Source organism: Oryx dammah, unplaced genomic scaffold (genome assembly GCF_014754425.2).
Source record: "Oryx dammah isolate SB20612 unplaced genomic scaffold, SCBI_Odam_1.1 HiC_scaffold_28, whole genome shotgun sequence".
Classification (NCBI taxonomy): domain Eukaryota; kingdom Metazoa; phylum Chordata; class Mammalia; order Artiodactyla; family Bovidae; genus Oryx; species Oryx dammah.
Window position 1 is genome coordinate 3,403,113 of NW_024070212.1, and position 144,179 is coordinate 3,547,291.

At 45.4% G+C, this 144,179-nt stretch overlaps 2 protein-coding genes across 4 annotated transcripts; both read left to right on the plus strand.

Moving 5' to 3' along the window:
• The first annotated feature begins 37,614 nt into the window (after window positions 1-37,614).
• On the plus strand, window positions 37,615-87,480 carry RXRG (retinoid X receptor gamma). Of its 3 annotated transcripts, none has more exons than XM_040229970.1 (10): window positions 37,615-37,941; window positions 54,485-54,732; window positions 68,118-68,262; window positions 70,528-70,707; window positions 76,900-77,060; window positions 77,177-77,306; window positions 78,553-78,685; window positions 80,006-80,097; window positions 81,593-81,698; window positions 86,991-87,480. In XM_040229970.1, the coding sequence occupies exons 1-10, from the start codon at window positions 37,893-37,895 to the stop codon at window positions 87,136-87,138; spliced, it is 1,392 nt and encodes a 463-aa protein (XP_040085904.1). In that variant the 5' UTR covers window positions 37,615-37,892; the 3' UTR covers window positions 87,139-87,480. The 3 variants fall into 3 exon arrangements, with proteins under 3 accessions (XP_040085904.1, XP_040085905.1, XP_040085906.1); XM_040229971.1 differs by having other exon boundaries at window positions 37,665-37,941; window positions 81,593-81,694; window positions 86,991-87,136; XM_040229972.1 differs by lacking the exons at window positions 37,615-37,941; window positions 54,485-54,732 and adding an exon at window positions 61,844-61,989.
• Window positions 87,481-136,803: 49,323 nt separating this feature from the next.
• On the plus strand, window positions 136,804-140,094 carry LOC120855412 (LIM homeobox transcription factor 1-alpha-like). The gene is made up of 3 exons (XM_040229888.1): window positions 136,804-136,885; window positions 139,119-139,305; window positions 140,034-140,094. Exons 1-3 carry the CDS (start codon window positions 136,810-136,812, stop codon window positions 140,092-140,094), a joined length of 324 nt encoding a protein of 107 aa, XP_040085822.1. The 5' UTR covers window positions 136,804-136,809.
• Window positions 140,095-144,179: the final 4,085 nt, after the last annotated feature.

The following is a 144,179-nucleotide window of genomic DNA, read 5'->3' on the forward strand; positions in this document are numbered from 1 at the left end:
CATAAGGGTGGTGTCATCTGCATTTCTGAGGTTACTGATATTTCTCCCTGCCATCTTGATTCCAGCTTGTGATTCATCCAGCCCAAATTTCGCATGATGTACTCTGCATAGAAGTTAAATAAACAGGGTGACAATATACAGCCTTGATGCATTCCATTCCCAGTTTTGAGCCAGTCTGTTTTCCATGTCTAACTGTTGCTTCTTGACCTGTATACAGGTTTCTCAGAAGACAGGTAAGGTGGTCTGGTATTCCTATCTCTTTAAGAATTTCCCACAGTTTGTTGTGATCCACACAGTCAAAGGCTTTGTGTAGTCAGTGAAGAAGAACTAGATGTTTCTCTGGAATTTTCTTGCTTTTTCTGTGCTTCAGCAGATGTTGGCAATTTGATTTCTGGTTCTTCTGCCTTTTCTAAATCCAGTTTGTACATCTGGAAGTTCTTGGCTCATGTATTGTTGAATTCTAGCTTGGAGGATTTTGTGCATGACCTTGCTAGCATGTGGAATGAGTGCAATTGTGTAATAGTTTGAACATTGTTTGGCATTACCATTCTTTGTGATTGGAAGGAAAACTGACCTTTTCTGGTCCTGTGGCCACTGCTGAGTTTTCCGAATTTGCTGGTGTATTGAGTGCAGCACTTTAACAACATCATCTTGGAGGATTTGAAATGGCTCAGCTGGAATTCCATTAACCCCACTAGCTTTGTTTGTAGTGATGCTTCCCAAGGCCCACTTGACTTTGCATTCCAGGATGTCTGGCTCTAGGTGTGTGATCACACCATGGTGGTTATCCAGGTCATTAATATCTTTTTTGTATAGATCCTCTGTGTATTCTGGAGAAGGAAATGGCAATACACTCCACTCTTCTTGCCTGAAGAATCCCATGGACAGAGGAGCCTGGAAGGCTACAGTCCATGGTGTCACAAAGAGTCAGACACAACTGAGTGACTCACAACAACAACAACAACAAAATCTGTGTATTCTTGCCACTTCTTCTTAATATCTTCTGCTTCCGTTAGGTCCATACCATTTCTATCCTTTATTGTGCCCATCTTTGTATGAAATAGTCCCTTGGTATCTTTAATTTTCTTGAAGAGATCTCTAGTTTTTCCCATTCTATTGTTTTCATCCATTTCTTTGCACTGATCGCTGAGGAAGGCTTTCTTATCTCTCCTTGCTGTTCTTTGGAACTCTGCATTCAGATGGGTATATCTTTCCTTTTCTCCTTTGCCTTTTCCTTCTCTTCTTTTCTGATTTATTTGTAAGACCTCCTCAGACAACCATTTTGCCTTTCTTTTTCTTGGGGATGGTTTTGATCGTTGCCTCCTGTACACTGTTATGAACCTCTGTCCATAGTTCTTCAGGCACTCTGTCTATCAGATCTAATTCCTTGAATCTATTTCTCACTTCTACTGTATAATTGTAAGGGATTTGATTTAGGTCATACTTGAGTTGCCTAGTGGTTTTGCCTACTTTCCTCAGTATAAGTCTGAATTTTGCAATAAGAAGTTCATGATCTGAACCACAGTCAACTCTCAGTCTTGTTTTTGCTGATTATATAGAGCTTCTCCATCTTTGACTGCAAAGAACATAATCAATTTGATTTCAGTATTGGCCATTTGGTAATGTCCATGTGTAGAGTCATCTCTTGTGTTGTTGGAAGACGGTGTTTGCTATGACCCTCTTGGCAAAACTCTGTTAGCGTCTGCCCTGCTTCATTCTGTACTTCAAGCCCAAAGTGAAAGTGAAGTCGCTCAGTTGTGTCTGACTCTTTGCGACCCCATGGACTGTAGCCTACCAGGCTCCTCTGTCCATGGGATTTTTCCAGGCAATAGTACTGGCATGGATTGCCATTTCCTTCTCCAGGGGATCTTCCCGACCCAGAGATCAAACCCGGGTCTCCCTCATTGTAGACAGACGCTTTACCATCCGAGCCACCAGGGAAATCCTCTTATTTCGGGTATCTCTTGATTTCCTACTTTTGCATTCCAGTCCCCTATGATGAAAAGGACATCTTTTATGGTGTTAGTTCTAGAAGATCTTGTAGGTCTTCATAGAACCATTCAACTTCAGCTTCTTCAGCATGACTGGTTTGCTTTGGAAACAAACCAAGATCATTCTGTCATTTTTGAGATTGCTCCCAAGTACTGTATTTTGGACTCTTTTGTTGACTATGAGGGCTACTCCATTTCTTCTAAGGGATTCTTGCCCACCGTAGTAGATATAATGGTCATCTGAATTACAGAGACGAGAAAGTCACAATCCCATTCTGCAGGAAGCTCACAGTCTATTAGGGACTAGAAATACAACCACATTGTTCCTGTATACTGAGATATTAGAAATAAGTATGAAGGACTATGAGAGAACTGAGGAGAGGTCTATTTCTTATCATGAAGAGGAGGAAGGTGAGAGGCATGGGAACTAGTCCTTTAAGGGTTAAGGGAGGAGTGGTGAACATCATCTCGAACCATGGGATCCAAAATGGTAGCCACTAGCCTCCTGTGGCTATTTATATTAATTAAAATAAAACGAAAAACTTAGTTTATTAGTCGTGCCACATTTCAAGTCCTCAGAAGCCAGCTATGGCTAGTGGCTACCACCCTGAACAGTGCAGATACAGGATATTTCCATCACTGCAGAAAGAGGGGGGAAAGTGCATGTCAAAATGACACAGAAGCCAACATGAAAGAGCTCCAGTGGCTAGATCTAGAAAAACTTAAGCAAAAAAAAAAAAAAAAAAGATAAAATAATAGTAACTTTGTGGAGAAATCTTGCAGACACCAAGTGATGAGAGTTAACATCATTAGTGATGGGTATCGCATGCCTTTGGTATGATAATGAGAAGGCACCACACCTCTGTAGTCTTTTTTCCAATTCCCCAAATCCCAGTCTAGGCATGAAAACCCATCAGACAGACCCACAATAGAGGATATTCTACGAAATATCTGACCAGTACTCCTCGAAAGTGTCAAGGTCACAAAGAATAATGAAAGACTGAGAAACTGTCAGAGACGGGTGAGACTAAGGGGGCATGATGACTAAATACAGTGTGATATCCTGGGCTGGATCCTGGGCTAGAAAGCGATCATAAATGGAAAAGCTGGTAAAATCCCAATAAAATTGAAGTGTGATAATAGTGTTGTATCATACTAATTTCTTGGTTTTGATAAATGCTCTAGGTTATATAAGACATTAACATTGGGAGAGGCCAAGTGAAGGGTATACAGGAACTCTCTGTTCTGCTATTGTAATAATAGTCTAAATAATAATAAGAAGAAAGTCCAAAATTATTGAGATTAAAAATGTATGGAAAAATAAAGATAGCGTGGTGAAAATGTGTGGTGTAAGTCCCCCAAATTAAGGCCCAATATTATCTGTTACCTTGACATCAGGTGAAACTGGTAGAGTCTTAAATGGCCTGACTGCAAGTTCCCCTCCCCACTCTGCTCCCACAGATAAGGTCTCATAACCAAACCACCCTCCTTATCCAATCCAGGTAAGCCTCCCTCCTTATCCTTATCCTTATCCAGGTAAGCCCCCTGAGTTCCCAAGTGTGACTCCCGTGTGGTCCTCTGTGGTACGTGGTGTCCTTCCTTCCAGGACCGTGAGTGTATGTGACTAATAAGCTATCTTGTCTGCCCGGTATCAGTTGTCATATGTTCAGTCACCCCTGTAACCCAGGGTGGACTCCCTCCCTTACCAACGGGCAGATAAGAGGAGACTATAGCAAGGTGTCTCACCTCTCACCCTGTATCCCAGGTGTGCTGAAGGGTTTTGTCTCCTCAGAGCTGCTCTCTGGATTGGGATCTATCTCCTCCTCTTGCTGAAGATTTGGAGACCTGGGCAGGGAATGGACAATGGGATGATAATCAGAGATGAGGAGGAAGGATACAGTGATGAGAGAAAAGAGAAGCCAGGGAAAGAGTAAAAGAAAGAAATGACATACTCCTAAGATGCCACCCAAGGCTGGGGTATGCCCCAGGAACTTTAGGACAGAAGTGACCACCTGGACATGCAGTGGGCATTGAGTTGCGTGTCACAAGCTTGGAACCTGGTTCCCATCCCACCGTCCAGCTGTATGGCCTTGGACAAGTCCTCCAACTTCTCTGACCCTAGATATTCTTAACCATAAATGAGACTAATAGGACTTGTGTGTCTAATACTTCCCTGGTGGCTTAGTGATAAGGAATCCCCCTGCCAATGCAGGAGACTTGGGTTTGATCCCTATGTTAAGAAGATCCCCTGGAAAAGGAAATGGCAACCCACTCCAGTACTCTTGCCTGGGAAATCCCATGGACAGAGGAGCCTGGCAGACTACAGTCCATGGGGTCGAAAGAGTTGGACACAACTTAGTGACTAAACAACAACAAACTGTATGAGAGTCAAATGTAATATTCTATGTGAGAGTGTATACAAAGTGTGAAATCATATACATTTTATAGGAATAAGGATGGAAAGATATGGTTTCTGCTCTCAAGAAAGTTGTAACCCAGTAGGAAGTTGCCTTACATGCAGTGGTACCAGCGGTTTCCATGCTCATAGTTTCCATGAGGGAGATGTAAACAAAATGCTAGAGCAGGGACAATTCGACTGGAGAGTTGGAGAGATTCCATGGAAGAGGTATGATTTGCACTTGGCCTTGAAACGCAAGTCATCAGAAAATATTACATGGAGTGATGGAAACGGGTTTGGAACACTAGTATTTGGTGTCTACACTTAGTTCTATGACTGTGGGCACGTTTAAAGCTTTCTCAGCCTTAGTTGCCTTGTCCTCAAAACGGGGCTAATACCTACAGTTGTGATAAGAATCAAATGGAGAATATAAGGGAAAGTGCTCCACAGAGTGCCCGTCATGTAGTGGCTACTCAATCGGTGTTGGCGGAGTCAGAAGTATTTATTGTCTTACGGCTGGGACCTGGTTTTGCTGGGCAGGAGTTGGATCCAAGGAGTGGATAGGAACTTCACCAGCTCTTGGTGATTTACAAGGCGCCAATAGCCTCAGTTTGAAAATGCCTCCCTGAGGCTGCTTTTTGTGCATGAGCCTTGCAGCCTTCAGTCCTATTGTAGAGAGAGTGGTACATGGGGCAGGCCCTAGGCAGCTGGGTACCCAGTGATTATAGCAGGAGACTGCTGGGTAGCCCCTCCTCCTGGGTCTCTACTCTGGGGGCTGGGTAATGAGAGTGGCACTGTTTCTGTGGCCTGGCAGGCATTGACCAGGATACCCCAGCTGGTTTGGGTGGCTTGCTACCTCAACATCTCCACTTGGATGTGTAACAAACCTCTAAACTCGGTACATCCAAACGTGAGCTCTTGAACTCCACACCCACTGGCTCCACTTTCAGGCTATGGCATCTCCATTCTTCCAGTTGCTCAAGCCCAAATCTTGCAAGTTGCCTTGACGCCTCTCTTCTTCTCTCAGCTCCTATTCTGCCATCCAACTTCTCAGAAGATCCTATTGCCTCTACCTTTAGAATGCAGCCGGTATCTACCACTTATTACCACCTCCACTGCTGATCCTGGTTGGGGAATTCTACTTTTCACCTGGATTACTGCCGCAGCTTCTCTGATCTCTCAGCTTCTGCTCTCGCCACTCCCTCCCACACCCATACAGTCTGTCCCCAGTAGGGCATCATGCTAAAAGTTAGGTCATTTCAGTCTTCACTTAAACATTTTCAAATGCCCCCATTTCTCTCAGAGTAAAGTTCAGGGTCCCTAAAATGTCCTACAAGACTGTTTGTGAGCCCAGGACCGGGCTTGTGTTTCCTCTCTGACTTCGTCTCCTATCACCCCTCTTGCCCTCTGCTCCAGCCACTTGGGCCTCCCCCTTTCCCTAGAGCCTTTGCTCTGGCTGGAAAGCATTTCCTCCAGATAGCACTATGTTAACTCCCTCATTCCTTCAATCTTTGCTCAAATGTCAACTTCTCAACAAAGCTTGTGACAATCCTATATTTAAAATAGGAACCGCACACCTCCCTGTCTTCGCCCACCGTGCCCTGTCCCCGATACCCTGCAATACTCTTTTCACACTCATCACCCACCCTATCTCTTCATTTATTTCTTATTAAAAAATATTCTCTTTATTTATTCTTTTGGCTGTGCCATATAGCCTGCGAAAACTTAGTTCCCAGACCAGGGATTGGACCTGTGTCCCGTGCGGTGAAAGCACAGTGTCTTAACCACTGGACCACCAGGGACGTCCCTACTTCTTGATTACACCCACTTTTTGCTTTCCGGTCTCCCTTGACTAGTAATATAAGCCGAAAGAAAGCAAGGGACTCTCTCTCAGTTGTGTTCACGAGGAGTCCAGGTGCCCAGAACACTTCCTGGTTGCTGATGAGTATTTGTTTGCTGTTCTCACCCTCAGCCCCTCTCTGTTGCTGGATGGCACAGCAGAGAAGATTTGCTGACAGGGCAGCCCATCGGTGGTCTGGGTTGCAGCCCCCTGCTTCCCTTGAGGTAGGTTCCAGGAGTGAACTGACTTCCCCAAATTCTCAAGCTGGGGTTGAAGGCTCAGCCCAGTATGGACCTCAGGTGAGCTGATGCCAAATGAACCCTTTGCTTTTCTGAGGCCCCCAGGTGGAAAGAGGGTTGGTGGGAAAGGTGGTTGGATCAGCAAGGAAGGGCTCCTGGGTGGGTTGGTGGTTTAGGGACCCCCGCTTGCCCTGAGTTCATCACATCTGTAGGATGTGCCCAGGGTAGCTCTCTCTTTTCAAAGCCCAGCCCCCATCCATGCCCACTAGTTGTATGAGCCTCTGGGGGGCATCCCTGACGATTCAGTGGTTGAGCAGGGTGGGGGAGGATTTAAAACATCAGAGCTGAGCTTGTCCAAGGGTGGGTCTGGGCTCTGAGGGGAGCAAAGAACAAAGGGGGGAGAGCTCTGGGGCCCCTCACCCCCACTTCTAAACCATGGATTTTCCATCTGTTCAAAGGGAACAGGAAAGCCTGCCTGTCTCCCTTTCAGCATCTGAGGATCAAGTGAAATAATGTATATGAAAATGTTCCAAAAAGAATAAAGAGATTTGCCAGGATAAAAAATGGTTTTTATTCCAAGTGATAAGTCAAGGGTGAGATTTCTAATAAGTCATTTGTGTGGGCTGTTCCTTTAAGTCCTGTTTATTTATTTTTTAAAAATAAAAAACACTCCACGTGTGTCCTGTCAATGAAGGGTGGAAGTGTGTTGCACAGCTTCAGGTCATCACTAGTCTCTCTGCAACTCAGCCCTTCTCTTCTGAAGCAGCTTGCTCCCAGGTGGGACATGCTGTTTGGCAGAGCACCCTCCAGCTGGCACGACCCCTCGCGTGGCTGTGATGGGGCTGTGGCCTTGTTAAACCCAGGATCCACACCCCTTAGTCATGAGGTTGAAACCACTTGCCTCCAGAGCTTCACTGACACCACTGGGAGATGGAGGGACGTTGGGTCAATAACTTGGTTTGTTCAGGATCTGAGTGGGCAGCAGTTGAAAAGAGGAAGGAAACTCATATTGGTAAGACTTTTCTTTAGTCCATCATGACTTTGGACCATCATTACTTTAGGCCTCATGACTTACTTGTGTCTCTCTAAGGTATGTTATTCTTATTTTAGAAAGGGGAAAACTGAGGTTAAAAGAGGTTAATAACCTGTCCCAGGCCACACAGCTTACTAGTAACTGGCAGAACCAGCATCGGAACTCAGATCTGCCTGGTTTAAAAAGCCATGCCCTTCCCATGACATGACAGACCAGTGAATGGGGCTCTAGCTTTAGCTCCTTGCTTTAGATGTATGCTCTTAGGCAACTCATGTCAACCTCTCCCATCTGTTTTCTCAGCCACAGAAGGCAATGATAACTCTATCCCTCATTGGAAGCTGTGAGATTCAAGTGAAATAATATATGTGGAGTGATCTGAGTATTGCAGGTTGTTCCATGCAAGCGAGGAATTACTGTGACAGTGTAGAAGGTGTCGCTTTCATCCCGTGACTCCCTTGCTCAAGAACTTGCAATGAGTTACTCATCCCTGACCCACATGAAGACTCTGGCATCCCAAGATCCACCTTTTGTGTTATCTGCTATTACTGTCCTCTCCAGCTAGCCTTGGTTTTGATCTTGTAAATGGCACATTCATTATCTGAAATGTCCTCCCTGCCACCTCTCTGCCCATCTGGCTCTTTCCCCACCTTTAAAATGTGTTTGCCTCCTCCAGGAAGCCCTCCTTTGCAGCCTCACCTGGCCTTGCCATGTGGATTCCAACATGCTGCTGGGCTGCTGGTGTAAGGGCTCGTCAGTCACTTTATAAGCCCAAGAACTTCTCTTCAAGGAGGATTTAGAGTCCTGCAGGCAGAGATCATGGTTTTGTGTCCTTTGTCCTCACAGTACCTTGTGCAGAATTTAAGACCCACGAGTGCTACACTCAGAAAACGTTGACTGATGGGCTGATCCAGGACACTGGACCCATGCCTCTATCTTCTCTTGTTGTGACAGGTCATGGGAAGGTCTGGCAGCTCTTCCAGTCATCCTCCTGCAACTCCCAGCTGTTTTCCGGGAGCGCTCTCACCATGCTTGCCTGGAGCTGTCACCCCCTCCCTTCTGTCTGGCCAGACCACTCTGTTCTTACAGGGCCAACCCCCAGCAGAGCTCCTTACCCAAGGACTCTGTCCAAGTCATCTGCCCTACTCTGCACTCCTTTCCAGGCCATATCCGAGTGCTGGGTTATGTTTTGGCTTATCTTCCAAAAACCTTGAGAAGATAGAGCAGCCTTGATCATCCATGGGCATGTAGTAGCTGCTTATTATACTTTACCAGGACTGCATATTGATCTCAAAGAAGAAGAGTCAGTTGAAATCTTCACACTTAGATTCCAGTGTGTCCCAGGTGCCTTTTATTCTTCAGAATGAAGGCACAAGTACCCCAAAAGAGGGCCGGCAACAGAGAAAGTATGGCTCTGGTGTCAAACACACCACCGGGTATGTTACCTTATCTCTTAGAGCCTTGATTTCTTAATCAAGAAATATTGTGTATATTGTGGATGACAATAACCCAGACATTGCTAGATTGTAGTAAGCATGGCTTTAAATTCAATCTTGAGTTCTCTCTTCAACACCATTGTTCGGCGCTCTGCTTCAGTGACCCCTTCTTAGAGAGAGTTTCCCCATATCTGGTCTGGTCTTGTCGTAAGCCACCACACCCTGTTAGTTACCTTCCTAGACCTTCTTACCATCTACAATGATTGTATTTGTGTACATGCACACCGCCTGCCTCCCTGGTAGGATGTAAGCCCCATGAGGGCAGAGTCAGTCTCATTCACCATTGTGCCCTTAACTCACAGGTAAATGCCTGGCACTCAGTAGATATTTAGTCAATTTTGATTTCTTTTCGTTCCCTTTCTCAGTAAATAGCGTGTTGTCGGTCTCTGAGTCAGGAAGATAAAGGCTCTTTTTAGCCTCTGAGAAAGCTCCTGCGATGACATGAAGGTCCAAACAGGCACATATCAAGAAGAGGCTCCTATGCTTTAAAACCTTTCCTCCAGGAAGAGGAGGATCAGCGGATGCTGGGGAGGGGCAGGTGCTGGTGACCTGTTCATCTGAAGCAGCAGAACAAATGCCCCACTTCCATCTAATGAATCGGTCTGGGGTTATCCTCTGCCTCAGCAGCGGGTCACTTGGGATCTCCAGGTCATAGGCCCAGTCTGGACTGTACCCGCCTGGCAACAGGAGAGTGGCATTTCTGGGGACAGGGGCCTGGTCTTGCCCCCGCCCCCGTGCCCACCTCTGTCTTCCCAGTGCCTAGTGAGCACCAGACTTCACCCTTCCTGGGTCTGTCTTGGTCACGGTCCTTACAGTGGCCCCAGAGGAAACGATGACAGCTGTGCCCGTTCTTGCCCAGTGTAGGCACAAGAAGTGTGGACATGGGTGTGAGTGTGAGGGTGCGAGAGCGTGTTCGTTAAAAATTTTTTTTGAGAGAAGGAAAGTGGGAGAAGACAGAACAGAAAGGAGAGGGAAAGGCAAAGCCACAGGGAGGACAAAAGGGGAAGGTGAGGAAGGAAGAGAGAAATGTGGGGACAGAGGACTTGTTATTTTTATTAGATCTGAGGATGGTTTGAACTGGTAGAGAGGGGGAGTTTGAAAAGACAGAAACACAGGCAAAAAAAAAGGGCTACTAACTAGAGCAGAGTCCAGGCTGATCCCAACCCCAATTTGTCCAGGATGAAGGGGTGTCCTGGGCTGTGGGAAGAAGCACACTAGGGACTTCTTCCAGGGTGTCCAGCGGAGCTGGCCAGGCAGTGGCCAAGAGTGGCTTTGCTGCAGACTAAGAACAGGTTACTAAGAGCCCAACAGGATGTGAAGCCAGACCGCACCCCACGTCTGCTCCACCCCAACAAAAGCGCATTCTCCACACTGGAGATGTGAGGTTGGAAGTGACCTGACGGTGCTCATTTTCCTCATATCAGAAGCAGGGATGGTGGGTTGGATGATGTGCGAGGGGCTCTTTAGCCCACTGAGCACTGTGAGACAATGGTATAGTTGCTTCTGCTGGGTTGAGTAGCCTGGCTGAGGTCTGCTGGCAGGAGAAAGCATCAGGGACTCCAGGGGAAAATCTTCAGGCAGAGCTGCTTCTGGCTGTCAGTGGAAGCCTCTTCCTATCCTGCTGTGGAGGACAGGGCTTTGGGACAGCAATCCACACGTGAGTGTAAATGGACCAGCTAGTGGGCGCGTACAGGCTTGTCTTCCCTCAGGAAACCCTGCCGCCTCCGTGCGGTCTGGGCTAGCCCAGTGCTGGCACAGCAGCGTCCATCTGTGCTGCGTGATTTCATCACAGCACCATGTGGCAGGGGCTTGAAGTGACAGCAGCAGGAAATGAGAGGGGGAGGGGGCTGGGGAACTGATCAGGTTTCTCAATTACTCCTTTACACTAACCAGTTCAGGCTTAGTGAGCACCTGGGCTCTTTAGTTTGGGGTTGGGGAGGAGGTCCCAAGAGAGACGCTATTGGCCTTCCTTCAATTTGGGCAGGTGGGAACCTCAGCGATGTATGTGCAGATAGGAACCAGATGTAACTTTATTTTCCAAGCTGGTGGTACAGGTCATGCCAATTGCATGAGGTTTTAAAAGGAAGCAAAGAGAAAATAAATAAGATGCATGGGTCTGTGGTAGTGTTCATGTGTGTTGTATGTTGGAGGAGGTGACTGAAATCCCCAATCAATAAGGTAACTGAGTTATTTCCGTCAAGTGTTTAAGGCTATTGCTTTGAGTGGACACACGGCCGTTGGTTGTGTTTGCTGTAATCAGCTTTGGACTCATTGGGCATATTGATCATTCGGCACTATGTGGTGTTCCTAAAACATCGGCGAATCTCTCCCTCCACCTCTCCTCCACCCTTCTCTCCCTCCCAAGGCTTCTTAAAAGCAAAAGCACACTTCTCTGTGCTGGCTGGGCTGCAAGTTTTCCACTCCAGATCACCATTTGTTCTAAAAGCAAAATGCAATTTTCTGAGAGTCTTTACACTTCTGTGCACACACACATACGCACGCACACACAGCCTCTGTACTCAACAATGTGCTTTTTAGTCTAGAAAAGGAGCAGAGACAACAGGTCCACTATAGTCCTGCAATATCCCAGGGCAGGGGACCCATTCCCAGCGCAGCCACAGACATTGTCCCCATTGAGGCGCCTCTCCAGCTCTGGGCAGCTCACAATCCCAACCTTTGTGACCACCAGAGAATCGTGGCCTGTACCCGTCCCCTCGGACTCCACCCTGCTAGCCTCCAAAGGTCACTGACAGTGATGTCACGGAAAAGCATGTGGCCAAGAGTCTGTCTTCGGAAGGAGTGCTGGAAACTGTTGGGCGATCCCTATCTGCCCAACCCCCAGCCTCGGGCCCTGGAGAACTGCTGCTGCTTGGAGGCAGTGCCCCGGGGACACACTCCCCGAGTGGCTGGAGTGGGGTAGTCCGCTAAGGGGCCTGCTGCTCTGCCGTCTTCTCCACTCGCCACGTACCTCCGCCCAGGTCAGCGGAATGGAGCACCGAGCAAGCTGGACCCCAGGGCCCTCTTCTCGGGCCTCCAGCCTCATAGCCACATTAGCTCTCTTCTTGCACAGCTGGGTGTGGCCCCACTGCTTTGCTTTCGTTTTTGATTCTTGCATCACCAGCAGGACTGACATACACAGATTCACCTGCACGCACACACATACACACACTCTGATCACCCTGTAAGCCCACTCTGTGTCAGCCTCATCTAACCCAGTCCAGAGGGTGCGCTCGACACAGCTTCAGGTTAAGTGGAGCTATGCACATCTCCCTGAAAGCCTGGGGACACAGGACTCCTGAGTGCTCTGCGGGAATTTTAGAGAGGACCCCCGAAGAAAACAGCAAAAAGTATATTAAAATTGCATTTACTGGGCTCTGTGTGTCCTAGGTATTTCACATACATCATTTTCTATGACTTTCTTAGCCATGCCAGGAAGGAGGTGCTTCTGTTATACTTTAGTGCGGAAGAGGCTGGGACACTGTGGTGACCTCCTATGATCGCCTATGTCCCAATCTGTGACATTTTCCCTAACCTCCTAGAGCACTTTGCACCTCTAACTTTTGCATTCTAAGCATGATGAGAGCTGCATTTTAGAACAGTCCCTGAATTGGTGGCATGGATGGTTGGATGAGAGACGAAAGCCTCAGAGAACATTAGGAGTCCACTTTAACAGTTCCAGAGAGAAACTCAAGTGGTGATGCAAAGAAGGGTTCTGGCTGGTCTTGGGGACAGGGTCTAGGGGCCAAGACCACCAGATGGGCAGCTGAGTTTGACTCCAGGTCTGATTAGGGGAGGTCAGTGGCAAGGTATGATTAAGGAAAGTTTTGCCTCCCGGGAGGGGACTTTCCTAAAAAACCTTTAGAAGACCCTTTCAACCCTTTAACCGATTTGGTTATGCTGCAGGCATTCTTCGGGTTGCTCAGGAGGCAGAAGCTCTAAAATTAGAAAGCCTTATTATTACCGATTAAATTTCTTTCCACCTACAGAATTTTCTGAAAGTAATAAGAGGAAGCCTGAGTCTGTGCTGAAGGGTTCAGGGAGCAGAGATGTATTGAGAGGTGATGAGAGAAGAGGGATGGCGGGGAGAAGGTGAGGCCAGGCAGGGAAGGAGGGGGTGAAGTTAAAAGACATCCCTGAGTGAACACACTGATGGCTGAAGGGAGATTCCATTGCGTATCGGTGTTCAGGGGAGGTGCAGCTGGGGAAATAAAACATTAGGCTTTCTACTGAGGCCACCGCCTCGCTGCAGAGGACAGAGGCCGAGGGAGTCAGGGCTCTGAGCTCGCCTCTGCTTCAGGGCGAGGCACGAGTGTCCCCCTGCCCTGATAGGCGTGCAGTTCCTACCCCCTTTATTCTTCTGCCTCGTGACGCTTGTCATGCTCATAAAAGTTCTGAGGAGGGCACTCATGGTGATCAGGCATCCATAAAGTCATATGCAGAGATGAGTGCAAAGGAAGGAAATGGAAAATACCATATTTGTACATTTAATTATTTATTTTTGTAATTTTTCCCCAGCTGGAGCAGATGAGATCAACATGCCGGTTCATGGCCCATGAGGGGTGTGCATCACTCAAGCCCAGTTCTGTTCCTGCTGAGGGAGATTCTAAGTACAGAACAGTAAGCATTTTGATGGGAGTTGGAAAACAGAAAAAGTATAGTGTGGTTTCTATAATCTCCTTGAATATCTGAATCACTTAATAAATTGATCCTTTTGTTTACATTAAAAAATAAAAAGATGGTTCCCTCAACTGAATCAGCATCAGGTCCTACAAACCTGGATCTCTGCCTTAGAATAATTTAGAATGCTGTTAATGCCTCTTTCTAATGACGTGAACAGTCCAAGTCCCTGTATTTCCTGTATTTTCTCCTGTATAACTTGCTTCACTGCCCTGAGTGCTCTCCTCCATCATCCTTCTAGAAGTATTCTTATCAGCCTGGAAGGCATCAGGACTTCAAAGTCAGCCTAGAAAGCTGGCTCTTCTCATAGCTAGCTTGGGCTACTGACCTCTTAAATGGAATTATCCTAAATTGCCATTGACTCACAGGTAAACAGTGATGGGATACCAGCATTTTCACACGATTTGACATAACAAGTCCTCTGAGTTTCTTCTCCAAAATAGAGACGATGAAGGAGTTGTTGTTTAATGAGTGTAGGGTTTCAATTTTACAAAATGAGAAGGGTTCCAGAAATTAGTTGCCTGACAATGTGAATGTACTGTTAAACAAACTTCAATAGAGTAAGTTTTAAAGACCTTATTGGCTTTATTCAGTGATTCCATGAATCAGGCAGCATCCAGTTTAGCAGACAGAAAGGAGCTCTGAGCTGCTGTACAAGATGAAAGTCTTTATAGGTGGAAGGGGACAGGAATGAGAAAGTTATACTAGGCAGAAAGCAGACTGATTATAGTGAGGTTACTTTCCCCACAGGGGGTGGCAGGATTTCATAAGGCAGATTACCTACTTAATGCTAATCAGGTTGGATGGTTTAAGATTCCATTTCTGGGAGAGTGGAAACTGTAACCAAATAAAGTCTGGGTTTGGTGACATGAGGCTTAGCATTAGCAACTTCATTTGGGGGCCTGTTGTCTTGTTTTTAACAGTGTACAACACTGCCGCACACTTGAAGTGGTATATTTTGTTACTGTGTATTTTACTGCAAAAAAAAGAAAAAAAATCCAGAAACTTCCCACTAGCTATCTATTTTACATACGATGGCCTGTGCTCTGTAACAACCTAGAGGGATGGGTGGGGTTGGGGTGGGGAGTGGGAGGGAGGTTCAAGAGGGAGGGGACATATGTATACTTATGGCTGATTTATGTTGTTGCATGGCAGAAACCATCTCAACATTGTAAAGCGATTATCCTCCAATTAAAAATAAATTAAAAAAAAACAGAGAATAAAGTCTGTCTCACCTGATGGTGGTGAAGATGGGTTAAGATGATGTTTATAAAGTGCTTTCCTGGCACAGAGTGAACACTAAGCTCAGTAAACGTTAGCTTTTATTGGTACTAATAGTTTGTCATTCCCAAGATTGGCATTCTCTTTCCCTAGGCTGAAATCAAGTTGTCCCTGTAGTAGTTTGGGAAGTAAAAAGCTATAGGGAATCATTACCTAAGAGAATCACCAAAATATTCATTATCAACATTAGGGTTTCCCTTAAGCTGGAATCTGCATCTCTTTATAACAGTAACAGCTAACACTCATCTGAACCTAAATGAGCCCATTTTAGCCACACAAAGCTCTAGGGAATGGATATAATTATTTTCATCACGTGTGTGAAGTCACATAGCTAGTAAGAGACAGTCCAGATAAGGCTGTCTCTAATTTTTTTCTTACTTTTAAATTTTTATTGGAGTATAGTTGATTTGGCAGGCTTCCCAGGTAGCTCAGATGGTAAAGAATTTGCCTGCAGTGCGAGAGACCCAGTTTCGATCCGTGGGTCGGGAAGATCCCCTGAAGAAGGAAATGGCAACCCATTCCAGTATTCTTGCCTAGAGAATTCCATGGACAGAGGAGCCTGGTGGCTTATAGTTCATGTCGAAAAAAGTCAGACATAACTGAGCAACTAGCACATACACACACATCGTTGATTTATAATGTTGTTAATTCCTGTTATACAGTAAAGTGATTCAGTTATATATATATTTAATATTTTTTGCCCATTATGGTTTATCATAGGATATGTTTTTAATTGGAGGATAATCGCTTCCCAACATTGTGACCACTAAATCATATGGCCTACACCCAGCCTGCCATTGCTTTAGAGTCTTCAGCTTGGAGCCACTTTTCATGATTGGTTCCTCTTTATCTGTGGCTGGCTAAGATCATTAGGCGTTATTCTCCTGCAATGCCAAGTTTGCAAGACATTTGTATTTCAGATGTAAGAAGGGTGCAGCTGGAGGGGTGCTCACACTGGGAGGAGCCTAAAGGTGCTCCCTCCGTGGCTCATTACTCGTAAGACTGCTCTATTCAATATGCCTTCCCCCAGAAGGCCTATTTGTTTAGCTCTGCATGTTCTTCACCCACTGGTATGCACGCAGAGAAATGAACACTCGAGCAATATAGCACAACTGAGAATGAGGACTGAAAGTGTTCCTTCCCCCTCCCTCACGTATGCCTACACTTAATTACTTGTGTCTCGTTCTTCTCGTGATGATTTCCAAGCTTTAAATGCTTTTTATTCCTTTTTCTTGCTTTCTTTTTCAGCTTGAAATAATATTTACTGATTTTTCACTATGATAGAGGAAAACACACAAGTCATTTGTAGTAACCGTACCTCTCTTCCAAATTTTGCTTTTTTGTTGTTCTTTACTTATGTCATTTGAAATAATAAATTGTTTATGTTTTTAAAAGATTATGATTCAGTATATCCCAATTTCAGACAGTATTTCCTGATTCGAAACTGTAACATAAGGACTTCAGTGCCCACCACATTCTAACTTCTGTGTTTTATCACTTTTACATTGCTGACATGAAATATTTACATTGTTCTGTAACTATCGTTAGGGCCTCTGTGTTTTGTTTGTATGTTGATTTCATAAATTAAAATCAACTAATAGTTCCATGATAATCTGCATGAGCGCTCAGTTGTGTCTGACTCTTTGCGACTCCATGGACTGTGTGGCCCACCAGGCTCCGCAGTCCACGGAGTTTTTCAGGCCAGAATACTGGATTGAGTTGCCATTTCCTTCTCCAGGGGATCTTCCCAACCCACCGATAGACCCGCATCTCTTACTTCTCTTGCATTGGCAGGCAGATTCTTTACCACTAAGCCACCTGGGAAGCTCATTCCATGATGATCGTGTAATTATTATTTTCTTCAGAGTCAGGTATTTGTGATTGGATCCATGGAAAAGACGCAGTTCTATCTATTGTTGAAGTAATTGAACAAAGAGGCATTAGACTGAGGTGACCCTAATGCTTTGGCAGCCTACTAAACAAACCAAAATTAAGCCAGAGTCAACCCCTTTAAGTGTGCTTGTATCTGAGAAAGTGAAAGTCAAGGACAACAATCACAGTTAACTAGTCTTTCCCAAATAAGTCAATCGTTCAAGCCTGAGCCAGTTAAATCATTTCCTTGCTTCTGTGTCTGCCCTATAAAAGCCTTTCCCATAGTTCCTGTCAGCCCTGCACCCTGGACCATTCTCAGTTTATCTCTGCCTGATTCAAATTTATACTTGCTCGAATAAACTCTTCAAAAATTTAATGTGCCTCAGTTCATCTTTTTAACACTATGTTGTAGAAACTCCTCCATTCAAAAGTGACTGATCCCAGAATCAGTCAGATGCGTTCTGTTTTCATACATCCTTTTTTCAAAAGTTAATTTATTTAAGGATCCACCTTCGATGCATGAGAGCGGGGTTCGATCCCTGGGTCGGGAAGATCCCTAGAGGAGGGAATGGCTACCCACTCCAGTATTCTTTCCTGGAGAACCTCGTAGACAGAGGAGCCTGGTGTGCTACAATCCACGGAGTCACAGAGAGTCGGACACTAACTGAGGAACTAAGCGCACACACACGTTTGAGTGTGCCAGGTCTGAGTTGCAGCATGTGGGATCTTTTTTAGTTGTGATATGCAAACACTTAGTTGCAGCTTGTGAGGTCTAGTTCCCTGATCAGGGATCAAACCCAGCCTCCCTGCCTTGGGAGCCCAGAGTCCCAGTCAGTGGACCACCAGAGAAGTTCCTGTTTTCATACATTCTATCCATGCTCAGAATCATAACATTTTCATTTTTGTATATTTGGATTGTGACTTTCTTAGACAGCTCTTTGCTAATTTTATTTTTTCTGGCATTTCTAATTACTTTTCTTGCTGTTCAGTGATATTCTTTTACCTTCTCAATAAGATCATCCATCTTCTAATGCCAATGACTTGTTACAGGACATTTCCTTGATTCTTTAAGGTATTTCCAAAGCTCTGTCCTTCATTTCTAATGTCCTTCATTATTTTCTAGATCCTCTGAAGAACTGTCATTCTGAGATTTCATTTCATTTCACATTTTATGTCCACTCTTTCTGGGTCCCCTGTTTGCCGCTCTTAGATCTCTGTTTTGCTTGGCTGAAGTATGCTTTCAAATGATTGTTACAGAAAGCTGCACTGGATGCCACTTTCTGAGTCTATTTGTCCCACCACCCCCACCCCTAGTCCCTAATTTGTTTGGCTAGAGTTCTAGGTTTAAGATGATTTTTCTCTCTGCTTTAACCTCTAGTACACAATTTTAGTGATGACAAGCTGTTATGTGTTGTTCTATAGATAATCAATTTTATTTTTTCCTAACCTATTAGGATCTTTTTTGTCCTTGGAATTTCTAAATTTTAACTGGGACATATCTGGGTGGTGGATTTAGTTTGTGGTTTTTGTAAGTTCCAGGCATTTGTCCTCTTTGCTTTCTTTTACTCTTTTTTCCCTTCTATTTTCTCTGTATTCATTTTCTGGAGTGCTCACCAAATGGATGGTTTTCTTACTGGATTGAGTGACAAAGTCCCTTGATTTTTCTCTGATATCTTCCATCTCTTTGTCTTTTTTAATCTATGGTCTATAGGATTTCTTTGAATTTGTCTTCCACCTACTCTATTGATCTTTTCTCTTTAGCAGTTGTTTTTAATTTCCAATAACTATTTTCTTGCTCTGTGAAGGTTTTATTTTTATAGGAACTGTTTTTGCTTTATGAATAATATCTTCCTGAGTCTCTCTAAACATACTGGTTAGAATTGTTTTAAAAGTTTCTATTTTGTTTCCTCTGAGCTTTTTTAATTTATCAAGATTCTTTTGTGATGCTGATTTTTTTCAAATACCTAATGATCCTTGGAAGTCTACTCATATTTTTTGAATGAAAGAGTAAATTTAATTTCTGAAGCCAGTATGAATTTCCTTGGTGAATGTAGGATCCTTTTTCTTATCAGGCCTCTCTCTTAAACCGAGAACAATTAAGGCCAGAGACAAGACGCTGCCCTCATGTTAGCTGTCATCTTAGGGATTAGTGAAGTCGCTCAGTCGTGTCCGACTCTTTGCGACCCCATGGACTGTAGCCTATCAGGCTCCTCTGTCCATGCGATTTTCCAGGCAAGAGTGCTGGAGTGGATTGCCGTTTCCTTCTCCAGGGGATCTTCCTGACCCAGGAATCGAACCCAGATTTCCTGCATTGCTGGCAGATGCTTTACCATCTGAGCCACCAGGGAAGGGATTATATATCATCATATACATAATGAGATAAGTCAATATAAATTTCTTATAGTATTTGATGAGAATAACAGGGTTTTATAAAGGAGCATAGGTGGCAGATCTAATTTAGGTTGAAAAAGTTTTAGGGAAGGCTTTTTTGAGGAGGTAACATCCATATTGGGCTCTGAAACGTGGATTGGAGTTTTAGCCAGGCAGAGTGAATATAAGAGCCTTCCAAGCAGAGGAAACAGCATGTTTAAAGGCTCTGGGAGTAGGAACAGATATGGCATATTTTAAGCATTGAAAGGAGAGCTGTATATCTACAACACACACAGTGATCAAGGGCAGGAATCCATTATTTTAGGGTAAAGAAGTAGCCAGAGGCTTGGTCATGGGACCTTGAAGATCAAGTTATAGTAGGAGGCTATTTTTCAGTGCAATGATAAATCACTGACTGAGTTTAGGCTTGGTAGTAATGTGATCAGACTCGTGTTAAAAACATCCTGGCTGTTGTGTGGCTAACGGAATAGAGGGGCTAACAGTGGAAACAGGGGAAGAATAAGGACATTTTTGTAGTGGTTCAGGCAGAAGGAGATGGTAGACCACCATGGGTACGTTAGAGATGAGGAGAAAAACTAACAGGGTTAGATGGTGAGAGGGCAATAAGGAGCAAGGAGGGAAGCAGTTGTGGATGACCGCTGGACTTCTGGCATGAGCATGCATAGAGATGCTGTGTGGGGAGGAAGACCCTGGAAGAGAGCAGATTTGGAGAGAAGATCATGAGTTTAGTTGGGTTATGTCAGGTGTGAGATGGTCATGAGATATCCAAGTGTAGATGTCCAGTAGGCTTCTGAACACTTGAATCTGGAGAAAATGGCGCCATGGAACCCAAAGGGCATGCTTCAAGAAGGGAAGAGAAAGGTCCGCACGTAGAGTGCTTCTGTGCTCGCCAAGAAACAGCTGAGACATGTTAATCCAAGCTTGAAACAGAGATTGATGACCTTAGAGAGAGTGATCTTGTTAGAGGGGTGGCCAGACTCATGTGGATTGAGAAGCAAGTGAAGGAGAGCAGATAGACAAGGGTGGAAATGGAGGAGGGATGCTTAGACAACCCCTTGGAAGAGACTGGCTCTGATGGGTAAAAGGGGACAACAGCTAAAGGAATGCAGTGTAAGAGGTGTTGCCACATCAGTAAGACTGTGAACTCGAGAAGGGCAGGGACAGTTTCTTCTTATACTTCTTTCTCTCCTCTGTCCCAATAGTGGACCATGGTAATGGTAGTTGATCAAACCAAGTTTATCAAATCTGTTAGAATATACAAAGACTTTCTAAGAAGAACCACTCTGAAACAACCTAAGTGTCCATCAACAGAGGAATGAGAAAGATGTGGTACATACATACAACGGAATACTACTCAGCCGTGAAAAAGAAACAACATTTTGCCATTTGCAGCAATGCAGATAGACTTGGAGGGCACTATGTTCATGAAATGGCAGATAGAGAAAGGTAGACACTTTATGATATTGCTTATATGGGTAACCTAAAAAATACAATGAACTGGTGAAGATGACATAAAAGAAGCACACTTACAGATACAGAGAACAAATGAGTGGTTACCAGTGGGCAGGGTAGGAGGAATACACAGGTAGGGGAGTGAGAGGCACAAGCTGTTGGGTATAAGATAGGCTCAGAGATGTACTGTACAACACGGGGAATATAGCCACTATTTATAATAACTGTAAATGGAAAGTAACCTTTTAAAATTGAATAAAAATAAAAAATGTAAAAAAGAGAGCCATTCTACTGTCTCATGGCAGGCAGAACTGGCTCAATGCTTAGCCTCCAGTACTGTTGCTAAGACTGATCACAGGACCACGTAACAGCAGACTGTTGATAGCTATGACTTGTGGAAATTGTCTTTGTCAGCCTTGTCTCTTGGGGATTAAGCTGCTGAAGCTTCTATTAATACTTGGAAAAGATGAAAAAAATCCGGCGGGCCTGCTGGGTAACCCCAGGCCCTGGATTTGGAGTTGAATGGTCCTTTCAGGGTAAGAACAGGGCCCCCTCATTTGTACTGAGTGCCTGCTACGCGACGGTTACCTTGCCCTGTGTTCTCATAAGTCCTCTCATCATTTCACGACTCTCTCATTCTCACAGCTATCCTTTACCTTTCATAGATAAGAACAGGAAGACTCAGACAGAGTAAGTGTATTTTCTAAGATCATATAGCAAATTTAGGATTTGAACCTAGGTCTTCCGATTTCATAAGACACATACCTTATAAAGGCATATGGAAAACCAGCAGGATAGAAAAGGAATGAGATGGGTTTTAATCGTCCATGAATCTTGCTGGTGTATCTTTTAGTTGACTTTCGAGGGACATGAAAAACAGATGGTAATTAAATAATCATGGATGGGGGAGAGTGGAAGACAGAAGGGGGAGGGGCAACTGAAGAGATTGATTCACTAATGGGATGAGATAGTCTAATGTAATTCAGGTGAGGGGACCCTGAGAGGCTATGCCCAGGGGATGCTCATAAAATGTAGTTTTTTGTCTCCAATCTTGTGGCTTTTTTAGGAAGGTAAGGCTTTCAGGCTCCTTTTGTTTATTTGTTCTGTTGTTCCTTAGCTATTTGACTTATGAAATCAAATGTAAGGAGGAAAGAGGCTGTGATTTTTTACATACCAATGGCAAAAGCAAGCAAGCAGTTCTGAAGACTGAAGACTGTTTTTGTTCAAAATGTTAAATATTTTAATTATTTTTCTCATTGTAAATATAATAGGTAATAGGCAAGGTTAATAGGTTTGCAAAAGGAAATAGAAGTCATCTCAAAATTCCATGATCCAAAGTTAATTGTTGTTCAAATTCTGCTCTATTTCAGGCTAAAGAATATTTTTGTAAAAATTCAAAGCTCTTTTAAATTCATAGAAAATCTTTAAAGAAACCAGTAGGCAGTTCCTTCTTTTTCCTGCAGGCACATTTGATCTTATACTACTGCAGGATGGGAAGTCTAGCTTTTCTTAAAAATTCATAGGAAAGAATATCCTTAGCCGGCCATGCTACTGGGACCCTGGTACCATTCCTGTGGACCCCACATTCTACATCCTAGTAGCCAGGGAGCTCTTTCAGTTTCCCAATCTAAATCTCTCCTCTTTCTCCTACCCATCTCCTTTAGTCCTGGCAACAATACAAACATCTATATAAACACAAAAATAGCAACACTCAGTTTACCATTGAGGCAGCTAATATTTCAGCCATAAGATGAAACAAAATCAAGAAGGGACTAAGCTCTCTTCACCATCATGACTGTCTCAGGATCTCAGTTATAAGTGAGGAACTAGCAAGAGGTAAGGAGAAAGCAAAGGTTAAATAGCAGACATTTAGGGACCACTGGAAGAGGAAGCTCATTTAATAACGAGATCATAAAAGTGTCCATGAACAGATGTTCTTCTCTTTGAGAAAACCCAATGATCTCACAGCTGGCTAGTGCCAAGCTGGGCCCAGAACCCGAGATATCGGACTCCCTAGCGGAAGCTAGTGTGGATAAAGTATCCTGTCCAGCGCCTGCAGCATAGACGACTCATTAGGCATGAATCTCCTTCCTTGCCCATCTAATATGCTCTCCATTGCACTGGCAGCCTTCCATGCTGTGCAGAGTCCTGAGTGGACAGGGTAATTAAGTTTGATGATTTGGACTTCAGCATTGCAATTGATCTATTAACAGTGTACAAGCTTTCTAGCCCCCCCAAGTTGCTAGGACTCATGGAGAACATCAACAACCAAGAGGTCATGCCAAACAGAGTTATAAGAAAACTTCTTAAAGCCATCTGTTGGTGAATTAAAAACAACCCCAAACAAAAAACTCATGTTTCTAATTTTTTGGTAAAAATCACCAAAAGTCTGATTTTATCTGCACTTATGCATGTATTTATATCTTTTTAAAAAATGTTGGGGCTACCAGCTCAAGTACATGGGGTGATCCTAAACTGCAACATCAGCAGAAAATCACTCTTCAGCTAGCAGGGCCCAGACAGGAGAAGCTGCCTGAGAGGCAGGAACCCCACCCAACACAGTCTGTTCCTTCCCTTTGGTGCCTATTCTGTGTCTATCTACATTCGCATTTACCTCCATCCCCCCTGCACCCTGGTTCGCAACTGCAGGCTCCCTATTCTTATCAAAAGCTATTCCACTTCTCCAGATCATGTAATGCCCGTTACCATAGCACCCAATACCTCACATTATTAAAACAATCTCTTTATTAGTAAGCCTGCTCCTCCCTGGAAGCCAGGCGCCTTGGAGCCCATTTGACAAGATGATGGACCTATGTCTCAGGAGGCTTAAGGGTTTGTCAGGGGGCAGGACAGAGGGTCCCAGAGAGCTCAGACCTCACGCCCTACTCCTGGCTTGTACTTTGCTGTCTAGAGATGCTCCCAGCCAAGTCTCATTTCATTGCCTTTTCCTTTTCATCATGCACTTATAATAATTATACATGTTATCACATGTCACATTTTACAAAAGGCTTTCAAACACATCCCTTCTTTCAATCTTCACAATATCTCTGTGAGCTAAGAACTTTGTGTTCATTTTTAAAGGCTGTGTGTGGATGCTCAGTTGCTAAATCATGTCTGACTATTTGCGAACCAATGGACTGTAGCCTGCCAGGCTCCTCTGTCCGTGGGATTTCCCAGGCAAGAATACAGGAGTGGTGGGTTGGTTGCCATTTCCTTCTCCAGGGGATCTTCCCAACCCAGGGACTGAACCCACATCACCTGCATTGGCAGGCAGATTCTTTAACACTGAGCCACCTGGGAAGACTTTCAAAAGCTGAGGGTACTGGAAACTGACATTTCAGGGCAGTCTGACTGATGCAGTTTGTACAGACTCTCAGGGGAAAGCGAGGACTCAAAACTTGATTCTTTGCTGTCTCTACAACAACTCTTCTAGGGGATCAGCAGATAGACAAATATTCTAAGCCTTTTTTGCAGAAAGGATGTTTAGCAATTATTTGTTGATTTTTTAAATTTAAATTTATTTATTTTAATTGGAGGCTAATTACTTTACAATATTGTATTGGTTCTGCCACACATCAACATGAATCCGCCACCGGCGTACATGTGTTCCCCATCCTGAACCCCCCTCCCACCTCCCTCCCTGTATTTTTGATTTTTTGACTAATGTGTTTGCTTTTGATTCAAATGTGATGTTACTGACCCACCATCACTCGCTTCCTCTTCTTTCCTTTCCTTTCCTCTCCTTCTCTCCCTTCCCTTCCATTCCTTCCTTTCCCCTCCCATCTTTATCCCTTTCCTTTCCTTTTTTTGGCACATACCATGAACAAGGCACTGATGGAAGTGTTGAGGAAGGACAAACAGTGTCCTTCATCTCCTTATTCTTAGACAGTGAAGAGGGCATGCGATCTGTTGTCATCCAGCATGCTGCTGCTGCTGCTGCTAAGTCGCTTCAGTCGTGTCCAACTCTGTGCGACCCCATAGATGGCAGCCCACCAGGCTCCCCCGTCCCTGGGATTCTCCAGGCATGAACACTGGAGTGGGTTGCCATTTCCTTCTACAATGCAGGAAAGTGAAAAGTGAAAGTGAAGTTGCTCAGTCGTGTCCAGACTCCTAGCGACCCCATGGACTGCAGCCCACCAGGCTCCTCCATCCATGGGACTTGCCAGGCAAGAGTGCTGGAGTGGGGTGCCGTTGCCTTCTCCGGTCATCCAGCATAGCTTGTAATAAATGCCATGCATCCATTCACCACCTATTTTTTGTCTACCAACTTTGTCCTAGAGTTCACTGGTGAAAAAACAAAAACAGATGTGGGCCTTGCCCTCTTGGAGACTCTGTCTGTGAAGAGAGCAGATGTTAAACAAACATTCATGCAATTATTTAATGATAATCATGATATGTGCTGGAGAGGAAGAATGGGTACACAATGAGAGCACAGAAATGAGGCTCTGACTTGGCTGGTGGAGGGACTGGGGGTTGCCACGTGGGAAACTTCCTCAGGAAAAGAATTCGATCCAAAAAGTTGGGATGATATGCCTTACCCCTGCCCCATCTCTGCCCCCAAAGGAAAGTGAGATCCAGATCTCATCAAAATTAGGCCAAGTCTGTGGTGGAGGCTCAGGAGACAGCGTGAATTAAACAGGTGAAAGCAAAGGGCAGGAGGGATGGGTTTTCAGCAGCAGGAAGTTCCATGATATTAGTTGGTAGGAATGCCTCACACTGAGAAGATTCAAAGGTCACATGACTGAGCTGGTTATGGATCAGAACCGAGAAATCCAAAAGGCTGGGAGGTGGGGGTGGGAGGTGGATGTTTCAAGGGCAGGGAGAGAGAGAAAGAGCTACAGAGAGCCACACAGAAGAAGGGGAGAGACCACGAGCTGGGGAGGATCACCAAGAGGCAGCATTTAGGATAAGCTAGTAGGATTCAGCTAAAGGGATTGATAGTAGAGACGATGTTATCCCAGAGAGTGAAGCAGCCTAAGCAAAAGTCTGGCGGCAAAGGAGCATGCAAGGTGTGTTTGAGTAAAGAGTTCGCTGTGTGTGTTTCCAGAGTCTGGCATGTGCTCAGGCAAGAGGAGGCTGGAGGTGCTGGGGAGGTGGGATCGGACTCAGTGCAGATACCTTTGTGGGCAAAGTGGAGCTGTTTAGAGTGTTCGGTCTGAGGAGTCACCTTGGCCCTGTGCATTAGGATAATTAATCTGCCAGGAGAGCACACTGGATGGATGGGGGTGGGGAGGGAGGGTGGCAGCTTCCTCTCCACCTCACTCACAGTGTCTTCCTGGTCTACCCTGGCAAACTGATCAATAAATGGAAGTTTTAAAGCAGGCCTCTGCCCACCCTCCAATGGGAAAAGGGTGATTCATTTTTAGCACTCATCATGATTGCTTTTCTTAATTGCCAGGCATGACGGATCCCTCCCTGAAGTACTGAGAGGGTATATCACTGGCTTTCAAACAGCTGGGGAAATAATGGATGTTCAAGAACTACTTGTTGGATTTATTGAGTTTCCTCCTTTTTTGATTTTGGTTTTTGTGGCCTGAAGTCCTTGGGAGTTATTTTTACCTGCCAGGATGTCAAGGGGAAGTCCTCTGTGCTGCAGCTGCCTTCCCCATCTCTGATTTCACAGTCTTTCCAGTCTTGGCTGGCAGAGGCCAGCAAAGGGCTAGATAGACCCAGTGCATTACCCCAGGCCAAAGGGGGAAGGGACGATAGCAGCTCACACATAGGTCTTGATTTGGCATCAGAAAGGCTCCAGTCCCTAAATATCTGTGCCCCAGGCTGCTGATGGTGCTGAAATTCCACCTTGGGAGTCACTGATGTTTGGGTGATTTCAGAAATAGCGTTGCATACTTAACAGCTGCTCATGGATGAACTCACAGGCAGCCAGCATAGCCGTCCACTTTGCATGCCATTGCATCAGCAAAGTGTTCTCTATCTATCCCCAGTTCCTGCCAATCCTTCAGTTCCTCTAAGTCAGTCTCTTTAACTAGAGATCTTTGGGGACTGCTCTCTGTATAATAAATGCTTCAAAACATTTCTTGTCTCTTGAGCTTATTTCTCCCAACCAAGTCTTTCCAAGACCTGTAGCTGCAGGCCAGCACCACCTCACTCCCACCTTACCCCCACGCGCAACCTATTTTTCAGAATCTTTCTCTGACCAGAGGCTGGACTTCCTGCTTGCCAGGGACAGAAGGTGGGACAGTTCAAGAGCTGCATCCCAAAGGTGAAGTGAAGCAAAGGGGGAAAATGGACAGAATTTAGAATCAAAAGAATTGGTTCTCGAGTTTGATTCCACTATTTAAAAACTGTGTCTTTAGGAAATCAGTTAGGTTGTGAAAAGGCAATCATGCTGGCCTACAAAGTAACCAGGAGGGGTGCATGAATAATCTCTAATGCTAAAAGGTGGCATACACACCCAGTCAAGATTTGCCCTTCTTCAACACCATTCTGTAAGGCAGTGATTCTCAAATTTCACTGCTCATAGGACTCACTTGCGAATCTTGTTAAAGAGACACGTGTCCAGGTCTTCCCTAGAAGTCCAACAGATAAGACTCTGTGCTTCCACTGCAGGAGGCATGGGTTTGATCCTTGGTCAGGAAACTAGGATCCTGCATGCTGCATGGCCAAAAAGAGAGTAAATAAATACACAGATAAATAAACAAATCAGTTCAGTTCAGTTGCTCAGTCGTGTCTGACTCTTTGTGACCCCATGAACTGCAGCACGCCAGGCTTCCCTGTCCATCACCAAGTCCCGGAGTCCACCCAAACCCATGTCCATTGAGTCGGTGATGCCATCCAACCATCTCATCCTCTGTCGTCCCCTTCTCCTCCTGCCCTCAATCTTTCCCAGTATCAGGGTCTTTTCAAGTGAGTCAGCTCTTCACAGCAAGTGGCCAAAATATTGGAGTTTCAGCTTCAACATCAGTCTTCCAATGAACGCCCAGGACTGATCTCCTTTAGGATGGACTGGTTGGACCTCCTTGCAGTCCAAGGGACTCTCAAGAGTCTTCTCCAACACAACAGTTCAAAAGCATCAATTCTTCGGCGCTCAGCTTTCTTTATAGTCCAACTCTCACATCCATACATGGCCACTAGAAAAACCATAGCCTTGACTAGATGGACCTTTGTTGGCAAGGTAATGTCTCTGCTTTCTAATATGCTGTCTAGGTTGGTCATAACTTTCCTTCCAAGGAGTAAGCATCTTTTAATTTCACGGCTGCAATCACCATCTGCAGTGATTTTGGAGCCCAGAAAAATAAAGTCAGCCACTGTTTCCACTGTTTCCCCATCTATTTCCCATGAAGTGATGGGCCCGGATGCCATGATCTTCGTTTTCTGAATGTTGAGCTTTAAGCCAACTTTTTCACTCTCTTCTTTCACTTTCATCAAGAGGCTCTTCAGTTCTTCTTCACTTTCTGCCATAAGGGTGGTGTCATCTGCATATCTGAGGTTACTGATATTTCTCCTGGCAATCTTGATTCCAGCTTGTGCTTCCTCCAGCCCAGCGTTTCTCATGATGTACTCTGCATATAAGTTAAATAAGCAAGGTGACAGTATACAGCCTTGATGTACTCCTTTTCCTATAAATAAATAAATACAAAAAGAGAATAAAAAATACATAGTATTTTTTTTAACAGAGAGATACATGTCCGGTCCCAAAGATTCTAATTCAGAGAGTCCAAGTAGGGCTCAGAAGTCTCTGTATTCAACAAACTGCCTCCCTGCCACCCCATATGAATCTGATGCAGATGTGCCTGGACCCTCTGAGCAACCCTGCCACAGCTTCTTCTCTCCTGGGAGTTCCATGGTTGATACAAGCGAAACTGGCACAACAGTCTCCTATAAGGCTAATGTGTGTGTGTACTGAGTTGCTCAGTCATGTCTGACTCTTTGCAACCCCATGAACTGTAGCTTGCCAGGCTTTTCTGTTTATGAGGATTCTCCAGGCAAGAACACTAGAGTGGGTTGCCATGCCCTCAACCTCCAGGGGAATCTTCCCAACTCAGGGATCGAACCTAGGTCTTCCAGGCAGGGAGATTCTTTACCATCTGAGCCACCAGGGAAGCCCATAAGGCTAACATGATACATTAAATACAGCAATTACTCAAATTCTGTCTGATATTGCTAAACACTCTGACTTTAAGACCTTCCTTGTGCCACAACCCCAATCAACCATCTTTCTGTCTTTAGCTGTTTCTATTCATTTTTGCTACTGAACAGAGTTATCTGAATGCTGGTGGTTAATGCAGTTCTTATACAATTCCTTCTGAAACTAAATTCTTTCTGGCTTTTTGGGAACAGCTGCCTGGAAATAAAGGTGGTTGCAGTGTGTTTGGCCTTTGGCAGGAAGAGGACTACTTCTCAGCTGACCACTAACTCAGAAGACCTTCCCCACTCTGGAGAAAATCATTACAGCAAGATGCATTCTCATGTTTTAATATCCAGCATTCTTTCTGACTGCAGTTCCCTTGGATTTTGCTTTTAATAATGTTTTGTGCTTGTTTTTAAATAAGCTATAAAAACACATTGTAGAGTAAGAGGTGTTATACCCATGGGAAATTTCATTACTACTGCTTATATACCTGTAAGACCCTCCTATGATATGAACGCCTGAACAGAACAGGGTCCCTCATTTGCTGCATCTTATACGTTTTGCTCAGTGGATCTTGGAGAGGGCAAAATAGAGATTTTTACTGCCATACCAAACCTATGCCTACTTCTACTGCTGCTAAGTCACTTCAGTCGTGTCTGAGTCTGTGCGACCCCATAGATGGCAGCCCACCAGGCTTCCCTGTCCCTGGGATTCTCTAGGCAAGAATACTGGAGTGGGTTGCCATTTCCTTCTCCAATGCATGAAAGCGAAAAGGGAAAGTGAAGTTGTGCAGTTGTGTCTGACTCTTAGCGACCCCATGGACTGCAGCCTTCCAGGCTCCTCTGCCCAAGGGATCTTCCAGGCAAGAGTACTGGAGTGGGGTGCCATTGCTTTCTCCGAACCTATGCCTAGGCGCTCCTAAATGAAAACCCAGTCAGATATAACAGACGCTTGCCCTTCTGTAAATATAGCTCTACAAGTGGTGGGGCCTTTGGGCTGTGCCAAGGTTAATGGTGAGCTTCCTAACGTCCCTGTCTGCCCCGCCCTGCTCAGCTGCTAGCAGTGATCGTCTGCCTCCAGCAGTCACTGGACGGTATATTTAGAGCCTCTTCCCCAAGAGTAAGTGTGATCTGAAAATAGATTGCTTGGCTTGTGTGTGATTGGGTTGCAGCCTCCAGCTCTACACCTGAATAAGTGTAGGTGGTAGCCAGCTCAACACACGTGGGTTCAATAGAATCCAAGTGACAGTGGCCTGGTCTTGGGGGTTGGGCTCTGGTCGAGTATTTTTCCTCCCCCAAAGGGACTTAAACAGGCCTTTCTGAGGTCTGAGGCTGACATCCACCTCTTTGGCTGGGACTCCTTGGATCTGGACCCAGTCTGGATTAGAGTGTCCCATATTTGCATGGCTGGCCTCTCTCTGCTAGGGACCAGATGTTTCCCTCTGGTCTCAGCCCTATTCTTCTCTCAGCAGGATCACAGTTGTTCTGTATTCTGAGAGCTCCCATGTGCTTTGCAGCTGTGGTTGAGTTGTTTATGACAGGGAGGGTTTTATGATCATCATTTGACTGGGAACCAAGAGATGGAGGCATATCCATAAATGTGCCTTCTACCTTGAAATTTTTATGACAATGTTATTTAGTTTGGAGTTAAGGGTCATTATAAGTTACCCTTAAACTCTCAGCTCATAGCTCCATGCAAACAGGGAGAGAGCCTTTTATGTTCATAGTTATAATCTCAGCATCCATTCAATAAGCATTTATCAAACCCTTACTGTGTACAAAGTAAAATACTAGATTCTTTGATAATATAAAGATGAATAAGAGGTTCTCCCTACACTCAGGAAGAAGCTTCCAGTTTAACGAGTTATGACACAAAAGGAAATTCAACTAGTGCTGTAATAAATATTTAAGCAAGTTTTTTTGGAAAGCAGTGGAAGTACTATTTGCAAAGGAAGATTGACAGAGAAAACGGCCTTTAGATAGTGCCTTTAACAAGTAAGATTTTGACAGCAGACAGGGTGGGGTGTGAGCATGTCATACTGAGAACACAGTGCCAGCAAACCTCAAGTCAGTGTATGAAAGTCTACACAGCAGATGGCCTCAGCCACCACGTCTCCTGCTAAGCAAGAGCTCCTTGGGTTCATAAGCCCCAATTGTATGTACTAGCAGATGGGCAAAGTGGATCTTATTGGTTCCTTGGAACTATCTTGGGAAGTGGTTTCTCATTTTCTGCTGATGGGTCCTTCTTAGCCTCCCATCGTGGAAAGGTTCTCTTTCCTTAAGTCAATAGTTCCCAAGCTCATCTGCATGTTAGACTCTCCTGGCATTCTTTTAACAGTTCCAAAGCACAGACCATAGCCCCAGACCAGCTAAATAATCTCTGGAGGTCTATCGTCTAAGTATCTAATTTTCAAATTTTTCAAGCTTCCTGGGTGATTCCAATGCACAGATAAGTTTGGGAATACCTCCCTTGAGGCACATTTAATTCAGTCAGCTGGTTTTATCAATGATTAGAGCAGTTAGCTACAGTACAAACGTGGCTGGTTGCAGAGCCATGGATGACACCTTGTAAATATAGTGTGTACTTTTGGACACATTTCAGGCCTTATGGCCTGGTTTTTTTTATGATAACAGATACAGTCCTAATTTAAAGCTAATCATCACTCTTTCTGAATTAGGTACCTCATTTCTCTCCTCAAAGGATCTCAGTCATCAAGACTGATGTCCTGTACTAATGCCATTATGGAGCCTGTCCACACAGGAGCCTGTGATTGCAGAAAAGGGAACTCATGAAAATGAAATTTGGGCTGAACACTGGCCCCCTTTTGTCCAATACCCTGGAGATCTCGGTGTAATCAGTGAACTTAATTGTTCACTAGTCTCACATGTACTAGATTTCTATTATGTGTTAGACTCTGTTGTAAAGACTTATGGGGCTACAAGAGTGACTCAGATCAAGTTGACAGTTATTTAAGCTTTGCTTCTAGTAGGACAGATTTTCAGTTGCATTCATGATTATAATAACATGAGAAGTTAATAACAATGTCTAGTGACACAAGAGTGGTCCCAACCCAATCACAGACTACAGGAGTCTAAGATAGAGAGCGGTTCAACCAAAGAGCACCCAAAAGGCGCCATGAAAATTGCCTGGGGGAATGAGTGGTATTTGGATGGAGAACAGAAAGAAGGGAAGGCTGTTCTGTGCAGAGGAGCAGAACGAAGATGGATTACTGGGGTGGTGCCTTCGGAAAATGGCAAGTCATCTGAATTTGACCAGCATGTGGAGGAGAGAAAAGACAAGAAGGGAGGCTGTCAGTAGTACACAGCTGACATGGCGTGTCGAACATCGGATTGTGGCTAGGACAACGGGATGATGGAAATCTTGACGGCTAGGTCATCTGAAGGTGAGACCTGAATATTCTCATTCCTTAGCTTCTCAAATGCACCAAGCTCACTCCCTTGTCAGGGCTCTTGGAGTCTCTCTTTCCTCTGTCTGGTACACCCTCCCCACCCACTGCTCTTTTTTTTCACCTTGGCTGAATCCTACTCATCCTTCAGGTCTGAGTATAACTGTCATTTTCTCAAAGAAGTCTGCCCTGACCTTTCAACTGAAATTAGATTCCTCTGCTATAGTCTCTCATCTCATCCAATTATTTTCCTTCCTTGTACTTATCACAGATTATAATGATATATTTATGTCTGTGACCATTTGTTTGACATCCACCTCTCCCATCAGCTGGCATAAACTCCATGAGGTCAGGGACTTTATCTATCTTGTCCCTTAGTGTATCCCCAGTGAGTGACAGGCAAAAAGGTCTCGATCAGTGTTGGCTAAATGATAAGCAAATGAATGAGGGACAGCAAAGAGAAAAAACAATATATATGGAAATCCCCTTACACACACAGAAAGACACATAAGATAGAAACATATCATTAATAAGAGAAAGATTATGGTCTGGTGCAAGATACATTGGCTAGGAGTCAGAGTTGGGGCCCAGTGTTTATACTCATTTCTGTCACTACCTAACTATGAGACCACATCCAAAATCCAATTTGTTAGAGTAGCTATTTTTCCTTCTCTGCTGTCACAGCCTTGGTCTCAAATTCCTCATTTATAAAACTGGGATAATACAACCTGCCCTATTTATCTTCAGTATTGAGGAAAATAACTGAAACAATATACAGTCATGTAGGTAAAGTACTATACTACATGATAAAAATATTAATCCATAACATCAGTGTGAAGATATTTGTGTCTAAATCTTATATTTAATGTTAGCAATTGGCAAATAAGTAACTTTGGCTTTTCATTTGTGTTCACTGCAAAATATTATTTCTATCACCATTTACTCAAAAGCAAAAAAAAGAAAAATAAAGACCAATGTTAAATCTATATTCTTTCATTACCAGAGTGAATATAAGATGTTACATTGAGTCTGTGTTGAACATACTAGTGAAAACACATGCCCTTTTCATTTATTCAAAGGCACAAATGGCTTTCCTAAAAGCAGAACATATCATTTAAGGAGAAAAAATAATTAGCTTTAACAAGAAGTAAGCTCAGAATTCTCATGAATGGATTTGGTGAGTCCCACTATGGACACTGAGTATTTGGTTTTTAATTTGACATCCTAGTGAAAATTCAGGACCAGCTGGAGACACTGGAGTGAGTGAGACACAGGGTTATCTGAGAAGGGCTTAGCTCAGGATAAAGTTGTTATATCAATAACAAACTTAAACAAGGCACAGTGGTGCCAAGCAAAAATGTGGATTAGAAAGAAAAACTACATTCATATTTTTTGTGCTTTAGGCTTAGTACTTTATGGCTTGTTATGGAATGTTAAACCAGATGGAAGGTAACCCATAAGGACAGCAGGCTGAGATATTTGGGGTCTAATCATATCAAGCATTTTTTTAACGCAAAAATAGTTATTGAGCACCTGTTGTGTGTTTTAGTGTTTATGTGGGAAAATTTTGTTGGGAGATGGTAACTGGGTATGAACAATGAACTAGAAGTTGGAAGGAGCATATTGGGCTCCCACAGCGAGCAAGCAAGTTAGCCAGGGCAGAAGGGACCATCAGAGAAAGGGAAGAAAGACAAGCAAGAAAATACGACTTCCTTGTTTGCATAGAACTTCTTAGTATAAAACAAACAGACGAAACCCCAAAGTAACCCAAAGTGCATGCACAGCTCTCATCACATTTGATCCATAAAACAAAACCAAACCCAGAAACCTCAGTGAGGTTGGCAGTGTGGGTGTTTTCCCAGAGAATAAATGAGCTTGCCTAAGACCACACAGCTGGACAGTGGGGGTCTCACATAACTGAACCAGCACACTTTCCCTCTGTAAGCTCAAAAGGTAGGATGAGATGGCATGGTGAGGTCTTTCCATGCCAGACTAAGGCGTCTGGTCTTTATTCTGGGAGGAAAGGAGATAGACAGTACACCTAATTTAGCACAAGGGGAAGAAGGCAGAGTCCACCACAAACTGCCAACAGATCATCTTGACACTGATATTGGACAAGGCTCTACAGAGAGCTTGCTAAAGGATGGCTTTAGAGGACTTGGAAGAACCCTTGCCAGCACCTGTTCACCAAAAAGCCAATTATGTTGGAGCAACTCATTTCCTTCTCTGACAGGAGTACCATAGAAAATTTAGTTGGCACTTCATTGAGATGCTTCCTTCAGATACCTCTCTGGGGAAAATGGACAATAATGGATGGGTGGTGAATTAATTTGCACTGGATTTTTCTACTTTATTTTTACAAATTTTATTTGATTTATTATTTTTTTATTGAAGTATAGTTGAATTACAATAGTGTTGCTGCTGCTGCTAAGTCGCTTCAATCGTGTCCGACTCTTGTGGGACCCCATAGACGGCAGCCCACCAGGCTACCCCATTCCTGTGATTCTCCAGGCAAGAATGCTGGAATGGGTTGCCACTTCCTTCTCCAATGCAGGAAAGTGAAAAGTGAAAGTGAAGTCACTCAGTCGTGTCCAACTCCTAGCGACCCCATGGACTGCAGCCCACCAGCCTCCTCCATCCATGGGATTTTCCAGGCAAGAGTATTGGAGTGGGTTGCCATTGCCTTCTCCATACAATTTGTATTAAATGTACAGTAAAGTAATTCAGTTATATATATATATATATATGCACACACATACACATATATATTCTTTTCAGATTATTTTCTACTATGGTTTATTAAAAGGTATTGAGTATGGTTCCCTGTGTTATACAATAGATCCTTGCTGGTTATCTTTTTTAAATATAGTGGTGTGTATATATTATAGTTTGCACTGAATTTTAAAGTTGAAGGGAATTTTAAAACATATCTAACTCTGCTCCATTATTTTACAGATGAGAAAAGGGAAACAAGGGGTTAATCGATTTGCTTTGAGCTATATCATCATCATAATCATTATTATTATCATCATCAAAATAGTTTACACGCATAGCTTACACATTTACTGTATATCTGGCATATTCTAAGTGTTTAATATGTATTGGCTCGACAGATGGCTCAGTGGTAAAGAATCCACCTGCCAAGCAGGAGATGTGGGTTCGGTTCCTGGGTCGGGAAGCTCCCCTGGAGAAGGAAATGGCAACTCACTCCAGTACTCTTGACTGGAGAATCCCATGGACAGAGGAGCCTGGCGGGCTACAGTCCATGGGGTCACAAAGAGTCAGACAGGACTGGGTGGCTGAGTACACGTGCATGGCTGGTTTAACCCTCACAACAATCCTATGTGGTAACGGAGGCTCAGGGAGATTTAGTAACTTGCCAATATCATGAGGTTATAAGCAATGGAATTGGGATTTGTACCCAGCAAGACTGGCTCCTGAATTGGTACTTTCTTTTTAGGTACAGCCTCTCCATGCCATAAAACTAGCAAGTGACAGAACAAAGCGTCAAAGATACTAATGAATGGACTTTCTAGTGGTAGGCTGTAAGATGTCCTTGTTATGTCCTTTTCAACGTTGTTATCCATGAGTTGGATAAAATATGGAAAGCAGTTCATCAGATCTTCGGAAGTCATTATATGGGGAGAGGATTAAACAATACACTGGACAAAGGAAGCAGGATCTCAAAAATTCTGGGATGATGAATTTAAACATTTTCCTTTCAGAGGAACATAGGAAGATACTGCTTGTTGATTCTCAAACCAATTGCCCAAGAATGGAATGGGGGGTGTGCATAAAATACAACTTGGGGGTACGGATTTATCAAATCCTACATGAATAAGCATGTGAGGCTGCCCAGAGCTAATGCAATTTAGCAAACAATATTCCATGTATGTTTTTCACTGGTCACGTCCATGCGGGTCTCAGCTGATGTTCTGAGACCAGAGGCCTGCTAGGGGAGCTCTGGGCAACAAGACTCTTCACAGTGCTGGCCTGATCTTTCTTCCTCCTTCCTGACCTGCTTTTGCTCTGACCCTCCATCTTGGCCTCCTCCCCTCTTGCCATCCCGACTCTATTCCTGCCTCTAACCTTTTATTCTTAGCTTTTGGTCCAGGCTCGCCTACCATGTGAACCTTGCTTTTTATTTCCCCACCATGGGACTCTGATTTGACTGCCTTTATGGCTGTCTATGTGCAGTGCTGCATCTGAAGAAAACCCTCAGAGCTCAGATTATGACCCTGACCTCTGGTGGGTGTGCTGACAGCACCTCCATTGCCCCCCAATACATACACCATGAAGAGAAGATTTGGACCGTATATGGAGTATTGTATCCAAGTCTGGCTGACCCCTTTCCCTACCATAAGGGTATCTATGTAAACTGAAGTACATTCATAGAAGAAGGATAGATTGTGACTAGACTTGAACAGTTGGTGATATGTGAAATGAATGAAAGAGACAAGAATGCCTAGTGAATGTAGATTATGGCCTTGGGAAATTTATCTCCGAATTTGCAGATGATCCTATTGTGAAAGACCCCACAGGCTTCTCCTGTGTGGCCCCAGGGAGTAGCCTAGAACCTGTGGGCAGAAGCAGTGGGGAGGAGATAGGATTTTAGCTCAGTGAAAACTTTCTCATGAGCTGTTCAGAAATGGAATGGAATGAAATGATAGTGAGCTTCCCATTACTGGAGGTGTTCAAGTATAGGTGGAGCAGTGGCTTGTCAGAAAAACTGTATAGCAGATCCAAACATCAAAGGGATGCATAGACTCTATGATCTGTGGGTCGGTTCCACCAAAGAAGCTCTGTGTCAGTGAGGCCTCAGTGGCACTTTTTGAACAGGCAGCCTGATGACAGAACGCTTCCCTTCAGTGACACATCAGAGGACCACCTGTCTGTCTTTCCTACCTGTACTGTGTTCTGTGTGAGTGAGCTCTGGCTCCTAACTGCCCTTCTCAAGCTTCGACCATTTGAGCACAGACCAGTGCTTCCGGCCACCAGAGCAGGAGGTGCTTACTGCAAGTCTAAGGGCCACTCTGGATTAGTTTTTCCAAAGTTGAGGAGGATCTCTCACTCTTGGCCAATCTTGGGTTTATGAAGGGGTCTGTTCTCTCTTCACCCCATCCCCACCTCCTTTCCCAGATCAAACACCAAGTGCATTGGATAGTTAGAAGCCATAGGGAAGAAACCCATTTTAATAAAACCCCATTGATTTATTTTGCGGGGTGCAAGTCAAAGAAAAGACATCTAAAGAGTCCCTCCCCACTTCCCCCTCCTCTATCCTGACCTACTCTGGGTCAGTCACACATCGATTGGCTTCCTAGATAACAGATCGCGCCACCGGTGGGGACCTCTGGGGACCAGCCGGGAGCTGTAAGAGTCGCACGCAGCAGCCCTGCCCCGACTTAATCAAACTAGCAACAGGATCTGCCTCCCGCGGCAGCGCGGCGGTGGCAGTGTGGCAGCGGCGGCGGCGGCATTATGCGTGATTACTGACAGGCACCAGCTGCTGCCGCCACCGCCGGCTCGACGCACGATGTGGACGCTCAGATCGAGAGGCAGATTCCTGACTAATCCCAGAGGGCTGGCCCAGCCCGAGCTGCCCGGGCTGCTAGGAAGCGATGACCACTCTTGTTAGCCCAAGTTGAAGGGAGCCCGGCTGCGCTTGGGAGCAGGGAGAGGCCGAGCCTCAGAGCAGACGCGTCCGGGAGGACTATGAACTGAAGAGTCAACATGTATGGAAATTATTCTCACTTCATGAAGTTTCCCACAGGCTTTGGAGGTGAGTATTTCACACGGCTTCAACGCCGGGACCGTCTGGAGAGACGGAGCGGAGATGGGGAGATCCGGATCACTGGATTAGGATTGAATTGGGAAGGAGGGCATATATGTTTATCGGCGTCGATGGTGTGTTTCCGTGTGAGTGTGTGTGTGAGCGCGCGGGCAGGAGTGAGGGGCACGGATGGGGAGAGGGAGGGAGGGAGAGCGGGAGAGAACGGTCCGTAGGTGAGGATCTGTTTGCACATTCGAATGAGTGAACAGATGGGAGGATACGTGGATATTCTAAGGAGAGCCTGAACCAACATGCTTGGGAGTATGTCTGAGACAAAGGTAGACTGAGAGCATTGTTCTAACTCAGTGGGTTTGTGGGGGTGTGAAGAATGGAAGAGGTAAGAGGAAATTACTGGGATGAACCTAGTACCCAGCTTGCCATGAGAAAAAAAAATGACGGAAAAGGTTTTGCCAATATTAAGGGTACCTGGGATACTTCATAACAACAGACTGATTGTTTTATTTAAAAGTAGATTTCCCTAGAATTGCATTTTTTTAAAAAAGAAAACATAGTGCTTTAATTTGCTGCCGTGTTTCCCTTCCTCTGTTTTCTCCCCTTTTGATTTGCTAATAGCCTCTTGTCCCCTCCCCTGCTGCTGCCCCCAGTTCCACTTCCAGGGTCACTGCCAACACCTCCACTCTGAGGGTCGAGATCTGGGCGCGGTGGTGTTGGGGGGGTGGGTGTCTGGGCTCTCATAGCAGAGAACAGGCAGCTGGAGCTCCAGGTTGCCAAGCCAGGCAGGGCAGCCAGGTGGCACTTCCCAGGGGCCACCCTCACACCCAGGCACTTTGGTCCCAAGGCTGCTTTGACTCAGTGACAGAAGCAGCACAGTAGCCCAGCTTCGGGTAAATGGGCCCAACAGCTGACCAACTGCCTCTGACTTGTCAGCTGGTGGCAGGAGGTTTGGAATCTTAGGAGCCAAAGGGGAGAGCAGGCGCTGGCAGGCACGACAAAGCAGAAATTCTTGTTAGGTCTTGAGGACTGAAAAGTCCTTGCCCTCCCCACCTCCTGTGAGGACAGATAGGCAATTCATCTGAAGGCTTGGGAGCAAAGCTTGTCTATTCCACTGGGCCCACCACTCCATAAGGTGTAGTGGGACACTGGAAGTGGATGGGGTTCCTGTCCTGGAGACATTAAGCCAGGGGGTTTGCTTATTTATTAGGGATGTGTTGGGCAGTTTTTATGGACCAAGCATGAAGTTAGGTGCTCATAACACAGATGTTCATGAGATAGAGTCTGTACTATTTGTACGGGGCAAGCTTGTCATTGCACAGACACATTGTAATACAGCATGGTGTGTGCACCGTTGGTTGCAGAAGGAGGTTGCTGCTTGGATCTGATGGGTGAGGGACCCTGGCCACACGTTCTGGGGAAGACAATGTTGAAATTACTGGGGCCAGTCTTGTGACGTGACCCAGTGAGTGTGGTGGCCAAGGCTGTGAAGTGGACATCTGATCTTCAGCATACAGTTGGGTGCTGTGAAAAGCCTTCCTGACTCCCATCTTGGTCCCCTTCTCAGCTGAGAAGCACTTTTTCCTTTTCCTCGTGAGTTCAGTTGTCTGAAGAACATGCCTATCCATGAGATTCTTGGGACCCTCGAGGTCTGTGAGGTTATGGCTTCTTAACTGCCAAGGAGACCCTCTGAGATGGTTGGGGTGAATAAAAGGGTTGAAGGTGGACAGGTGTAGGAAGAGACAGTCTGGGGAAAGAAGGTCTAGTCCAAAATTCACTGGGAGCTGCTGTCTGGAATCTTGGGATTGTAATATCCTGAGACCTCAAAGAGTGCCTTGCTGCTGCTAAGTCGCTTCAGTCATGTCTGACTCTGTGCGACCCCATAGATGGGAGCCCACCAGGCTCCCCCATCCCCGGGATTCTCCAGGCAAGAACACTGGAGTGGTTTGCCATTTCCTTCTCCAATGCATGAAAGTGAAAAATGAAAGGGAAGTAGCTCAGTCGTGTCCAACTCTTAGTGACCCCATATACTGCAGCCCACCAGGCTCCTCCATCCTGGGATTTTCCAGGCAAGAGTACTGGAGTGGGGTCCCACCGCCTTCTCCAAAAGAGTGCTTTAGTCCTCTCTTAATATAGATGTGTAAACTGAGGCCTCAAGGAAGGCAGTACCAGGCTAAGGTTATATGGTGTTGAGGAGGAGAACCCTTCTAGAAAAGCCCCTGAGTCGAACTTCTAATAACATTCCTTCTATCTGATGCAGTGAAAAAAGCATGAAAGATATCTATCTGTCTATCTCTCTATCTATCTATATATATAGAGAGAACTGAGTTTGGTTCCCAGGTTTTTACTTACTAGTTGTGTGACCTTAGGCAAGATATTGAACCTCTCTGAGCCTCATCTCTAAAATGTAGTTTAAAATCCCATCTCAGACCATGGGTGTGAGCATTAAACATGCAAATGCTTGAAAAAGCAGATATAGAGTGTTTATATATTTAGTGTTTAATAAAAGTTTTGTCCCCTCTATTCTGCCCAAGTACTAACATCAAATTAATTTAAAAATCAAAAAAGTACTATAGAATAATGAATTAGGAATCTTATTTAGTATAATAAAGTTTCAGATAAAAGGAAACACAATGGCTGGGCCATGCAAGAGGAGGCTGATATAACCATGGGGGGCAGGGGAAGGATTATCTAAGCTGTTGAAACGTCTGTCCCGATGCTCCTTTTCCTCCTGAGGGAGGAGAACAATTATTTGGTTTAGTTGTACTGAGGTTTTCCATTGTGTTTGTATTTGCCAGCTAAGAGGTAGAAACATTGAGCAAAGGTAAAGGCCCCATCTGTAGGAAGGTCTGCCTGATAACTTGCAGAGGTGAGAGAGGGGGGTGAGAGGGAGAAGGACCCCCCTGCAGGTGCTGGGGAGACCTGAACTCTGAAGCAGACATAGCCTACAGTCCCTCACTCCTTTTGCCCCAATGAGGCAAGCTGCACTGCACATATTAAATGATTTAGTGAGTAACCTCTGCTCTTTTATATATTAGCAAGTGGAACTGCAGAGGGCTCCCGTGATTTCTGAGAATCTCTAGGGAAGCAATGTCACCCTTGGGAAATAACACCTGGGATTTGTGTCTGGGCTGTGCTTACCAGATATCAGACCATCCTCCCATCAGTGAACAAGACACTGGGCAAACTGGCCGCAGGGTGGGGACTAGCTGGGTTGCAGTGGCCCCACCAAGGTGCCCACTTGCCGAGCTCTGGTCTCTCCCATGTGATGAGGCAAGAACCTTTCTCTTCTTATTTTCTGCCAGCTGCCCAGTAAGAGATTTGTTTGCCTGGATGAGACAGTTGCAGCCTCTAAGAAGATGGCAGAACAAATCCTGTAATCCCCCTTCCAATTGTGCAGTAATCCTCAGGGTGAAAAGGAGATCAGGGGAGAGGGGACTTGTCTCATTTCATTTAACAAGCACACAGTAGCACTTACTAAGTGCCCACTACCATTGTAAGCACTTCACCATTATCATCTCATTTAATCCTCATGACAACTCCTTGAGTGGGTATTATTACCATCATTATGACACTCCTTTTATAGACGAGGAAACAGGCATTGTAAGCTGCAATAACTCATTTTAAGGTCCCAGAGCTGGAAAATGGCACAGCCAAGGCTTTGAACCCAGGCAGTCTGGTCCTGAGTCCAAGCGATGCTGAGCTGCCTCTCACAACTTCTGTGGGCCACAGAGTTGCCACAGCAAGCTAAGGCAGCAGCACATGGCTTGAAGGGATGACGAACCCCAAGCCAGTCCCGCCACTGCCTCGCAGCTGTAGACACAGGGGCCTGGCCTTGAGGAGTAAAGCACACGGTAACTTAGCAGTCACTCAGGTGCAATGGTGGCCTCTGGAGAATTAGTTGCTGGCTTATTCTGGGGGCCTGGGTCTTCCCTGGTGGCTCAGATGGTAAAGAATCTGGCTGCAATGCAGGAGATCTTCCCTGGGTTAGGAAGACTCCCTGGAGAAAAGCATGGTTATCCACTACAGTATTTTTGCCTGGAGAATCCCATGGACAGAGGAGCCTGGTGGGCTACAGTCCAAGGGGTTGCAAAGAGTCGGACTCAACTGAGCAATTAACACTTTCACTTTTTCCCTGGGGGTCTAATGATTTGTAAGAGCCCTACTCTACTGAGTCTGACCACTTGTGTAGAATAGTCCCCTTCTTACGTAAGAGTAGCCGTAGAGGAGGGGTTGAGTTGGAGGTGTGTGTGTGTATGCATGTGTCTGTGTGTGGAGGGCAATATGAGCATGTGGGAGGAGGGTGTGTGTGTGTGTTTATGTGTATGCCAGAACATATTTTTCCCCTCCACAAATGTGTGGGTGGCTAATAGGGACTTACCATGGAGGTAAGTGCTTAGGGTTTATGTAGGAAGGAATAAATGTTTATGAGATTTAGGAAGGAGTATATTTAGTATAAACTATTTTCTGAAACATTTACAATCTTACCAAGAGATAGAGAGCTGAATAGCAACTGGGGGAAGAAATTATGCAAAGAGTAATCAAAATTCTCCACCTCTTCCTTCCCCTCATTATGTAGCTTCTGTATCTGCAGAGAACTTAGCCACCAGAGTTGGGTGGCTGGGGTGCCAGGGGCTCCCGGAGGAAGCTGCTATTTTTTTTTCTCTTATTGGAAAGTAGAAAACACAGAGGCCCAGGGAATCTAAGATGCGACTGTTCTAGAAGGCCTGGGTTTGGGTGGCTCTCTTGAGACTGACCCAGGTCTTGGTTCAGTGGCTGGTTATGGCCTCTGTCACAGCCGCTCAGCTCTTCTGTTGTGATGGGGAAGTGGCTGTGGTCAATTGTATAATCTAAAGCATGGGGACGTGCTGTGTTGAGTATGTTGGCCCACCCCTAGGGGATCATTCCAGAGAAGTTTTGGTACTATTTTGATTGTCTCCCAGTTAGCAGTGAATAACAACACTAGCTCTGAACAGCTCTTCACCCCTCCTCTACCCCCTACTCCCACCCCAGCTTCCCTGCAAGAGCTGAATCGTTAAAGCCAGAAAAAGACGTGTAGCTCATCTGCACTGACCCATCAGTTACAGCTGAGGACACTAGGGAAAGCAGGTGGGGCTTGCCTGGGACCTGTGGCTACTTATGCTCTACAAACTGAGTTCTCCTGAGCACCCTTGGGGGCCACCTGTGGTGGCAGAAAGAAATGTGGAGGGAGGCTAAGCCACAGAGAACCCTCCCCTCATGTCTTGGTAAAATAACAATGCTACCAACTACACAGGGTCAAGGGTTAACATTCCACAGTGTAGGGATTCAATAAAACAAAGGCTGGAAAATTGTAAACACACAATAAAAGTTTGTTTCTCTTTCCTCCTGCAGAAAACTTGGGGACTATGGTAGTATATTCAGCTTAAATTTTGTATGAGGTTTTTCTTTGGGGAGGCATGCCTGTTCTTAAAGTGTCAGACTGTGCACTATGAGAGGCTGACAAAGTGAAGTTAATAAGGCATCCATTCTGGGCCAGTTACAGAAAATTATATTTTAGCAAATCGTTCCAGGACAGACACTTGTGAGATCTGGCAGAAAGAGGGCAGTGACCTGGGACCTCCCATCCCTATAATCTTTAGGATAGCCTCACCCCAGGCCAGGGTCCTTAGTGAGTCATATTCCCCTGAGTTTCCCCAACTTCAAATTGCACAGCCTGGGCCTGTTTGCTCCTTTTATCAGATACTGTAACTGAGAAGGGAGCGAGGGAGAGGGCAAGAGTTCGCAGGTTCAAGACCAAGCTCAAATTTCTATGGGGATTTTAGAATTCAGCATGTGAGCTTAAAAAATGGAAAAGCTTGTGATCTTTTACTCAAAATACATTTACAAGAAGTCAGAGGAACAGTAAAGAAAGCACTTGATAAACACGTTGGGATGTTCCTTCTAGGCTGGCTGCCTAGGTTGCATTTCTGTGACTCAGCGTCTCTTTTGTCTCTCCTTTGGTTGGTCCCTAATGTCATGGGGAAGCAATCTTGGAAAGGCTGGGGCTCATGATATCTGTGTTTTCTCAGTCCCAGTGACATAGGGAACAGAGCAAAAGTTAGAGATCACCAGGAGGGAAAGAATATTCCAGACCGCTCCAGGAGGGCCTGTCAATCTTTCAGGTAGCACACTTTGGCTCAGCATCTGGTTTATGCAAGGGTTGTGTAGGACACCAAGAATTAAGACCCATCCTCTGTCCTGAAGGAGTATATAAACCAGTTACAAGCTCTGAAGTCTGTAGGACGGTTGGAGATGATTTATTTCTGGACATGTTTTTTGCGGCTGAGGTTAAGAGAATGGTCCAAAGAATTTAGGTATTTAGGACCTGAGAACAAATAATACCATGCCCATTACCCAATGGTAACATTGCACTAAGGATACGGTTCTCTGTATTTTTAAATTAATTTTTGTTGGAGTATAGTTGCTTTATAATGCTGTGTTAGTTTCTGCTGTACAACAAAGTGAAGCAGCTATCCATAAACATATATCACTTCTTTTTGGATTTCCTTCCCATTTAGGTCACCACAGTGCATTGAGTCGAGTTCCCTGTGCTAGGCAGTATGTTCTCATTGGTTTTCTGTTTTATACACAGTATCAATAGTTTATATAAGTCAATCCCAATCCCCCAATTCTTCCCACCCCACCTGTTTCCCCTTGATATCCATACATTTGTTTTCTATGTCTATGTCCCTATTTCTGCTCTATGGTTCACCATATTTTTAAATAACTACAATCTTTAGAAGACAGTCCATATTGAGAGGCTAGGGAGAGCATGGGCTTTACAATGGCCAGGTGGTTAAGGAATCTGCCTGCAATGCAGGAGACACAGGAGACACAGGTTAGATCCCTGGGTCAGGAAGATACCCTGGAGGAGGAAATCGCAACCTACTCTAATATTCCTGCCTGAAAAATTCCATGGACAGAGGAGCCTGGCAGGATACAGTCCAAAGGGTCAGAAGAAGTTGGACGTGACTGAGCGACTAAGCACGCGCTAATGACACACTGAACTGATGATTTGTTTGAGACTTCCCTCGTGGCTCAGACAGTAAAGAAGCTGCCTGCAGCGCAGGAGACCAGGGTTTGATCCCTGGGTAAGGAAGATCCCCTCAGAATGTGAACAAGAAGCCTACAGAGACAGAGAAAGAGATTGAAGTCATGGATTCAAGAGCTGGATGTGGGCAGAATTGGTGTTCAAGGGCTTCAGGAGCAAGGGGTTAGAGGGGGCCCCGTAAGTCAATGCCTGGGGCGCTTCCTGGCCTTTGTCTTCATGGGCTGGTACATGGCGCACCAGTGCACGGATTTGGTTTAAAGGGACAGACAGCTGGTCCTGTTTGGTGGAGCCCCTACTCTTCAGTAACCTCTTGTGTCTCCAATATGTTGGGGATGGCACAATATCCATCTTTACCAGCAAGGTTCAAATTTGGTCCTGGGTAGGAAGGGTGGTATGAAAGCAAAATGCCATTAATTACATGCAGAGAGGCTGACAGAAATTGTGCCAGACTAAACTCAGACTCTAGGTCTTTAAATAATTCACAACAACTACTTGAAAGGGTCCCTTTATCATTCTAAACCTCAATTTTCTAATCTGTCTAATGAGGATAATTTCTTCCCTTCCAAGTACTCTGAGTCAGTCTGAAGGCGATCAGCCCTGGGATTTCTTTGGAAGGACTGATGCTAAAGCTGAAACGCCAGTACTTTGGCCACCTCATGCGAAGAGTTGACTCATTGGAAAAGACTCTGATGCTGGGAGGGATTGGGGGCAGGAGGAGAAGGGGACGACAGAGGATGAGATGGCTGGATGGCATCACTGACTCGATGGATGTGAGTCTGAGTGAACTCCGGGAGTTGGTGATGGACAGGGAGGCCTGGCGTGCTGCGATTCATGGGGTTGCAAAGAGTTGGACACGACTGAGCGACTGAACTGAACTGAACTGAAGCTTGGATGGAACAGAAAGGCTTCCAAGGACCTGCTATATCTGTAGCATCTAGCAGGGAGGACGAGATGGTTGAATGGCATCATTGACTCAATGCACATGAGTTTGAGCAAACTCTGGGACATGGTGAAGGACAGGGAAGCCTGGCGTGCTGCAGTCCGTGGGGTCGCAAAGCGACTCGACTGAGCGACTGAACAACAGCGGCAGAAAGCCTAGTACACAGTTAGGAGCCCTCAACAAGCATTTTTTTTGACTGACAGAACCAATGATTGATATGGGAATACACAGCAGACAATTATAAAGAGTTTTACGAATGTAAGGCAATAGGTACTGGATGGAATAGGCTTGGACGAGGGAGTAGAAGGCCCAGCGTTTTTGCCCTGACTGCATGACCAAGTCATGCAACTTCTCTAGAAAATGAAGTGGTTCCTGAAGTCCTGAAAGTCTAATTTCTACCCCAAAACAACATGGCCTTACTAATTTGTGATATTATTAATTTGGAATGGTGATTAAATTGATCAGGCAGGAAATAGTCTGTATTTGTACATTCATGAAGAATAACAAAAAAAGGTTAAGCAAGTAAGACTGTGGAAGTCTTGAGCCTCTTTAAGTTACATTGGTTTCTAAGCAATTTGAAAAGAAAGCATAGTAGAAATCTCATTAGCATATTAACGGGGTGTTAATTACAAAAGAATCTTTTAAAGCAGATTTTATAAAACCCCCACTTAATAACCATTAGCTTGTGGTACTTGAAACACAAACTCTTCACGTGTATTACTTAGAAGTAATAAAATTGTAATTTAAAAGTAATCTGCCAACTTGTCATGAATTTAGACTGATTTTTCTCTCAATTGATCCAAATGAGTGAGGTTTTGCTATAATTATATATAATGCTGGTAATAATGAGGCTGATTATCAATCTTTGCTGCTTTTCACTACCTCCATCATTGCAGGTTTTAGGGAAAGGGGTGGGGATGGAGGGAGAAGGAGGGATGGAGGGGAGAGTGGAGGCAGAGAGGGAGGAGGGGCCGCCAATCTCTCCCTCCCCCTCATCCAAGCACTGGAAGAAGCAAGCCCCCGCCCCCAGCTGAACAGCCCGCCAGCCCTCCGGTGGGGCCTGCAGGAGTCAGGCTGTGTGGGCTCAGGCTGGCGGGCTGGTTGGAGCTGCACGCAGCTCATCACATCAGCCGCTGCACCCTGTGTCCTCATATTCCTGCCGAGAGGCCACGGAGCCTGAGCCACAGGGGCCGAGGGCGTGTCTCTTCTCCCACATGCTCCCACCTCCATCATGGGTCTTCATTTTCCCCACTGAGAAAGCCAGAAAGGACGTTGGTAGCAGAGAAGGCTTCCCATTAAAAAATGCAGTTTCTACTTGTGCTTCTGGCTCAGTAAGAATTCAGCTAATAATGTGATGTCCACATCTGTTAAAAAGTGGAGTTCAACGCCTGTAAAATACTTTCCCGTCCAGTCTCAGAGTGGGGGTACAGCTCAGACGAGTATGTGAAAGTGCTTTTGAAAATGCCACAGCAGTTTAAATATAAGAAATGCATATCAGCCAGTCCTGGGCATCTGAGTGCCCCTTCTGTGGAAGAAAGAGAGAGGAAAAAGCTGAGTTGAACTGAGGTTTGGGTTTCCTACCTGATGAAGGAAACCAGAGCTTGCGTTTGGTATGAGGGGCTAGAATCAGAAGGGAAATATATTAGTCAGAAAGTACCAGGTCATGTACACACGACTGTGTATAAAATAGGTAACTAATAAGGACCTACTGTATAGCATAGGGTACTCTACTCAGTACTCTGTAATGGCCTACAGGAAAAGAATCTAAAAAAGAGTGAATGTATGTATAGTTGAATCACTTTGCTATACACCTGAAACTAAACATTGTAAATCTACTACACTCCAATAAAAATCTAAAACAGAGAGTACCAAGTCAGAATCTTGAGAGAGGCCACAGTTGGGTTAGGAAGGGCAGAGCTGGGGACAAAAATTGGGCCCGGGGAAGCTTGAAGAAGGAGTACTCCTGAGTAACTGCTGCAAGGAGCCACTCAGCCAGTATAGTATATGGTGCAGCTGGGGTTAAAATCCAGGTCTGCTGCCTTTCCCCTAGAATCAGATGCTACTTGTATAATGTACTAGCCACGTTCTCTTAGGCAAGTTATTTAATTTCTCTGTCCCCCAGCTTTTCATTTGTACAATAGGGATGAAAGTTGGTAACCTTAAAGGGGTTTGTAGGAATGAATTAAGTCAGTATATGTAAAGTGTTTGGATCTATGTCTGGCTCATGGGAATTGCTTAATAAATATTATCTGTTGTTTTTACTTAGCAGAGGAGATGACATTTAAGTGTCAGTTGAGTGTCTTCGTATTGCAGGCCTCCCTACCTCCCTTGCAGCCTGGCTGTATATTATAAGCCAAGTAGGGAAAAGATATGTGAACAAGTTTCCCTTTGACTAGGAAGGTTTCTGAATATTCTATGACTGTTAGGCTTATGTAACACATCCCTCCATTAGCAAAAAGGAGGCAGGTTGGTTGTGAGATTGTGTCCACCATGACAGAAAGTAGACTGGGATAAGGCCCCATGACATTCCCTTGGTTTCTAATGGAGAGTCCTGACTCTTAGAAATAGCAAGGTTTTTTGTTTTTTTTTTTTTAACCTCTGTCCACTTCCCTGTGGCTGGGTGTTACCATTACTGATGATTCATCCTAAGTTTCCATTCCATTCTGAGGATGGGACAGTGAACTCTCTACCCAGGCACAGCAGTTAAGGGGTGGAAATGCCAAGCCATTATTTCCTTGTCTGGCCAATCAGAAAGACTCATGCTTGACATTTTATGTTTACTGGCTGAGGATGAGGTTGCTAAGCAACTTCCTTGCCTTGGTTGAATTCTGTAGATCTAAGTACCTGGGCTTTTCTTTCTCAATAAGTGCCCCCTCAACACACACATGCAATTTGTTATCTAGAGATTTCAGAGATTTTCGTTTTGGTAAACATAAGGAACGTAGATTTCTCATGCAAATTATTTCTACTGATGAACTCCCTATATGGTTGTATCAGTTAACAAAAGAACTATTCCATTCATTGAAAGTGTTTAATCTCTCAGTCGTGTCCCACTCTTTGACCCCATGGACTATATAGCTCGCTAGGCTCCTCTGTCCATGGGATTCTCCAGGCAAGAGTACTGGAGTGGGTTGCCATGCCCTTCTCCAGGGCATCTTCCCGACCCAGGGATCGAATCTACGTCTGCCACATTATAGGCAGATTCTTTACTATCTGAGCCACCAGGGAAGCTCATTCATTGATCAGTCAACAGATATTTTTTGAGTATCTACTGTGTTCCAGGCACAGTGCTAGACACCACAATGATAATTGTGGTGAAATTTAAAATATGTGATAGCCAGTAGGGCACCAGGCATTCAGAATGGAAGTTAGCATGGAGGAAATCTCCATGTTGCGATGGATAATGGGGAGATCTGGAGGGTCCAAGGGGAAGGGTTGAGGTTGCTGGAATGATGGAGGGGCACTCTGGGCTCAGAGGAGTGGTTAATATTATAAACAACTGGTATGTTCTGACTAGTGCCTGATGGTAGCTGTTCTTAATAGAACATTTATTCTTGGTGTAGCGTGGGTTAAACTCTATTTACATAATCTTCTACGATGGTATTCAAGCCAGACATAGGTCTCTCTCACCACCTTTATAGTGCGGTAAGTATTTGTAACTGCTACCCCTGCACTAGTGGTCTCAAATGGTTTTAGCACCTCTGAGCTAGATATGGATACCTCCATTTATGGCTGAGGAAACTAGATCAGAGACGTCAAGTTCCTGGCCCAGGTTTACATGACTGGAAAGTGATGCAACCTTCATCCAACCTAGGACATTTGGGCAGCTTCAGAGTCTTGCATTCCACATAGATGTCACTCTGGATGCCCATACAACGTATACATGGACTTCAAAAATCAAACACTTCGCAGATTCCATAATCTCTTTGGTTCCTGGTGACACTGTCAGCATCTCAAACTGCAATCTGGAATCCCAAACAGCCTGAACGGTTAACACGGTCCGGCTGATGATGACAGGGGCCCCTTGGCAAGTGGTCTATACTCTCCCATTCCAGACGGCTACCACCTGCACGTCCTTCTTTTAGATGCTAGTGAGCTATGTCCTACCCACCTCAGTGTTCGTTGAACAGCACTGGAAGGGATCTTAGAAGCCACTAGGTGCTGCCTTCTTATTGGGGAGAGTGAGCTCTGGAAGATGAAAGGCATTTCTTTGGTATGTTGCCAGGAGAGAAGAGAAGGTCCAGAGAAAGTCAACTATCCCTCTCCCATCAGATGAATTAATTTCTATAAAAATTATTGCTGTGCAAAGAGAATGAACATCTGAGAGTGGGCACAGTATGAGGGACTGATGAGGATCTAGAGGGCGTGTGGTCAGGGAGCAAACAAAGCTGATAGGCTGTGCAGGCTGGGAAAACTGGGCTCCCAGCCTCTGCGCAGGAGCCAGGTAGAAGCATTAGAGAAAACCTTGACTTTGGATTTGGACTAGAAACCAAACTTCTGGAAAACTTGTGCTAGCTGTAGTTCCCACATGGCCATGGGGGAAAAAAAAAAGTGAGAGCTGAAGAAACTGATGAAAAATGAAAAATGTCCTAGAGAGGAATGTTTCAGTGTCTATTTGGGAGAATGGATTCATTTTCCATTGAACAACATTTTCATCTTTATTTTCCACCTTTTCTAAAAGCAAAGCTATTTCTAAGCAACAGTGGTCGTTCACTGTGAGAGGCAAAGAATAAAAATTTGTGAAGATGTGTTTGTCTTTTTTAATTTTTCTTATAAAAATGTGGCTATAACAGCCCATCTCTTCTGGGCCATTGACTCAGCAGACATTTTAAAGGCCATGGTAAACCAGACTTTAACTGGCTGTTGCATTCTGTCTCAGTGTACCATTGCCATCACTGAATAATCAAGGAATATTCTGATGGTCTTAATTCATATTATTATTAGTTATAAAAAAATACTGTAGTTTAAATTTCAAATCTCTCTTACATCCTCTCATTTTATTCTGTAAACAATTTGTGAATTTCCCCAAGCCCATATTTTCATACTTTTTGTACAGCTCATGTTTCTTTCTTTTTTTTTTTTTAAAGTAAATGATCAAGCTGGTCAATACTTTATTTTTATATGTGGAATAAAAGCTAAATTCCATATCTGTCTATATGTATTAGATGTTACAAATAACTACATATAATAATAGCTGCAAAAACATTAAATCAGTGTCTATGCATAACTGAATCACTTTGCTGTACACCTGAAACAAATACAATATTATAAATCAACTCTACTTCAATATAAAATAAAATTTTAAAAGAGTAAACAATTCATGAACACAAAACAGAACAGAACTGGAAATTTTGTGTGATTCTCCATTTCTCCCTCCTTATCTACAGCAAATTACTGTTCATGTTTCTCAAATATCATTCCTTTGTATAGTGTTTTCATGATATTCAACATATCACATGTTCTTGTACATAGACATTTTCTGAAGTCAGTTTACTGTTTTTTGAACACTTAAATAGTGATTTTTAGGAAGATAATTTTGTATAAAAGATGGAAGCAGAGTCACTTGCTATAAACAGAAGGAGACAGTAAAAATGAAAATAAAATGATTAATACATTTTAAGTGTTTGCCTATGTATCACTTAAAACGCCACCTCAAATGTTCCGTATCACCAGTGTTAGAGGCTGCATACCTTGGTAACTCTCAGACTGATGACTGTGTGAAGGGAAATCTTGCTCCTGTCTGTCCCATAGCTCTGGGCTGGTGTGAAGCACTGGGCATCAGCCTGGGGATGCAGAAATGAAAAGCACAGTCCCTGAGGTCCATTTCAAGTAGAATATGCAGGGTCCTTGGGTCAGTTTTGGAAAGCCCACACAGGGAAGGGAAAGTCGGTTTCCCTCAGACGGCTTGGGGAAGGACAGCTGTCATCCCAGCCAAGTTCACGGCTCCTCGCCCATCACGTTGGGCTGGCTCCTAACTCACCTGTCACATGTTATCTTAGTGGCAGGCTCAAGGTACACATTGACTTCTTTAAATGTCACAGTCTTCCAGGGCTGCTGAAGAGTCTAAAATCCTTCTTTCTGATCAGTGACCATCTGGGAAGATTTTTTGGGTTTTCTGGCTTGAGCTCTTGGAAGTTGCCCTCTTCTCTCTCCTTCAGATGAACTTTCAGCTCGAGATCACTTCATCACTGAGTCATCTTGTACTTTGTGGTGCGGTGGCCCTCCAAATCATCTCTGCTGTCCTTGACAGAGCGCACAGGAGACAGCATGGGCTTCAGATTGACAGTTTGAATTTAGAATCTGCCACTTGCTACCTGGCTAGTGCTGAGTAACGTGCTAGTGGTGAGGATGCAAAAACAGACACTGTTCTCCCTCTCCGTTTAATGGAAAATACAAGGAAATAACAACAGAAAAGGGCATCAAACCGGATTAAGAATACCAGGGAAGACTTCCTGGAGGAGGTGGTACTTGAGTTAGACCTTGAAGGAAAAATAAAAACTTCCAGACAAAGGAGGTGGGGGCAAGTCATCCCAGAACTTGGAGCAGCATGGGGCCAAGCCTAAGTTGTCATTCATCTGTAAAATGCTGAAATGATCTTCACAGCCCTATTGTCAAGATAGAATGGGTGAAAGTATGGAAATTGGTAGAATGAGTTGATGTATGGAAATTGCCTGATGCTATTTAGGACACGCAAGAAGTGTCTCACCTGTCCCTTTGAACCCTTTGACCACGTCTCTGTGGACCCACAGTGTGGGGTTCACCTCAGTTGTGGTACTTAGAACACGGCAATTCGGATTCATCAGTTTATGAGACAAGTGTCTCTGATAGACTGAAACTCCTGGAAGGTTCTGGCCTCCTCACCCAGGAGTGACTGTTCTCTCTACAAGCAGACGTTACTAAGCTAGGAGAGTGGGCTTCCCTGATGGCTCAGCAGGGAAAGCATCCACCTTCCCAGGCAGGACATACGGCTTTGATCCCTGGGTCAGGAAGATTCCCTGGAGAAGGAAATGGCAACCCACTCCAGTATTCTTGCCTGGGAAATCCTGTGGACAGAGGAGCCTGGCAGGCTACTGTCCATGGGGTCTCGAGAGTTGGATACCGCTTGGAAATGAAACAGCAATAAAGCTAGGAGAAGCTCCAAGGGCAACTCCAGGTTGACATTTTTCTAGTGAGATATTTATGTTTAAGAATCACTGCACAGTTACACCTCTGATACTCCACGTTCCCCTCCAGAATACCCCGCCTCTGCATCCTAGTCCTAGTACTATGGAAGTACCATAGAAGTCTCTGAAAGGCTTAAGACTGCCCCGTAGTCTGGCTCCAGGAGAAAGTGGAGAATTGAATGACTTCTCCGGCAGGCCAGGCTTACCGACCACCTCTCCCCATAACCCTCTCATGTTCCATCCATGAGGACAGCATGGGTGCCATGCTGAAGCCTAGCACCTGCCCATTCTGTCTGTTCTTGCATGCCAGCCACGCAGGGAGCTGGCACTGAGTCCTGGTGGGCTGCTCTGCTGTTCTCTCAGTCTCTGCCCTGCAGCTGTGAACCCTAAAGTTCACAGCTCCTCTCTTCTGGAGAGAGTGCTCCTTGCTGGGCTCCTGAGATGGAAGTTGGGTATGCTTTTTTCTTTTATCTTGAGTTGCATCTAGGAGGGAACTTGGGCTCAACTTTTCTAGGAAAAAGTTACTGGATATCATCTGTCCAGAGCCCATTTCACAGACACTTGTGGCCACAGCTTCCTATCCCCAGAGGAGAAACAGTCTGGGCAGGCCTGGTCGCACTTGCCTTCCTGGGTCTCTGTGGCCGCGGAGCCATGCCCAGCCATCCTGAGTCTTCTTCCCTAAGTGCTGATTAACCCTACACTCTAGAGATTGGATAAGAACCTTATGGGACTAAAACTGCAAAAGCTATAGACAGTGAAAGGCATGGTAACAGCCTCTGCCTTCCCCATGATCATCAGGGAATGTGTTCTCTACAGCAGGCACAGTGTTCAATTCTGAATCGCTAGCCTCTGATGCGGTACCTGCACCATAATAGATGGTGCATATGAATTCATAATTACATATGAATGAATGAATTTCTCCTGACTATAGAGGCTCAGCCCTACCCTTGTTCTCAGAGCAAAATGAGTTTGAGCAGCGAATTCTGGGAGCAGCCCGGACACCTGCTCACTCCATCCCCAACCTGGGAGTTTGGTACAGACTCACCTTCCCTGTCTGACTGGCTCAGGTCACAGTCCCCCTGGCCTGAGGGCTTGTGGGTTATGTCTCTATGGCCCTGATTGTTGTTCTGATACAATTCAAGGTGCATTCCATGTGGTGCACCAGAGAATCTGTCCTACAGCAAGTCCTTTCTCCTTCCTGGTCTTTGCTGGCCTTTATTCTACCAGCTGTGAGAGTTCACAGGTGTGCAGATATGGCTGGAAGAAGGGGAATGATAGAGGAGACAAAAGGAGGGGACTCTGTCCTCACACACCACCCCTGTGCTCCCCCGGCCTCCCATCACCTTTGATTTTTTCTCCTTACAGGTTCTCCCGGCCATACTGGTTCCACGTCCATGAGTCCGTCGGCAGCCTTGTCCACAGGGAAGCCCATGGACAGCCACCCCAGCTACACCGACACCCCAGTGAGTGCCCCACGAACGCTGAGTGCAGTGGGGACCCCCCTCAATGCCCTGGGCTCTCCATATCGAGTCATCACTTCTGCCATGGGCCCACCCTCGGGAGCACTGGCAGCCCCTCCAGGAATCAATCTGGTTGCCCCGCCTAGCTCTCAGGTAGGTGTATGTCCATCTTCTTCAATGTCTTTCCAGACATCTTTAACAGTTTCATCCTGGTGCTGAGCCAGCACTCAGTAGGTGCTTAATGCACGCTGGTGAAGGAATTGGGTTGTCTGTGTAGGCTTCCCTCCTGCAAGACCTTCATTGAGTGTATCCTCAGGCAGCTGCAGAGAACTGGCAATGCCTCATGGTCTAGGAGTTTTGATGGTTCAGTCTTGGCTGTAATTTCAACATCTCTTAGGCCTGTTTGTCTTCCATGGGATGGAACCCCTTGATCCTTCTCAACTCAATACTAGGTATTTTTCAAGTCAGTGAAGTGCCTGGTCCTTTTCTATATCCTGTAGGTGATACTGAAATGGTCAGGATGTGGTCTTTCCTCTCCAGGAGTTTACCATTGAGAAGCAGGTGCTGCACATGGGTAAATCTAAAACAAGGCAGACTGTGTTACGTACCTGTTATCTCTGAGACAGAGGCAAAGATTGTGGAAAATCGGGGGGAAAACCCTCACTCTAGTTCCTAGTGCCTTTTGCTGCAACAGAGGCAAGGATGTATATGCATGGTAGACATTGTCTGCTGCCCTAAGAAAAGTACAGGTTGGCCGGATGCTATTTATTTCCTTCTAGCAATGTCACACCGAGACCATCAACCTTCACTTCTTGTAGTGCTCAGCTATTGCTTCAGTGATGCTGCATAACAGACAATCCCCAAATTTCCATGGCTTACAAAAACACACAATTATTTTCTTACAAGTTTATGTGTTGTTTAGAAAAGTTCTAGATCCCCTCGTGGCTCAGGTAAATAGTCTGCCTGCAATGCGGGAGACCTGGGTTCAGTCCCTGGGCCAGGAAGACACCTTGGAGAAGGAAATGGCAATCCACTCCAGTGTTCTTGCCTGGAAAATCCTATGGATGGAGGAGCCTGGCAGGCTACAGTCCATAGGGTCACAAAGAGTCGGGCACGACTGAGCCACTTCATTTTCTTTTTGGGCTTCCCATGTGGATCATCTGGTAAAGAATCTACCTGCAAAGCAGGAGACCTGGATTTGATCCCTGGATTGGGAAGATTCCCCTGGAGAAGGGAATGGCTACCCTCTCCAGTATTCTGGTCTGTAGAACTCCATGGATTGTATAATCCGTGGGAATGAAAACCACAATCACAGAAAACTAATCAACTGATCACATGGCCCACAGCCTTGTCTAACTCAATGAAACCATGAGCCATGCTGTGTAAGGCCACCATGTAGGTCATGGTGGAGAGTTCTGACCAAAAGCGGTCCACTGGAGAAGGGAATGGCAAACCACTTCAGTATTCTTGCCTTGAGAACCCCATGAACAGTATGAAAAGGCAAAAAGATAGGACACTGAAAGATGAACACCCCAGGTTGATAGGTGCCCAATATGCTACTGAAGAACAGTAGAGAAATAACTCCAGAAAGAATGAAGAGACAGAGCCAAAGCAAAAACAACACGCAGCTGTGGATGTAAGTGGTGATGGAAATAGTCTGATGCTATAAAGAGCGATATTGCATAGGAACCTAGAATGTCAGGTCCATGAATCAAGGTAAATTGTAAGTGGTCAAACAGGAGATGGAAAGAGTGAACACTGACATTTTAGGAATCAGTGAACTAAAATAGACTGGAATGGGTGAATTTAACTCAGATGACCATTATATCTACTACTGTGGGCAGGAATCCCTTAGAAGAAATGGAATAGCCATCGTGGTCAACAAAAGAGTCCAAAATGTAGTACTTGGATGCAGTCTCAAAAATGGCAAAATGATCTCTGTTCATTTCCGAGGCAAACCATTCAGTATCACAGTAATCCAAGTCTATGCCCCAACCAGTAATGCTGAAGAAGCTGGAGTTGAACGGTTGTGTGAAAACCTACAAGATCTTCTATAACTAACACCCCAAAAAGAGGCCCTTTTCATTATAGGGGACTAGAATCCAAAAATAGGAAGTCAAGAGATAAATAGAATAACAAGCAAATTTGGCCTTGGAGTACAAAATGAAGCAGGGCAAAGGCTAACAGAATTAGCCTTTGAGAACTGCCAAGAGAATGCACTGGTCATAGCAAACACCCTCTTCCAACAAAACAAGAGAAGACTCTATACATGGATATCAATAGATGGTCAATGCCGAAATCAGATTGATTATTTGCTTTGAAGCCAAAGATGGAGAAGCTCTATACAGTCAGCAAAAACAAGACTGGGAGCTGACTATAGCTCAGATCATGAACTCCTTATTGCCAAATTCAGCCTTAAATTGAAGAAAGTAGGGAAAACCACTAGCCCATTCAGATATGACCTAAATCAAACCCTTTAGGAGTATACAGTGGAAGTGACAAATAGATTCAAGGGATTAGATCTGATAGACAGAGTTCCTGAAGAATTATGGACAGAGGTTTGTGATATTGTGTAGGAGGCCATGATCAAGACCACCCCCAAGAAAAAGAAATGTAAAAAGGCAAAATGGTTGTCTGAGGAGGCCTTACAAATAGCTGAGAAAAGAAGAGAAGCTAAAGGCAAATGAGAAAGGAAACATATACCCTTTGAATGCAGAGTTCCAAAGAATAGCAAGGAGAGATAAGAGAGCCTTCCTCAGTGATCAATGCAAAAAAATAGAGGAAACCCATGGTGGATTCATGTCAATGTATGGCAAAACCAATACAGAATTGTAAAGTAAAATAAAAAATAAATAAATTAATTAATTAAAAAAAAACAATAAATGGGAAAGACTAGAGATCTCCTCAAGAAAATTAGAGATACCAAGGGAACATTTCATGCAAAAATGGGTTCAATAAAGGACAGAAATGGTATGGACCTAACAGAAGCAGAAGATATTAAGAACGGGTGGCAAGAATACACAGGAAAACTATATAAAAAAGATCTTCATGACTGAGGTAACACTACAATGGTGTGATCCCTCACCTAGAGCCAGACATCCTAGAATGTGAAGCTAAGTGGGCCTTAGGAAGCATCACTATGAACAAAGCTAGTAGAGGTGATGAAATTCCAGTTGAGCTATTTCAAATCCTAAAAGATGATGCTGTGAAAGTGCTGCACTCAATATGCCAGCAAATTTGGAAAACTCAGCAGTGGCCTCAGGACTGGAAAAGGACAGTTTTCATTTCAATCCCAAAGAAAAGCCAAAGAATGTTCAAACTACTGCACAATTGCACTCATCTCACACGCTAGCAAAGTAATACACAAAATTCTCCAAGCCAGGCTTCAGAAATATGTGAACCGTGAACTCCCAGATGTTCAAGCTGGATTTAGAAAAGGAACCAGAGATCAAATTGCTAGCATCTGTTGGATCATTGAAAAAGCAAGAGAACTCCAGAAAAGCATCTACTTCTGTTTTATTGACTATGCCAAATCCTTTGACTGTGTGGATCACAATTAACTGGAAAATTCTTCAAGAGATGGGAATACCAGACCACCTGATGTGCTTCCTGAGAAATCTGTATGCAGGTGTCAAGAAGCCACAGTTAGAACTGGACATGGAACAACAGACTTGTTCCTAATTGGGAAAGGAGTACATCAAGGCTGTATATTGGCACCCTGCTTATTTAGCTTATATGCAGAACACATCATTCGAAATGCCCAGCTGGATGATGCACAAGCTGGAATTAAGATTGCTGGCAGAAATATCAATAACCTCAGATATGCAGATGATACCACCCTTATGGCAGAAAGTGAAGAACTAAAGAGCCTCTTGATGAAAGTGAAAGAGGAGAGTGAAAAAGTTGGCTTAAAGCTCAACAATCAGAAAACTAAGATCATGGCATCTGGTCCCATCACTTCATGGCAAGTAGATGGGGAAACAATGGAAACAGTGACAGACTTTATTTTGGGGGCTCCAAAATCATGGCAGATGGTGACTGCAGCCATGAAATTAAAAGGCACTTGCTCCTTGGAAGAAAAGCTATGACCAACCTACACAGCCTATTAAAAAGCAGAGACATTACTTTGACAACAAATGTCTGTCTAGTCAAAACTATGGTTTTTCCAGTGGTCATGTATGGATGTGAGAGTTGGACCATAAAGAAAACTGAGTGCCAAAGAACTGATGCTTTTGAACTGTGGTGCTGAAGAAGACTCTTGAGAGTTCCTTGGACTGAACGGAGATCAAATCAGTCAATCTTAAAGGAAATCAGTCCTGAATATTCATTGGAAGGACTGATGCTGAAGCTGAAGCTCCAATGCTTTGGTCACCTGTTGTGAAGAACTGACTCATTGGAAAAAACCCTGATGCTGGGAAAGATTGAAGGTAGGCGGAGAGGAGACAAGAGGATGAGATGGTTGGATGGCATCACCAACTTGATGGACATGAGTTTGAGTAAGTTCCGGGAGTTGGTGATGGACAGGGAAGACTGGCGTGCTGCATGCAGTCCATGGGGTCACAAAGAGCTGGACACAACTGAGCGACTAAACTGAACTGAGGAAGGTTGTGTTTCAGATGGTGGGGGAGTTGGTCTAGGCTGCAGCCGGGGTGCAAGTCAGCTCTTCATGTCCCGACTACAGGAGCAGCAGCCTCCTGGGTCATGCTTTTTTCAACGTGTCCCTCCGGAGTGTGAAAGTCTAAACCAAATCAGGAAAATACAGTGAAGTCTGCTCACATCATGTCCATTGATATCCCACTGGTCTAAGGAAACTATATGACTGACTCCAACACTGCTGAGACAGGGGAATAATTTGTGCCTGTTTCAGTGTAAGGAACTACAAAGACACAATGCAAAGGATGTGAAGAATTAGGAGGCTTGAAGCATTAGGAATAATGACCCTGTCTGCCACACTCTCACTGGGCTGGTACCTCACAACTGGGGTCAGGGTCCCTCTTGTCCCAACCACCAGTATGCCTAGCTGTAGAATTAGTAGGTCTTATAGTCTCTTTTGAATTTATAGTTTGTAGAAGAGACAAGGCCCCCACTGGTTTAGCATTTCTTACTGCTACAAAGAGAATTTCAGAGACTCTCCCTAGAGAGAGAGTGTGTGCTCAGAGTCTAAAAGCAAAGCCATGTGGAGTGATAGAATTTATAGCCAGTAAGGACTTCAGAAAGTTTTTCATGTGTGGGTTAAAGAAACTGGAGAAGACCTTATCAGTTCTCTAGTGTAGGGATTACAGGAGCCAGGGGCCAGACAGGTAACATAGAGGGGTGAATCAGACCGGTGGGGGCTGTAGAGAGCTGCCCTCCCCACTTGAAGCCATTCAAATTCAGAGACTTGAAGTATTTCATGGCCAAGCAGAGTACTTATGTGGGTCCCATTTGGCCAGTCCTTTTAACCCTAATTAATATCTAATGGCCCTCACCTGTAGGATCTTTCTCAGGATACACATTTCTCCCTCATCCCATATTTTGGCCCTTGTGTGAGCTGTAAAACCCCACAGAGGATTCTAACTGCCCCATCCCTGCCCAGCTAAGAACCGCTAATTCCATCCAGGCTTCTCATCCCATGTAGGCTCAGTGGGCTCAGGTGATGTGTCCAGCTTCACGCAGCTAGTCACAGCAGAGCCGAGGTTAGACCGCAAATCTCCACACCCCACTCAGTCTCCACGATGCTGCATTTACTCACAGCTATGGTGTCTTCTGTCTTCAACAGTGACCCCAGGATCTTCCTGTTGGCTGCCAAGGATTAAAACATGAATAATTAGTGATCCCAAGGAGTCCTGTGGGGCATGCGGCACATTACGCAGATAAATTGCAACGTTGTGTAGATGTAGGGACAGAACCTAAGGGAGCATAGAAAAGGGACCTGAGAACTTCCAGTCTTGCGTTCCATGAGTGTCAGCCACTCGAGGAGTGGAGACCAGACGGCAGTGGGAAGGGACATGGATTTATGCCACTCTCCCGCTGTCATCAGCAGAGCTGGTGATCCTCTACCCTTTAGAACATGGGACCTTGAAGAGATTTGTTTATTCATTTTCATTCATGTGAATGGGTTTAAGGTGAAGGTGAAAGTGAAAGTCGCTCAATCGTGTCCGACTCTTTGCAACCCCATGGACTATACAGTCCATGGAATTCTCCAGGCCAGAATATTGGAGTGGGGAGCCCTTCCCTTCTCCAGGGGATCTTCCCAACTCTGGGATCAAACCCAGGTCTCCTGCATTGTAGGCAGATTCTTTACCAGCTAAGCCACAAGGGAATGGATTTCAGGAGGGCAGGTCAAAGTCAATAGATTAGAGACAGAGAGAGAGATTTAAGTTCTGGAAGTAAAATTTTGCAAAGGACACTCACATTTATTCAAATAACTATTTAGCAGGACCTAATCTGTGTCACTCGGAGAAGGCAATGGCACCCCACTCCAGTACTCTTGCCTGGAAAATCCCATGGATGGAGGAGCCTGGTGGGCTGCAGTCCATGGGGTCGCACAGAGTCAGACACGACTGAGTGACTTCACTTTCACTTTTCACTTTCATGCATTGGAGAAGGAAATGGCAACCCACTCCAGTGTTCTTGCCTGGAGAATCCCAGGGATGGGGGAGCCTGGTGGGCTGCCGTCTATGGGGTCGCACAGAGTCGAATACGACCAAAGCGACTTAGCAGCAGCAGCAGCAGCAATTTGTGTCACTATTTGACACTGTCCTAGGTTCTAGGGATAAGCACTGAATAAGTCTTTACTTTCATGGTAATTATACTGCAGCAGGCAAGACAGACAAAAACCAAATGAAGAAACCAGACAGTTTCAAACAACCATGACTATATTCATGAAGATGTAAAACAGGGTGAGGCGATGACCAGTGACAGGGCTTGTGGGTGGGGAGGGGGCAAGCCACCCGCCCTCCAAGCCTGCTTTTAGACACACTCCAGTCTCATTGAGCCAAATCTGGCCAATAAATTCAGCTCCACAGCCATGTGAGTGGCAGGGCTGCTATTCCTGGACCATATGTCTGTACAGAGGGATTGGGGTTGAAAGGTCAGCTGGAAGCTCTGGTCCTGGCCAACTGGGTTGTGTGCAGAGGCTGAAGCCAAGTTTGGCTATGAGAGCTGTATTAAGCTTGCCAAGCACTGGTGGAGCTCAGCAGCCCCAGACACAGAGCCGCGTTTGGGGCTTGGTTTCTGGAGCCACGGGGTAGTGACACTTTGCCCAATTAACTGGGTGACACGGGGCACCCAGTGCCTTCAGAGTTAGCCACTGTGGGCCGGGCGTTCACCCCAGACAGACGGCTCCTATGCAGCCTGCCTTTCTTGCCCAGGACTGAGGCTGAGTGGAGTTCGTGTGGGAACATGTGTCTTCTGTGACCTGAATCTCGGGTGAGTGTGATTTAGGGGTAAGGGGAGCAGGGAGGTGCTTGGGGTGAGAGCAGGTGGGGTGTCCTGTTCTGTGCTCTGCCTTTCCGGTGTTTGAGCTTCTCTTTTTGCTCTTGTTGGATTTTCAGTCTTGAAAAGTAAAGAGAACTGAACAGATTACTCTGGAGGCAAGGACTGCGTAACCTTTTGCAAACCATCACTTTGAACTTATATTTATCTCGGTTCCTTTTTCTCTATTGTGGGATAACACACTTTGCCCTGATCACCCGACAGACATGTTTTGTATATATCAAACAAGATGTGGACTCAAGAAGTCCCTTCTTAAGTACTTATGATGCTCTGTGGCCATAAGGTGGTATTATTTTTACTATTATTATTATTACACCCAGGTGGCATATCAGGCACCAAGGTGATGAATGTTATATACCTACGTGATCATTAGTCCAAGTGTGTGTTCTTTGTTGTTGAAAGGTTCCAGAGAAGTTCATTTCAACAAGCATTTATTACACTAAGAACTGGAGATTTTAAAAATGTACGGGACTCAGTCCCTGGCCTGAGGAGGATCTAAGTGGAGTGAGCTGTTTCCCAAAACAACATGTATATAATTGAGGAGATATTTATGCAGCTTCTGAGAGATGATCTAGATTACATTTTCCAGTGTGTGTGTGTAATGCTGTATTTTTGTAAGTTTGTCTGTTGGCTGGACTCTGAAGCAGGACCTGCAAGTCTTTGGAAGGTCTCCACCTCATTTGCCTGTCCCAACCCTGCTGTCTAATCTGCGTTCTGTCACTGACAATTCCTGCCCGGGTAGTGATTGATAACTGAATTGTTGCCCTTTCAGATGCTTGCATTCTTACAGAGATTACTTTGATAATAAAAGCTACGAATGTGAGACTTCCCCAGTGATCTAGTGGTTAAGACTTTGCATTCCCACTGCAGGGAACACACGTTTGATCCCTGACTGGGGACATAAGATCTCACAGCTGTGTGGTGTGGCCAAAAATTAAAAAATAATAAGAATTTAGTAAAAATTTAAAAATGTTACAGCTAGAACAGATCTTGAAGACCATCTTGTTTAATGATCTTTAAAAAGCCATAAAGTCTTCAAGTGAAAGCATGTTTGGAAGTCATTGCACATTAAGTAAAAACAGGTCTGGTGAACTCGAGGTAGGAGGTGTGAAAACTTCTTACTCAACCTCCCCGCCCCCTGCCACACATATTCTCAGCTTGAAAACCACTGCTTTAGTCTGTGCATAAGTTAGTGGAGTCTCTGAGTGAAGTCATCCTGTCAAGATCACACAGCAAGGAAGTGGCAAGTCCAGGCTCTGCACTTTTTTCATGGTGAAGACCCTCACTTAACTGAAGATAAGCCACTCTAAGGACTCCACCCACTGGAAGAGGAGTGCCTGCCTGAATTCTGCCTGGCTGGCCACGTATCTGCCTTGAATGGAATAATTTGGGCTGAAAGCAGCTCAGAAATGTGGGATCTGACGTTTGGTGATGGCTCCAGGGCATGTAGGATGCAGTCGGTCCTTGGCTGAGAGTCTGCAAATGGAAGACAGGTCAGCCAAGTGTGTTTCTCTCCTTTTTCTCAGGAGCGGCCAGCTGCCTGGTAAATCCCAGCTCTGAAGTGCTCACTTCAGCAGCGCTGCTTCTAATGGAACAAGACAGCTGGAGCTGTGGGACTGGGACCAGGCAGCTAATGGGTTTGAGCTCTGGTGGCTGCCTTCAGTCTCATCTACCATTGCTCTTGGCCCCCACAAACCCCAAGCCAGCAAAGAGACGGACAGAGGAGAGGGTATCAACCCATGTGTCCCCTCCACTGCCTCCCACCACCATCCAGCCCAGGAAAAGGAAGGGTTTTGGAGAGGGGCTGCCAGGAGACAGTGACCAGATCCTAGTCTACGCCTCTGGCGGCTCATTGCCTGTGAGGTGGGGGCTGGAAGCAGCCAGAGCAGGGGCGGTCGCGGGCTCCTGCCACATAAGACAGACAAAGTGGGGAAGGAAGAATGACAAGCTGGGATCCAGAAGCCCAGGGTTCCAGCCCCAACATGTTAGATCTGGGAAGGTGCCTAACCTGCTACGCGGGAAACTGCCATAGCCTCGGGTGTCTCTCTTCTCTTCCTTGTTCTGCTGCCTCATACTTTAAGGACTTTTTTCCTTTGCTGGAAACCTCATGGCTCCTCATGGCCTCTCAGATTAAGTCCGCTTGCTTTCCCTGGGCAATCAAGCCTCGGGCTTGGTTACAGCTCACCTCTCAATCTTATCTCCCATCCATACACACAAATAGTTGGGTTTCTCTCCAGGTCTTTGTTGTCTAAACCTTTCACCCACTGGCTCATTCAAATACCATTCTTTTTTTAAACTTGTCAAGTCCCAGATCAAATGCTCCTTCCTTGGAGACATCTTCCCTAATCTTGCTTGTGATCTTTCTTTCCTAAATTATCCCAACCAGCTTTTTATCTCATTGATGGCCAGTTTCCTGAGGCAGTGCTTGCAACTTCTCTTTTGTATCCCAGTAGGACCTGTGAATGAATGAATAAATGAACCACTTTATGGCTCAGTTTCCTCAGCTGAAAAATAGGAAAACCTCATAGAGTTGTTGTGAGGATTAAAATAGTTAACTGGCTCTGAGCAAACTTTCCTTGGATGGTAGCACTGAGTAGCAAGAACAATAATTACTGTTCTGTGATCACTGCAGACTGGAGAAGGTGGAGCTGGTCCTACTGGAGATGGGAGTGGGAAAGGAAGGCAGGTGAGGGTCTCCTGAGCCCCAGGTGATACTGTCTTCCTCCTTATTCCCTTGGTCTTTCTTATCCATTTCAGGATATGCAGACAAAAGTCAGTTAGAGAGCTCTCTAAAATATTTCCTTTTCGTGGGATGGATCTAACTTTCCTTGAGATGCTCAGAATTCCTAGCACATAGCAGAATGTTGGTTCATAATAAACATTCAAAATCTGAATTAACCAGATTTTATTGGGATGATAAGAGCTCTAATTTATGGAACACCTACTGTGTACCAGGCATTGTGACAGGCATTTTACATTATCATCTCATCTAATCCTCCCAGTGACTCTGTAAGTTAGGTATTACTATGTTCATTTTACAGACAAGGAGACAGAAGGTCAAGGAAGATAAATAAGGAGGGATGTTGACCTGGGATCCAAGACTTCTTTGAAGTCATGCAGCTAATAAGGGTAGACGGGGAGTCAATCCCAGGGCTGTGTGATTTCAAAGCAAGTTTTCTCCTCTACATCAGTGTTTTGGAACCCTGGACTGCCATTAGCATTATCTGATCAACTTAAAGAAATGCCAGCACCAATGACCCTCAGATCATTTCTTGGTGTGAGACTTTGGAATTAAATTTTTTCCAAAGCTCCCAGGAGCACATTCGGCAACAAGAACCACTGTATTATACCAAAATAAAAAAATTACTGAACATAAATTCTAGATCTCTTGTCTTAGCTTTGTACAAAAAGGAGGGAGGAGGAAGGAGAGGGAGAATTCTCTCATCTCATATGTGTTTTCATTTCTCACACAAATTAATTTTTAAAAATTCCTGGTGACTTTGATTTCAAAGCAAGGCCCTGAACGCTATCTTTTCTTTTTTGCATCCTTTTACAGCATTTAATCCAGAACCTCTGCCCACCTCCTGCTCAATAAATATTTGTTTAGTGAATTGAAAAGATAGTAAATTTAGAAGGAACCTAACTCAGGCTCTGTTATATTTTATGTTTTATTGATCATTTCTTGTGTTTCAAAGGCCTTAAATAAAGAAGACAATCCTACCTTTGGTTCAGTTTGGAATTGCAGTCACTTCGGTTGGGCAGTGTGACTCAGAATTCATATAGACCATGCAGAAGTCAATGGGCCCTCCCTAAAACCCCCAGGCATTCACCGGGTGCGGCCACTGGGTACCTGAGCGCATGCGCACTCAGCATCACCTTTGTTTGCATTTACTTGGACGTGTTCTTAGTGTTTGTGTGTGTTCTGACTCCTCACTGAGATTGTGACCATTTTTGAGGAGTGAGAGACAGATCTAGGTTTTATATCTCCCTTCACAGTGTCTGAAATGTTGACCTGTACCCATGCTACAGAAATGCTGCTGATTGATGACGGACTTATGTGTATTTAACTTTTCTTTGATGAATAGAAAACAGGTAGCAGTGGCTTCTCAGTCATCTCCATTAGAGCACCAAGAGACATGGAGGTGGTGGTGGCGAGGAGCTAATGCTAACTTGTGCTAAGGGGTAAGGAAAGGCATCTCACAATGTTCCTTTTTTGAGCCATTCAGTTCTACCAATGCCCTACTGATCCCAGAGAGATAGCAACAAGTGATCTTGCAAAGAGATCTTAGCCCCAGGAATTGAACCCGGGTAACCTGGATGAAAACCAGGAATCCTAGCCAACCAGGGATTAGAGGCTAGAAGCAAAGTGGCCCTGGCTCTTTCCCCTGTTGGAAAGCAAGAATGTTTCATGGAGGCAAAAGCTGTAAAAATAGTTACAAAGTTTATTAGAGACACAGCGTAACATGTATGGGAGAGCACACAGAAAAACAGTTTATTTAAGACAAAAGTAAGGAAGAAATACACACCCAGAAAGAAAGAGTATGAGCAGCCTTTCTAAGTGAGGAGGAGCACAGTAAGTCTGAAGCTAGGCAGAAATACACACCTGGGGAAGAGTGTGGGCATCCTGAACGAGGAGCAGAGCAGTAAAGAGGTGATTTAAATCACTTATGCAGGACTGTCCTTCTGGGTCTTTGTGCGTGTGCTCAGATGCTCGGCCATGTCTGACTCTTTGCGACCCCATGGACTGTAGCCAGCTAGGCTCCTCTGTTCCAGGGATTCTTCTAGCAAGAATACTGGAGTGAGGTGCCACTTCCTCCTCCAGGAGATCTTCCTGACCCCGGGATTGAACCGACGTCTCTCCTGTCGCCTGCATTGGCAGGATGATTCTTCACAACTAGCGCCACCTGGGAAGCGTGTCTTTGTTTACACTGGCCAATTACCTTACTTTCTTCATATCTGACTGCTCCTAGGACGTTCCCCAAGATGTGTTCGCAACTTTGTGCTACGATGGATCCCACTGCAGAGGGCTGTTGGGCGCATGTTCACACTTTTCCTGGCATGCGGCCCATGGAGCCCCCTCCCTTTTTGACCCCAAGGAGCCTTCCCGCACATGTGCAGACAGGGAAGTCTTCCTTGATCTCAAGAGTGAGCACCTTACCTCTCTACTTTAGCAGAGTTCAGCTGTTGTCATAGCTTTGTCCTTGGAGCCTGGGTGAGAACAATGCTTGATTTCTACCCCACTTGACAAACACCAGCTGTCCAGCCTAGAGGCCCGTCTTTCTCTTACCGCGCTACAACTTGCTGGGTTGATGTCAGGTACTGGGAAGTGCTGCTCTTTATTTCCATGGAGGTTATTTTTTTCTTATAGACAAGTTCTAAAGTATGATCAGGGGCTTTTAAGCTAATTTTTAGTGCTACTGCAGTGATTGGGGCATTTGGCTTAGTGTCTTAAGTAGGCTCACTGAGATGACCACCACACATTGTCTCCTCATCCATTTTACTGCAAACATCTTAAGTGTGCATTTTACTTACCTTTGTACTACAGAGCCTGGCGTGGAGCCTGGCATAATGAGTGCTTGTGAATGTCTGTTGATTCTCTAAACAAATTGATTTGCATATTTTGCTTGGTTCTCTCAGAGTCTCAGTCTTTTGCCTGAGGGCCATATCTCCTCTTGGAGCACTGTTGAATAGGCAAGAGGTAGTTAATAAAAAATATAGAAATACACAGACTTGTCCTGAGAGTGCTGTTCAGTGTGGATTTCTAGCTCAAATAATACATGAGTAAAATGAGTTAAAGTTGAGAGCTCTGATGTAGATGTGTTGTGATTTTCAGTTTAGGTTTTGGCATTTAGAAATGACTTAGTTCCTCTATGTTACTCTTTTTCTCCCTTAAATTCACATTCTTCGTACGCAATTTTAGACACTCTGTACTTGGAAACTACTTCTTGAAATAGAACCTGCTTTTTTTTCCCCCAAGGAAGGCCTTGTTAGTTTCTGCCTTGGGGTTTGGGTTTACTCTGGCTCTGTGTTTTATTGTATCTTTTTTTTTTTTTTTTTTGAAGCTAAATGTGGTCAACAGTGTCAGCATTTCAGAGGACATCAAGCCCTTACCAGGGCTTCCTGGCATTGGACACATGAACTGCCCATCCACCAGCCCGGGGTCTCTGGTTAAGCACATCTGTGCCATCTGTGGGGACAGGTCCTCAGGTATGTACAGAGGCAGACACCCCTCCCAAGAGCCCCATGCAACGCAGGTCCCAGAGAAGACAACTGTTCTGCTTCCCACTTGGCTCCTTTGTACCCAATAAGAAAAAAAGAGTCCTTTACGGTGATCCAGGCTGGGGGCCAGGCTGTAAATTTCTGTCACTGCAGTCTTGATGAATTTAAAGCATGATTTCACTTTAGGTGGTTAGATTTATAGGAAACATTTCAGGAAGCTTCCCTGGAATTACTGTGTAGCATGTGTATCTGGGATAAAGAAATGGTTGTGATGAAAATAATATCTTAATGTATGAAATATGGGAGAACTAGAAAGTTATCAGTGAAAACTAAAAAAGTTATCTGTAATGTTTCCAACAAAGAGAAATCCTTTGATATTTTAGCAAATTTCCTCTACAACCTTCTAGGCTTTTAACATGTTTCCCTGGGTGGAAATTATTGTTTTCCCTGATTTTATTCTCTTTATCTTCTTCCACTTTTGCCCAAATCATTTCTTTCATGACTTCCTTCCCTATCTCTCCAAAATTCCTGCCCCTCTACTCCCCATCTCAACAATTTTGATGATAATTGAATCTCTGACTTGATGAAAGAGAAGATGAGGAAGATTTCTATGTCTGTCTATGATGGCTGACAATATTTTCTCTACTTTTTATTGCCGCTAAAGTCACTGCAAAATGTCACTCCATTGAAAGTTCCCAGTGCCTGGAGCTTAGCTACATGGCTAGTGTCTGCTTGTTCTCAAAAAGTTGTTCCCAAATTGGGCAGATTTGGCCATTGCCATAGCAACAGAATTCCAGCCACACCCTTGATAGAGAGTTTTTTTCTGCTATGGTTTAATTGAAGTTGGGCGGTTCATTTCTGTATGGGAGAACCATGGAAATGATAAGTTGGTCCCATGTTTCTTAATGACAAATACTTGAGAACTGAGAGCATTATTTGTTATTCTATGAGTTCAGTACATCGGTGCAGTCAGCTGATTAGACACAGACTAACTTCATCAAGCAGGCTATCTCTAGCCTCCATTGCACCTTCAAGTGGCTTCCTCTGAAATATAAGCTCCTGGGATCCAGATATGAACATTGGTTAGTTCTCAGGGACTTCAGATTCACCAGATTAGAAAGTCATATCAGGTCTATAGCTAAACTGCATCCCATGTCACACTCAAGAATCAGACACAAATTTGTTTTGCATAATTTGTCTCATATTGTTCAAGTCTCACAATTTCAACCAACTGAGCACAGCTGCCTGGTGTGTAGTATTGGGAAGATGTCTACCTAGAAAGACTCCTTTTTAAAAATATTTATTTCTTTGGTTGTGCGGGGTCTGGTCTTAATTGGGCATGTGGGATCCTTTTAGTTGTGGTATGCAGGATCTTTTTTAGTTGCAGCATAGGGAATCTAGCTCCCTGACCAGGTATTGAACCCGAGCCCCTTGCTTTTGGAGTAGAGTCGTAAGCCACCAGACCACCCAGGAAGTCCATGGTGACTGATTCTTGATGCCTGTGTGGTCCTGTGTGAGGTGGCTTTCCTGACACAAATTAGCCATCCTTGGCTAGGGTCATGGAAAACTGAATGTGTGGAACAGGTAAAAAGGGCAATGAAAGAAGTAGCAGATTATCCTGGATCAAGTAAAACCAGCTTCCGTCAAATCTTTATGTCACATCTCAAGATTACATGTCATGTTATGCCGTAAAGATCATATAACAGTTTATTCCTCTGATAGGCAATACTATTTGAAAAATTTATAAGTTAGCTTCTTGTACGTAGTTTATGATAAAGGATAATAGTTCGAAGAGAGATTCTTAAGTCCTCAGACTTCAGTTATGGAGAAATACGAGTGAAACTGAGGTTATTTCCCTGCTCGATAATACACAACAATCATAGATATTTTAATTTTTTATGAACACTAATGTCTTGAATGAAGGCAGAACATTTTGCTTAACTAAACATAAGAAATGACCTGTTAAATAAATGGAAGCAAAGTCTTAAGTCAGAACTGTTTTAATAACATTCCCTGGAATTAGTGATTCCAGAGAATTACTTCTAGAGGGTAGACACAAGAAAGGGCATATTTACTCTGCCTTGGTTTGGTTCCTGTCATCAAGCTTGCATTCTCCGCTAGTTATTCTTTGCTTTTGTTCCCAATGCCGAGGTGATGTGCTAGTTTTTCCGGGAAGAGCCAAGAGATTCTTTTGAATGAAAGACCCAGATAAACACAGGACCAACTTATGGAATGTCCTTCTCTCGTGGCCAGGAAAGCACTATGGTGTGTACAGTTGTGAAGGCTGCAAAGGGTTCTTCAAGAGAACCATAAGGAAAGACCTCATCTACACGTGTCGGGATAACAAAGACTGCCTCATTGACAAGCGTCAGCGCAATCGCTGTCAATACTGCCGCTATCAGAAGTGCCTGGTCATGGGCATGAAGAGGGAAGGTAAGGCTTCCCGCTGCCCTGCTCTCCACTCAGGGGAGAGAGCAGTTTGCATATACATAATGGAAGCAAGTGCAGTGGACATAGGGAAGAGTCCTGCTAGGCTGGACTGTGTGAACAAGTTTGAGGCAGAGGAGGGAATGACTTTGGCTGCCATGATTTCTCAAGTGCTGCAATTGAATGCCTCCGGCCCTGGTAAGTGTGTATCCCTAAGCAAAGCGAGCGGGAACATCTTCCTTCACCATTCTCACCTGTCCTGGACCTCAGATGACGGTCCAAACAGGACCCACTCTCTTCCTCTTCCAATATCCAGGCAGTGTTAGAGCTGAGGTCTCAGGGTGCTGGCCCCCCCATGGAGCATCAGACTGACCTTCTGGGCAGAGCTGACTCTCCCCTCTAATCCTCACCCTAGGAAAGTCGGCTGGTTTGATTAATCTCTCTGGGCTTTTATAACCTTGGTCTGCTATAAATCCTCTGAGATTGGTGTATTCCAAAGTCTTTGGGGATTATTGGCATTACCAATAATCAGACAGCCTTCTCATTCAGAGGGATCATCATTGTGTACTTTTAAAATGTTATGTCTTTCAAATTTACAGGGTAGGTTAGCTGGGTTGTCATAGGGAAAAAAAGTCTGAACATGCTTTCTGTTTATTTACAAGATCAAAACCTCTTTCTATTAAGTAACACAAATAAATCAAATCAAGAAGTTAATTAGCTAGTGAACTCAAGAGGTACAGGGTGTAAATGGTAAATCTTAATAGATTCAAGAGTCAAGAGCCTCTCAGAAATAGGAACAAGGCGTTTTTTTTGTCTCTCTCAGGTGACTCTTTATTCTTAAAGAACTTCTCTTCTATGAGGAGGGGGGAGGCTGGCTAAAAGGACCAGTGAATAAAGGGTTTGGACCCCTTATAGGAAAGAATCCTACCAGCAAGGAAAAAATGGCACTCTTAGAATGTTTGGGATGGAGGTGGCCCTTAAGAATAACTTAATAACCCTAACCATTCTGAAAGCGAAAGTGTTAGTCACTGACTTGTATCCAACTCTTTGAGACCCTATGGACTGTAACCCACCATGAAATTCTCCAGGCAAGAATACTGGTGTGGGTAGCCATTCCCTTCTCCAGGGGATCTTCCCAACACAGGGATTGGACCTGGGTCTCCTGCAATGCAGGCAGCTTCTTTACCTAACCATTCTATAGCTGAAGAAATAGACTTGGATTGGTGGAGTGAGTTTCCCAAGGTCCCACAGATAGGTGATAAACAGAAACTGGAACTTCTTACTTCCAGCTCAGAGCTCATCTCACATCTCTTCTCCTACCAGGGCAAGAAGGAACTATGGAACTAAGGATGGAATCTCACTCTGATATCTATCAAGAATCTCAAATTGACAGACCCAAACCTGCCCTCTCAACCTGTTCATCATATGGTTCTCCCCATTTTAGGAAGTAGCCATTTTTCAGCTACTCAGATCAAAAGCCATTTAACACCTCTTTTTTTTTTTTTTTATGCACCACATTCAATGGGTGAGGAAATCTTGTCTCTTTCTCAAAATATGTTAAGAATCTTTCCTTGTCTCATCATTTTTACTGTTATTGCCAAGCCACTGTTTTTTTGTTTGTTTTTTTGTAGTAATACAAATAGCCTCCTAAGAAGTTTGCCTGCCTCCATCTTTATCTTCCTTCAGTCTCTCCTTATCAAAGCAGCCAGAGTGAGTCTTTGAACAAGTGGGTCAGGTGAAGCCTTTCTTTTACCAAAACACTCTAGTGGCTTCACTTCTTACTTAGAAAAAAGGCAGAATCCTGGTTATGACTTCAAGTCTGTACATGGTCTGGCTACCCCCGTCTTTCTGCTCTAGCCTCAGGGCTTTACACTTACTATTCTGTCTGCTCAGACTGCCCTCTCCCGGGTGTCTGTGTGGCTCATTTCTCCTTCATATCTTCACTTGTCAACTTCTTAAAGTTTTGCCTGACTACACTGACTCAGATCACATCAACCACCCTTAATACTTCCCAGTTTATTCCCTACAGCATTTATTACTATCTGACACATATTTAAATTTTGTCTACTGCCTGGCTCCAAAAAGGCAGGGGTATTTTTCTTGCCTCCCTACCCCCGACTGCTGTAACACCAGGGACTAGCACATGATAGATATTTAGGAAATATTTGTTGAGAGAATGAATGAGTGGTTTAAACTAAATATTGGAGTCAGATGCTTTAGTAATTCAGGTGCTTCTAAATGATTCATTTGCTCAGTCATTCATTCATTCATCATGTATTAACTGGGTGTCTACTTTATGTTTGTGTCATACTTGCTGTAGAAGCATCAATGATTTTCTAGACTGGAACATGTGATGTGAAAAACCAGATGGTAGAGACTGTCTTCTCTTCACCAGGATAGAATTGATAACTCACTCTTTGTAGCTTCCACCACTGTGATAAGTCAAAAAATTAAATTAATGACCCCAAAGTGTGTCTCTCATAAGCATAGAGTGTGATTGCTACTAACTGAGAATCACCTATATTCGATTCTGTTGCTTCACAGTCTAATTCTGTCTCTCAAAACTCAACCTAAATATTTCTGGCTCAATTAGGGTCAGAGTGGTTCATGGAGCAAACTATGGGAAATATGATTCTTTATTTTAAAAAAGTAAGTCAAACAGGGACATGTGGATTATAACAGCCTGGGCTGTCCTTTTTCTAAAAAAAAATTATTTCTTTTAATTGGAGGATAATTACTTTCCAATATTGTGATGGTTTTTGCCATACATCAGCATGAATTGGCCATAGGTATACATGTGTCCCCCCATCCTGAACCCTCTTCCCACCTCCCTCCCCACCCTGTTCCTCTGTGTTATCCAAGAGCACTGACTTTGGATGCCCTGTTTCATGCATCAAACTTGCACTGACCATCTGTTATGTTTCAATGCTGTTCTCTCAAAGCATTCCACGCTCTTCCCCCACTGAGTCCCAAAGTCTGTTCTTTATGTCTGTGTCTCCTTTGCTGCCTGCCTGTAGGATCGTTGGTACCATCTTTCTAGATTCCATATATGTACGTTAATATATGGTATTTGTCCTTTCCTTTCTGACTTACTCTGTATAATAGGCTCTAGATTCTTTTAAACCTAGTATTCTGATTCATTATTAGAAAATTGGGTCCAGTTTTGGTTCCTGAATTAAAAAAAATAATGTGGTGAAACAAGAGTGATGAAAAGCTGAATCATTAAAAATTAGGAGTGGAAAAGGGCTGTTTGGGAAGTTACTAAAGGAATTCATACTATTTACCCTGACAGAGAGAAGGCAAAGAAATGAATCAGTTCCTCATCTCACTATGTGAAATGTCACTTTTTAAAAGTGACTGGACAGTCTTCCCTTTGCCACTATCATTTCTGGTCTTTGTTTGCAAAATTTATGGCTCAGTTCATACACCTTCTTGTGGATAACAATAATAAAATTCTGGAACAGATAACTGAATGATACTATGGAATTTATATTACTAGAGAGTTGGACAGATAGAAAGAGATAAAACTGAGGTGGGCTCAGAATTCACCTGTCTGGGATCAGGGTACATGTTGGGGTGAAGCTGAAATGGACATTTGCTGTTGTCTGATGTAACACATTTATTTTCTGAAAGAAGAAGCGGAAGTTCTGAGAGGCTAGAGTCTTGCCTAAGCTTACATAGCAAGCTAATGGCAGAGCTGCTGTAGGACTGGGACCCTCTGGCATCCAGGCCACCAAACAATCAGGGTTCTGGGGTAGTCTGTTTCCACAATTTGGGGTCATATGATATAGTTTGGGTAGTAAGAGAATGGATTATTTTGAGGCAGTTTAGGCAGCATTTGATATCTCTGTGGGTTTATTAATCCAACCAGCCTACAGCTTTGGAGGTAGTAAAGAGGGGTTAGAGATAGGCTCAGACTGCCAGCCTAGGTCTATCTACAATGCTGACTTCATCATTTTCTAGCTCTGTGACCTTAGGCAGGTCACCTAACTTCTCTGTGGTTGATAGCTCTTCAGAGGGTTAAATGACATAATCTATGAAAAATGTTAAGCACAGTTCTGACACAGAGAAAAAGCTTGATAAATTTTGGCTATTTTAGTGCATCTCAATAGATATATGTTGGACTAAAGAATAATCCTGTTTTAGATCCCACTGTCCCCTAAATGTAGCCTGATATACGGAGTAGCAGTAGCTCAAAATGTCTGTCCATAGAGAATTTCCTCCAGCCAGAGATACTGGACTCCTATTGACGACAGTAAGATTCATGGCACAAAAAAAGAGAAATGAATAGAAAAAGATCACTCAATTAATGACAGAATTGGAATTAGGATCTAATTCCCTGAAGCCAAGGTTATTTTCTTTGAAGCTTGAAAGTTATTTTCCTTGAGAGTTACAAATCTATAGAAGAAATCAATTGAGGACCACAAAAGGAACTTATATTGCTTTCCCCATCTTTTCAAATTAAGACAAATAGAAGCCCATTAACCTATCTTAAAAAATTAATACAAGAAGCATTCAACTTTTTAACCAGCAAATCCAACTGAATATAAAAACACACATGAGAGTTTCTGTATGTTGTCAGTGAATGAGGGCTAACAGAATGGATAGAAAGAAAGGATGAGGGAAAAGAGAAACAAGGAGAGAGAGGACGAGGTCCAAAGAGGGGATGGAGAAAGGACCAGGGCAGAGTCCAAGAGTGTGAAGAGAGACCAAGGGGAGGGAAAACGCTGCTTTTTTAACTTTTAAATTATTACTTCATTTAATCTTCAGAAAACGATCTAGGTTAAGTGCTACAAGCCGCACCTTATATATCGGGAGGCTGAGGCTTTGTAGGCTGAGTAACATGTCTGATGCTACTAGCTAGGAAATGGTCAGGCCCATTTTGAGAAAGATTTGACTCCAAGTACATGATTTTTGCTCTTCTGCTATTTTCTCGTCTTTGTTCTCTTTCTCTCCTGTTTCTTCTTTTTCTTAATCCCTTGCTTCAGACTCTCTTCCTTTTCTTCCTTTACTCCTTCCTTCCTACCCTCCTTCCCTCTCAACCCCTGAGTATTATTCTCATCTTGAGGCTTCCCAGTGCGTCTCTATTTGAGACTGTATCAGCTGTGTCTGTGAGGCAGACTCTTTTCTGACCTACTTTGACAGATCGATAATATCCCTTGAGTGACAAACTAAATGTCCAGCAGCCTGTCCCAGTTCATTCTGCAGCCTCTGTAGCTCCTTCTGCCTTCAGAGAGTAGGAGGTGCCTGGGAAAGTGGATGATGGGGAGGGAAGGAGAGGCAATGAGACGAAGTCTCTGATGGAGTAATTATCACTGAGGTCCTGCTTAGCCACTGTTTAGAGTATACTTTTCTTGATTCTTGGGATTTAAAAAGATGTGTGCTAATATTGAATTCTGTTTATTGCTACTGGGAATAAGATGAAAACTAAAGCTTTTGAGAGAATTGAAACTAACCTCATAGAGACTGTCCTCCCAATGAAGAGGACAGAATTGGGAAATATTGGCTGATATTCTCATGCACAGACCTAGAAGGTTCTAGATGAAAACCCTAAGTTTGGGGAGTCTGAGAAAATTCCAGCCTCCCCCTCTGCCTGTGTACCCTTCCTCACCCTCTAAATCATCTACTGATTCTGAAATGTCATCTAGGTGACATTCCTCCACCCTTCTGCTTACTAAATGCCCGCATGGCTCCCTAAAGATCTTCCCTGACAAGTCAGATCAGGTGATGTTGTGTTCAGGCTGGTGCTCTAGGGGCAGACCTAATGGGACGTGAATGCCAGGGATGATGCATAGGATCTGACAGAGGGAGTTTTTAGAGTAATATGCTTGTTACTTAACTATTGCGTGCTCATAGTTTATTAGAGGTAGCAGGTGGAGAAAGGACGTGGCACACTGCATGCAAGGAGACAGTGGTTCATTTAAAGAAAGGGCAAAGTTGGAGGTGATTAAAGCTTAAAATGAATACTTCTTAGAGAGGTCATCATTATGAACTGGAAAGAATATGGACTAAAAAGCCCACAGTTCTGCACAGGCATAAGCAAACACTCTGCTTTCTTGTTAAAAGCACAATGTCCTGATTCACTACCATGATGGCGCCCATTTTACAGATGAGCAAATGGAGGCTTAGGGAGGTAACTAAATTTCCCACTGTTGTCCTGGGCACATGGTGACCCCTGCACATCCTTGTCGCTGCCAGCTGTGCAGGAAGAAAGGCAGAGAAGCCGGGAGCGGGCTGAGAGTGAGGCAGAGTGTGCCAACAGCAGCCACGAGGATATGCCCGTGGAGAGGATTCTGGAAGCCGAACTTGCTGTCGAACCCAAGACAGAATCCTATGGTGACATGAACACGGAGAATTCGGTAGGTGGCCTTAGCTCTCCATCCAGCTGCCATATCTTAGATGGGGCTAAACATGGGCAAGGGACACGTGTCAGTCTTAGACTATGTCCCTTCAGATTACTTTGTTCTTTTTTCAGACTAATGACCCTGTCACCAATATATGCCACGCTGCTGATAAGCAGCTTTTTACTCTCGTTGAATGGGCCAAGCGTATTCCCCACTTCTCTGACCTCACCTTGGAGGACCAGGTCATTCTGCTCCGGGCAGGTAAGTGATACTAAGGATCCTTTTTTCTTGGGACAAGCACTTGGGTTGCCATTTTGCCCTTGGGATTCTAAAACAAATGACCTGATGGAGTTGAACCCATCCAAGCTGGTGCATCTTGTTGAGACAGGATTACCCTATGTGAGATTGTTCTTTTTTATATTATTTACAATCTCTTAAATTTAGATGGCCCTCTCCCAAACTTTTCGTTCCCAAACAAAACAATTTGTTAATGGAAGAATAAGACTTTTTCTTTTTTGATATTTAATTTTTTTTTTACACAATGAAATTTGTATTAGTTTATACATGCATTTTATTATCAGAGAAAAAAAACTTTTAAACACACACATAAAAATTCAAAAAGAGGAAAGTTAGTAAGAAGCAGAGACTTTTCTGTCCATTGGGTTTTTTAAACTGCTTCCTAGAATCCTTAGAGTGACCAGGAAAGAACTATTTTTCCATGCAAATTTTACATAGCCTTTATAATTTGCATTTAATTTTTGAAGAGAGTTAAATAGTTTTTACTGAAGACAATCTGAAGCTCTGCCCCATTATTATTATGAAATTGGAAAATAGAGATATTTCATTTCACAGATGAACTAAGGGAAGCCAAAGATTTTGCTCAGACTGGTGCTAGATGGATTCCAGGGTCCCTTCCTATTTTAATATTCTACGTGTTGTAACCTCTCTCGCCTCCCATTTCTGGGACACTGCAGTTGACATATGCCAAATCTCCTCTTTGTCACGGAGCCAGGAGAGAAATTTCATGAAGATTGGCTGAGCCTTGGAAGCCAGTGCACTCATTTCATTCCTATCAAATAATGAGCGATCCCTGAGTGTCGATGGAAAGCTTCATGCCATGCTGGGTGATACTAGACAATGCCAAAGAAATAAAACTAGGTTATCAGGTCCTGGGGGCAGAGACTGCAAGGTATGCTTGCTTTATCCACCACGGTGGCTAACATAGTGACTATTACCTGTTAAGTGTTCAATCCATGTCTGTTGATGGACTGGGGAATAAAGAGTCCTTGTTCTCAAGCTGCCATTCTAGGCAGCATAGGGGGAGACTGAGGGATGGGCATAGCCTCACGTCAGGAGACCCCAGTCTTATCATTTGTTTCTTCAGTAATTAGCAGTATTGTCTGGAACTGGATTTCTGATTCTGTTTTTATTCCAAAGGATAATAATACATGCCTTGGATGACTATCCATGAAGCGAGAGTGTGGTCAGGTTTCCCTTATCCTTGCAGGGTGGAATGAGCTGCTGATCGCCTCCTTTTCCCACCGCTCGGTTTCTGTGCAGGATGGCATCCTTCTGGCCACGGGATTACACGTCCACCGAAGTAGTGCCCACAGCGCTGGGGTTGGCTCCATCTTTGACAGGTGGCTCTCTTCTGCTTCCAGCATGTGTGTGTGTGTGTATTCGTGTGTGCATGTGTGTGTTTAGAATGGCTAGCTCAAGCAGCTGTACATATATGGCTGGAAGCAGAGACCATTAAGCACATGAAAGCATAAACCTGGGAAATGAGAAAGTGACTAAAAGAAATGTTGATTCAAGGAGACAGAGCCAGTCAGAGGCCAACAGAGTTACTGGCAGATGAAAACCTATGGGTTTCCAAGGAAGAGACGGTGTTACTAACATCACCTAGTAAGACTGGCTTCCTTTGTGGCTCAATCGGTAAAGAATCTGCCAGCAATGCAGGAGACATGGGTTCAATCCCTGGGTCAGGAACATCCCTTGAAGAAGGAAATGGCAATCCACTCCAGTAGTCTTGCCTGGAGAATCCCATGGACACAGGACCCTGGTGGGCTACAGTCTCTGGAGTTGGACATGACTGAATGAGTAGGGGTGGGGAGTTTGAACTGCTTATCCGAGAGGGCTGGGACAGGAATGAAGGCTTAGAATCTGACTTTAGGAGTCCAGGAAAGATGAGCTAGGCTTTTTGCTGGACCCTCCATCTCTCTGGGGCAAGCCTGCTGAGGGAGCAATGGCCTCAGTCTGGGATTCTGTGCCCTCAGGGAAATTAAGCCAGGTGATTTAAGGAGATGAGAAATGAGTAGAGGTGAATGACTTGGGGTGACAGGATGGAGACGCACTAGGAAAGGGAAAGGTGAGCTTGAAGATGGGCTCTACCCAGTGCTGGGGACCTGTGGCCCCTTTCCAACCCCAACAGAAACGGTCTTCCAGGGCCATATGCATGTCGATCTAAGACGTCTCTGCTCCTTCCCTGCCTTTTCCCACAACATGTTCCGCCCGTGGTCTTCAGAGGACTTAGTCCTCTTGATGGTGCCTGGAGATTTCTACTGTGTCGGTGAACACCATCCTCTGCTGTGCTATTCCAAAAAAGCAGGGCCCTCGCCCTGCTTTGCCTGTTGCACTTCTACCAATTTCCAAAACCTCTAGGCTGCTTTTCCAGCCCCCTCTCTGAGTTCCCTGCCTCCTCCTGGGACTCTGATTATGTCGGTCACTGCCTTGGTGTTGTTGCTATGTGCTGTCTCTGTGTCTGTTGCTTTGATTAAACTGTGAGCTCCTTGAGATCAGGGACTGCTCCTGATTCATCTCTGTGCCCCTAGTACCTGGCCCATTGACTGGAAAACATGGGCGGGGTGGGTACATAATAAATACTGATTGCATTCATTTTATCAGCCTTTGGTCTGGTGCTCGTGATTTTCTCATTACCTGTCATTGTTTCCTGTGAACAGAGTTCTGACTGAGCTGGTCTCCAAAATGAAGGACATGCAGATGGATAAGTCAGAGCTGGGGTGCCTGCGAGCCATCGTGCTGTTTAACCCAGGTGACAGCGTCTTGCTTAGCCGTCCTCCCTGGTCAGCCCCCGGCGCTCTGATGTTATTTGGCCCTCTAGCTCGGCTGAGACAGAGAGGGGAGAAGGCAGGGCCAGGAGACCTGTCCGTGGGGAGGACAGAGTTGCCTCTGCATGGCCTCTGCTCCCTGAGCCATCTTGAAAAGTGTCTCAAACGGGCGTGGAGTGTGCACGCTGGGGGTCAGTGGGGAAGGTGGGAGATGATAGAGGCCTAGGATAGCAAAGGAGGGTTCTCCGGGGGAGACAGAAACTAGTGAGTAAATAAGTGCTTCCGTCTTCCTTCCCTCGGGGACAATTCTGCGGCACATTCCACATGCCTCCTTAAAGGGTCCCTGTGAGACTGAGTCCCGGCTGCCCATGGCCATGCTCAGTCCAGTCATGTGCTCTTGGGTTGCCTTTTCTTCCTTCCCTGCTTTTTCTTTTCCAGTCCCTCCCTCCTCTTTTCTTGGTCACTGCCTCAAGTAAACTGCTTCCATGCAAGACAAAAAAAACGGTAGTCAGGTTCTGCATATATTTTTTGGCAGAACTTATGGGATTTTGCTGATAGATCGTACCTAGGATAAGAAAGAGAGGCATTAAATATTTTTGTTTTCCTGAACAATTGGAAAACAGTTTTCATTGACGGAAGCGGAGGTTCTAAGGGTGGGCGACTAGGAAGCAGGTCTTTGGACATGAAACTCTGAGATGGATGTAGATGTCCAAGAGTGGCTGTCCAGGAAGCAATTATTCATGTGACTCTGGAGTTCAGAGGAGAGGCAGGGCCAGAGATGTACATTTGCGAGCTGTCAGCCTATACCTAGCGTGGAAAGCTCTGAGGCTGGTGCGAACTCATCCAGGGAGTAAGCAGAAGCAGAGCAGAGGGCTGAGGACCGGGTCCTGGGGCATGGCCACATTTGGAAGTTGTGGAGAAAAGGAAGAAACAGCAGAGGTGCCTGTGAGGGAGCAGTGGGTGAGACAGGGAAGAACCAGAGAATGATGTCCTGGGGTCTCAAGGAGGAAAAGCATTGCAAAGAGGAGCAAGAGCTCAGCCTTCACCAGAGGCTGCCATGGGTCAGGAAAGATGAGCATTCAGAATTACATAGTGACTGATGCACGCACTTCATCTCTTGAGTTAGGTGATCAGTTAGTGGAAGCAGGACATGGGTATGTCTGGTTTTGGTTCCCCGTCTTTTCATTCAGCCCATGCTTAGCACAGAGCAAACACTCAATAAATGTGTAAAGGTCATATATGTACAATGGCCCAGATAAAAGGAAACTCTCCTCCTTGGAGTCAGCGCTGGGTACCTTTGCTTCAAGAATTTATTGGGTAAATTGGCAGGCACAAAGCACCAGCCCTGTGTATTTCGCAGTGCCCCTCATCCAGTGTGTCTCTAGTAACTCTACAGGCCTGTATGCATGGGAACAGCCTCTGTAACAGGGTGTTCCCCAGAGGTGCATAACCAGAGGTTTAATCAGCTGTCTTTTTCAGATGCCAAGGGTCTCTCCAACCCGTCTGAGGTGGAGACTCTGCGAGAGAAGGTCTATGCCACCCTCGAGGCCTACACCAAGCAAAAGTATCCAGAACAACCAGGCAGGTGAGGGAGTCTTGAAAGAATGTGCACAACGTAGCCATTGATGAATGCTGATGGTCAGCAGGCTCTGTCTAGATCTTTTCACAACCAGCTCAAAGTTACTCAAACGTTAGCTTCATGAAACTGGAGGTCTTGTCTCTCTGGTATATCCACCACTCACCACTCTGGCATCACTCGAGCACTCTAGAGCCTATCACTATTCTTGGCAAATAATACTCATCTTTAAATGTTGAGTGAACATGCAAATGAGTGAATAATTGTAGAAGTCCTTATCTCTAATTTCTAAAGAGGTCTCAAGGCTCCGAAAGGGTAAGGAACTCGCCCAGGGTCACAGAGCTGGTACATGGTGTAGTGAGATGTGAACACAAGTGTGTTTGATTTCAAAGAGCCTGTGCTCTCCAATGTGACTGACTGCTTTCTGCTTCACCCCAATGGGAGCCCTACTGCAGTAGAAGGTACAGGCTTTGACAGCCAAGAGGGGTGACCGCTAGCCCTGAGGGCACCATCTGTAGGCTCTGGCAAGGTCCTGGGTCTGAACTTCTTGTCTGAAAAGGAGGACATGGGTCAGAAGGTCTCTGAGGCCATCTGCCAGTATTCCTGAGTCGTTGAATACTTTTCCCAAGTGTTTCCCCCAAGTACAACTGAATAAAAGTTTCCTTACTCTGCTAACTCTAGTTAAAAGGATCCACAAATCTCATGGAAAACTGCAAATGAAACCTAAATCAATTCCTTTAAAGGCATTAGTTTGTTTTTAGAATTAATTATATGTGTTCCAGTTCTCACTGATGACTTTTATTCCTCTATGATTTTTATTAGCCCATTTTTCCTGGATCATAAGCCACTATCAGTTGTCTAGAAGAGGCTGAGCTCTTTTATCACAGGAAATGAATGCGTCTGAGTGAGTGGGATCTAGCCTGTTGGTACAATAAATGTGCAGGCCTTGTGTGTTAGGGAGCGTAAGTTGTGACAACAGGCTTCCCAATGTCAGTAGTTGAACACAAATGTACTTCCTCCTCACCAGTCAATCCTGGGTGGATAATCAGTCTAGAGCACTGACTGTTTTCCATGCCATCACTCGGGAACCCAGGTTTCCTCCTTCTCGGGGCTCCGTGGTCCCCTAGTCACGTTGTGTTTGTACGCTGATGGTTGAAGGGGCAGAAGAGGAGGGGCCCAGAGGTGAGACTCTACGAGCAACACCTTGACCCGGAAAGGGCCCATCTCCCTTCCCTCACTTCCATTGGCTAAAACTCGGTCACATGGCCCATCTGGAGACTGTACGCAGCTAGATGCCAGGGAAGAAGGGGAGAGTGGTTTTTGGTGGATGCCTGGCAGTCTCTGCTATACCTGCAGTGGGTAAGGTTGAACAAACCCTACCCAGCAAGCAGGGCCTGGCTGCCAACATCAGCTCAGCCTCTGGCCCTTGGAGCTGACTGAAAACTCACCAGAGTGCTGGTGACATTCACTGGATCTCCCAGCTGTGAGGCACCATCACACATGGTTTTGTGTGTGTATGGACATGTTGTGTGCCAGGCATTCGAACTAGGAAAGCTCATACTTATCCTTTTCCTCTTTAAAAAACAAAACTTTTTTTTTTTTTTTAATAAAAGCCAAGCATGATTTTTTGAGTAAGGAATGTATCTAAAATGTATTTATTTTTATTATTAAAAATGAATGTATCTAAAAAATTCATTAACTGTATTAAAAATGAATGTATTAAAAATTAAGCAGATAATATTGATTGTAAATTTGAGAGGTATAGTTCTAGTAGCTTCATTTATGCATATATGTATACTTAGAAATGTATGGTTACAGATCTGAAATCATTTGGTTCAGTGTACTGCTTTCCTCCCTTAGCACAAAATTCTTGCTTTCAGTGATTTTGTAATATTTCAGAGGATAGATGGATCCTAATGTGTCTAGTCATTGCCCTGTGGTTGACCTTCGGTTGTTTCTGATGAATCTCACTTTGAAAACTTCAGAACTTGCCTGTTTTCCCAGGAAAGGGACTGCCAGGGGCTTGAGTTGCCTCCAGGCATGAGTGAGAAGTGCCAACACTTGTTGCCTGGCCCGAAGCAGGGCCTGGGGGCTCAGGAAGTGGGTGCAGAGGGTACGTCTGGTATGTCCAGTACAGCCTGGACAGACAGTGATCGCCCCGAGACCGAGCAAGTCCATCACGATGTTACTTGGCTCAACCACGTAGGAAGTGTGTCAAAGGCTGCTTACCTCTGGTTTGTGAAATGGCAGACGGTGTTCCTGGCACGCAGGGCCTGTCACGGCCATTTTCTTGGTGGTGGAGGGCTGCCCCTCCGTGGAGACTTTTCAGAAGTACACCTTGCAGGGCCAAGTTCTGCTTCCTCTAGCCAGAAAGCAGAGATCAAAACTCAGGAGGGGGCAGAGCTTGCAGGAACATTCTCTCTCTCACACAGCAGGGACCCTCAAAGGCCTTGCTGCCAGACTTGTCAGCGAGAAATGCGACTGCCACCCGGTGGCTCTATTAGTGAGTGTGCTTATTTCTACAGGCTTGATCTCCACTTCTAAACCTGGGGCAGACAGCAGACAGCTGTGTTACAGCATGGTTAGCATTTTTTTAAAATGCATTTTATTGATAACGCTGTGTTAATTTCTTCTGTACAGCACAGTGATTTTAGTTATACACGTGTGTGTGTATATATATATACACACACACATTCTTTTTCATTATGGTTTATCAGAAGATATTGAATATAGTTACCTGTGCTAATCAGTAGGTTGCTTATCCATTCTGTGTATAATAGTTTGCATCTAAAATGCTTAGTATTTTACATATTGTAAAACTTTGGCCTTTTAGAGTAAAAAAAATACATTTTCAGAGATAATCTCAGTCTAATTTTACACTTTATAAAGAAGTGTAAAGCCTTTTCCTTTGCTTAATTCCATAAAACTTCCATTCGGAGCCACAACCAGGAGCTCAGCCTGCTTGTTCTCTATCTGATGGCCTCTTCACAGCATGCTGACACCATTCAGATGCTCTCAGAAGCTTCCTAATCAAACATTTTGAAGGTGTGTGCTGGCCTTGATATAGACCTCTAATTTTTCCATATAGGAAGGTAATTCTGACCTCTTAAGATGGTGCTACTTTATTTTTCTTATATTGCCACATTTCTTTAAAACTTCTTTTGGCACAAATATAGACCTATATGCATTTTCAAGGAGTATCAAAATTCCAATTTGAAAATTTCTCATGAAATAATGTGACTGCCAGGGAAGATCCAGCCCAACCAGAAGTTGCTGATTTAAGGCTGTAGTGGCTAACATGATTTTGGTTCCTGTACTTTTTATTGAAAGTTGTGAGTAAAATTATTTAACTTCTGGTCATTATCATAAATAACATTACAAATAAGCTTCATTGGCAAAAAGGATTTTGAGAGATGAAGAATGGCCACAGAAGCAGGTAGGAAATGTGGCTTGATTGAAGGACATGTCAGAATGAGGCTAATTCTTCGCACACTAGTCTCTCTCCCTTTGTTGAGCCCTGCCACTAAAGGTCTTTAATTATAGAAAAGTGTGAGTGTGTCTACATACACCTGTGTGCCTGAGTGTTTGTACCAGTGTGTGAAGGCAGATGAGAACGGCTGAGAATATGTGTGTGTGCAAGCTTCTGTGTGCGAGGGTGGGTTAGAGTGTGAATGAGTGTGTGTGTACACATCTGTGTGTGAGAGTGATGAGGGTGTGTGTGTGCACATGTGAGGGAGGCATGTGTGAGTAAGTGTGTGTGCGTGCACGTGTGTGTTATCTCCCCTAACAGACTGTGGGCCCACAAGGGCCAGAGACTACTATTACCTATCTCCCTCTCTTCCTGGTTAGTAAGCACATCCACGTTGATGCATATGGCATTATTTCATTCTTTTTACGGCTGAATAATATCCCATTGTATATATGTACCACATCCTCTTTATCCATTCCTCCGCTGATGGACATTTATGTTGTCTTGGCTATCGTATATAGTTCTGCTGTGAACACCGGGGTGCATGTATCTCTTTGAATTATGGTTTTCTCTGGATATGTGCCCATGAGTGGGATTGCTGGGTCATATGGTAACTCTATTCTTAGTGTTTTAAGGAACCTCCCTAGTGTTCTCCATGATGGCTAGAGATTATCGTGCTAAGCGAAGTAAGTCAGACAGAGAATGGCTAATAGCATATGATACTGCTAACATGTAGAATCTAAAAAAGTGATATCAATGCACTTATAGAACAGAATAGACTGACAGATGTAGCAAACAAACTTATGGTAGGCCAAAGGGGAAAGCAGAGGAGGGGTAAATTAGGAGTCTGGGATTAACAGATATGCACTACTACATATAAAATAGATAACCAACAAGGACGTACTGTATAGGACAGGAAACTATGTTAAATACCTTGTAATAATCTATAACAGAAAATAAGCTAAAGAATATACATGTATGTATACATATGCATAACTGAGTAATTTTGCTGCACACACCTGAAACTAACACAACTTTGTAAAACAACTATATTTTAATAAATTTTTAAAAAAATTTTAAAAAAGAAAGCCACCTTTCTTAGGCGAAAAATAAAACAAAGGTAAGCCAGTAGACTAAGAAGCTGATGTACAAAGTGGTTATAAAGTGGTAACAAAAATGTAACTGAGACACACTGAGGTCACATTGCTTAAGGTAAGGGTGTCGTAGGAAAGGCATAGTCTGGTGAGGTGATCAGAACTGTTGGTCCTGAGAGCAGGGGCTCCCGCTGGTTCCCAGGGCCTATTGCAGTGCCTGATGAGTGGTTTACCAAGCTGTGGCTGCACCTCCTAGCCCCGCGCTCCAGTGGCCTGAATGCCTGGAGCACCTTCCCCGGTGGTGACAGCCCCTATGGATTCAGCACATCTGTGAGCTGTGTTCCAAGTGTTTGGGCAGATCTTCCCAGGGATCTCTGGGCACAAAGAATGTAAGGAACGTCTCGTGGTTAGGACTGGCGCTGTGAGGCATCGCAAGCAGACTAGCTCTCACCTGCCATCAATGGGGGTGCTGAGGGCAATTCTGGGCTGAGACCACAGAAGTCGAGCGTTCCTCCAGAGGTCATAGGATCCAGCTTCCATCTAAAGAAGCTGAATGAGACCTCAAGCCTATTTCTGAGGCTCCCCAGATTAGAGATTCTCCGGCTGCGTTAGATTCCTCCCTCAGGCTCTTTCTTCTGACCACAGATTGGTCAAGAAGACCAAACAAGCGGCCTCATGCCAGCAGCTGCCCCGTGCATGCTGGCCCCCAGTTCTTAAGGCCTCCTCACTTCCCTGCAGGTTTGCCAAGCTGCTGCTGCGCCTCCCAGCCCTGCGTTCTATCGGCTTGAAGTGCCTGGAGCACCTCTTCTTCTTCAAGCTCATCGGGGACACACCCATTGACACTTTCCTCATGGAGATGTTGGAGACCCCACTGCAGACCACCTGAGCCCCACCAGCCCCCAGCTGCCCCTGCACAGGACTAGCCCGGGCAGGTGTGTGCGGACCCCACCCTGCACATGCTCCTCCGCCTCCCGCCCTGACCCCTGCCCATTCCCCAGACGTGATGCTTATAATAAAGAAACCTTTCTACACATGTGACTTTTATAGGTTGAGTTTTGTATAGATGTTAAATGTAACCCTTCTTTGCTATCTAAGGGGATGGGGATCTTTCTGGAAGTTATTCGGAAAACTAACCAAGTCTCTGTACATATAATTGGTTTAAATTATTTTTTCACTTGCCTTGGAAAACCAATGAATGAATAATAAAGTAACGTATGTGATATTGGCACTGCTTGGAGCATAGGGTGAATTATTATCATGCAGGGAAGTTATCTCAGATGCAGGAGGAAAGGTGTTGGAGGTTATGAATAGGGGTTGAGGCAGGGGTCCTGAAGCCATAAATTTCACAGTTAGATACCCCAAGTCTAAGCTGGGCACAGCCAGCTTTGCCCCCAGGGTAGCCTCTGGAGAGATTGGGAAGAAACATTGTCTTTCAGAGTCAGCTTGGTTTTTTTGTTTTTTCACTTTTTTCACTCCTAAGAATAATGAGTACTAATAGCCGTGTCCTGACTGGGGGCAATGGAGTATAAGGACAAGAGAAGATGTTCTTTTTTTATTCCCAACTCATATTTTGTATTGGAGCATAGTTGTTTTAAAAATGTTGGGTTAGTTTTAGTTATACAGCAAAGTGATTCAGTTATACATACATATATCCTTCAGATTCTTTTCCTATTTAGGTTAGAGAAGATGTTCTTTTGATGGGGGAAGATACTTGGGTCGTGGGAGTCCGTGGGCGGTGGTAATGGACTCTGGTAATGGTAAAAGAATGGAATTTTTGTGCTTAACTAGCAATACCAGCGGGCTTCCCTGGTGGCTCAGCCGGTAAAGAACCCACCTGCAATACAGGAGACCCGAGTTCAATCCCTGGTCGTGGCGCCCCCCTCCAGTATTCTTGCCTAGAGGATCCTATGGACAGAGGAGCCTGACGGGCTGCAGTCCACGGGGTCGCAGAGTCAGACATGACTGAATGACTAAGCGCACACACCCTAAGCGCACACACACAGCAATAATCGTAAGGAGACCAGAGTGCACCAAAGTTGTTTTCCACCATTATCTAACACTATATATGTAGCCTGTTCTTAAAAGAGCGAGAGGCTCTTCCAGCTTCTAGCCTGTGATCTTCCAGTGTCTTACAGCCCTACTGTCGGCCGGATGGTGAGCTCACTGAGGGCAGAAACCGTGTCTAACTGACATCACAGCCACCCCGTCTTCTTCAAGTCACCTTCCAGCATCTGCAGGAACAGAACGTAATAGATACACGATTCTGTGCCCCTTAGGGTTATACAATGTACTACCTGAACAGCTGCCCTCCTTCCCTTCTTCATGCGACCAGAACCTCACTCAGGATCTGACAGGCAGTATGCAAGTGTAGAGGCTTCCCCAGTAGCTCAGTGGCAAAGAATCGGCCTGCAATGCAAGAGCCACAGGGGGCGCAGTTTCCATCCCTGGGTCAGGAAGCTCCCCTGGAGGAGGGCATGGCAACCCACCCCAGCATTCCTGCCTGGAGAATCCCATGGACAAAGGAGCCTGGTCACAGTCCCTAGGGTCACAAAGAGTCGACTGAAGCGACTTAGCACACACGCATGCAGGCACATAGTAAAAGTGCGTTTTGAACTGAGTTCCACACAACTGGAAAGAATTCCCTAAAGGGCGGCAGATACCTCAGTCCCCATCAGCAACTCGTCCTCTCAAAAAAAAAAAAGAACAGCCAGGGCTAACTCCCCAGTCCAGATATCTCCCATCAGTGATTATGCAATTTTGAAGAAATAAAAATTGCTTTATTCCCGGGAAATAAAGCATATACCATAGCCTTGACTAGACGGACCTTTGTTGGCAAAATAATGTCTCTGCTTTTGAATATGCTATCTAGGTTGGTCATAACTTTCCTTCCAAGGAGTAAGCATCTTTTAATTTCATGGCTGCAGTCACCATCTGCAGTGATTTTCAAGCCCCCAAAAATAAAGTCTGCCACTGTTTCCCCATCTATTTCCCATGAGGTGATGGGACCAGATGCCATGATCTTAGTTTTCTGAATGTTGAGCTTTAAGCCAACTTTTTGACTCTCCTCTTTCACTTTCATCAAGAGGCTTTTTAGTTCCTCTTCACTTTCTGCCATAAAGGTGGTGTCATCTGCATATCTGAGGTTATTGATATTTCTCCCAGCAATCTTGATTCCAGCTTGTGGTTCTTCCAGTCCAGCGTTTCTCATGATGTACTCTGCATAGAAGTTAAATAAGCAGGTGACAATATATAGCCTTGATGTACTCCTTTCCCGATTTGGAACCAGTCTGTTCCATGTCCAGTTCTAACTGTTGCTTCCTGACCTGCATATAGGTTTCTCAAGAAGCAGGTCAGGTGGTCTGGTATTCCCATCTCTTTCAGAATTTTCCACAGTTTATTGTGACCCACACAGTCAAAAGCTTTGGCATAGTCAATAAAGCAGAAATAGATGTTTTTTCTGGAACTCTCTTGCTTTTTCCATGATCCAGAGTTAAGGATTATTAAAAAGATATCATTTGCACAGCAAGCATATCTTGGCCTTGACCACTCCTGTTCTTATCACCAATCAAGTGATTTTTGATGATAAATCACCCACAAAGTGATTTTTGAATCTTACCTTACTTCATTGCTCAAAAACTTTCAATGATTTCCTTTTGTCTGTGAGGCAGTAGTTCTCACCAGGGGGCAATTTTGCCACTTCTCCCCCACCCCCACCCCCAGAGGATGGGAGGTTTAAATGTCTGAAGAGATGATCACAACGGGAAGAGATGTGCTGGGCAGATGCCTGGGATGGTGCTAACCGTCTATGACGCATAGGGCTGCCCCTGGGACAAAGAGCTGTCAGGGCTAAAATGTCAATAGCACTGATATTGAGACCCTGCCCTCAAGCATCACTAATGGAATGAAAAATTGAATGGAACTTTCCTATTGTGAAACATTTGGCTGAAGTCCCAGTGTGTGGCGAGGAAGTTCCCTCATAGTCTAAAGAACAACTACAAATGCTTTCACACAGGACTTAAGATAGATGAGCTGGTGTACACTGTTGGTGGGAATGTAAACAGCCACTGTGGAAAACAGTATGGACTTTCCTTAGAAACTAAAAATAGAGCTACTAAATGATCCAGCAATTCTACTCCTGGGTATATACTCCCCTCAAAAAAACCCCACAAATTCGAGATACATGTACCTCAATGTTATACCAGCATTATTTACAATTAGGAAGATATGGAAGCAAACAGATCTCTTCAAGAAAATTAGAGATACCAAAGGAATATTTTACGCAAAGATGGGCTCAATAAAGGACAGAAATGGTAGGGACCTAACAGAAGCAGAAGATATTAAGAAGAGGTGGCAAGAATACACAGAACTATACAAAAAAGATCTTCATGACCCAGATAATCATGATGGTGTGATCACTCACCTAGAGTCAGGTATCCTGGAATGTGAAGTCAAGGGGGGCCTTAGGAAGCATGACTACGAGCAGGGCTAGTGGGGGTGATGGAATTCCAGTTGAGCTATTTCAGTTCCTAAGAGATAATGCTGTGAAAGTGCTGCACTCAATATGTCAGCAAATTTGGAAAGCTCAGCAGTGGCCACAGGACTGGAAAATGTCAGCTTTTGTTCCAATCCCAAAGAAAGGCAATGCCAAAGAATGTTCAAACTACCACACAATTGCACTCATCTCACATGCTAGCGAAGTAATGCTCAAAATTCTCCAAGCCAGGCTTCAACAATATGTGAACCATGAACTTCCAGATGTTCAGGCTGGAGTTAGAAAAGACAGAGGAACCAGCAAAATTGCCAACATCCACTGGATCATTGAAAAAGCAAGAGAGTTCCAGAAAAACTCTACTTCTGCTTTATTGACTATGCCAAAGCATTTGACTGTGTGGATCACAATAAACTGTGGAAAATTCCTCAAGAGATCGGAATACCAGACCACCTTACCTGCTTCCTGAGAAATCTGCATGCAGGTCAAGAAGCAACAATTAGAACTGAACATGAAAAAATAGACTGGTTCCAAATCGGGAAAGGAGTACGTCAAGGCTATATTGTCACCCTGCTTATTTAACTTATATGCAGAGTACATCATCAGAAACGCTGGACTGGAAGAACCACAGGCTGGAATCAAGATTGTGGGGAGAAATATCAATAACCTCAGATATGCAGATGACACCACCCTCACGGCAGAAAGCGAAGAGGAACTGAAGAGCCTCTTGATAAAGTGAAAGAGGAGAGTGAAAAAGTTGGCTTAAAACTCAATATTTGGTCCCATCACTTCACGGCAAATAGATGGGGAAATGAAACAGTGAGAGACTTTATTTGGGGGGGCTCCAAAACCACTGTAGATGGGTACTGCAGCCATGAAATTAAAAGATGCTTGCTCCTTGAAAGAAAAGCTATGACCAACCTAGGCAGCATATTAAAAAGCAGAGACGTTACTTTGCAAACAAAGGTCCATCTAGTCAAAGCTATGATTTGTCTAGTAGTCATGTATGGATGTGAGAGTTGGACTATAAAGAAAGCTGAGCACCAAAGAATTGATGCTTTTGAATTGTGGTGTTGGAGAAGACTCTTGAGAGCCCCTTGGACTGCAAGGAGATCCAACCAGTGCATCCTAAAGGAGATCAATCCTGAATATTCACTGGAAGGACTGACATTGAAGCTGAAACTCCAATACTTTGGCCACCTGATGGGAAAAACTGACTCACTTGAAAAGACCCTGATGCTGGGAAAATTGAGGGAAGGAGGAGAAGGAGATGACAGAGGATGAAATGGTTGGATGGGATCACTGATTCAATGGATATGAACTTGAGCAAGCTCTGAGAGTTGGTGATGGACAGGAAAGCCTGGTGTGTTGCAGTCCATGGGGTCACAAAGAGTCAGACACGACTGAGCAACTGAACAGACTGACTGGAAGCAAACTAAGTGTCCATAACAGATGAGAAGATAAAGAAGATGTGGTATATCTGTACAAGGGAATACTACTCAGCCATAAAAAGAACAAAATTTTGCCATTTTCAGCAACATGAATGGATTTGAGGGCATAATGCTAAGTGAAGTATGCTAAGTCAGACAGAGAAAGAAAAGTACTATATGATATCACTTTTATATGGAATGTAAAATAAAATAGCGAATATAACAAAAAAGAAGCAGACACAGATACAGAGGACAAACTAGTTGGGTAGAGGGGCAATATAGGAGTAGGGGATTAAGAGGTACAAACTATTGGGTATGAAATAAGCTACAAGCACAGGGGAATAGCCAATGTTTTATAATAACAATCAATGGAGTAAAACCTTTAAAAATCACTGTATTTGGGAATCACTGTATTTTATACATATAATATATACAGCAACTGTACTTTAATAAAAAAAAAAAGATGACCTGATTCTGTGACTTTTACTTTATACTTCTTGAGCCTAAATTCATAGATTTAAATTTAAGAGATTTCTTGAGAACAAAGGGTACTCGGGGGTGGTCCTGTGGCTTTACCCCACCACTTCAGGGGGCCCAGAAGGGGGAAGGGACCTGCACATCCAAACCTAATGAGACAGCCAGAAAAGAATGCCCTCAATGAGGCTGGACACGGGTACCTACAAGAAGGGGAGCCTGGTCCCTTGCTCCTAGCTGGATGCTGGCTAAGTTGCGGAAACACAGAGCCAGCCTGATGCGAGTGACAGAGTGCCTGGAAGGCCTGAGGAATACCTGCAAACATACAGACTGATGCCCTCCTGTTGGCCAGAGCACTCTGAAGACAGGAGTCCACCTTCCTGCCTTCCTCCATCTTCCTCCCAGCTCGTGTCCCTGCGCTCATGTTAGGCTACAGGAAGGGGCTTGAGTTCAGATTGGAAACTGAAACTGAAAAAGATCCCACCGGATGTTTCAATGACTGAAATGAGGTATTTTGAGCATTGCCTGGGGCACTGTCAATGGGGAAAGAATGGAGATGCCACAGGGCAGTTTGTGGGCTCTCTGGAAGAAAACAAAACCTTTCCCTGTCTATCTTTAGAGGTTTTGCAATACGATGTGCGTGTGTCCTAAGTCACTTCAGTCGTGTCCTACTCTTTGTGAGCCTAGGACTGTAGACCGCCCGGCTCCTCTGTCCATGAGATTCTTCAGGCAAGAATACTGGAGTGGGTTGCTGTGCCCTCCTCCAGGAGATCTTCCCAACCCAGGAATCAAACCTCTGTATCTTACATCTCTTGGATTGGTAGGCAGGTTTTTCTCCACTAGCGTCACCTGGGAAGCCCTTGTAACACCACAGTACTGGTCAAAACCAGGACCCAGACATGCACCACCTTGAGTCCGCTGTTTTTGATTGCCTTGGCAACACCATGCCACTTCCCCCTTAGAGCCCCGTTAGAGTCAACCCAGATGGCCCATCTTGAGCCCTTTGACCAAGTACATTAGCTGTAATGATTTCATTTCAGATTTGAGATGAGCCCATGCTTTTTAGCAGGACAACAAATGTGCCCCAAGGCTAGGCCCCAAAGCAAAACTTGCTAGCTTTCTCTTTCTTACATGTCTGCTAGCACTTACCTCCAGCCAGCATAACCTTTCTCTAACAGTTTGCTGGTGATGTCTTTGCTCAGATGGTCTTCCCTGCCTGGCATGACCACTGTATCAGATTCACTTATCCAAGTCTATTCATCCTGTAAGGCCAGCTCAAATGCCACATCTCTAGGAAGCTTGTCTTGGTCACTCCATATTTACAATTTTTCATTATTTTGTGCCTCCTTCTGAGTACATCTAACATGGTACTTGGCCATTTGTTTGTGCTATCAACTTTACTTGTAAACTCTTTGAGAGTGGAGATCATGTCTGATTCAACTGTGTATCCATACCAGATCTAAGCAGACTGCAGGGTGCTATTCAATACATATTTAGTGGAATTGGTACCTTTGACCTCATTCCCAGTAGATGGCAGCCCATTGCAAGTAGAAATCCTGTAGCAAGCCCAGGAGCCCTATCATCGTAGCCACAAGCCAGAAAACCAGCCTTGGGTAGGCTGTTAACAGAGGGTATAATGTCCCCCTTGTCTTCTGAGTTACTCTTCATGGCATAGGACCAAAGAAGTGGAGGCATGTTTTTTGCCTTCAGGAACATGTAATTGAGAAAATAGTGCAAGGACCACAGGATGCTAAGAAATGAAATGCCTATAGCACTCTGGAGTTCACAAAACACATAAAAATCTGTGATGGTAATCTGGCCTCAGAGTAACAGGGAGAGGAACGCTTGCTAGCTCCCTTTTAAAGATGAAGAAACAGACTCTGTAGACCCATGCCTTGCCCCAGGACCCACAGGCGGGCAGAATGAGGGCTTCAGCCACCCGCAAGGATGATGCAAAGCAAGTGCCACTGAACTCCAAGACCTCTGGTCCTTTATCTTCAACACTACCTTTATATTTGATAGCCAAGAAGTCTACGTAGATTAAGAGATTGATAAATACAGTGTGCGTGCCCAGTGGCTCAGTTGTGTCTTACTCTTTATGACCCCATGGACTGTAGACTGCCAAGCTCCTCTGTCCATGGAATTTTTCAGGAAAGAATACTGGGATGATTTACAATTTCCTTCTCCAGAGGATCTTCTTGACCCAGAGACTGAACCCACATCTCTTGCGTCTCCTGCATTGGCAGGTGGATTCTTTACCAGCTGTGCCCTAATAAATACAATAAGCAAACAAAATAATAAGGAAGAGTGTTTTTAATAAATGTGGAACTTGGGCAAACAAATCACATTGAAATTGTCAAAATTTTTGCTGAAATGATATTTTGTTTGGATCGTTATCTTTTACATTTGTCTTCAGTGTTGGTTTAGAGGCCACTAAAAAAAAATGGTCTCATGGTTCTACATCGAAAACTCATGCATGCAGCTTGATGTTCATTGCAGCTCTACTTAAAACGGCCAGGACACAGAAGCAACCCAAATGTCCACTGACAGAGGAATGGGTAAAGAAGATGTGGTACATACACACAATGGAATATTACTCAGCCATCAAAAGGAATGAAATAATGCCATTTGTACTGACATGGATGGACCTGGAGATTATCATACTGAGTGAAGTCAGTCAGAAAGAGAAAAACAAATATTGCATACTGCTGCTGCTGCTGCTAAGTCACTTCAGTCGTGGCCAACTCTGTGCAACCCCATAGACGGCAGCCCACCAGGCTCCTCCATCCCTGGGATTCTCCAGGCAAGAGTACTGGAGTGGGTTGCCATTTCCTTCTCCAATGCATGAAAGCAAAAAGTGAAAGTGAAGTCGCTCAGTCGTGCTGACTCTTAGCGACCCCATGGACTGCAGCCTACTAGGCGCCTTCACCCATGGGATTTTCCAGGCAAGAGTACTGGAGTGGGGTGCCATAATATCGCTTATATGTAGAATCTAGGGAAATGGTGCACATAAACTTATTTGCAAAGCAGAAATAGAGTTACAGAGGTAGAAAACAAACTGGTTTCCAAGAGGGGAAGAGAAGGGATGAATTGGGAGATTGGGATTGACATATATATACTACACTGTTAGTCACTCAGTCATGTCCAACTCTTTGTGACCCCATGGACTGCAGCCCACCAGGCTCCTCTGTCCATAGAATTCTCCAGGCAAGAGTACTGCAGCAAGGTGCCATGCCCTTCTCCAGGGGATCTTCCTGATCCAGGGATTGAACCCTGTTTTCCCGCACTGCAAGTAGATTCTTTACCATCTGAGCCCCAGGGAAACTCATCAGTTATCTGTTTTATACGTGGCAGTGTGTGTATGGATAAAACCTACTGGATAGCACAGGAAACTCTTCTTAGTGCTCTGCGGTGACCTAAGTGGGAAGTAAGAAATGGAGTGTTTCCTGCCGTATCAGTAAACAAGGATGTGACCGTCATTAGCGATTGCTGCCCTCCCCTATGAGCCCTAAGGGCACCCAGGAAGGAGAAGAAATCATAGACGGCTGTGATTTAACAGCCATCAGGCTGCAGCCACTCCTTATTGTGAGCCCCAAGAAAGCTCAAGATGCAAAAAAACACAGGATACTAGCCCCAGATAGCTGAGATGCACATGAAAGGCATTATTTCAGTGAGCCCAGACACTTGCATCTTCCCATACACAGAAAAGTGCTAAATTCCTTAACTTGAGATATCTGGTTTCCTTTAATTAATAATAACTTTTTGATGTTCCCACTACCTGCCTTTTGTTGAACTTCTATATATCCTGGCTCCCCCCACCCTCTCACCTCCTCAGAGCAGTTTCCTCAGAGTTACTTGAGATACCATCACCCTGGCTTGAACTCCTAAAAATTCCCACAGAATAAAATATAACTCTCAACCTTTTTAGTTGTGACTATTTTTTTAGATCAACAGAAAGTCAAAAGATAGGGAATAAATGCCAAAGCCTTTGACTGTGAGGATAACAATAAACTGGAAAATTCTGAAAGAGATGGGAATACCAGACCACCTGACCTGCCTCTTGAGAAACCTATATGCAGGTCAGGAAGCAACAGTTAGAACTGGACATGGAACAACAGACTGGTTCCAAATAGGACAAGGAGTACCTCAAGGCTGTATATTGTCACCCTGCTTATTTAACTTCTCTGCAGAATACATCATGAGAAACGCTGGGCTGGAAGAAGCACAAACTGGAATCAAGATTGCTGGGAGAAATATCAATAACCTCAGATATGCAGATGACACCACCCTTATGGCAGAAGGTGAAGAGGAACTAAAAAGCCTCTTGATTAAAGTGAAAGAGGAGAGTGAAAAAGTTGGCTTAAAGCTCAACATTCAGAAAATGAAGATCATGGCATCTGGTCCCATCACTTCATGGGAAACAGATGGGGAAACAGTGGAAACAGTACAGACTTTATTTTTGGGGGTTCCAAAATCACTGCAGATGGTGACTGCAGCCATGAAATTAAAAGATACTTACTCCCTGGAAGAAAAAAGCAGAGATATTATTTTGCCAACAAAGGTCTGTCTAGTCAAGACTGGTTTATCCAGTGGTCATGTATGGATGTGAGAGTTGGACTGCAAAGAAAGCTGAGCGCCGAAGACTTGATGCTTTTGAACTGTGGTGTTGGAGAAGACTCTTGAGAGTCCCTTGGACTGTAAGGAGATCTAACCAGTCCATTCTAAAGTATATCAGTCCTGGGTGTTCTTTGGAAAGACTGATGCTAAAGCTGAAACTCCAGTACTTTGGCCACCTCATGCAAAGAGTTGACTCACTGGAAAAGACTGTGATGCTAGGAGGGATTGGGGGCAGGAGAAGAAGGGGACGACAGAGGATGGGGTGGCTGGATGGCATCACCGGCTCGATGGAAGTGAGTCTGAGTGAACTCCGGGAGTTGGTGATGGACAGGGAGGCCTGGTGTGCTGTGATTCATGGGGTTGCAAAGAGTCGGACATGACTGAGCGACTGAACTAAACTAAACTGAAATGTATTCACACTTTGCTCTACAGCAGAAATTGACACAATAGGGTAAAGCAACTATACTCAAATAAGACTTACTTTTAAAAACTCACTAAATGACAACAACTACAATAACTACCAGTGAATCCAGAGTCACAGGCCACCCTCATCTACCCAGAGCTCCTCATACACCAGGCTCTGTACTTTCATACCTCCAGGTTTATTTCATCCCTTATTTAATAGATTTGGGTCTGAATGACCTCTGAATATTTTTTGGCTGCTTCCAAAAAAAAAAAAAAAAAAATCAAGTAAACCCTCTGTGAATATTAATTTGCCACCATTGATGTAATTCAAAAGACTGGGACTCAGACCTTGGATTATCCGTCCCCTAAACGATCTCAGGGCTCCAGACAATAAACCTATAAATGCCTTCCTCCAGTAGAGAGATTGGGTCCCCAGATATGGCATTAGTTTAGGGCGTTCCTAGGAGGGACTGCATAGCCAGCAGAATAGAAAGCACTTCCCTCCCCCTATCCCCAAGGCAGACAGGAAAGCCAAATCTGGAAAAGGACCCTGTGCGAACTTGCGAAGAGGTCGAGCTCATTCCCAGCCAGGGAAGAGAAGCTTTCACCCCTCTCCATGGAAAACTCCATGAAAATCTCTCCCGTGACAGTTTTGGAGTGCACAGGCCACCTCCGACCACACTTAGCTGGCCCAGGTCCAGGCCCCCAGGGGAGGATCTTCGCGGTCAGAGCTGCTCTGAACGCTTTCAACTAGCTCAGCCCCAGTTGGACGCTGGTGCCAAGATTGTTTAGCCCTGGGCGCCCTCTGCTGCCGGCTCAGGGCATCACAGGCACTTTCCCGGGAAAGCAGCAACGAGGAGGGGCGGGACTTTAAAAAGAGAAAACAAATGTTTGAAAAATGAACCTCAAATAGACTCAGAAGGTCAAAGAGACGTTCACTCAATGGAGATTTAGCTTTGGAGAATTAGGCCCAGAAGAGAGATCTCAAAGGAGAAAGGCTGGAGAATCTCCTGGAGATTGCTGAGAAACAGAGGAGTCCATCTAAGCTGGGAAGGAATCATCTTCTTGGTAAAGGGGTTACAGACCTGTAACTTGCTAAGCCACCAGTATTACATATGAAGTCCAAGGACAAGGCCACATCAGGGATGATTTAAAGGTGGTTACTACTCAGTTACTACTCAGTGCAACATCGGATGTTTCCAAGGCAGCATTGACAGACTTCTTTCTCAGAGGCAGAACTGGAGATTTTGGAGGGTGACTGAATGTGAGTTTTCAATGGGACTGTGTTATAGGATCTGTTGCTTTTTTCTCTGCCACAAGCCAGTTGCAGTGTACAGTGTAAAAGTGCTAGATCACTCCTTCCAAAATGTGCCAAGCTATGGGCATTCCGGGCAAGCTGAAGTCACAGCACACTTGGAGGTAGGAATGCTAATGGCAGGCTACCTAGTGGAAAAAGCAAAGGACAAGAGGTAAGAAGGCTGGGGTCCCCTTCTGGTCACAGGCAGCAGGTGCCTTTTCTGACCTTGGAGAGTCACTGGACCTCTTAGGACTTCAGATCCCTTCTTGGCAAAGTCAAAGATTTTGATGTGATGAACTCTAAGTTTCCTTCTACCTCACTGAATCAATGTCTTAGAAATTGATTGATCATCTATTCCATGACCTCATAAGGTAGTAGGAGGTCACCCTGATCTCTCAGCACCGATTCTAGAGAAAATTCTGAAAGATCTTATATCTTAAAAAATCCAGGATCTAAAGTATAAAACAAACAGATTAAAGATTGTTAAATTATTAATTGAACACCTGTCCCTGCTGTGGGTTTAGTGTTCTGTCAGATGAGAGAGAGGTATAGCTGGTTCCTAATCCCAGCGGACAGAATTTTGCATATCCTTCTCAGTCGATTGAAAAGCGAACCATTCACGGCACCTCTGTTGTTTCTTTCCCCTCCATCTGCTATCTCAAGTAGAAATCCTCCCAAAGGTACCTTCTTCTTCTGTATTTCTAGTAGGTCTCTGAAAATCCACTTTTTGTTTTGTTCTGTCTACACATGACATCTATGGAAATTATGCAGTATTGTTTGTATGTTTTAAAAATGTACATGAATGGCTTTTTTGCTATCACTCTCCTTTTGATCCATCCTCCTTTGTTTTACTCAGCATTAATCTTTGAGATCCATCAGTGATGTTCTGTATAACTCTAGCCAATTCTTTCTGACGGCTGCACATTATTCTGGTAGAGTCGTCATTGGTCTAGAATCCTTTCCCATGACAAGCACTCTTGCTCAAGGCTCCTTGTTGACCTGTATGGGAGTTTCTCTGGGGTATATACAAGAGGTAGGACTTGCCTAATTGCAGAGTACTCACATGCTTATTTCACTCATGCTTCTACCTCGTTCTCTACGAATTTCACCAATAAATGCTACCACCCGAGCTTGAGTGACCCATTTTTATATATCCTTCCTTTCATTTGGTCAAATTCTTGATTTTGTCAAATATGTTGCACATCGAGTGAGATCTTTCTCTGAATTAACCTTTCTTTTATTACTGGAAAAGCTGAGCTCCATTCAATGTTCTTATTAGCCATTCAGATTTCCTCTACCGTGAATTTTCTATGTACAGTGTTCTAAGCTGCTGCTGCTGCTAAGTCGCTTCAGTCGTGTTTGAATCTGTGTGACCCCATAGACAGCAGCCCACCAGGCTCCCCCATCCCTGGGATTCTCCAGGCAAGAACACTGGAGTGGGTTGCCATTTCCTTCTCCAATGCATGAAAGTGAAACGTGAAAGTGAAGTCACTCAGTCGTGTCCAACTCCTAGAGACCCCGTGGACTGCAGCGTACCAGGTGCCTCCATCCATGGGATTTTGCAGGCAAGAGTACTGGAGTGGGGTGCCATTGCCTTCTCTGAGTGTTCTAAGGGATGCAAACAAATTCCTCTTAGTGATTCAAAGGCCCCCAACATTCTGAAAATTGATTATTTTTTTCTTTCTCACAGGAAACCAGGGGGGTCAGCAAGTTGTTCCTGTTATCTTTTTACTTAAATAAATTACAACAAGATTTATATGCAACTTCCTCCAAAAGATAAATTTCACATCTTGGCAACAAACAGAATGTATCATGCATGCACAAACCCTATGAGAAAATCCTGGTTCAGAACTGGACCATGTTGCTGTTCATTGCAGCTGCCAAAGAACAGAAAGGAGGCTGCTTGTTTAATGAGCCTCAGGTGACCAATGGGATTTTGACTCATTGTTATCACTGTCAGTCATTGCTACCCTAAGAGGATATTGAAGTAACCATCCTCACCTTCTGAAGGGGACACACAGGTACAGGTAAGGCCCCTAAAACTGTTTGGGGGAAGGGTGCAGGTTTGCTTGGGCACGGGAAGTAAATCATAAGAAAAGGGCTGACATACAGACGATAAATCTGTGGGTTGAATGACAATGTGTTGGGTAGAGAATGAGGAGGAAACTGACTTAAAATTTGAAAGTATCCCAACTGCTTTGCCTCCTATCTTAATTAAAAATTAGGCCTGGTCTGCGTCACTCTTTTTTGGCACGTGTCTAATATATATGTCCTTCGTCCAACATTCTATTTTGTTTTTCAGTGTTGCTTCCTGAGTGGCAGGGGTTCCTTAAATAATTTGTATATTACATCTTTGAAAACTGTAGATGTTACAAGTGCATTCTCCCAATCTAGTATCATTTATTACCTTGAACAGAATCTTTCATTTTGATGCAGTCAAATTTATTTCCCATTTTATGGTGTGCAAATCTGGAGTCTTGTTGGAGAAATCTCTTTCTTCCCAAAGTTAGTGAAACATGTTCTCATTCTGAAGTATGTAGAAAATTAACCTAACCACAGACTCCAGGAGCCAAGTGAGAATCCAAGTATCTGCTTTGTAAGGGGTAGATTTGGACTAGAGACACGACAGGCCTTTCTTCTTGAATTAAAGATGTCCAGACCCACAGTGCTGGCTGACCCGATTTACCCCAGCCCCTTCCCAGGTGAAGAAGCTGGCAAAGGACACCCTGGGTGGTGAGAGTGGCCGTGCTCGAAGGTCCATCACACGGATCCGGAGAACACGTGGCTCGTACACGTGAACGTACGCAGCACCAGGCAGCCTGCCAGGGCTGTGCTGGTCCACCTCGCCCAGGAGGTGATAAGGCTGAGCAAGTGTTGACTTGCTTCATTCCCACTAGTCCAGGTAGTCACCTTTCCTCCCACGAGGAGGAACAGGTGACAGGGCAGAGAGGGAAGCTAAAAGTTTTTCCCAGTTTACATCTCTGGTCGAGAAGCAGAAGCCTCTCAGCTTTGGGCTGGGATGGAAATGTGAGATTAGGAAGAGAGCAATGCCTCTCACTGGATAGACAGAATATCTTCACATTGCAGCTGAAGAGACTGAAGCTCAGGGAGGTCAGTAACTTGTCCACGGTCACACAGCAAGAATTTGAAACCAGCTCTTAATTTCTCCTCTGTGACCCTAAGCAGGAGGAGGGACTCTGATCCCCTCCATGCTGTATCTCCCTCAAATCACTGCCTCGCAGGATACTGGAGCCTCAGTGGTCACTTCTCACAGTGGCCTGATCTTACTGCTGAGAACTCAGAGAGCAAAAGAACTTGTCTGAAGCATCCAGCAGATCAGAGGTAGAGGATGAGTGTCTTCCAAACATATAATGAAGTTCCACCCATTGCTGGTTGCTCTTGGCCTTGAGTTTTTGCTCTGAAGAGAACCAGTATAAACAACAGAGACCCAACTCAAGCTTATTTAAGCAAAAAAAAAAAAAAAAGGGGGGGGAACATATTGTCTCTACAAGCAGAAAAGCCTAAAGGCAGGTCCAGCTTCAGGCATAGCAGGATCAAGACACCTGGTTGGTGTCTTTTTAATTCCTCGTGCCATCTCTCGGGTCTGCCTTTCTTTCTACTGAAACCATTCTTGGTAAGCTTGACCAAAGATGACTAACCAGGAGCTCTCACTGGGCATCCTGGCAGAGCAGCAACCCCAGGGAAAAAGAAGAGTGTTTCTCTCTCCGCCTATTCCAGGATAAATCCTGAAGCAGGCATTCACAGCCTCTAATTGGCTGGAATCGAGTTCCGGCTACACTTGTAGGGATGGTGGTAGAAACAGCAACACTTGACTCACAGGGGCTGAGAATGTGTCGGGGTAGCTTCTTAAACTGAAATGAAAAGTGAGATATGGTCACCAAAGAGGTTGGGAATGGATGCTGAAAGGCCAAAGAGAAAGATGACAACCCAGCTGGCAAATTCAAGCTGCAGTCACCTGTGTGTATTTGTCTGTGATTACCTCTGCTGTACTCCCAGACACCTATGCTGTGCACACATGCTCTACTGGACACGGACCTGGTGTCTTACATGTAGGACCTCAGTCTGTCCTGCCTATAAGACGGTAAAGTGTCTGTTTAAATGCGGGAGACCTGGGTTCGATCCCTGGGTCGGGAAGATCCCCTGGAGGAGGAAATGGCAATCCACTCCAGTACTATTGCCTGGAAAATCCCATGGACAGAGGAGCGTGGAAGGCTACAGTCCATGGGGTCGCAAAGAGTCAGACACGACTGAGCGACTTCACTTCACTTCACTCAATCTGTCCTCCAGGCACTTCTGTGAGGTGGGTACCACTGTGAGCCTCATTTTAATGATGAGGATAGCAAAGCTCAGGAAAGTTGTATTACTAACTCCAGGTCACATAGTAAGGAATGGAGCTCAAACTCAAGAACGCCTTCATTTAAATCACATACCAATCAGCACTACGTAGCCTCCTTTGCAAATAAGACAGCTAATCCCGGGAAAAGAGGACTGAGTGCATTCTGCAGATAATGTGTCTCCCTGCCCCCCGCTGCCAAATCATAGACCAGAAAGCGCAGATCCATACTTTCATTGCCTATGATTTCTCTCTCGAAATTCTGGATTTCTGCTCTACTCACAGACACTTCCTCCCTTGGAAAAAGCTAACCATCCATGTTGGAGAGCCAGTGTTGTAAGGCGACAGCTGTTTAGGGGCTGTTCACGGCCATAGACACACTATTTATTTTAAAGCTGGAGAAAGATATTCTCTCAAGATGCCTGGTTCCAAACTGGCTAAACCATTTTTTGCTCAGACTTTCCAAGCAGTTTCATCCCTGGGGTGGAAACAGAGCATGGAATGATTTGGAGCAAAAGGACAATTTGGGGACAATTATGAGTGAGTGAAAACAGAGGGTTATAATAGATGTTGTCTTTCAACCCTAAATTCCGGCATCTTGTAACCAAGAATTCTGTCCCTCAGGTTTTGGTGGTGGGAGCATAATGCTGAGCAGTTGTCTGGAACTGCTTCTAGATGTTCAGTAATTAGAAACAGGAGCACCAGCTCAGGAGCCCATCAGTTGGGTGACAGAGCACCAATTCACATCTGAAAAAAAATGTGCAAATGTGCAAAGATTAAAGTTGGACAAAAATGAATAAATATTTCCTATGGATTTGAAAAGTGACTTGCAGTTCTCCTTTCAAAACTGAATTGTCAACTATTTAATGTAAGCTAGTCCTATATGAGGAATGAGCTGGAAGCAAAGTTGAAAGTTTTTCAGTAATGACGAGAAGGCCAAATCTTGCATGTAGGGGCGTGTGGTCAATGCAGGGAGGCAGTGCGGTTAGGAGGAAGTCAGGTGATACCCTAGGAAGTTGTCTGCAAAAATGTATGTTGAAATTTGGTCCAGGATGGGATCAGACATATTTCCACTTCCTTGATGAGATTTAAAAACTGGAAAACACCCAGCTATTGTCCATGACCAAGACACAGTCTTCCTGGAGGCAGAGAAATGCTTTTGGGGGTGTTCTTTCTAACTTAAGGATTCTTCAGAGCCTGTCCATCATATCATGGGTGCCACAGCAAGGGGCATGTGGAGACTTTGTGCACATGTGCTCACACGTACACAGGCACACACAACATGTGATCATTTAGACAGCAAGGCTCCTGTGGGATACAGTAGAGGAGCAAACAGAGGCTTAGATGGAAACAGGAAAATTTCCCACAGCATGGAGCCAGGCTGTCTGGGGTCTCCCACCCAGGTAGGAATGCTTCTTCTGTAGCAGCTGCAGACGTCACAGCCACTGTTTTCTCTCTGGGAAACCAGGGCAGATGAAACCAAGTGGCAAGTAAGATGCAGACTCCTGGATCATTATCTGTCTCATACACCACTCTGCTCCATTCTTGGGAATATTTTGCAGGCAAACATGGCCAGAGCCTGGCACACTGCTAGTCTATACCTACTCTGCAAATGTCTACTGAGGGAATAAATGATACTTCTCAGAACTGGGGTAAGGGCTCTGATCGGGCAGTCTCCTGAATCTTCAGCTCGGGGAGTGTTGAGTGATGGAGTGCTGGAGACTGGAACAGAAAGGACTGTCTACACGATGAGCTTCAGGTGCTTGTGGGAGGAGCTGCCAGCCTCCCAGTTCACATCCCTTCTTCGTACTCAAAGGGCTTGCCAGAGCTTGAACTCATTAATAGAGAGGCTAGAAGGACCTGGCCCTGATGCTCAGCATTAGGTGGGCCTTAGGAAAAGTTTAAGAAATTTAGTATTCATCAAACACATGTTATGTGTAGAACAGACATTTAGTCTATGTGAAATTCCAAGTAACAAGGTGATGCATAAAATGCTATTTTATTTATTAAAAAAAAAAAACTGAATCTGATACCACGCTTATGGCAGAAAGCAAAGAAGAACCAAAGAGTCTCTTGACGAAAGTGAAAGAGGAGAGTGAAAAAGTTGGCTTAAAACTCAACATTCAGAAAACTAAGATCATGGCAACTGGTCCCATCACTTCAAGGCAAATAGATGAGGAAACAGTGGAAACAGTGACAGATTTTATTTTGGGGGGCTTCAAAATCATTGCAGATCGTGACTGCAGCCATGATATTAAAAGACATTTGCTCTTTGGAAGAAAAGCTATGACCAACCTAGACAGCATATTTAAAAGCAGAGATGTTACTTTGCCAGCAAAGGTCCATCTAGTCAATACTATGGTTTTTCCAGTGGTCATGTATGGATGTGAGAGTTGGACTGCAAAGAAAGCTGAGTGCTGAAGAATTGATGCTTTTGAACTGTGGTGTTGGAGAAGACTCTTGAGAGTCCCTTGGACTGCAAGGAGATCCAACCAGTCCATCTTAAAGGAAATCAGTCCTGGATATTCATTGGAAAGACTGATGCTGAAGCTGAAACTCCAGTACTTTGGCCACCTGATGTGAAGAACTGACTCATTTGAAAAGACCCTGATGCTGGGAAGGACTGATGGCAGGAGGAGAAGGGGATGACAGAGGATGATGGTTGGATGGCATCACCGACTCAATGGATGAGTTTGAGTAAGCTCCGGGAGTTGGTGATGGACAGGGAGGCCTGGCGTGCTGTGATTCATGGGGTCGCACAGAGTCAGACATGACTGAGCGACTGAACTGAACTGAACTGATGCGTATGGTGGGGTAACGGGGATATGGGATATTGTATCTTCTGCTTAATTTTGTTATGAACCTAAAACTGCTCTTAAAAGTACAGTCTATTTTTAAAAAGCTTACAATGGTACATTTTAGGTTATACGAGTTTTACTCCAATTTTTTAAAAAAGGAAAGAGTAGATCCTACGGTTGAGAGAGAAGTAAATATCTGACTCATTTGAAAAGTCCCTGATGCTGGGAAAGATTAAGGGCAGAAGCAGAAGGGGATGTTAGATGATGAGGTGGCTGGATGGCACCACTGGTGCAATGAAAATGAACTTGGGCAAACTTCAGGAGATGGTGAGGGACAGGGAGGTCTGGTGTGCTGCAGCCCATAGGGTAGCAAACAGTCGGACATGAGTGGGCAATTAAACAGCAGCGGAGGACCTAGGGCCGGAAGTAGGATGTCGGCAGGAAACGGGAGAGGATGGGGAAAGAATCTGCGAGAGAACTGGCAGGTGAGGGCAGTTAACTGGATAGAGGACAGAGGTGAGGCTGAGATGCTAAGCCTGAGGGATTTTGACAGTCACAGGGCATGCGAAGCAGGTCAAGAATTGGAGTGAGGGGATGGTGAGTCTGAGCTGCTGAAGGTGCATCCTACCCCAGGGGAAAGCAAGGGCATGGTGGTTTAAGGGCTCCCCCAGGATGAGAACAGAGGCTCAGGAAGAAATTTGGAGAATATGCACCCTTGAGGAGATGTGACTAACAGTGAGGGAGGCAAAGGAAGAGTGTATACAGCCAGGGAAGCCCAAAGAGGAAGCTGAGCAAGAAATGTCAGGGGCTCCAGGAGGAGCCAGATGACTGCGGGCTGGTCCTGCATGCGCTTGTGTGCTGGCAGTTTTTCCCAAGTAGAACAAAGGTGGCGTGTCCCCGGTTGGAGTGGAACCTGGCTCTTGAACTCTTTCCCTCAGCCACCCTCAGCTGTTCTATACTTTACCCACTCTCACCTTCCTGCTTCTAAGGGTTTGTGCCATTTGAAACCCACATTACAATCCTTGGCTTGACCCCCCCTAGAAGCCATTTCAGGCCCCATAGATGCCATAAATATAGATCCACAATAGCAAATATCCAACCCAAGCACTGCAGACCATAATCTTAATATATATTACTCTAGCTTCTTGTAGAAATATCACCACAAAAATGACAATTTATCATGATTCTTTCTTGACAGGGCTATTTTGGTGAAACTGCTTTGGTAGATACCATTTTATTGTTCAGTGATATTAATACATCTTGAAAATAATATGTTCTCATCCTTTCAGAGTTAGGAAATGCTTGCCATTCCACACCATCTGATATATTGTCTCTCATAGAAAGCTAAGGGCAATGTGATATATCCTTGTTCCTGTTTTGTTTTTTGTTTTTTTTTTTTTCTGTTGGCCATTGGTATGCTTAAGGTCAACTTTTGCACCAGATTGTGGGAACTTCCATTTGGTCTTCTGGTACAATCACTCTTCTTATCTGTCCTCTTCACCCCAGTTCAGTTCAGTTCAGTTGCTCAGTCATGTCTGATTTTTTGCAGCCCCATGGACTGCAGCACACCAGGCTTCCCTGTTCATCACCAATTCCCAGAGCTTTCTTTAACTCATGTCCATTGAGTCGGTGATGCCATCCAACCATCTCATCCTCTGTCTGTCATCCCTTTCTCCTCCTGACTTCAATCTTTTCCAGCATCAGGGTCTTTTCTAATGAGTTGGGTCTTCACATCAGGTGGCCAAAGTATTGGAGCTTCAGCTTCAGCATCATTCTTTCCAATGAATATTCAGGACTGATTTCCTTTAGGGTTGACTGGTTTGATCTTGCAGACCAGGGGACTCTCAAGAGTCTTCTCCAACACCACAGTCCAAAAGCATCAGTTCTTTAGTGCTCAGCTTTCTTTATGGTCCAACTCTCACATCCATATTTGACTACTAGAAAAACTATAGCTTTGACTATACAGACCTTTGTTGGTAAAGTAACGTCTCTGCTTTTAAATATGCTGTCTAGGTTTGTCGTGGGCTTCCCTGGCGGCTCAGCTGGTAAAGAATCTGCCTGCAATGTGGGAGACCTGGATTTGACCTCTGGGTTGGAAAGACCCCCTGGAGAAGGGAAAGGCTACCCACTCCAGTATTCTGGCCTGGAGAATTCCATGGACTGTATGGTCCATGGGGTCTCAAAGAGCTGGACACAACTGAGTGACTTTCACTTCACTTTACTTCACTTCTAGGTTTGTCATAGATTTTCTTCCAAGGAGCAAGTGTCTTTCAATTTCCTCTTCACCCCAGCCTTTTTCAATACCTGTTCCTTGGCCTCCTTTCTTTCTCTTAATAGTTTGATGGGTAACAATGTCATTCATGGTGCATCTCTTCAAATCCTTTTTGAAGGTCGGCAAGATGTAGAAACTAAGTGAGTGGGTGAGAAAGATAGACTTCAGTACTGTGAAGGGCAGATAATCGAGTTATTTGGTGCTACTAGCTGCTTCATCAACAAGCCCCAAGTCACATCACAGAGACGGTGGCCAAGATACAGGTGTGGCTTGTGTCACCAAGATTGTGTCCAAAACCTGAACCTCCATGGCATTGTGTAGTGTGGAGGAGATGGAGGTTGCATGATGCTGATATGCTAGGAGCAGCAAAGGCAGCTAACGGATGCCCTAAGGACCTTCAGTCAAGAGACTGGCCTTGGAGAGAAAGATCATGGTGCTGACACTGCCCTGGATATTCCTGGTGTGGCTCAGGGAGCCACTATGGGGGCCAGGTGTGGCTTTTCCTCTGTTATATTAAATAGTTCTACCTGTGTTGATGATGAAGCGTGTGTGAGACTTTGGTTGCCTTAACTGAATGGCTAATTTGCATTGTGATCCTACTAGACTCCTAGGAACTGAAATATACTCACACACCAAAGCTACCACATGCCCTGCCCTCTGCCGTGGGATGTGGCATAAGGGCTGGGCAAGTGCCCAGCAGCCTGGCTTCAGCATGCCAGCTGAGAAGCCACCCTGAGCTCTGCCAAGAGGCTGCGGGGAAGCCGGAGGTCCTCTGTGCTGTCTCTCTGGCGCTTCTGTGGTTTCTCCTCCAACCAAGTCCACAGCTAATGCCCCTGGTTTCAGGAGGGGCAAGGCGAAGGAGTAATGAGAAGAAGGCTCTGGAGCAGAGCTCTATTGAGATCCAGATCTGCAGAAGCTTGGAGATTGGCTGCTAGTTCTGTGTGGGTCTGGAAAATATAGCCTGGTGGATGGGATTCAAGAAGACTTATCCAGGACCGGAGCACAAGGGCCGTCTTCAGGATGAAACCTCTCCAGCCTAGAAGCGCACCTTCGACGCCCGCTGAGGTGCGGTCCCCAGGAAGTCTTCTGCTTACTCACCTTCCCAGTCCTATCGGCTCTTTGTCCCAGAAAAGGAGGCCTTATTCACAATGCTGTCACTCAGGAAGTGGGTTTGGCGCCTTGAGGAATCCCACTGCCCCTCTGGAGCCTCTGACTTTGAGTGGCCCCCAAAGTTCTGAGGAGGGCCTCAGACCCGTTTCTGCCCAAGGTCTGAGGTGAACTCTGGAAATGCCTGGAACACTCCTGACCTAAACCAAACACCCACAGTGCTTGTCCAGTGGCCGCTAAGATAACAGGAAGGTGTCCTGGAATGTCTGCCCATGTATCAAGACCTGTTTTCATAAAAAACCTTTCTTGAAAACTATCTTTGTGAGACAGTGTGACTCTTTGTGACCCTATGCACTGTAGGCTGCCAGGCTCCTCTGTCCATGGAATTCTCCAGTCAGGAATACCAGAGTAGGTGGCCATTCCCTTCTCCAGGGGATCTTCCCAAACCAGGGATCGAACCTGGGTCTCCTGCATTGCAGGTGGACTCTTTACCTAGAAAACTATGCAGGCATGTATGCTGCCTGAGTCCCTGCATCATGATCTCTGAGGGTGGCTGGATGTTTATCTTTTTAAAGCTCCCCTGGTGATGCTCATGTGTAGGCAGCATCCAGATCCAAGATGCTTCTCCCACGTCTGGGCAGTGGGCCCAGAAAGGTGACTCACCAAGACTGGCGGACCCAGGCCTGGGGCCCGAGTCTTCCGATGCTCAGGCCAACTGTACATGCCCCATGACTGTTGGGCTGCCCTGGCTGAAGCCTTCACGCCCACCCGCATGGCACCTCCAGCCGCTACCCCCACCCCTGCAACCCCACTCAGCCACACAGCGCTGCTCCTCCGTGGGTTCATGCTGTGCCTGCTCTTTAACCTACTCTTTAGGGGAGAAGAAGTCTTTACTCGTCTCTCTGATTCCCACATTAAATCATAAAGTCCATGAGGCCGCAGACCACAACAAATCCACCTCTTAGTCATGGCTGCGGAGCAAGGGCTGTGGGCCTCCCAGGGTCTGGGGAAACGTAAAAGTTGACTCTCTTCCAGTGCGTGTGTGCTCAGTTGTGTCCAACCCTTTGCGACCCCATGGGGTGTAGCCCACCTCTGTCCATGGAATTTTCCAGGCAAGAATACAGGAGTGAGTTGCCGTTTCCTCCTCGAGAGAATATTCCTGGCCCAGGGATCAAACCATGTCTCCTGCTTTGGCAGATGGGTTTTTTACCACTAAGTCCCCTGAGAAGCCCCACTTCCAGAGTACGAGATGTCATAGTATCATGGAGGGGGAATCAGTTTTCAGATCAGGTTTTGAATCTGAGCTTTGAATTCTGGCCTCGCTGAGCTTCCATTTCTCCAAGTGTAAAATGAGCCCCAGAGGATCACAGTGCCGTCACAGGAGCTAACATAGGTGGAAGCACCTGGCTTATTAGATGCACGATGTTGGTCAGGATAGGCTCGGTTTGCTGCTCTAACAAACCTCAAAATCTTAACGCATAAGGCAAGGCTTCGTTTCTCCCACACACTGCCTGCTCAAGGGAGGGGTGGTAGAACGTGGCACTCTATTGATCGAGGCACTCTGGGACCCAAGCTGTCAAGGTCTCCATAACCAGCTCGGCATCAGGCTTCGAAGTTCACAGAGCAGGTACACAAAACACGGGAATTGCAGGCTCTCAAATGTTCTCCCCGAGAATTCACATACATCATTCCGTTCACATTTCTGCTGCAAGAACACATCTAACTTAGAGGGACACGTGCTCAGAAGGAGAAGAGAATCTGAAACCTTGATGAGTGCTAGTAATCCCCACCCTTATATGCAAGGATTTATTACTGTCCAGGTGGCAGAAAGAGACCTGGCCACACTGCGACTGGAGCCCAGCCTCCTGGACTCCGCTCTGAGACTGACCCTCGTTCCTCCTACCACAAGGCTGCCCAGGGACAGTTTCCTGTTACATGAGCTCCTCTCCCTTCTGAGTCACTTGCTTCTCCTCTAGTCAAATGCCAAAGAGAAACATTTCCAACGGGTTACCAAAATGTCTGAGCAAATAGAAAGAAATTCCACTGTCAAGCGTTCCAGTTCAAGGATTGTTCCTTCTTGCAGGGTTTATAACTCCTGTCATATTTCTAAATGGCTTATGCTTGTCAGCAATAGTACTTCCTCTGTAAACAATGGAATTTGAGGTATGACTTACAAAAGATTTATCATTCTGCAATACAGGCTTTGACTTGGGGTGTAAGTTTACATTATGGGTCCCTGAACAGTCATTTGCAAAGACTTCCTCTTACAACCAGGCTCCTCCAGAAGAATCGTCACCATTCTCATGGGAGGGAGCCCTGGATTTTGGAGGGGGAGTGCCGTCCCAGCCCTGCAGAAGCTGCTCTGACAGCAGGTCCACTGAAACACTGATGAATTAAAATGAAAGGGAGAAGAGGCGTGAGATTCAGCAACTGGGACCATCCCAGGTTACATAAGAGTCTTGCCTAGGAATCATAAACACAAGTAGAAGTTCTCTTAGAGACTGATTATATATGTGTATTACATTCAGCTCTTGCTGTAAGTCACTTTTGATCTAGATTTCAGGAGGTGCCAATGAACGAAACAGTTCTCTGCTCTCTTGGAGTTTACATTCTGAGAAAAGAGAAAAACGAACAAGGGAGCCCACAGGTAAGATTCCACGAGGAAGACAGTAGTGCAAAGTAAGGGAAATGAGGGTGACCTGTGTTGGGGAGGCCAGTGCTGTTTAGACAGAGCGGCTAAGAAAGCCCTCCTGACGAGGAGACAGCTGACAGGTGAATGAGGAGACAGCGCCAGGAATGCTAAGACGGAATGCAGAGTATTCCGTCCAGAGGGTGTGTGTGTAACTGTATGAGTGTGCATGTAAGTAGCGACGTCCACAGGCAGGGCAGGTTATAAGCCTTCGTATTGTGTACAGGTTGGCATACACTTGGGGTGCTATGATCCACATGCCATACAGACAGGGATGGCAGCAAGTGCCAAGGCCCCGAGACAGGAAGTAGCTTGGCTTTTTTGAAGAGCAACAAGAAAGTAACAGAGACCTAGTGAGTGAGAAGAGGGAGGGGATAAAGGGCTGTATGAGGGTGGCCTGCTGCTCAGGGTGAGACTCTGATGCACCAAATTATGGCCCTTTTCAAAGCCCACACTGACCTCCATCATCCAACACCATTCTGCTGTACAAAGCACAACAGTTGCCATAAGCTGCTGGGGAGATGCAGGGGGTCTAGGCAGGAGAGACTAGAGCTCCACGGTGACCCTCAGTGTCTCCTGGAGGCATTTTAGCATCTCTCTGTAGCTGGCTTGGGAACAGGGCATACCCTCCTTCCTCCCTTCCTCATTTCTACCCATCCCACTGTATCACACAGCCTCACAATTCTCAGTGCTTTTGAGTCTACTTTACTTCTGGGAGGTTTCCAGGGCTCTTACTGAGCTCTGCTAGGAGATGAGGGTCTGAGGAAAAGACAGGAGCCTCTCTCTCTTTGGGTGGGTTGTGGGACCTTGGACCTCAGACCTCGGGAAGCAGGGAGCCCTGGGAGCTTCCAGCCAAAGGTCCCGCTGGCCAGCCCTGAAGTGGAACGGGAGTTTAGACAACCAGCCCAACCTTGTCCAGTGCATCCTCGTCCACCATCTGCTGACCGCCCTCCATCAGCCCAATAATTGTTTATCTTGGCATTCCGGGTAGTAGGTCAGGTTAGATTCTTTTCTTTCAAATAGTCTCTTGACATCAAAGAGGAAGGGATGTAAGGTAAAAAAGAAATAAATCGGGGAGGATTCCGCATGCTTCACAACTGCTTTCATGTCTGGGATGTGCAGGAATGCCGGGGTGGGCACAGATTCTGTTATCTCCCCCGGTTCAAGGAAGGGTGGTGGGTGGGAGTGCGGTGTCCAAGCGCAGAAATGATCTGGACAGATAGCAGGGCCGCGGGCTGCATGAAAGCAAGAGTCAAGGGCAAGATTTTTCAAATTGAGATAGTGTGCTGGATAACATGGGGCTCAGGATGAGCAATAAAGCATGCAAGCTGGTGGGAGGTGACCCTATGGTAAGAGGAATGCAGAGTGACCGAGAATGGCAATATAGGGGCTCTCTGGCTTATGTGTGACCTGTGGAAGGGCTCAGCCCCTATTGCAGCCCCAATTTCCTCACCTGTAAAGTGGCATCTCTAAATATGGCGTTTTCGTATTTTCAGCTCTTCCTGAATAGTTTTGACCTGGGGATGATTTATTCGCTTCCAAAACAGCAAATGGTTACCTAAAGAGCTAAAATCGATTTCACTTTCCCAGCTTAGCTGTGAACTGTGGAAGTTGACGGTCTGATGGAGGAGACAGTGGGAGCCTGTGGCAGAGATGGCAAAAATCGCAAGCAACACACAGTAAAGAAACAGCTAAATGTTAAGTAGAAAAGAGTCTTTTTAAAAATTTATTTCTTTTTAATTGGAGGATAACTACTTTACAGTCTTGTGTTGGTTTCTGCCGTAATCAACATGATCGGCCACGAGCATACCTATGTCCCTTCTCCCTTGAACCTCCCTCCCGCCTCCCACCCCATCCCACTCCTCTGGGTCATCAGATTTGAGCTCCTTGAGTCATACAGCAAATTCCTGCTGGCTATCTAGTTTACATATGGTAACGTGTGTGTTTTAATGCTACTCTCTCAGTTTCCCCCACCGTCTCCTTCGCCCACTGTGTTCACCGTCTGTTCTTGCTGTCTGCATCCTGCAAGGTATAGAAGGGTTCCCTGGGGGAAGACGTAGAGGATCCATCTAGGAAACTTAGGAGAGGGAGGGACTGGAGCTGGCGGGAAGAAGGCTGGGAGCAGCAGGTGGTCACATTTGAAGGGCTGGGAGGGTTCATCCAAGTCCCTGGTCTGGAATGTACCCGTGACAGCACAGCACACAGGGCTCAAGGCAGCTTCATTAAAAAAATGTCCCCCTGTCTCCTTCTTTTAAGTGAAATTTATACACTTTTTTCAATAGTGCAACTTGGTGGTATGCCTCAAAAAACTTTTAAATGGTCAAACCACTTCCCCTGAAAGTTCTACTTCTAGGAATGTATTCCAAGGAAATAATCAGAGTTAACAAATACCTAGGCACAGACATGCCAGATCAATGATTTCATTATAATTTATTATTTAAGTACAATAAATGTAAGTACATAAGTAAGTAATATTATTATAATTTTCTTATAAAAAGCATTCTTTTATTTTGTTCTCACCATAACCCTATATAGAAGATACATGCTTTGTGAGGAAAACAACACCTAGGAAGAATTAATGTACCTAAAATTATTAATAATTATTTAACAAGTGGTTAAAGCCAGGATTTGAATCCCTGTCTGAGCCTATTTCCAAACTGCAAAAGATTCTCCCTCTTTAGGCACAAATATCATCATTTAGGTATAAGAACTGATTAAACCAATTATGGTTCATATGTTATATATTATAAAGATGTGATAAGTAATGTTCTGTTGAAGTGGAACACCTCAATGCCACCATGGAGACTATGTGTAACATGTTAGGAAAAAATAGGTTGTGAAACATTGTGCATAATGTGAGGCTAATTTCAGGAAAAAATATAATGGTTAGGTCATAATAAAATAAAATGCTGATATTTGTTATGTGCTAATATTGGAATTGTGAATGCTTTTTATTTTCTTATTTATGTTTTCTGCAGCTGCAAAACTTTCTTAAAAGAAATGACGTGGCCTTTTTAATCACAAAAAGGTAATTTCTTACCTTTATTTTTTGATAACTGCGGTCACCAAGCAGTTGCCTCTTATTATAAAATGAATATGTGATCAGTATTAAAATTTTGGAAACTACCTAAAGCAGAGGAAGATGATTACCCCAATGAACAATTACTTAACTGAACAGGGCCGACTCTATTAGTGCACTTCCTTTCAGTGCTTCATCTGTGCACGCCTGTTTATTGGTTTATTTTACACCGTTGTGCTCAGGTTTAAAGTGGGCTACGTCCTTTCAGTAGCAATTGGGAGCCAGAAAATTTCATGTCTTAACTGTCTTGCTGACTGGACTCTACAGTGAGGGAGGAGGTAGCTTGTTTTTCTTGTTCTTTATTTGCAGCCCATAGTTCAGTGTCCTCACTTTGTAGACGCGCTCGATAAATACTGGCCAAATGACCAAGTGGCAGGGCAGGGAAGGGAGTGGCTATGAAGTTTCGCAGAATCTGAGCAGCTCTGCATTGGAAGGATTTGGGTAGGGCAAGCAAGATGGGGGGCTGTGGGGGAGAATCTGAATGCCTGGTTAGAAATTGAGACTTAACATATAAGGCCACAGGGACTCACTCTGGTCTTCCAAGTGGGGATGTTACATGATCAAAACCAGGCAACGGAAACGCGATTCTGGCAGCTGTGCTGTGGACCGCGCGGCCCCTCGGGCAGCAGTGGGGAGGGCTGGAGGCAGGGAGGTAGGGAGGCTGTCCTCGCTAGTTCTAGCCTGAAGACTCTCTAGCAGATCGCTGCCTGGGGAGGCTGGGCTGCCGCTGGGATTGTGAGAGCGTAGGTGGAGACAAAAAGTTAACCTCAGCTCTGCTTGCAGGGACCAGGGGGACTGAGCGGGTCAAGGAAGGAGGGAGGGGCGTCAAAGAGGAGTCAAGAAGGCCAGGCTGAGCGCGGGGAGGCTCCGGTGCCAGCAGCGGAGTGAAAGTGCCGTTTAGGCAGCACCCCGCTTCCCCACCTCTTTTGGCTCCTCGGTTGCCTGGGTGTACAGAGGAACAAATTTGTGGTGTGGAAGGATTCCAGGCCAGTCATCCATCATCCACAATGAATGCTCACTGAGCACTCATCACACACTCGGCAGCCTCACCCTTTCCAAGAGAGAGTTCTGGAAGTGGTCCAGGGGTCTGCCAAGGTGACTCGCCAGATTCTCCCTTGAACTCTGTGCTCCCTCCCTTGCTCTGTTCCCCAATTTTCTCTTAATTCAGAAAAAGCAACAAACAGTTCCCAGCCCCTTCCCTCCATCGGCCACGTCCCTCCCTGCGGTTTGGCAGGGAAAGCACGCTGGCCGTCCCGGAGATTATCTAACGCCGCGTGCTAAGGCCGAGCGGCCGAGCCGTCGGGGCGGGGCCAGAGCGCCCGGGGAGCCCCGAGTCCCGCCAGCGCCTGTGCTCCACGGAGGGTCCCTCTCGGGAGCGCTCAGGGCGGGGCGCGGCGGGAGAAGCTGGCCACCGACCTGGGCGCACCAGCCGCCCCAGGCAGAGGGGCGGGCCCGGAGCTCAGCCCGCCAGAGGCGGGTCGGCAATTCACCCAAGCCTCAGTTTCCGCGTCTGTAAAATACGAGCGATAGAACCCGACCTACTTACAAGTTTGTTGTCAAACCCAGATGTGGGACGGCTTTTTGTAGGCGCTGAGTACTGTGATTCGTATTAAACAACTACTGGTTTTTAATATTATTATTAGTCAGCGTGTGCTTGAGAGGTAATATAAGGGAAGCAACTGGGGATTTTCTTCTCAACCATTCTTGTGTTGCTCTGCTGGCTCGTCCTGACAATGGGCTTGCACACTCCCATGTCAGAACGTTTCACCATGGTGTTTTCCACTGATTGTTTATGCAGCATTATGGACCGATCAAATCAAGTATTTCATGTTTTAACAAACAATAACGTTCAAAGCACAATAAAAACCCATAAAGTTTGAAAGCCTTGCTTAACAGGCTTATCAAATTTCACTCAATAGACATATAGGGCAGTTGAGACATGGAGATATAATACCGAGGGAAGGGATTTAAGGCAAAATGCTAGAAGGCAAAGCTGTGTTTCAAGGATTCCATGACGAATTTCTCAGCGGGCATCATTCCGTTCAGTCTGGAATGACTGCAAAGCACCCCCGGCTGGGCCATGCTTGAAGGCATCATTCTGTGCTCCCACCGCACCTGTGTCGATCTTGAAGCACCGGCTGCCCTGTTCTGAGACCTCTGCTTTCTTGGCTGCCTCCCCCAGCAGTCTGTGGGTGTGGGGACAGGCAGGGACTGGCAGGAGGCAACCTTGCAGCCCATCGGGCAGCACAGGTCAGAGCCGCAGAAAGTGCCCCAGGCCCATCTGCTTACTGATTGGGTGCATAGGCTGGTGATCACGATGAGGGGGGCACCCAGGGAGGTGGGTGGGATGAGCGGATCTTTAACCAAATGGTCCCCTCTCCTCTGCTTCCTCCTCTTGACAGGCAGGATGGCTGCAACATCCCAGCCACTCCAGGTGAGTACAACAAAGGTGAGATGTTTGCTACTGTGATTGACTCAAAAGGAAACAAGCTCTAATGGTTGCCAGGCTTGTCTTGTGGTCCATTTGGGTAATTTCATTTTGGAAGGTGATTAACTTGTGAGTGTTCATGAAATATGTTTTCAGCCCCTCTCCTGTCAGCTGATAGAGTCCACTCATGACGACTCTAAGGGGAGTTTGGGAAATCTATCAGATGCTCACAGCCCAGGAGGATCTGCCTTAAAAGATGGGAACACAAACCTGCTCCATATAACCGGGAAATCCAAGGGGATTTCATGCCCACTAGCTGGGTTTTCTCAACTGAAAAACTGAAATTACTATGACTGGCCTTTGTGCATCTCTCAGGAGGAGGGAAAATATGAACTTACAGAATTTCCCATGGAGAGCTTTATGGACAGAACATGCCAAGTCTGAGGCATGTGTGCTTTGCCCTGCCGGTGACTGACAGCCAACCAGGAAGGGGAGAGGTGGTACCACTCTTCCCTCTCAGGTGGATGGAGGGGAGCAAGTCTATGACGGATGTGCACAAAGCTGAATCACGGATCTTCCAAGTAAACGGGTCAGTCTGTGAAATGTAAGTATCATCTCTTAAATAGCACAGACTCGGAATAAACCACTGAAAATCTCTTTAAAACACACAGGGAATCATTTCATAGCTAATTTAAACTCGATGTAGTTCTTTTTACCAAGGAAGGAAGTTTTCTTTCTGAAGACAACATGTACACATGGAAAACTGGTATTCAAAGAAAAGTTACCGGCAGGAGAAAAATATCCATCCTAAGTCATGCTAACTCAAAGTTTAACCATTACTAACTTTGGTAACCTGTGTCATATGCGAAAGTACTGGGATGATGCAGAACATCACGAGTGTGATTTCTAAACCAAGCCAGAGCACAGGACTTCATCTGGCTCTGCCTTCTGGAGGCTGGAATACTTTGGGGGTCCCCAGTTGAGCAGCAGTACCCTGGGGAGTGAGCTAGATTCTCTGCTCTCTGCTAGGCCTTCTGAAGAGGACAACAGGTTTGCAGGCAAAGACCATCTGACTGGAAGGGACGGTGACACCCCGAGTTCCAGTCCTTAAGGGGAAGAGCGTTGGAAAAGGGGACACGAGCCTCTGGAAACGTCATCTTGGTGCATGGGCACCACGAGGCAGCTGAGACTTTGAATACTCCTGACTTGATCTGGCTCCGCTGGGGTGGTGATTGTGGGAGGATCAATCCTAAGTCCTGGCCCATGATTGGAGAGGAGGCTCCAGTGCTCTGTGAAGTTAATGAGGCCCAGATGAGTCCCTGCAGCCATGAGAGGCTTCGTCCTACTACAGACTCGGTTTCTTCTAACCTGTGTCCTCCAAGAGCAAACAGATACAGTTTAGGCTTGGGGTCTGCCCTGGTGATGGAGTCCTTGTGCCATATGTGGGTGAGAGGCTTGGCTTACATGGGGTACTTTGGGGCCACAGTATAAATTAGGGGAACAACTGAGACTAATTTGTGAATTGAAATAATTACTGAGAGTTGCCTCACAAGTTACTCAAAGAAATCTGGAGGGAAAAAAAGCAGTCCTGGGCAAGAAGTTTCAACATGCTGTGGACCAGATGTCAGTCAGGGTTTAAAGGGCTTTATTTAGGGCTTGTTTAGGACACTTCCCAGGAACCGTAGCCTGTGCATCCCATCAGCTCTGTATGGACAACTTGGAAAGAATACTGGCAACCTAGTAAATCTTACTTGTCCTGTTTATGGTTCCAGGCTGAGTGTTGACAGGTTTTATGCAGGAGTGGCAGAAGTCCACTTGTCACACCCGAAACCTCCAAATCACCATCCCCCGCTGCCCCTACTTTCTCCCAAGCAATGGGGAAATTCATTTCTGAGAGGGATTCCTGCTTGCAGGAGCTGATGCTGACTTTTGTTAAATTCTGGACGGCCCTGCAGTGCTGGAGAAACACACACACGCACCCAGAGCCTCCCACATTCAGAACCGGTGATCATGCAGCAACGGTCTCACGGGAAAGACACCATCACTCTGCAAAAGGAAACGGAAATGCGGGTGAGGGCAAGAATAAAATCATGGAGATTGCTTAATCTACTTGAGAGCAAGTAACATTGAAGGCGTTTTAAAGATATTCTTTGCATAAAATTAATGTGCTGATTACAACAATTCAACAGTTTAAAGCAGCTCCTCAGTAACTTAAGTTGTCAACACATCTAGATGAGAAAGCTAGACAAATAATGTTCTGGATAATTGGTTTATGAAAAGTCAAACAAATTGAGTACCCTTTTGTCTTTAGTCATCACCCTGGAGGTTTTATGGGGGAGGGCTAACTTAGAGACTCATTATTGGCTTGCCTGACGGAACAGTGATGTCCTCAGGGTCACTGAAGGGTCCTGACTCTGAATGCCCTGCTCTGAGCTTTCTGAGGTTGATGTGTTTGATTTCGTTTCCCTCTTGGTCATCTCTGCTCTTCGTTGTCATTTTCTGTGTTGAAAATGTATTTCTTTTTTTTTTTTTTTTTGACAGTGTATTTCTAACATAAGTTGTCATTTCAGCCTCTGTAATCATAACTATCTAAAATTCGATTCCTTGGCTTTCTGTTTTCTTCACCCCCCACCCCTTTGGTTGTTGTACTTTGTGCCTCTGTGTCTTCATTTTAAAATGGGGTTGAAAATAAAACCTATCTGACTTGGTTGTTACATGAATTACCTATGCAAACTATAACACAGTTGTAGTATGGTCCATCATGTAGCAAGTCCTTAATAAATATTTGTTGTCAATGTTGTTTGATGTTATTATTATATCATTATTAGTATCTGTTTCTTCCTGCTCTTCTTGATTTGGGTGCTGGCAGAATTTCACTTTATAGGCATTGACATTCAATGAGAGTCTCACTTTCTTTTGGTTAGCAAAATAACTGAATCTCAGCAAATTTCCTGCTTTTGGCTATTTTGGGATATTTTCATTGCTGCTGATGCCTGAAGGACTCTTTGATTACTTCTGGGTTTGTGGGTTTTCTTGGCAGTTGAATTGAATTAAAATGAATTGAGAGATTAAGTGTCTGAGTGCTGAATAAGGAGTGTCCCTGAATATGAAAATAATAATAAAAGTTTATTTCACTAACAATTGTAATAGTCTGGACCTTCCAGTTATTCACTTTTGCCTTATTTCCAGGGTAAAAATGGGACAGGCATGAAGGGAAGCAAGTGCAAAGGCCCTGAGGTGGGATTATGTTTAAGAACATATGAAAGGAACTCAGACACCCACGTTTTAAAAAACAAGGGGAAGGATTTGAGAGATCTACAAGGCCATAGCTAAGCAGATTTGGAACTCATATTTGGACTAGTGAATGTTCCAGATGACAATAAATCATGAATTTTTTTACATTTATGTTTTCAAATAGGCCAAGTCAGGAAGAAGTTTTAATCCCATTTGCTAAATCCAGCTGATTTGAAGTGGCTGTTTGGCACCTTCTGTGGAGCAGGTCGGCTGAATGCTGTGACAGATTAGTTGTGTTCTGTATGTGGCTTTATTGTCGTCTTGAACATTCACTCGGTCTGCTAGACATAGGCTGTGTTTACTCAGGCACACACCTCTTCAGAAGAGGTGAGAGTGGTTGACCAGTTAGCTTGCCTGGTCCTAACCTCCCAGAACCTGAGGTCGGCTGAAGAGTGGAACTGGAGTGATTGACCCACTGTAGTCTCAGTGCCCTAGTCCCTGTGGTTGGTTTTCTTCTTATAGGTCTCTGAAACCCCCAATACATAACTGTTCCCATCTGTGACCCAAGAGCTTCTCTCAGTAGCTTGAAGAGCCAAGTCTTGGCTGGGTACTCAGCCTTCAAACAAAAAAAGGGACTTGAGGTGAGTCAAGCAAAGCAGCGGCCAAATGGAGAAAAAGAAGCGGGAGATGCAGATGCTAAAATCTGCTTAACTCCATATGAATGTGGGAAGCGAACATAAAGATTTGGATAAAGTAGCTTTCGTCGTCAAAGCTGCTGTACCTGCTTGGCAGATGGCCCTCATGCTTTTGCGGGGATCTGCCACCAGGAGGCGCGCGAGTTCACAGCCGTGTCCTGGTGTTGCTGGAATCCAGGTGGGAGGCATTCTGGGAAAGGAGGGACAAAGACTTCATTAAAAGGAATCCCAATAAAATCATTAGGTTGAGTCGGTGCTTCCTAGTGGTGACAGCTGAAGAGGTTCTGTCTCTTACATGTCATTGGAAGCTCTGTTTGGCATTTCAGTGGCTCTTAAAAAGAGGGTTTTGACTACACTGGTGGGATTGGTCTGCAAAGAGCCCTTCTGGGTTTCAAGTGGAGACACACTGATCATGGCTTCCCTTTCCCGCACAGTCCCTGCCAGCCTCCCCTTTCCATTCTTCTCCCTTATCCAGGCCTGCTGCCGGGTGTTGTTATTTTAAATTTTATTTTTCACTGATAATAATTTTCGATAATTTTTTATTGAGATCCTGTCAGCTGTAAAATCTGCTCCAGGCATGAAGCTCCTCTTTCCTCTGCAGTTTTGTCTTTCGTAAGTGGTGACCACCAGACAGGTTCAGTCAGGTTTGAGCAGGTAGGGAGTTCTGTGCCCCCTTCTCTCCTGACCACGGTGGCTACTTTCTCTTTCCTCACTTACGGTGCTGCCTGGAACGAATCATGTCTGAGAACTGAGGCTTTCTGCCAGACCAGTGAAAGTGTAACTGTCTCTCACCAGGCCTTTGTGGGGCACTCACTGGGTACTTTTATTTTTCTGGGCTCCTTTGTGAGGATGGTGGGTTTGGGTGGGTTGAGTGAGAGTGGACAAGAGGGACAAGGACCAGCTGACCTGCATTTTTTCATCTCCCCTCATCCTACCTCCACCCCCAGGCACAGTCCCAGAGCCTCCCTGCTGGATGAGGGCAGAAAGAGCTAGGGTCCCAGGCAGTGTGGAGCGTCCCAAGAGTATGAGACCTCAGGAAACTGGTGGTGCCCATTTCTCAGCTTCAGGCCCCATGTCTTTCTCATGTAGGTATATATTGAGCATTTGTAGACTTAATTTTTCAGGTGGGTCTTGGGAGGGTCTGTGATCCAATAATCAGAGTGAAATGTTTAGTTAACTTTGGACTCGATAAGAGTTATATATCAGTTGTAGTCCGGTTAGGACACAGAAGCCGCCCCAGGTACTTGAACAGTGAGGATTTCGTATGTCTGTGCTCAGTCACATGGTCGTGTCCGACTCTTTATGACCCCATGAGCCTGCCAGGCTCCTCCGTGGAATTTTCCAGGCAGGAATACTGGAGTGGGTTGCCATTTTCTTCTCCAGGACCCAGGGATCAAACCCGAGTCGCTTGTGTTTCCTTAATTGGCAGGTAGATTCTTTACCACTAGCGCCACCTGGGAAACCAGAATTAACATAAAGAATAGTTAACTAGGCAGCACATTGTTAATTATGTCACTGAAGAGGCAGGAAAGGAACCCTACATTATCATAAATTTAGCAATTGTGGGAGGCCTACCACCCATTGGGCTCTGGGGACAAAGGGAAGAAATTTGAATTATAAAAATTAGGACCTTGGAGGAGAGGCTTGGTGGACACAGGACCCTGCCCTTTGAGGATGGGGCACAGCTGGTTGGAGTGTCTCTGTAGACCCTGAGTAGACACGGGGGAGCTGGCTCAGCAGTGTGAAGTTGCACACCAGATCCCGCTGCTCTCAGAGGAAGCATCACTCATTACGGAGAGGAGGCGTTGCTGGGGTCCCTCAGAGCCACAGGCAGAAGGAAGAAAGCACAGGGAAGCAGACTTCCAGGATGAGGTGAATCCTTTCTTCTACCACCCTGACTTAGCAGAGCCTAGCATGGAAAATGGAGAAGGCAATGGCACCCCACTCCAGTCCTCTTGCCTGGAAAATCCCATGGACGGAGGAGCCTGGTAGGCTGCAGTCCGCGGGGTCGCTAAGAGTCAGACACGACTGAGCGACTTCACTTTCACTTTCACTTTCATGCATTGGAGAAGGAAATGGCAACCCACTCCAGTGTTCTTGCCTGGAGAATCGCAGGGACGGGGGAGCCTGGTGGGCTGCCGTCTATGGAGTCGCACAGAATCGGACACGACTGAAGCGACTTAGCAGCAGCAGCAGCATGGAAAACAGAAATGTGGTCCACAGAGTTCTGGCCCCAGCAACAAGGCTGAGTTTAGAGCTAGGACAGAACAGCCTAAAAACTGCTACACTGTGCTTGACTGGACTAGCAGAGGGGGATCAGGAGTGGGCAAGATGGGAGTGGGCAAGATGGGAGAAAGACTCAATCAGGATATTTTTTTCCCCTTTCCTTTTTTTTTTTTTGCTGACAGTTCAAGACTAACACGTGTGATGATCAACCACTAAGATGTCAGCTGGCTGCCTGGGACCAGCAGGCTTACGTGAGTTCCTGCACGGGAAGACAGCCTCATTCTTGACCATCAATCTAGGGAAAGTCCTGCGGGGGCTGGCAAGGCACTGAGGTCTCCGGGGGCTGCTCTCCGAAGCCTGGAAGGACATCCGAGAAACTGCAGACAGGAGAGCGGCCGCCCTCTTGTGGACATCTGCGGTACTGCAGGAAGGTGATGTGACCTGCAGCTGGCTGGCCGCTTACTCCTGCCCACCTTGAACTCCAGGAAGCACCAGCTGGGAAAGGTCGGTTTGATCCCCTGAAGCAGATAAGAGGAGTGCTTCAGCATTAACTCATGATGGTGATGATGCCTTTCTCCAAAAGGAATGTCTCATCGCTGAGGTCTAGATCCCCTGCTCAAAGAAACTAATGGGCTATTTATCCAGAAATAGGTACCCAAAGCTGAGAGAGACAAGCCCATCTCACATAGACATCTGCTTTGGGTCTTGGAGTGTCTTTTAAAACAGAGGTTAGCAAGTTTTTCTGTAATGGGCCAGACAGTAAATTCTTTAGGCTTGTGACTCTACTGTCTGTTTCAACCATTCAACTCCATCACTGTAGTGTGAGGGCAGCCATGGGCAGCCATCAGATGAGACAGCAGATTGTGTTCTGACACAATTTTATTAGAGACACCCACATGAAATATTATTCTCTTTTTGATCCAATGAAATTTTTAAAAATGTAAAAATCATTCTTAGTTTGCAAGCCTTACAAAAAGTGAGTGGGAACGGGCCCATGGCTAGAGCTGATGGGCCCTTGCCTTGCATTTCTCAGCAGTTCAGTCGTTGGGTGGTGCCTCTGTGAGCTAAACTCATTGGAGTGGATTCTGTGCCACCCTGCAGAGACTGGGTGCCAACAGGATCTGGCTCCTGGGGTCCCATGGGCCATGGGGCCATCTGAGTGCTTGACCCCTTGTTTAAAGTCTGAGGGATTATCTATGGGAGAGACTCTAAATTTTACCCTTTTCCTAACTGAACTGAGAGCCTTGTTCTCACCGAAATGTATCTCTGGGTTCTAACAAATTGAGGCGTTAGCAAATCTGAACCTGAAACACAGTTCAGGAGCGCCATAGTATCCAGTTTCCTCATTGATAAGAAGAATTTCACCTGGGTATCTTTAGAGAATATACCTGTTAATGCACCAAAAATATGATGGGTTTAATGACAATGTGATTTTTATATGGGCTTCCCTGCTGACTCAGATGGTAAAAAATCTGCCTGCAATGCAGGAGATCTAGGCTCGATCCCTTGGAAGATCCCTAGGAAGATCCCCTGGAGAAGGAAATGGCTAGCCACTCCAGTATTCTTGCCTGGAGAATTCCATGAACAAAGGAACCTGGTGGGCTACAGTCCATGGTGTTGCAAAGAGTGATTTTTATGTGATTTTCCAGGAACTCAATCCTTTTTTAAAGCAAGCTGCACCTGTACTGTAACTTACATTAAATGTGTGGTCTTATCTGTTTTGTGAGTACTGAAATCTACAAGTTGAACATTTAGAAGGAGACAGGATGAATATGAAGAACTTTGAAGGATTTAAAAAATGTTTTGGTAGAAGAAAAGTTTTGAGTGAGCAGTATTATCCTTGGGGTTACAAAGTGTGGAGTTAAGGATCGGTATTTTCTTTGCTGTACATAAAGAAAGTCTGGAAGGATACAGAAGAACCAAATATCTGGCAGATGTTGGGGAGAACTGTGGGAGGGGGTGCCAGGGCGAGTTTCCTGCATCCATTTTTATTCCCTGGCGTTTGAACTCCGTAAGCATCTGCCTTTTCCAGTCTCCCTCCTTACGGGTCAGCAGGGCCCGACTTGGTGAGGCTCTGAGGACACAGAGCTGCACAGGACATAGATGTGTGTATTTTCAGTGAAGGAGGCAGGCGTCTAAAGAAAAATTGGTCATATGGTGTGATAAATGCTAATCAGCCTTTGAATTTACTCGGGGGAAGTGCTAATTACCTGTCTGAGAGCATCAGAGGTAGATACTCAACACGCCAGAGAAGAAAGAGGAGGGGGTTACTCCTGACTGAGGACACAGCCTGCACCCAAGTGCAGGGATGTACTAGGGTGATGTCTGGGTCATGTCTGAGGTGGCAGAGAGAGTTAGTTCTTGGAGCTGAGTGGGAGAGGAGAGAAAAGAGCAGGGGAGAGGGGAGACCACGCTAGAAAAGTCAGTGGGGAACCGTCTGTGAGAAGAAAAAGGGGAGACTTTTCTTGGGATGGAGGATCTATCAGAGGACCCCACGTGCACATCTGAACACCAGTGATGACGTGGGGCGGTAACTGCAGACCAGAGGTGCCCCCATCTGGGAGGGGAGAGGGGAGACCCCCTGAGCCTGACGAGTCCCTTCCTTCCAGGGCTGACTTGTCATGATGAGGTCAGTGTTTCTTCTCTGTACGATCACCAGCCCTGTCCAGCTGAGGTTCCACCAGGTGTGTGTGGGACCCTCTCCTTAATGCCCTACCATCTCAGGGCACTATCTGCCCTGGTGCTCTGCAGAGAAGATGCAGCCTGGAGGAAAGCCACTTGCTTGTGCCTGGGAGTGAATCAGTGATGAAACCAAAGTCCTCTGCCCAGTGGGAAGAAAGATGAGACGCTGAAGAAACTCCAAACTCATGGCTGTGCTCCGCCCTCCCCACCCTGCCCAGATGTTCTGGAAGACTCTGGCTGAACTCTGGGGCACACCCATCTGCATTCCTGGCAAGCATGGCAGCCGGGAGTTTGCACTACCTGGCTTTGAGCTGCTGCTGGCCCAGAACCAGGATGGGTAGCTTAGTCCTTGGGAAGACTCCGGGTTGCTTGGAATGGGTGCAGCACCTTCGGGTGGGCGCCCTGCTGTTGCTGCAAGAACCGGAGGCAAAGGTTTGGTTCTTGAAACTTGGCAGCTCCAAAGAGGGGCAGTGTATTTTTCAGGCTGACGTTTAGGGCGGGTCTCACTCTACTTGCATATGAAATCAATGAGATAATAAATGTGCAAACATCTTGAAAAGACACCAAACTTCTTATTGCATCCCATCCAGCTGTTTTTTTCTGCCACATTTCCCACTTCTGTTTCAACATTACCCCACGCTTCTTCGATTACTTTTCTCCTTCCTTCCTCCTCACCTCACAACTAAACAGACGCTGAGCTTTGGGGACTTGGTTTCTGAGAAGTCTTTTTCATTCATCCTGCTTGACTTCCTGTCTGCTGTCTCTGCCCTGGTCTAGGCCCTGGACTTCTTATACCAGAGTAGTAATGTTTATCTAGCCTACCTTCACTTTCTTCTGCTTTTTTTATTTAGCTACGCCACACAGCATGTGGAATGTGGGATCTTAGTTCTCCAACCATGGATTGAACCCATGCCCACTGCATTGGAAGCACCCTGTCTTGATCACTGGACCGCAGGGGAAGTCCCTGTTTTGCCTTTGAATTATCAGCCACACCGCTACCAGATTTAGTCATCTTAGACCATATGCCTAAATATTTCACTCCTCCAGTCTAAAACTTTCAAAGGCTTTCTATTACCTCCAGAGTAATAAATTCTAATGTGCAGTATCCAGCCCTCCTGGCTTGCCTCACTTCCCTGTGTTCACAGAGATCCTCCAGCAACTCACCTTGGCTTTTTGCCCTTGGTGTGCTCACTCAATCTGCCTGGAATGCCTTCACTTTCAATAACCTTCTGACAAGTACCGCCCCCTGCCCCCAACCATTCTTCAAGTTTCAAAAAGGACTGTAGACAAATTATTTATGGGATAGGAAAAGTGGAAGTGATTATATTTTAGATGCATCAAAGAATCTTTTTAATGATCTCATTAATGTATTCTGCAGCAAATATTCATTTTGTGCAAGAAATGCTGAAGATTAGGGTGGAATGGTTGACTGTTTACCTACTTGGGCATAGAGATCTAGAGCTATGAGGACTGCTTACATAAACAAACTCACAATCACAACTCTAATACTGGTGCAAAAATATCTGTAGAGTGGCTATTTCCCTTTTTGCTCTAGCTACCAGGAAACTCAAAGACAAATTTGACTTGCAATCACAGTATTCATTTGCTCATTCAAACATTCATACATAACAAGTACCAAGAAAGTATTCAGAACAATGTTAGCTCAAACTAGGTGAGCAAGACATAGACATAGCTCCTGCCCTCAAGAGGGGACTATTAACTCATATTTAGCATATCTGCATTGTTTCTCTCTTCCTGATCTTATAGTTCTATTTTATCATTATCCACCTTCAGTTTTATGTTAAATTCTTTTAGGAAGAAGAGAGATACTGTCAATATATAAAAGTAAAAATGTTCCAGCACTATTAGTGAGGTCACAAATTTGATTTCTATTGCCATGAGTTATATAGTTTGGTTCTTTTATTACAGACTTTCTCTTAAAGCCAACTAGACATGTAAATACAGTTGATACACAGTTAGATGAGATCAGAGCAATTTTGTAGGGCTTTACTTTCTGTTTCACCTTGTAAACTCAGAATGACATTTAACATCTTATCGTGATCAAAAGATTCAATCAGTTCAGTTCAGTTCAGTTGCTCAGTCGAATCTGACTCTTTGCCACCCCATGGACTGCAGCATGGACACTTCCCTGTCCATCACCAACTCCCAGAGCTTGCTCAGACTCATATCCATCAAGTCGGTGATGCCATCCAACCATCTCATCCTCTGTCGTCCCCTTCTCCTCCTGCCTTCAATTTTCCCCAGCATCAGGGTCTTTTCCAATAAGTCAGTTCTTCACATCAGGTGGCCAAAGTATTGGAGTTTCAGCTTCAGCATCAGTCTTTCCAATGAATATTCAGGACTGATCTCCTTCAGAATGGACTGGTTGGATCTCCTTACAGTCCAAGGGACTCTCAAGAGTCTTCTCCTACACCACAGTTCAAAAGCATCAAGTCTTCGGCACTCAGCTTTCTTTGCGGTCCAACTTTCACATCCATACATGACCACTGGAAAAACCATAGCCTTGACTAGATGGGCCTTTGTCAGCAAAGTAATCTCTGTGCTTTTTAATATGCTGTCTATCAGGTTTGTCATAGCTTTTTTTTCCCAAGGAGCAAGTGTCTTTTAATTTCATGGCTGCAGTCACCATCTGCAGTGATTTTGGAGCCCAAGAAAATAAAGTCTCTCACTGTTTCCATTGTTTCCCTATCTATTTACCATGAAGTGATGAGACCGGATGCCATGATCTTAGTTTTCTGAATGCTGAGCTTTAAGCCAGCTTTCTCACTCTCCTCTTTCACTTTCATCAAGCTGCTGTTTAGTTCCTCTTCACTTTCTGCCATAAGGGTGGTGTCATCTGCATATCTGAGGTCATTGATAACCCTCAGGATTAAAAGATTAGCCCTGCATCATTATTTGGGGGATGATTTGCTTTTTTGTTTCCTGTATATAATTGAAATTCCATTTCAATATTGATAGTATCCATATGCGACCTGAAAACTTGTTTCGAAATACATGGGATATGTTATGTAAATAAATTAACAATTGACAATATTAGCAATATTAAACAGGGTAGATTTCTCAGAAGAAATGAGAAGGTGTGTCGGTTAAGGAGTAGGGGCATCCTAAGTATTCTGGCAGCAGCCACTCTGTTTCCTATTCTTGATGGGTGAAGATGACGATGGGGGCCCTTCCTTTCTGAAAACAGCTGTAAGTAGTGGCAGGCTTGCTACTGGGCTGGTGCAGGCGGTCTCTGCACCTGCTCAGTGCACAGCTGCCTCTGGGTATCACCTGTCCGGGGTGCTGCAGAAAGCTTTAGCCAGCCCCCCCAAATGTTCCCCTGGGCCCTGAGTTCAGGGCCCTCCTCCTAACCCACAGAGGGGAGATGGGCAGAGGAGCCGCGCCCAGGATGTTAACAGACCTGTCTCTTCACAAGTCTTTCTCTGTTTAGATGCCTGGGGCATTTGCTCCTTGTACCCGCCGCTCCGTCCCCCAAACCTATACACCATAGCATCCAAGTTCCTGGTTCCTAGTGTGAAGTAAGTACCACGTGTAGATGTCAAGAGGGGGCTTGTCAGAGCCCAGAAATGAGAGGCTAGTGCAGGAAGTCTGCAGTATGGGCGCTTGTTTAGGAGCATGTGGGATTGTTCCAAAAGAAACTCCTTCTCAGGTTGTACGTGGAACCTAGAGCCAGTCAGCCCTTGAACTTCACTCAGTGCCAAGACTGTCTTCAATTAGGTATTCTGTTCAGTGTAATTCCAGTCACATTCTCTGGATACCACTGCCTAAGTGCAGCCACAGATGTAATAAAACACAGTCTGAGAGGTGCTTCTTTTCTGATGGTGATGACGACGATGGTGGCCACTGAAATTCATCTTACTGTGTGCCTGTCACTATAGTAGGGATTTTGTATGTATTTTTCATTCAACACACAGAGAAACAACTCAATTATTTCACCAACTTCTTAAATGGGGAAACTAAGGAGAGGAGAGATAAAGAAACTTGCCCAGGGTTCATCCTAAGTGGCAGAATTAAGCTCAACCTTAAGTCTGTGTCACCCCAGGACCCATTCTGTCACCGCCTTGCATCCCCTCAGCCAGAGAGCACCCCCTACCCCAAGCACAGGAATATCTCAATCACCCAGTGACAACTGCTGTCATTAGACACATGCAGTCTGTCTAAATGCTGGTATGGTTCCTGTTCGCTCATGTGAACAGGGCAAGGTGAAAATAATCTTCCTTGAGAAACTATATCTGCTTATTCATGGGGAGGTTAGAGTGAGACAGAAACATCACGTTAACCAGATCTATCATCTCTATCAACTCTTGAGGAATATTTTATTCCTCTCCTTGTAGAGGTAAGGAAATTGGAAAATGGAGAGATTGAGTGAGTTAAGATTAAACCATTTACAAATCTGAACTCGGGCCTCTCTGTTCCCAAAGCCCAGGTATGTTCTTTCCAGCTCACCCAGTTATGCCATGGAATATACTAAAACTTTAGGGCATAAGCCTTACGCAGGCACAGGAGAAACACAGCTGAGTCTGACATGGATCCTTTTCTGAAGGAGCTCATAGGCCAAGACAGAGATAAAGTGGGCATGTAGATGGTTCTATCATAAGATGCAAAGAGTGCAATGCTTTAAAAGGTGCCTTGTCAGCCTGGATGAGTCTCCTCCGTGTCTGGGGCTGTCCTTGTCATGTTGATGGAAGAACCTGGCTCGGACATCACCTGATTTCCCTTCGTTTGGAGCAGCTGATTTGGAATGCTCCCTTTCACCCCAGAAAGCCCCAAAGCACCTTGTCTTCCAGCTCCTTCGAGAGACGTTCATGTCCATGCGGGGCCAGGAGGTTCCCGGGAAAAGAACCGGAGGTCAGGAAAGCGTGCATTTGCAGTGTGTCTCTGCTGTACTCCTCTCTGGCTGCCCCGTTAGCCTCAGCGTATTGCCTTTCCTGTCTAGGCAGTAATGTGTCTGCTTTTTTTCCTCTCGCTTGAAATGCACTTTGACATTTTTTTAACAAATAACACAATTTTCCCTTTGTGTTTCCCTTAATAAAACACAGAAATGAGAGCAAGAAAAGGAAAGTAAAAAAATATGTTCCTGTCACCTCCACTCTGTAGCCGGACGTCCTTCTCCCTTGCTTTCTGCCTCCCTCTCACCAAGCATCGGTCCAGCCCTCTCTCCCAATCTCAGCCACAAAGATTCAGGAGTATGGTGGTGCCGATCTCTTTTTTTCGGTCATGGAAAGGAGGTAGCTCCACAACTGGTCTGAATGTCTCAACCCCATCTTCTGCACACTACTGCTTGACTGGAGACATGATGGGAGAGGACTAGAACAGGATCTGGTCACCTCCCACTGAATGCCCCAGGTTACAAGGCTCCTGTGCACCCTCTTGGAGCCCCATGGTGACTCCTCATTCATTGGCTTTTGTCTGCTCTGGGTTTCCCTGATAGCTCAGTTGGTAAAGAATCTGCCTGTAATGCAGGACACCCTGGTTTGATCCCTGGGTTGGGAAGATCCCCTGGAGAAGGGAAAGGCTCCCCACTCCAGTATTCTGGCCTGGAGAATTCCGTGGACTGTATAGCCCATGGGGTTGCAAAGAGTCAGATACGAGTGAGCGACTTTCACTTCCACTTTCACCAATGATGGCAGCTGGTGGACCAGCCTGGCAAGGGCTCCACATTTTCTCCTTAAAGCAGACCACTAGGCTTACGACACAGTCTTGAAGTTCCAAGATTTCTGATGTTTGGAACATCTGCCTATCTCTTACCAGGGATAAGTAAGTTTCTACACTTGAAGCCAAACACCAACCGTATAATTGCAATCTGGGGAAGATGTCGCTGATTAGCAGCCTTTATGCAACAGGACTGAGCAATTGAGTCAACGGTGACCAGCCCCTGAAAAGGCTAACAAAAAATCTGACTGTGCTAATGAGTGTTTTATGATCAGAGAAAGGAGATGAGGCCCGGAACACAGGGTCACTGAAAAGTTGCAACAGGTCTGGCTGTCATAATTTATGAGAGAGAGAAAAACTGGAGCAGGTTCAGAGCAAAGTGAATTGGATGAAGACTGCTCTGCCCACATATGACAGATTTTGGAACTAGGATTTGACATTGTGAGTGGCCAGCTCTGAGCAATCAATGGACCAGAGGTGGCAGTTCTAGGGGAAGAAATTTGACCATATAAATGAAATGGTTGGACCAGATGAGCTTTAAGGTCATTTCCAATTCAAAAACTCTGTAATTTGAGATATCTCTTCTAATGCTTGTTTACCCCACTTGGACAAATTCTTGGAAAAAATATTTCTTCCTGATAAAAGGGAGAACCTGGCTATTTTTCATAAACAGTTTCTGAATGGTGACTCTGTGTTATCTTTTTTCATTAAAAAGGTAAAATAATAGTGTTTGGAAAACACAAGGCAAAAAAGGATGGTTCACAAATAGAAATATGCCTGTTCACTCATTCATGGCACTGAGTGGACTAAGACCCAGTGAAAGAATATGGTGTAGGAGTGGGGTTCATGATCTCCAATTCATTGGCAGAGGTAAGATAAATCATACAAGAGAAAATTCTGAATAAACAAGGTGTATCTTTATTGGTCTAGGTTTCACAGGTGGCTCAGTGGTAAAAAAAAAAAAAAAATCTACCTAACAAAACAGGAGACTTAGGAGATGTGAGTTCGATCCTTGAGTCAGAAAGACCCCCTGGAGAGATGCCCCCCCCACCCCGCCCCCCACTCCAGTATGCTTGCCGGGAGAATCCCTTGGGCAGAGGAGCCTGGTGAGCTATGGTCCATGGGGTCGCAGAGAGTGGGACACAACTTGGCTACTAAGCACTGCTACTGCTGTCTGTATTGGTTTAGACACATCACTCGGCTAGTCTACACTTAGCCAGATTCTGCAGAGCACGTCCTAAGGATACACTGGTTCTACTGCCCATCCTGTTGTCCAAAGGTAGTCTGATTACATGAACTTCAGACTGTGAGGGCTTTACAGACCATATTTCAAAAATACAGCCCTCTCATTTCAGAGGGGAAGCACTGTTGGCCAGAGAAATGAACTCATGCTGCAACCGACCTAGGGACGGAGGTGGGAATGAGACTGAGGCCCTGTGACTCCTGGCTCGCTGTATTTTCACTTTTACTGAGGCGCTCCCTCTCCCTGCCAAGGGGTGGGTGCATCCCTCATCCATCAGTTAACCGCCTGTTGATCACATGTATGTGCCTGGCTTTGCATCAGGGACCCTGTGACTTACAGTGTACTATCAGACACATCTGCATCCTGCAGACGCCCAAGAACCATCTGGGGAAAAACATTCCCACCAAATCCTTGGGTAATCTACACTAATCAGGCCACTTTCCAGATACAAGGCCCATTTGAAAAAGTTGGGCCACAGATCCAATGAGAATCTACCCACTTTCAGGATATCCTCTAAAAGAAATATTCTCATCACTAGTTAACATATTTCACAAACTCAGGACCTTCAGTGAAACCAAAACTCTGCTGGGCATTTAAAAATATTCTTTATGATTGTATGTACCTAACTTTTTTCTTCCCTAACTTCTATTTTATGTATCATCCCAAGAATCCTTGTAATTCATACACATTTTTTTCACCTCTTGCTCTACATGAGGTGATAGAAAGGACAAAGGACTGGCGTCATGGGACATGCCACTAGCCATCTGGGCAACATCAGAGAAATCTCCCAGCCCTGCTAAGCTCTAAAGATTCATCTGAAACAATGGAGAAAACTATTTGTTCTGCCTACCTCACAGGTTTGTTGTAAAGATCAAGCAAAATCATGTGTGTGAAAGGGCCTTGCACAGTGTAAAATAACGTTCAAATGTAAAGCATTAAATTCTTTGCCCCTTTTCCCTGGTTGCTCTGAAGTGATATTCAGTGTTTGGGTTGCCCTTATTGGCCCAGCGTACTTACAGTGGGGTCACTGCCCTTGAGCACACTGGAGCAAGTGCTGCCAGTAGTACTTTTTCTTTAAAAATAAGAAAGCTGTCCTGTCCTTGGAGCAGGTAATAGGAAAAGCTTGTTCAGTGGCATCTCCTCTGCTCAGGTTCGACTTGCCAAAATGCATGGCAATTGCAATTCACTTCTGTTCAGATCTGAGGGGCCCCCAGAGAACCTCACTGAATGGAAGCTTCCCTCAGTATTCAGATGCTCTCTGCGTTCTGTTTTCATTGCCTGTTAACACTGGGATAATGTCTCCACCTCATAGGGTTGTTGTGAAGATTAAACGAGTTAACTGTATGGCCAAGATTGAAACAAAAGAAATATTCGGTTAAGTATTAGCGGTGTCATGGTTTTTCTCTCTTAATTAGCATCCACTTGGGACGCAGAACTGTGCTAACCTCCTGGAATACACAGGAGACAGTTTCTGCTCCTGCAGGGGTTAAAGTTCTACCACCGGAGGCTAGGGTTAGGAAGTTTAGTGAGTTACCATTCCCCCCACCCCACCCCCAGATACTTTGCTCCGCTAAGAATGCCCCCTTAGCTGACTTCCTGCGCGGTGGTATTCGGAGCTCGTCGCCTTGGGGTCAGATCCCTGTAGCCGCTCCCCGGAGCCTGATTCAAGTTCTGGCCTTGGGTCCTATGGTATCCGCACACCCCATCCTTGAGCGGCTTTCGAACTGGAACGGTGAACGGCGTTTCCAGCCCAGTGGAAGTTGGGAACGTGTGGGGGCCCCGGGTGACCAAGAAGGGGCTTGAAGAACTCTGAGCTTCAGGGTCCCGCAGCCACGCGCGGCAAATTGCTTCTTGGCCTTGTTCGCAGCTCGTGAGGTTTGCGGTGCTCTGGAAGTGGCTGGAGAGCGGGCGCGGAACCAGCGTGCGGGCGCCGCGGTCCAGGTGGCGGGGAGATCTCAGCGAAAACGTAGCGGGGGCGCGGAGCCGCGGGCGGCGGCGGCGTCAGCGCGTCCCGAGGTAGCAGTACACGTGGAGAGGAGGAAAGTTTGCGTGCCCGGGAGGATCGCATCGGCCGAGGAGCTCACCCGGCGGTGGCCGCGAGGCTGGGCTGCGCCGCGGGGCTGGGAAGGCACTGCCGCTGGCCCTCCACGGGACGCGCTCCCAGCCCCCTCCCTGCGCACCCCACCCCCTTCCCTCCGCCGCGCACGCAGCGCCGCGGTCCCTGTCAGAAGCGGCCGGATCCGCCCCAGCCAAGCAGGGCCCGACTCGCACCCAGGACTCTGGGCCTCCGCCTTCGCTCTAGACTGGGAGAAGCATCGGGCCCTCCTCTCCTCCCGAGGAGGACGCGAGCGGGCAGGACGTCCCAACAAGGCCGGCCGCCCGCGGCCACGTCCCGGCCCGGCCCGGGCGCGCCGAGGAGCGGAGCCAGGGGCCGGCGCTCGCTCCGGCTCCCTCCCGGGCGCGCCGTAGCCGGGGGCGGCCGCTCCGGCTGCAGCCTCGAGGGCCTGCGCCTCCCCCGGCCGAAGCTTCCCGCAGCGCTCGGCAACTTCTTTTGGCTCCTGCCACGGGGAGTGAGTTCACCCATCAGGTAAGGAAGGCTGCCTGTTCCTAGGCTCCAGCTCGGGCGGGCGTGTTTCTGAAAGTTGATTTGAAATGCATCCAAGAGTGAGCAGGGCCAGCCGCGCTCCTCCCCGAGGCGACTTCTTCGCTCCTGCAGACGTTCCCTGCACCGGCCGATCGGCGGGCGGACCTCCCTGCGCGCCCCGCACGCTCCTGGCAGATCCCTGCGCCCCGAGTCTGGGAGCTGGCGGGACGCTCTCCGGATCGCTTGCTCTGCCCCTTCTTGGCCGGGGCAGGTGAGGGACGCAACGCTGCCGGTCTGGGCGCGGGCTGTAGACCTCATAGTTCCGCGTGCCTGGGCTCGGCCCCGCGAGGGAAACTACCCACTCCTTTTATCTCTTACTCTAGTAGCTGGGTTCCCGCCGAGGCATCCCTAGGGCCCTGACTGGTATAGGTTGGGGCGGAGTCGAACTTGGGGTGGGGAAACCTGGGGCTGGGGACCTGTGAGGGGGTGGGGGACAGGGGCAGGAGAAACGCAGTTGGGGGGCGGAGGCCTAAGTACTTAACGCGTTGGCTTCGAATGAAATCAGATCAGTCCGAGCAGTTCGCTGTGACTGCTTTCTCTCCCTCCTAGCCCACATTTCTCTTGGCTGAATTCTACCCTCGCAACTCGTTCTGGTCACCCTGGACACTCCCTCCGTCCTTTCCCAAGAGTGCGGCGGCTTGCGTGTGCCGCGTCCTAAAGGGCTCAGACGCCCAAAGCGTCGTTTCCTCTCGTCTACAGGTCCTCCCCGCGCGGTCCGAACATGCTGGACGGCCTGAAGATGGAGGAGAACTTCCAAAGCGCCATCGAAACGTCGGCCTCTTTCTCCTCGCTGCTGGGTGAGTGTTCAGGCCGTGCGCCTCGGGCGCACAGTCTTTCCTCCACGCCCCAGCTCTGGCGTCCAGCTCGCTGGCACACAGCAGTAGGGGAGGTAGCGCCCCGCTTCTTGCACTCAGTTTAGATTACTCCTTATCTGTCAGAACCTGTGGGTCCTTCCCACCCTAATCCCACCAGCCGCCCCAGGCCTCTTGCGCCGGGCACCGAACTCCCCAGAGCCGCGGGGGGCGGGCGAGCTTGCTCGCGGGCATTTGAATGGCAAGTGATTAAAAATACCCAAGGCTGGATTTTTAATCATAGAGCTGATCGACATCTCATAAATGCCGCCCTCTTTTCAGAGACTTAGGGATGAGCACACAAACCCGAGGTCCGGAGCATCCAAGTTCGAGACGGCTTCTTGCCTCCAACTCCAGCCCGTCTCAGCCTCGAGCACCGCCAAGAGGCTTTTCCGGGCGGGTGGGCAGCACATCGCGGGGATTAGCCCGCGCGGCGGGGCCCTAGCCTCGGCTTTAATTAACTGGTGCCGGATCTCTCGTCTCGAGGGTCCCGCTGCCTCCTGGGTCTCCCCAGTCCCTTCGCAGTAACTACGGAGGAGCGGCGAACCCAGGGCCTCAACCCATACGCGGGTCAAACCGAACCGAAGCCAGGGATTCTCACTCCCGCCTCGTCGCCCTCGATGCTTTTCAAATTTGGTAGATGGGTGTTTTAAATTTTTTTTTAGTGGGGGAGCGGGGTTTCGTTTTGTCATTTAAACTTCTTGCCGCTTTTCTTAACTCGGAACAGCTAGAGCGGGGCGTAGGCGGAGGATGAGACAGTTCGGCTGGAGAAACCGGACTGAGAGAGGGTATCCTCCCCCCACCCCGCCCCCCAATTCCCCAGATGAAACGAAATCGCGTGCACCGCGTTCCCCTCTTTCAACCGCCTTTTCAGAAATCTCCCGACTCCATACAGCCTCGGAAGAGCCGGAGGGTCAGAGCTGACCCGGAGAGTCAGAGCTAGCGTTCAGCGGGCATCGCGGCGAGTCCGGTGCGCCCTGCCCGCCTCAGGTCCGTTCTCTGCGCCCGGGGTCGCGGCCCTAGACGCTGAGACAGGGCAGAAGAAAATAGGAAACATTTTAAAGAGCTCCCTACCTCTAGCACTGCCTGCCTGAATCCCGAGGTGACTGGCCTCGCTCCTGAGCCGATAGCCGTGTCTCCTAAGGAGAAATGGGCCAAGTGTAGCAGGGGAACCGGGAAGCGTCAGGCCATTTGGGACATCTCTCGCAAAAGTATTGTTACCAGGGAACAAAGCCTTCTCTAAATAGCTGTGAAACATGCCTCGACACAGTGACAGAGGTGGCCGAGCATCCCACAACCCTAAAAAAAAAAAAAAGAAGACCCTCCCAACCCGCACCCGAAAACTAAAGGAACAAAACTGACGCAAGTGCAAAGGTTAGGAATGAGAAGAGTCCTTTTCCCTCTGAGTCGGTTTGGGTTCGGTTTAGCCCTCTTTCCTGGCTGCTGAGCTCGCCTGATTCCAGGAACACTGGCCGAAATTGCAGTGTCTTGGAGTCCTGATTCTTTACTCCCCCCACCCCCCTTCTCACCGTTTTGATGTTTCTTAATTATGAAAAAACCCATCTGCAATTTGCGGGCCATCCAGCAGTTTGGGGCTCATTGGTTTGAACAATACCGTTTGCCTAGGGCGGGAATGGTATTTTCTTGCAGGCATGCGACTTTTTAGGAAGCAAAGAAAATGTATAGTTTTCCTCCAAATAAATAGAACAAAATAGCATTTCAGCAAAGGACAAAACCAAACAACAACAGAAAAGAATTATTTTTACACACTTATAGTTTTAATCATAGACAATGGAGACAAGCATAGTGAATTATTTGATGATTAGCTGATTAACCTGGGTGCACAGATTTATTTGTAGGCTGATTTTTACATGAGGTGTGCAGGATGGTGCATACCTGGATAGGTTTGATAATTAAAGGCAACTTATTGATTTCTACCCCCTCCCCTAGTAGAATTTAAAACCTTCCCAAATAGTCCCTGTTTATCAGAAACGCTATTTGGTTTGCTTTTGTTGTGCTCTCCAAATCTCGGCTTGGATGTTTAGCAGGGGGCTTTCCAGGGTGGGGCCCGCGGGGGTAATCCGTGAGTGTGGAGTGATGGAACTGTAGAGGGTCCGTCTGGGTTTGGGGGGTTGCTGGGCCAGCGCGGCTCATCGGTGGATGTCTGTTGCTGCTGTAGGCAGAGCGGTGAGCCCAAAGTCTGTCTGCGAGGGCTGTCAACGGGTCATCTCGGATAGGTTTCTGCTGCGGCTCAACGACAGCTTCTGGCATGAGCAGTGCGTGCAGTGTGCCTCCTGCAAAGAGCCCCTGGAGACCACCTGCTTCTACCGGGACAAGAAGCTTTACTGCAAGTATGACTATGAGAAGTAAGTGCCCGCGCCTCGGATCGCCTCCCCCACGCCGCATCAGCGAGCGCGGGAGACCTGTGCTTCTTTATCCCTCATATGCTTCTGGAAGGTGCAAGATACAGCCGCGCGCCCAGATACGAAAGTGCCCATTCTCTTCCATCCTGTAAGCTCCCCGGGGCAGCGGAGGACTGCGCCGACGCGCGCAGTAGCGGCTGGGGCCCGACAGAAGCGCCAAGGGATGGCTTTCTCTATGGTCTGTTCTGCTCGTCCAGTTTTCTGGACCTGGGGGGATACTCCATGGTGGACACTCCTATCCCATCCCATCGACCTTGTTTCTCCCTTCCCCGCTTCACTGGGGTGCCCTGGGGGTGGGGGCGGAGCTGCCAGTGGCCCCCCTCTGCTCTCCGGTTCCCTCTCCACCTTACCCACCTGTCTTTGCCACCCAGACGCTTATGCGCAGAGCTGAGGCTGTCTCGATCCCACAGCTTGGATGCCCTGTGCGCCTTCCTTGCTCGACTTTGTCCACTGGGGTCCCCAACAGATTGAGCTTCAGGCACAGCGCTGTTGCTCCTTTGAACTCCGAGGCAACGCACACCCCGCTGGCTTTTTCGCTCCCTGTATTTCTCCCTACCCCTTATACCGTTTTTTCCCAAAACCGGCGGGCCACACTGATAGCTAGACCACGTCGTCCATCCTCCGCCTCCTTCCTAATTCCTGTCTCCCGGTGCGTTTCTGCCGCTCGGCAGGTTCGACGTGAACCGGTCTTGCCCGGTGGACATGAACGTTCTGGTGTGTGATGAGAGTTAGGAACCAGGTATTTAGGGAAGTGGGCTATTTCAATTCTAGATCTCCATAATATCTAAAGCCTGGATGACACTGCGGAATGGGAATTGAAGGATTTGCTGGTTCCGGCCAGGCCCGCGCCAGGAGTTGCTTAGTAAAGCTAAGCAGAGGGTGGGGTGGGGAGACACTGCTTTTCCGGGTCAAAAATGGCTAAATAATGGGGACACTGACTTCTCAGAGACGCGGAGGGTATTGAAGCAAAGAAAAATAGCTGAAACGGAGGCCTCTGTTTTTGTACTCCAGATTGGTATAAGTGACGGAGTGCCCTGGGGGCACGTATGCAGGAAAAATCTGCATTTGTCACTGGTGAATAAAAGGGATAGCAGTATATGAGGAAAATCAAGGGAGGTTTAGTGCTCATGAAAAACAGTTCCTATGATGTTATTAAAAACACACCATGAAATGAGGTGTGTGGGGAAAATCTCAGTATAACACAAAAAAGCTCAGAGAGAGAACAGAAATATCTTCTTTTTTTGCCTGGCCTCTGAGGTTTACTGCAAACTGACAAAGTCATCAGATCTAGTGACCGCACACACAAATTCTTTCTGCTACTCACACTCCTTTGATACAGTATTCCTGCATTTTACCCCCATGTGGATAGAGTACTGGACATTTTGCTTTGTTTTGAAAAGATAATTACATTTTTCAGCACATAAAAAATAGAGGTTTGATTTTGAATGAGTTGAGCAATACAGAAATAAAGAGAGAAGTGCATCACCATTACCCAAAGTGGTAACTATAGTTGTACATTTTTAAAAAAGATGTGCCTGTATCTGTTCTTGATTGCTCATTGCCCTAGTGTCTGAGTGAAAAGTGCGATTTTTAGGTAATTAAGCAAATTTTGCACACACAACTTAAAGTACCACCTTTGGATAAAGCTTCTGCTCACTTTTTCCCCCCCTGTTGCTGTCTGAAAGTTTTGGGATTGCATAGACCCAATCTTTATCTTTGTGCTTATAGATTACTGAAATGTCCACATCCTTCAGGCACAACACCAGCAAATTCAAAAGTATGGGAGCTTAGGAAAGGATTTGGGTGGTGAATTTCTATTCTGTTTGTGAAAAAAAAAATCACGAATCAAAGAAGGCTTACGGGTCAACACAGCTGTCTGGCCAGTCAAATCTTCTTTAAGGAAGTCAGGCTGTGTCAAGAGGAGAAGAAACAGTTGTTGTAAAGTACTTAACACAGCAATGTCCCTTCACTGCCGCCTCCCAGGTTTGGCGCGGTTTGGGGCTTATTAGCCCACTAGGGTCAGTTCTCCCTGCCCAAAGCTATTTCTGCAAAGGGAAAATTGCAGGGATCAACTTGCCAGCTGTTGGCCAGAACCAAGAAGACTTTACAGAGTAGTGTGAGCTACATTGTTCAGAGAGGTGTTGATGTTACCATGAGGGTTTTTAATTTTGATTTTAACACGGATGTCCAAAATGGAGTTGCTTCTCTCATTTGCTCACCATCAGCACTCGTGTGTGCCCAGCGCCGCCATTGTCTTTTAATTTTATTAAAGACGGTTTTTCTCCGCTGCCCTCCATCCACATCCCATTCTTCTTTCAACCAAACCGGGATGTAGTATATTTGATCATCTTAATGGCATTAGTCTTCATGGTAGTTGCTGTAAAACAGGAAGGGTGGGGGGTTGTTTGTTTGTTTCTTTAAAAATTAGGCTCAAGACGTTTTCCTTTATTCAGCAAGCTCTTTGAGCTTCTACAGGCAAGGAACTAGACTTGGTGATAGGAAAATATTGAGAAAATATCTCAAAGCCTGCCTTCAGGAGGCTTATAGCCTATATTATCCTAGCTATTGAGTATTTATTGTAAACCTCTACTTAGACCATCGGACTAAGTATTGAATAGAAGTTGTCTGGAAGAAATTTATCCTCTGGGGGATGCAATTTAATGTTAGATAGTAGTCGTAAAACAGAGAGCACATTTCCTCTTTAACAAATGCATTTATAAAGATAGTGTTTGCCTTTTTCCTTCGGATCTTTTTAAAAATTTGAGGCCCAGCCAAGGCGAATGGAGAGGAAATTAAGATAGAAGTTAAAGCTATAGGACAAAACTAGTGGTGAATTATGGAACAATTCATAGAAATGACATTCAGGCAGTGCCCTTGTCTCCAGAATAAATGAAGTTCAAATGCTATTTTTACACATTAAAAAAAAAACATATAGCTAATGTGCAGTCTTCAGTGGAGTTCATAAACATATTAATACAGTGGCCTTATCATATTTATGTCAGCCATTTGTGTGTGCATTTCTGACTGTTGGGCACTTTAGCATTTGAATTATGAACTGCCTGTTCATGGTGTCAGACAGCCAGTTAGAAAGTGAAAATTCTACTCTATCAACTAGTTTTTACATCTTCTTGATGTCAAACACCATATTTGTCTAATTTTTAAAAATTGAATTGACAGTGGCATTTTAGACGTACAACCATCCATGTGAGGACTTCAGGGCATTTTGTTAAATATTTGTCTCATACGTTATGACACTCTTAGGAATAATTTATCTTCTCAGCATCCAAAACAAATAAGCATTTAAAGTTGGAGTATAGAAAGCTGATTTATGAATATCCAGAAATTAAGAACTGGAGGTGACCTTTATTGTTCATGACATGCCATCAGAGAAAAACAGCTAGTTCAGGAGGATGATACATGCACAGAATTGCTAAAGGAGCATCATGTCACGTGAAACTCAGGGTGCTATAGGTGTGGATGCTTAAACGTTGGACTCAATTGTCTCTGACGTTCTTGAAAGTTAGCAAATAACCAAAGTGTTTTTCAGCTTGGGGAAACGTCTACTTGTGTAACTATTGTTCCCTATTTAACTGAGTCCTCTAGGATCTGGTTAGTGTGGAGTTTTCCCTGAATGTCTTCCAGACAAATACTGTAGCTGGACTTAAGTTGGAGACAGAAGAGGCTGCTGATTAACAGGAATGTGGTGATACAATAGATAATTAAGCCTTCTGGAAGAGATCCCACATTTAAATCAAATTTATATTGTTTCTTTCCTGTGCCTGGCGGCTCTGTGTGTCAGGCAGGGCCCTCTCCCCTCACGTATGAAGTTTATCATCGTCCCTTAGATTGCTCTGGACATCCTACGAGCAATGTGGGATAGTATCGCTGTCATCAGGCTCCTCTTACAGCATCATAACTCCCCACATGTCAGCAAATCGCAGGTCTTGGGAACCCTTCTCTCAGAGGGCCAGTCCATGTTCTCCCCCACTTTCTTTTTGAGCAGACCAACTTTTCTGAAGAGAGGGACTCCAGTGAAGTGAAGTGCATATCCCTCATTAGAACTTTCTCTGTATTTTTCTTTTGACCTGCTGATTGGCAGCCCCAAGGAGAAAATGGCTGAGGTAATGATCTCTATTAGGATCAGTAATGGACTAATACTGGATTTTATCAAGGTAGTGGAGGAGGTGTGTAGGGAGGAGAGTTAGTTTGGTTTTATTACTGTGACATTACTTGGAGATTAAAATTGGGCATCAGTTCCTCATAAAAGGAACCCGCAGATGAAATTACAGAGGCAGTTGTTAGATTTTTACTTTATCTTCTGTTGGCCCCACGCCTGGCATGGTAAAATTTAGGAATATAAAAATCAACACAGCTAGGTATTAAATTGATGTGTGCATTAAATTGCAAGGGGCTTTTAGCTGGGGATAAGCATTGTCCATGGGCTGTGACTGTGTTTGTGCAAGCTGACTTATCTCTCTTTTTTTTTTTTTTAATTTAAAGTGTGATTGGAAACAGTCTTTGTTCAGAGGTGTTTTCTCTTTTTATATGAATTGGTCCCTAGGTAGGATTTTCTGAATCTCAGACTTTAAATGTTGAAATAAAATTAGAGAGTAGGAGTAGATATTAATAGTATTCTGGGGATTAGATATGAACATTTCCTTTCAGAGTAGGCTTGTGGATTCTTTTTATCCTTAACGTAAATTGAGCACATTAAAAAAAGTTATTTATTCAACTCAGTTTTGCATACTGTAAAATTCTGGGATTTTGTCATCTACCCAGCTAAGGAGTTGCTTTTGCTGTTCAGATTTCAGTGACAA

Excerpts from the sequence above, each read along its gene's own strand:
- RXRG (XM_040229970.1), top strand. The coding sequence starts at position 37,893 with ATGTATGGAAATTATTCTCACTTCATGAAGTTTCCCACAGGCTTTGGA. Across the intron at positions 78,686-80,005 it reads GTTGGCTCCATCTTTGACAG|AGTTCTGACTGAGCTGGTCT; the intron begins GTGGCTCTCTTC and ends TCCTGTGAACAG. Across the intron at positions 80,098-81,592 it reads CATCGTGCTGTTTAACCCAG|ATGCCAAGGGTCTCTCCAAC; the intron begins GTGACAGCGTCT and ends TGTCTTTTTCAG.
- LOC120855412 (XM_040229888.1), top strand. The coding sequence starts at position 136,810 with ATGCTGGACGGCCTGAAGATGGAGGAGAACTTCCAAAGCGCCATCGAA. Across the intron at positions 136,886-139,118 it reads CTCTTTCTCCTCGCTGCTGG|GCAGAGCGGTGAGCCCAAAG; the intron begins GTGAGTGTTCAG and ends TTGCTGCTGTAG. Across the intron at positions 139,306-140,033 it reads TGCAAGTATGACTATGAGAA|GTTCGACGTGAACCGGTCTT; the intron begins GTAAGTGCCCGC and ends GCCGCTCGGCAG.